The sequence below is a fragment of the Odocoileus virginianus genome, chromosome 21 (genome assembly GCF_023699985.2).
Source record: "Odocoileus virginianus isolate 20LAN1187 ecotype Illinois chromosome 21, Ovbor_1.2, whole genome shotgun sequence".
NCBI lineage: Eukaryota > Metazoa > Chordata > Mammalia > Artiodactyla > Cervidae > Odocoileus > Odocoileus virginianus.
The window spans coordinates 10114003-10235898 of record NC_069694.1 but is presented as its reverse complement, the minus strand read 5'-3'; the positions used below and the strand labels follow the sequence as shown (position 1 = coordinate 10235898).

Below are 121896 nucleotides of genomic sequence, written 5' to 3'. Positions count from 1 at the left end.
TTACATACTTAGACAGGGCTTCTGACTGGGTAGTGCATCGTGGATCATCTAACAGGAGCAGGACAATCTACTGAGGGTGAGGAGAAGCGGGAGGAGCACTGAACATTTCCTACTAATTGGCCTTTTTCTTGGGGTATTCTGTCACAATAGAGAACAGATTTCTAATCTTCTGCCTGAGAAGTTAAACTTGCTGGCCCTATTCTTGGACCTGAGCAGAATAGAGTGGGACTTTCACTTTCTAAAACTGTAGAATTTCCCTTAATCCTTCTTGTCAGAGTGGCACTTCCTTCCAGTTTTCTGCTCAGCCTCCTGCCTCTGTCACAATTTTTTCATAGAGAACATCTCTAGCTTCCAATGGGTGAAAGAGAGACTGTTGCCTGGCTCTTTGGGGCAGAGAGGAGGGATCTTGGTATCTAATGGCTCCCAAAACTGAATTTGAACAAAACTTGTTTACATCTCCAACTTCACTCTCAGTTTCAGAGCTATTTCGCTTCCTCTGATTCCTGGGCTCTCCTGAGCTTCTGTGGCAAGAACCAGTCTATTTTCCACCATATAGGGACATTCTTCGCTTGGTTAGGTTATTTACAACTTGTCCATCTGCTTCTGATCTTCCAAAAGTTTGTTGACATATTTTCTCTGTCATATTATCACCATTTTCTTTGTCCTTTGTAGTTTACCTGTTGTTTATCTTCTTCAGTGGCATTTTAGGAGGAAGCAGAGATAGAATATGTATTAAATCTACATCATTTAACCAGAAAGTCTTAGCTTTGATTTTTACCACCTGTTTTACAAAGACATTTTAAAATTGATATGCATTGATAATCCTGATATTTAATTGCATTTCCCCAGTGCAATAAGTTATTGGGGAAAATAAAAACAAAAATCATTTTTGCCTTCTCTTTCGACTCATCATCCAATTGTGAGAATTTGCTCTAAACAGATAAAAGATATTCAATAAGAGTTTTCAAGTGGGGAAAAATTAATGTGGGCTGACTGCACCAAAGTTTGGGGTTGGTAACTACATAGAAACTCAAAGAAAATAACAAATCAGATAGCAGAACTAATAATGTTGCTAACATCTGATGTGTCCACAGCTCCCCACCATAAACTCCATGGAAAGTAGCCAAGTTCCGTATACTTCGAAACTCCACTGTCCTTCTCTTCTGCCTAGCATCAGTAGACTGTCCAGTCTATTGCTGTTATATTTCTTCAGTTGTTCAATGAGTGACTGTTCTACTTGCTGGAATTTCCTCTGTACTCACTTTGATACTTTTGTATGAAGAACTGCAGTCTTTTCAACCACATAATGTCTTGTATGAATTCAAGACTGCATACTAATTCTTTTAATGTCAGTGGAAGCACAGAATTCTCAGTAGGGAAAGTAGAGTAGTCATAATAATGAGTAACCACAATGAAGATGCTAATCCATTGTAAAGCCCATCAAGGTGAATTTTTTGCAGTTAACTTCTGTGGGTGTCACAAATCTTGATTGCAAATGTCAGTTCTTTCCATGGTTAGTGACATCAATTAATTGAAAACAAAATGCAGGGACATGCAGACGCTTGTTTTAATGAGTAAACACAGTGAGCGTGGCCTGTGGTAGGTCTCACCTTGCAATATTACATATTTTGGGGAAGCCAGACAGAGAACAAGTTTAGACTTGAGGACAGCAAATGTCAGTGAGGCTAAGGCGAAATGTTTGGGCTTTTTTCCTCCTGACCTGAGAAAGTATTTTCCTGCATATCTAGAAGGAAATAAATATATATTGGTTCAGTTGATTCAGCATTTCATTATCAGTTTTATTCAACACTTAAAATGTACATGGTGTAAATTCCCCATTAAAGTCTTCTATTTTCAGGGATTCATTCACTACCTATTCAAACATGCCAACATTATTCTGACCTCTCCTAAATTTATTAGATATTCCAAAGGATTGTCCCATGCTATCTCAAAGACAATAAATCCAAGATTAATCAAATTACCTACCTATTAAGTTGAATTTTTTTCTCCAAATTCCTTGACTCATTTGGTTTGCCATCTGTTCAGTCACCTAAACTGAAAATTTCAATCATACTCTATTACCAAGCACAGTTTTATACTAGTGGCCAAGAAATATTTCTCAAGTAAATAGATGACTAGGTTTTCAGTACTTTCTATTCCTCTTTTTCTAACTGATGATTTAGAAGTTATAATTCAAGTCAGGTTTAGTTGCTCAGTTGTGTCTGACTCTTTGCTATCCAATGGACTGTAGCACGCTAGGCTTCCCTGTTCATCACCAACTCCCGTAGCTTGTTCAGATTCGCGCCCATCGAGTCGGTGATGCTATCCAATCACCTCATCTTCTGTCGTCCTCCTTCAATCTTTCCCCAAATCAGGGTCTTTTCCAATGAGTCAGTTCTTTGCATCAGGTGGCCGGAGTATTGGAGTTTCAGCTTCAGCATCAGTCCATCCAATGAATAGTCAGGACTGATATCCGTTATGATTGATTGATTTGATCTCTTTGCAGTCCAAGGGACTCTTAAGGTCTTCTCCAACACCAAAGTTCAAAAGCATCAATTCTTCGGCGCTCAGCTTTCTTTATGGTCCAACTCTCACATCCATCACATGACTACTGGAAAAACCACAGCTTTGACTAGACGGACCTTTGTTGGCAGAGCAATGTCTCTGCTTTTTAATATGCTGTCTAGGTTGGTCATAGCTTTTCTTCCAGGGGGCAAGCATCTTTTAATTTCATGGCTGCAGTCACCATATGCAGTGTCTTTGGAGTCCCCCCAAAATAAAGTCTGTCACTGTTTCCACTGTTCTAGTTCTAGTTACTTTATTTCAAATCTCTTCTCAAAACATCACCTCCCTCTGCCTGCATTGTTGCTGCTCTAACATGGACTCTCAAGTCACTTAATTCTTGTGTGTCTCCCACCTAAACCATCTAACTCCCTAAAGCACAGATTTTACTATAGATTTACTTGGTTCAAAAATATTCAATGTCTCTCTTTTGTCTGCAAAAACACAATTCCAACTTCACCATGCTCCATAATTATTTCTCTTACCACTTCCCAGGACATAAACCCTCTTCAAAAGCCATCCTTTCCTCTTTTTGATCATACCATGTCATGTCTTGCTTCCCTGCCTCTGATCATATCATTTCCTATGCTGGAACATCCCTTCCCTTTGTCATCAAGGCTGCACAAATCCTGCTCATCCATTAGCTCCTAATTTAAACATCTCCCAGGCCTCTAATCTGGAGAAGGAAACGGCAACCCACTCCAGTACTCTTGCCTGGAAAACCCTATGGACAGAGGATCCTGGTAGGATACAGCCCATGGGGTAGCAAAGAGTCAGACATGACTAAGTGACTTCACTTTCACTTTTCAGGCCTCTAATCCGAGTGAAATTTTTACCCCTCAAAGCTTTGGGGATACTCTGAATTCACAGTTCTGCTCTAATTCTCAACACAGTCTAAGCTGATTTCAGTCATCTTTCTGCCTTTCTCTGAAGTTCCCATCATGTAGATAGTACCTGGGCCACAGTAAATGCTACAGAAAGTTCTCAGAATTGGGATCAAATTAAAGCCATATACACAACATTATGCAAATTACATACATATTTCAGGAATTAAAGGAACAGAAGTCACTGAAAAATAAGATTTCCCCTGGAGGATAAACCCACACCTTTACCCCAACCCTCACCACCCCTTCCCATTTCACTCCTCTCCTTTTCCTCAGCCTCTTCAGACCACAAGACTTCTTGGGCAGTATTTAGGCCTGTGGTGGCATTCACTCTCTATTCCCTATTCACTGGGCTGTATTTTCCCATCTCGTCTTCTAGGTGTCCTGAGTGTTGCTCTAAGAACTCTGGTGCTTAAGATGAGACAAGGCAATGCCCATGTGAGGGAGGGCGGGATTCAGGCTGTGCTTTGGAAGTTTTTGTTTCATTTCAGTCTCCCAGAGAACAGGAGCCTGTCTGGAATGTACTGCCTTCTGCCTCTGGTGCTGTGCGCTCCCTGATGAAAGGAGGGGCTCCGAGAGGAGGAGGCAGGCTGCTTGGGTTTCTCCTCACACCCTGGGCTCCCAGTATCAGGTCCTGTAATGCCCTGGCCTCATGTACGATGCGCCAGTGGAGGGGCAGGCAGCAGTGCGAACTTGCTGTGAATGAATCCTAATTATACACAGTGAAGATTTCTCACTAGTTAGAGAAAGCCACTCTTCAGGTTTGCTTTCTTTTAGTGAGGGAGCATTTTATCCAATTAGAGAGAAATTATCAGAGAGGAAAGAGGCCAAGTACCTATCTTGATCTCACTGCAGACATGCCATAGAAGAAGGCACTAATTAAACTAATCTCCTACCCAGTGGTAATAGACTCTGCTCCAGCAGAGGAATATTTTTTTTTAATTCTTTATTATAAAAATATTATAAATATATGCTAACTAGAGACAATCATAAGGACTCCCACATGGAACTATATCCAGCTTCCACAATTATTAACCTATAGCCAATTTTATTTCATCTATACACCACTGCCACGATCTCAGATTATTTTGAAGCAATTCAGACAACATATTAGCTCATGCATAAGTATTTTAGAGTATCACATAGAATTAATTAGCAATGTTAGTAACTTAGTTTACCTTTGATTAATATACTTCTCATCTTACCACTGAATCCATATTTTGTTGCCTTAAAACTTGAAAAATACATGTGGCTTCCACGGTATATCAAAACTGTAAAACTTACATGGTGAGTGGGATTGTGTGAGCTAGCTCTGTCCCCGTGGCTTACCATTCTGTACACAAAGGCATCCAGAGTGTTGGAATGCCCCTCCTTTGGTCACCTAGTAACTTTTCACTGGTCAACAGAAGCTGAATAAACTATTATGTTGCAGGAAAGTGCTTGGCGAGCTGACTTGGATCATCTCCTAGATTTTAGAAGAGAAAAAAAAAGAATCCATAGCCAAGATTAAATTTGCTAAACCTTTAGGCTTTGCTGTCAGGAAATATTCCACTCTTGGAGCATAGGATGGATATGGAAGACATGGGCTCAGGTAAACTAGGCCATATATTGAGGCAGATTTGGAGGCAAAACCTGATGCTGACGCAGGTGCTTCTGGGTGAAGACCACAGTGAAGGGGCTGGTGGGGCCACTTGGGTCGCCACAGTGGTCTTTCTGGGTCAGGAGCTCAGCAGGGCCCTTCACCAGCTCTTGGAGCACACTGCAGGGACACTGCGGTCCGCCTGCCAGCAGCTGTATGCGCTGCTTGACAAAGAGAATCACGGCACCTGGAGACAAGGCAAGTATTTATTTATCCTTTCTCTAAAAAATATTTATTCGCCACCCTGAGAGGGCTGATGAGCACACAGAGGCTAGGTTAAGGTCTCGGTCCATAAGAGATGAACGGTTTGATGTGGGAAGTAACATAACTGCACAGTAACACAAAGGACAGTGAGGACAGATGAAGGGCCTTAAGTCTTCAGAAACAGGTGAGATTACGTTTTTTCAGGTGGAGAATTTTGCTAAGACAAATGCAGCATCTCACCTGAGGGTGAAGGAATGGATTGGATTTATGCAGCCAGAACTTGGGCACCTTGAAAGAGCATTCCAGGCAGAGGTGTGATCAGCAGGATCCAACACTCAGACGCAGGAAAATATAGGCTTAGTTTGAGGGAGGTTGATCAGTGTTTCCATATTGAAATATGATATTCTATTTTTAGACTTATTTGAACTTGGACTTGCTAATTGCAAAAATTTTGGGAAGTCCAGGGTGGGATGGAATATGAAATTATACCCTCAAGACACACATAAAGAGGGGTGCAGGTGCTTGGGAATAAGCCTAGTTATGGACGCTAAGTACAGCATGGCAGGAAGAATGTGGTATCCAATGCCTATTATCTCAGACAACAGTTACTCTATGTAAGAAGATGGGCATCCTGAAATCCAACTCTAAATAACACAGTGTCAAGGCAAGTGGGAAGGTCTCATCAATTGGGAATCCAGGGCAGATAATGTTAAAAATTCAGTCTAGAGAGCAGATTGTGGACATTGAGGAAAATCTGTCCAAAGGCAGTGTGACCCAGAGACCCTCAGCTGGAACTCAGAGCTAGGAATCAAATCTCTAGAGGGAACTGAATGTGATTCTAGCAACATATGAAGACATGATTATTCATGGAAAATGATAAGGTCAGTTCCTAGAAGAGGAGTTCAAAATAAAGACTGGTTCTCAGATACAAGACAAAAAGAAAAAAAAAAAAAGTCAGAACTAGAGCCCCACGATAAGGCTAGACTAGTTAAAGATGATTTAGTGATGACTTTGACAACACTGAGCTATATGGCACTTTAAATTATATATTCCTGAGTTCAGAGTTGAATTTTAAAGATTGGAGAATTGCTAAGCCTATAAGAAGCTATCAGGTGACCCCAGCTGTGAGGAGAGGAGGAATGAATAAATAGAAAAATAATAAGAAATAGGGAAGGAGTGAAAGACCATGTTAGATCAGATAACAGTGAGGGTTTACATCAGAGCAAAGAAGTTTGACTTGGTTTATTAGTTTTTGAGTAGCCAGTTTCCAACCAGAGAATTGGTGTCATTAGAGCTATTCTTTGAAAGGCTTAATTGAAAATTGTCAGTGATCACAAGGCCCAGCAGGACGAATAGTGTGAACCTAATTAAATCATAACACCACACAAAGTACTCAACAAAATATAGCATCTGCATCAGCAGAAATAATGTAGATATGGCATGCCTGCTACCCAAGTCTCATTTGAAGTGTTCCATAAAACTTCAGGCAAATCATTATAGATGGACCATTGATAAACTGTATAGTACCTTCAAAGAAGAAAAATAATTTTCCCCAAATCATACCAAATGAGGAATGAATGAATGGAGGGAGATGTTGACTTCAATAGGACAGCATGTTATGGGGTGGAGGCCTTGATACCTTCAAATATTCAAAGAATTTTCACAAGCAAGAGGAATTGGATTTACTCTTTGCTATTATGTTAAAAAACAATTTGTCCGCAATTTCTAGATGTGTTAAAAAATTACAGTTGTACGAATGATTTCTCCTTCAAGAGGGTTACAGGCTTTAAAGCCTAGTAAGGGTCTTACACACACAAGGGTCTTTACAGATTTCTAGGATAATTTCTCCATACTTTATTACATGTCAGTGGAGAAACACAATGTGATTTAATTTTGTATTTATTCTTTTTATGTGTCTGTGTGTGTTGTGTGTGTAGAAACCATTACGTTCATAGAGCGCCTCATGAAAATAAATGAATATCTGGGGAGCACTGCTACATTTCTAAAGAAAGAAGAAAAGGAGATGTGTAATTTATGCGGCATGCATGATGAATGCACTCCACTGCAGACAAAGTCCACCATTCAAGATATCAAAGCAGCAGACATTGCTGCAAGAGAGGAACAAAATGTCATAGAAACAGCTACTGTTTCTCCCACAAATGGAGAGGAAAGTCATTACACAAACCAGGTCCAGTTGAAAAAAAATAAAATACATAGGAGTTCAGAATTAGTGGAAAAAGAAAACAATACATCATTGAATGGAGATGTAACAGGGCAAGAAGAGTCACAGAACAAAATGTTCCCAGATAATGCAGAAAATAAAGATGATAAACAAATAGAACACATGACTATTGAGAGCATAAATGGCAACAGGGAAGAGTTGCATGACATAATCCAGACAACAGAAAGAGAAATTCAAGAGATCTCAGAAAGCCAAAGAGAAGAGATTACCACATCCTCAATAACACATGATAACTCCAATAAATGTGTGAATAGTCTTTCCAGTGACTCAGAGAGTCTAAAGCAAAAGAACAACATAATGGAAAAGGAGTAAGTAAATACAATGTAAGAGGTGCTTGTATATGCCTACTTACATGTGTTTCTACTTGTATATAAAACAATTTATGCATGAATAAAATTTTATATCTATATTTCATATCTCTAAAAGATATTAGAAATCAATAACTGTTTAAATTACTCCCATAAAAATTTATAAGGCTGCTATTACTAGTATTGTTAGTTTCTTACAGCTTCCAGAAAAAAAAAAAGTGCTTATTTAATGGAAGAAGGACTTGACTGTATAAGAAAGTAGTTAAAATGAACAATTGTCCTGAACACAGACAGTTTCCTAAATCAGTACTCTTTAGATTATCATGAGAAAAAAAAGAAAAACTAGGAGACTGCAGAGTTCAAATATTAGAAGAGAATTTCCTAGCCTCTGATTTATTTTATGTATATTTTCAAATTCTCACATTTATTTTATGTATTAATATAAATCATCATGTATCTGTAACCTGTGTCTATAGAACTCTGGGAGGGCTCATGCATAAGTTTCAGGAGATTCTTAAAATTGAATATATATTTTCACAACTACTTTATATTCTTGGAGATGGTCTAGAGCTCTCACCAGATTCTTAAAGAGCCCATGACTTCAAAAAAATATGTTGAAATTAACTGGTCTATTTTATGAATCATTGCCCCTATACAAGGTAATAATAATCCATATTTCTCTAAATAAAATAAAATATTCACAAGTTATATTTTCCCAGTAAAAATAAGACTCTTAGAAGACAATGGGGAATAAAAATATCATCGGTTTGGAAGATAGATAGACATAAACTTATCTCCTGTTTTATTACATACTAGTTCTGTGACCCTGACCAACTTGTTTCATTTCTTAGACGTATTTTCTTATTTGTAGAAATTATATATACTTCCTGGGATTATTTGATAAGATCAAAGGAGAAAATCATCTAAAGGGTCTAGTACCTTGTTGCTTGGCCGACCTTCACTCTCAGCTAAACATCTCTACATTGATTTATTTCACCACCACCAACCCTCACTTTCTCAACCACACACACACCATCAAACATCACTTATCCCACCTGTGCTGTTTCAGACACACAATACCATTTCCAGGACAACACCACAAATGAGTCTATGGTCTCAGGCAAGTCATTTTGCTCACTTTGACTTAGTTATCTTATCTAGAAAAGGAAAGGGTTGAGCTCTGAGGTTCCCTACATGTTTGAAAGTCCAGTCAATTTCATAGATGTCACAGGAGCACATTCAATGCATGAAAAACCCCCCAGGTTTGAAAGACTTACGCTTCTGAAAAACAACTGTTAAAAGCAGTCATTATGCGGTTCCCATTTCACTTGAGAAAAACATTAACACTTTGTATCCTCACATTCAGAAATGACTCAATGCATCAGCTAATGACTCACTGCTGAGCCACTCCCTCTCACACCTCCTTTAGGTGTTCCTGGTTAGTGGTTTCCTCTTTGTGGCAATGTAACCAATTTTACTTGGCTTGCATGTTTCATAAGATGACTACTCATTGCAGCTCCTCAGGCTAGGATGCCATGGTGCCCCAAGAAAGATGAGTGTCATAAACAAAACCTAGTTCGGAATCTGTTGTGATTCCTCCCTGGAGAATATTTTTTAAAAAGTCTATCTCTTTCAGGTAGGTGTCCTAGTGTATGCAGACTCAAAGGGAAACAACACTAGAATAAACCAATATGATTATTTTAGTGGCTGGACTAGATCTGTTTGATTAGATCTGTGAAAATGGAAGCATTAACAGGTCTCCTCACTCTCCTTTGTCGGTCTTTTGGAAGTAGAGTGTATTGAGTTGGGCTTCCAGGGCACACAAGAGAGTCATTTTTGAAGTGATACAAGGCAGGATCATTGTACCTTCCATTAAACAATGTATCTAATTTTCTGAAGTACCATTATCATCATGATCAGAGAATCCTCAAACAGACTGATGACTTGAATAATTTTCTATTCCTTCTAACCCATACAGGTTCAGAATTGTAAATATAAATAAATAGCCTTCTCTTCTATTTCAACATATTTTTTAGATTTCTGTGTTACAGGGCACTTTAGAGTTAAATTTATTAATTGAAAATAGTTAAAACCTGATTATTTTAGAACTGGGTATTTATGCTGTATTTTATAAAGATCCTCTTCTTTTTTTAAAAAAATCTTTTTTAAAGACTCTCTTATTTCTCTTTGACACTGTTTATGTTTCAGCCATGTCACTGGTAGGAAATGAGAAATAGCGAGAAGTGCGAGCTGGTAGCTATAATGTAGAGATTTAATATTTATTGAAAACTCATTTTATGTTAATTCACTATTATAAAAAGTTGAAACATTTTATATCACTCAATCTTCACACTATTGTGGATTTGATATTTGTTTCAGTTTATAATGGATAATGAAACCAGTGTTTTAGAATGATTTGAGGAAGTCTGATATAATAGAAAGCTTGAGCTTTTGTGTTAAAGATAGATGAATTCATTTATTGACTCTACAACTTACTATCTGTGTAATTTTCAGAAAGTTAAAATTTTGAAACCTCAGTTTCTTTATAAAATGATAATGACAGTAGGATATGCCTGACCCCATTGCATGGGAATTTAAATGAAATAATGCATGGCACAAAACCTGATCATAGAAAGAGCTAAAATATTATTAATAGCTATTTTAATAATAATTATTGATGTTAGAGATCAAACAGTTAGTAAGTAACTAATATTAAATTTGAATTCAAATCTATAAGATTCTAAAATGTTTGGCAACGCTGATGGTACAGAAAGCAAGGGTAAAACCAAATGTAAAAATAAGCTTTTGGATTGATTCTTTGAGGACTATGAATATTCTGTTTCTATTCACCTTGATTAAATGTACATTCACAATACTTTTATACTTTCTCAATTTTTCTTAAAAATGTAATAAGCATGATCACTTGCTTTATGGCATTTAAACAATTCCAGTACCATATATACACACACACACTTCCTTTCCTCAAAACTTAGAAAACTATCCAGGTATTAGTTTTTGATTTATCAAGAAGCTTCAGCAATCTTCAGAATTATATTTGAAGTGAGCAAAACTGAGAGATGAATCGACCACCTAAATAATAACTGTAATAACAACAATAACAATGGATAACTGACATGGTACTTACTATGCACCAGGCACAGCCTTTAAATGACTTTACTGTATAATTGTTCATTCAATTCTCACAGCCTTCATATGAAACTGGTGTTATTTTTCACTATTTTACAGTTGAGGAAGTTGAGGCACAGAGAAGTTGTGTATCTTGCCCAAGGTCACAGTGTCAGAAATGGGAGAGCTGGATTCACATCACAACAGTGTGGCTCTAGAACTGGTACTCTTAGGCATTTCACTATATAGTCCATAAATCAAATAATTGAAAAAGAATAATGTTCCCTTTTCCCCTGCAGGTATCTTGATGTGCTGAGTGATGATACTCTCCCCCAAGTGTCTTGTTATATTACAGCACCAGCCTATGTTCTACAGCATTTACAATGCAGGATAATTAATAGCATGAGCTCTTTAACAGTGAGTGAGAATGAAGAGTTGGTCAGCAATGTCATCACTGTGGAGTGCTCAGATACGGAAAAGAGAATTCCATTTCCAATATGCATTGCGATTCCATTTACTGCACGTTACAGGGGAAACTACAGAGATATCATGGTGAAAGTGTCTGACATAAACCTTCAATCAAGTTATCTAACACCAAATTCGCTGGAAGGAAAGACAGGAAGTTACAAGGTTGGTCAGCCCTTGATTACACCTATATTTGCTCTTTGACTCTTTTCACCAATTACTCAGACTACCAAATCACTGTATAGATACAATTGCTTCATTGGTAAATATGGAAGGATTGATAAAAGATTTATGCTGGTGAATTCATGTGTTATTTTTTTTGTTTGTTTGTTTCATTTTTCTATACATAAAGATCAAACAGCAGAGCTTGTTGGTCAAATTTGGGAGTGAAAAACTTGAGTCTAGGAACCAGCAAGTGTTATATTTTTGCCTGGAAAGCAAAACCAACATCATTGTTTAATTAGCTTCATATCTTAGACTAGTTTAAACTAACATATCTAATGGGATGAGCTACTATTTAGAATCTCTAGATGACAGTAGCTTTATTTTTTATCATTCATGGGTGGAGAAAATATGTAAAAACTAAAACAATTTGCGTGTCTGTGTGTGCTTGTGTGTGTGTATGCACTGAGAAAAATCATGTTTAATATAAATCAAGTTTAGTATATATATGGAAAACAATATACGTGGTAGTTAGGATATGGATTGTGGAAGAAGACTGGCTGGATTTGAAGTTTGGTTCCTACATCAAACTTTGGTTGCTTGCAATGTCAACTTGAGTAAATTATGTAACCTTGCTATGATTCAGTTTTTTCATCTAAAAAGTGAATACAATAGTAGTGTCTACCTGGTAGGGTAATAAGGATTAAATGAGAAAATACACTCAAGATGATAGAAGGAAGCCCATAAACACATGATAGTAGTTAATAAACTATCACTTTAATGGTAGACTTTATTATAATAACTCTAAAGCCATCTATTCCATTCCAATCCCAAAGAAAGACAATGCCAAAGTATGTTCAAACTACTGCACAACTGCACTCGTCTCACATGCTAGCAAAGTAATGCTCAAAATTCTCCAAGCCAGGCTTCAACAGTATGTGAATCGTGAACTTCCAGATGTTCAAGCTGGATTTAGAAAAGGCAGAGGAACCAGAGATCAAATTGCCATCATCCGCTGGATCATTGAAAAAGCAAGAGAGTTCCAGAAAAACATCTAGTTCTGCTTCAATGACTACACTAAAACCTTTGACTGTGTGGATCACAACAAACTGTGGAAAATTCTGAAGGAGATGGGAATACCAGATCACCTTACATGCCTTCTGAGAAAGCTATATGCAGGTCAGGAAGCAACAGTTAGAACTGGACATGGAACAACGGACTGGTTCCAAACTGGGAAAGGAGTACATCAAGGCTATATATTGTCACCCTGCTTATTTAACTTATATGCAGAATACATCATGCAAAATGCAAAGCTGGATGAAGCACAAGCTCGAATCAAGATTGACGGGAGAAATATCAATAACCTCAGATATACAGATGACTCCACCCTTAGGGTAGAAAGCAAAAAGGAACTAAACGGCCTCTTGATGAAAGTGAAAGAGGAGAGCAAAAAAGCTGGCTTAAAACTCAACTTTCAAAAACTAGGATCATGGCATCCAGTCCCATCATTTCATGGCATATATATGGGGAAAAAATAGAAACAGTGAGAGACTTTATATTCTTGGGCTCCAAAATCACTGTAGCTATGAAACTAAAAGACATTTGCTCCTTGGAAGGAAAGCTATGGCCAACCTAGACAGCATATTAAAAAGCAGAGACATTACTCTGCCAACAAAGGATGGTTAGTCAAAGTTATGGTTTTTTCCAGGAGTCATGTATGGATGTGAGAGTTGGACCATAAAGAAAACTGAGCACCAAAAAATTGATCCTTTTGAACTGTGGTGTTGGAGAAGACTCTTGAGAGTCCCTTGGACTGCAAGGAGATCCAATCAGTCAATCCTAAAGGAAATCAGTCCTGAATATTCATTGGAAGGACTGATGCTGAAGATGAAGCTCCAATACTTTAGCCTCCTGATGTGAAGAACTGACTCACTGGAAAAGACCCTGATGCTGGGCAAGATTAAAGGCAGGAGGAGAAGGGGATGACAGAGGATTTGGTGATTTGATGGCACCACTGACACGATGAATATGAGTTTGAGCAAGCTCTGGGAGTTGGTGATGGACAAGGAAGCCTGGCACACTGCAGCTCATGGGGTCACAAAGGGTCCAAAACGCCTGAGTAACTTAACTGAACTGCAAGCCATCTGTGGTGACAAAATCATATATTTTGAAGAAAGAATATATGTACAATTATTAAACTGAGCATAGAGTTGATGGGAACTAAAATTTGAAGTTCTTCTCTGGACCACTGGAACTTATTTTTAAATAATTAAAATTATTTACTTTCCAGCTTTATATAAGTTGTCATCATTTGTAGAGGGAGGTAGGGAATAAACGTAAAGAAATGCCATACATACAAAGAATTCTTCTTGACTCATCTCTTCCTCTTCCAATTTGGGTCTTTTCTGAGTTATAAATAAGATTATACAGTTGAATATGAAAGCTGTGCTTGTTCTAATTATTTACTCCAATTCATGCAACTAAGACATTTTCTATTTAGTCTAGGAAGTCTGTAAGTAGCTTGTGGCCTTTTACCATTGACCTATCTGAGTGACTATCACAATAATAACAAATACTGTTCATAGCACATATGCCTTTCACCAAATAGATATGAAGATGGTTAATAAATAGTGCAAAAGAGAACATTTCTACTGAGAAAAATAAAAGCATATACTTTTCTTTTAATAGTTTTCTAATGGTAGTCATCCCTATATTTAGCCTAAGAAAATTTAAACTCTGGATTCCTTCCAAATTTTTATGTGGTTCATACGACATTTGAGAAATCTAATTCTGGAGTCAGATAAACCATCGTCAGAATTCTGCTCATGACACTCCCCTGCTTAAAAATCCTTCCGTTTCCCCAGTATCTGCCAAATATACTTTAACTGCATGGCAACCATCATGAGTTCCGAGAAAACCTTTTTTCTTACCTCTCACCATTTTCCCTCTGGCCAATTAAGAACATTCATCATGCCGTGAATTTTCCCAGGAACAGATTCATGCAGATATTGTGAAACCTCTTCCTTAGTCAGTTTTCAAATGATAGATTATTTTCCATTGTGATTGTCCCTGAAATGTTTGTGTGTGTGTCTGGATGATTATCCTCTCATGCCTGGGTGGAGCTCTGCTGGTGTTTGGGGAAGCACTGAATAGACCAGATTACTTCTAAGACCTCCTCTCCATTTTAAGCTTTGGTGATTATATGAGTAGATAATTATGCTTTCATTTATGTACACAGTTCCTTCTTGTGTGATAAAAAAGCTTGAAAATGTCCTTGCATATATGCATTCCGAATTTAAATGTCACTATATAAAAAAGAAACACAAGTGTGTCTCTTTGCAATCATCCGCTCCCCCTGCGTGGAAGAGAGAAACAGAGAAAATGACTTTATCAGGAGGTTATGAATTGTCAGAGGGAGGAATTTGCTGACAGTACAAGTGCTGTAGGATTTGTGTAAACTACCCAAATGATGAAATTTTAGCCCTCGGAATTTCTAAAACTGTTAAACTTTCTGGATAGAGGCCAGTGCTTAAAGTCCATTCTGGTAAAAGAGGATTGGATTCGAAACATGATTAATACTTGTGGAAACACTAAATGTGGTTGCCCATTATCCATTTACCTTTTCAGGGGAATAATTTAAATTAAAAAATATATTTATTTCTCTTTTTTTCTATTGTGTGGCTCAAATTTGAGAAACTCCTCGTAACTACTTCTAGTTTATCTCATGAAAGGACCATCCATTTGGGGTTAATGAAGAAATTCTCAATGACAGGAACAGCATATAGCTGTTGTTTTTTCATTTTTCCCCACAGCTGTAGAATATGTCCAGCATGTACTTCCAGAATAATGCACTACTAATGTGTTTTTAATGTCATTGTCTTAATATCCTTCAATCCAAACAGGGGACCTGTGCTGAAGTGAAAGTTTATAAGTTGGGGATCTTTTCTGTTGTGTCTTGTTTAAAGAAAGAGTCCTTTACAGTAACAAAGAAAGGTCTTACTCATAAGACAAGCATGGATTCCCGAATATCCTTAAATTACCCTCCAGGAGTTTTCAACTCACCAGTGCTTGTACAAATAAAGGTAAATACTAAAAACTGGTGAGGCTTTTTGTGGGTTATCAAACTTTGTCCTAAAAGGGAAGAAGGTACAAATATTTAACATAGCAATAAATGAGTTTTCATACTTTTAATCACCTAACTTATGGTGTCATCAGTGAAATAGTGATGATTTAGAGCATATTAAATCTCATTCCCAAATAAATCCCTGACTTATTTTAAAGCCTTTTCTAGCTAATTTTTGTGTTGTTTTGTTGTGTTGTTTATGATATTTGTTGATGAAAAAAATGTAGAATATTTATGATGGAATTAATGTTGGACTTTGGGCGTTCATATAATTTAAGAATTCCACCTGCAAGGATGTTTAAAAAAGAAGCTAATCAATTAAAACATTTATGATTATGAATATTTGGTTATATTTAATTATAAAACAGTTCTTTTGGAGATGAGAATTTAATTCATACAAACATTATTTACAAGATGTACAACTATGTATCAGTATACATTTTGGAAGACATATTTCCTCAATATTTCCTATCCTTCTAGCCTAACTCTCTCTCATGCTCTCCTAGTTTCTCCCAGTTGTTACCATAATGGGTAAGAGAAGAAAAGTCAGGAATAAAACATACTATTAATAATTGATTCATAAATATTTTATATAAACTCTGAAATTTTGAAATCATGCTAGTTATTTTTATTAGTCATTCTTATGTGAGAAGAAACAAATAAATGTAGTCTTGTTTGTCTAGTTTCTGAAGGTCACTTGATCTAACAATAGTTATAATTAGAAATTATGTAAAATGTCTATTTTGTTTTCTGGGTCATTTTATTGCCTACAATTAAGAGTGATTCTCAGTTATTTATAACAGAACAAGAAACCTAGATTTTACAAAGACTTTGTTAAAAGAGGACCAATTGCTATGATCATTTATAAGATAAGATAGTGTTGATTCTATCCAACAATGCAGAGAAAAATGTATAAAACTATGTTCTAGTAAATTTTTAGAAAATTGACTTAGACATGTGCTGATACTTTGCATCTTCTGCTATTAAGACATAGCAATATATATCCTTTTTTTTCTTTGTTTAGGTTCAACCAATTGACCCATCTCTGGTGGCATATTTAAAAACTCAGCAAGATCCTTCCTACTCAGTACTATCCACAAGCCCTATGATTCATATGCAGCACCCGTCAACACATCCTTTTCAGAAGCCAGTCACTGTACTCCTTCCTTGTTCTCCACACCCTGACAAAAAAAATCTTGGGTCCGAAATAGATCATAAAAGAATAGCTAGTACCACAACAAACAGAATCATACCTTTATACCTCAACAGGTAAGTCTGACCCGAACGTCTCTAGTTGACTTGATGGTAAACAAATAAACATGATTAAAAGTGTAATCAGATATAGTTAAGTATCAGCATTGAAATATGATGAAATCTTTTTAACATAGAAATAAAATATTGTGGATCTAGAAGGGTAATGGTTTTAGCCGTAATGGGTCCAAAAGTATGCTCTGAGAAAAGATTGACACAAAAGAGGCAAAATTAATCCTCTCTTTCAAAAAATTTATGATATGGTTAATTACAAAGTGTGATATGATGATTTTAATTCCTATATTTAAGTGTTCCATTAATGTAGGAAAAAAATAACCTGATCTTTTAAAAACTAAATTTGAGTCTCTATTTGCCACATAGGCAGTTTCCTTTCTGTCCTAATTTTTATAACTTAAAAAATTCCCCACAAATGAGACTAATATACATAATGAGTTGTCAGCCAGAAATAAAACAGATATGAAATGTTAGCCATAAATAGTGTACACTAAATAATAGTAGGGGTTTCCTTGGTGACTCAGTGGTGAAAGAATCTGCCTGCCACTGCCTACCAATGTAGGAGATGCAAGTGTGACCTCTGGGTCAGGAAGACCCCCTGGAGAAGGAAATGGCAACCCACTCTGGTATTCTTACCTGGAAAATCCCATGTACAGAGGAGACTGGAGAGCTACAGTTTGTGGGGTCGCAAAAGAGTCAGACACTAGTTAGTGACTAAAACACACACACACACACACACACACACACACACACACACACACACACACACAATAGTAACCTGATCTTTGTTTCTGTCCTTTCATTTAATACTTTTTTTTTTCCTAATAAGAAAGGTAAACAGGAACCTTCACATTCTTTGATTCTGAAGGCAATCTTTTTTTCTTTTTGGAAAAAACATTAGAGGGAGAAAAAACTTTACACAGAAATAATAACAATTATTAACTGAGAAGCTAATTTTTTAAACCAGATTCCTTATGTATATTATCTCATTCAATTTGCACACCACCACACCTTCATTTTATCACTTGGAAGTCTGAAATTCAATGAGACTAAGAACTTGTATTACAATTATCTGCAGGTTGTACATCTGACGATCAATCTATCACAGATCGATAATATTTTTTAAAAAACTCTAGCAAGTTCCCCAAGGCAAAACTTGAATATGCCATGCACTGGCAACTATTTATATACCATTTACACTGTATCAAGTATTATAATTAGTCTTGAGATTGTTAAAAAGAAGATGTGTCTAGGTTATGTGCAAAGCCTATGCCAGTTACAAAAGGGACTTGAACATCCACAGAGTTTGGTATCTATGGGGGTCCTGGAATCAGTCTCTTGCACCCAGATGCTGAGGGAAGACTGTGCCTAAGAAGTGTGCAAGCTTGGTTTGGACTCACATAGTTTATTTCTAATCATGACTCTATACAGCACATGGATCTGCCATGTATTTAGTTTGAGGCTGTAAGATTAGAAATTGAGAGGTGGATTATTTGCTCTTCACCACTGTGTTTCTAATTTAGGAAGCTGACAATAGTAGAACATTGGCCAGGAGACCAAGTTAAACTTTTCTCAGTACTAGGTATGTGAGCGCGAACATAGAAATATAGACACGATTCAGTTGTATGTGCTTTTGCTATACAAAATTATATGTACGATATCCTAATTGGCATTGAGTTAATCCATGTTCCTGTATATCATGGTAAAGTAAGATCTAAAACCAAAAATATCCTGGAGCTTCCTATTTAAATGTATTAGTCTTAACAGATTAAGACATTCTCTTTAAAATATCCTCGTATTTTATATACATATATTTTATGTGTGTATATATATATATTTAAAGATGAGAGCTTAACTCTAAAATTTTATTCTTATTGGTAACCTATTGCTAAAATCTAGTAAATGTTTCAGTTTTCTTTAGGGTAGGTTGCAAAGGATTAATAAAAATAAATTTGTGTTGACAAGTACTTTATATTATAAAACAAAGTAGCTACATTTGCCAGAAAGATAGTAATAAAACAATTTCCTGTTCCCAATTGTTGATCTTATTCATAGTCTATATACATAGTGAGAATAAAAATGTATCCCTGTCATACGCAAATATCATTTGTGCAAGTGACTAGATCAATGTTTCTTCTGCCTCTCCCTTGCTGTATTTCCACATTCCTCAGAAACAACAGGGCAGAATGTAGAGAGAAATTGAAGGCAGTGTATTGCACTGTCAAAAATGAAATTGCCAAAATATAGGGATAATAGTAGAGGCAATAAGATCTCTTAAAGATATGCATACTGGGGGTGGCACATTTTCATATACTTCATTGACTTGAAGTACTGGAAATCTAGTCAATACCGATAGGAGAAGGTGACACCTTTGTTCAGAGTATAACTCAGCAAAAACGACTAGACACTGAAAGTTGGTTTAGAAATTTTGCCCTCTAGATCTATGAAAGATTCAAATGGCAACCAAATTGAACATGGGTGGACAGATGTTCATTCGAAGATAAGAAAATAGCCAACTCCTCCATGATGTTGTAAGGTAAAAAAAATAATACCTATCAAGACCAAGACTTCAAAGAAGAACAAAAATAGCAGCAACAGCAACAAAATATAGAAATAACTATCAGGATGGAGCAGAAAAGAATAAAGAACAGGGTGAGATACAAAGACAAGAAACTGAGGTGAAAAGTCACCAAGGTATGATAAGGACTCATAAAGTGATATAACTTAAGAATTTTAAGTTCCACTGAGAAAGGCCAAAACAACCATGAAAGAAGTAATAATCAAAGGCACAGAAATATAGTTTTCTGATGTTGACTAAAACCTTGAGTTAGAAAGTGTTGGTTTCAAAATTTATGGAAAAAAATAAACCTATACTTTAGACATAACAAATTGGAATGTATTTTTAAATAAAATGTAATTCCATAAGCATTCATTCGGCAGAAACAGATTAAGTAAGAAGGAATAAAATCAGTCTAGCCCCAGGCTCATTCTGTGTAGCATGAAATATCAAGGATAAATGGACTAAAGCCTTTAGAGATTTGAAGGGAAGATGTGGAATTAGGGTTTTCACCTAACAAGCAAGTTTGTTTTTCTTTTTTTTTTAAATACAAATGCTCACAGAATGTATTACTCACTTGTTCTTAGCAAAATAAATAAATAGATAAAATTAATGAGTTGAAGATAAAATAAAATTTAACAGATCAAGAATAGGACAGTAACTCATTTTCAAAAATAATATAAAAGCAAAAGAAAAGTAAAAATTCATATGGCAAAGTGGTAACAGAAAGAAAACAAGAAAACAGCATGGTGAAATTAAAGAGAAAACATATAAATAAAATCATTTATATTAAGTAAATATAAATAGGTTAAACATAATTTATATGAATGTCCACCTTAATCTTAAATATTTTTAATGTTTTGCATGTTACATTTGTGGAGATTTCCTGAGATTTATCATATATTTTACCAATTTTACTGTCAATTGTTTCAGCTATTCATTTTGATAATTATAATTCTCTTTTCAAAAAGGCTATTGCTATATTTTAAAATCTTAAAAAATATCTTTTCTGAGGTTCTCTAATTTTTCATTATGCTTTCTATTTCTTCTTTTATTCCTTTAATCATTGTAAATACTTCCATTTTAAGTCTCATTCAGATTATTTTACCTACAAGCATGATATTAACTATGATAGCTATTGACATGGTGTAAACTAGTAAATTCTCTTTCATACTAATTCTACTCTATGACTTTTAGCCTTAGGAGTTTATTTCCAAGTACTGATTATAATTTTTGATCAGACCAGCCGTTCCTCTCCCTTCCTTTCCACCCAGAGAAGCTTTTGCCTGCTTCTTTGTTGCTTTCTTCAGTCAGTGTTCAAAGGGGTTTTGGTTGTTTTTGTTGCTTCTCATTTCAAGGCCAGTACTGTCCTTCTGGGGATTCCAGTTTTATGACTGAGTTAGTTCTGGTTGACAGCTGGAGGCTGTATGTAATGTGCCTGAGTGCGTGTTAGACTCCAGACCCCACACATCCGGTGTGTGTGCATGACTGGTGGGATTGGGGCAGGCTGACTCATGGAATCAGTCCCTTGTGTTTCCTAGGGAGGAAAAGGAATTCTAGCTTTTTGAGATTTTTATTCCCCCAGAGCTAGGGGATTTTCTTTCCAGCTTCAGAGTTTGTCTAACTTGTGTGTGTGTATGCGTGTGTGTGATTTTGTCTGGCATTCTAAGATTGCCATTTGTCATCAATTCAGAATTACTGGCCAAATTTCTTTTTTCTTCTCCATTTCTTTGCCTTAGTACATGATCTCTCTGCTTTTTCTACCATGTTTAGCTGAAGAACTCTCATTTGTTCTATAAGTTGAAGCTCAGTTCTCTCCTTATGTCAAGACAGCCTATGATCTCCAGAAGGGATTGACTGCTCCTCTCTTAGAGCTAGTCCTATTCTTTTGTATATCTTAAATCACACCATAGTGTTATTAAATTCTCTTTTCCATTTATAATCACTCAGCGCAATTACAACATAGTTGGTGCTATGTTGAATTAGGTGAATTAAATAAATTAATGAGTAAATTTGTGGAAACATAAATCATGCCATTAATTTTCTGGACTCTCTGACAATACTAAATTGATAAATTTGATATGCTCTGCTGCTATTAGTGCTAGACATGGGAGATGCATTTTCCCTATCCAGGGGAGCATAAAACAATTAAATAAAAACCTATATGAACTACTTATTTAACATTCTTATATCAAAGAGTAAAAGCTAGCTGAACATTTTCTGTGGAAATAGAAACACAATGAAGCAATCCATGAAGCAATTAGAATATAAAAAAGATAAAATGATTTGATGTCAAAATGTAGTTTGAATATAAAGAATAAAAAGTCTTTGTTGTAGTACATTCCTTCATGGGTGAATAATTTCTGGGCAAAACATGACAGTTATTTAATTATAAGCCAGAAAAAATTTCTTGATAGTAATGAAAGGAGAAATTAATTTATTAAATAGAAGCTTATTCCATATTATGCAAGAAATATTTTAGAGAATTACATGGGAAATTGGTTTTTTTTTGCATGAAAAATGCCATTTCTACAAAATGCTATTGGTTTTAAGATCACCTTATCAAAATATATGTGAGTCATATACAAGAATATTTGTATAATATACATGTCATAAAAAATAATAAAATGGAGAAACTGGTAAAACTACCACATAACTTAAGAAATTATATATCATCAATACAATTCCATCTCCTTACTTGTCTCTTCCCATCCTATCACTTACCTCCCAACCCTAATTACTCTTTATTTTTCACCAAAGTTAACCACTATTAGAAAATTTTGACTCATTCCTTTGCTTTTAATTTTTTTACTTTCATCAATATATTTTTATTCATCCATATATAATGTCTTGTTTGGCTTTGTCTGTGCATGCCATTTGTAAAAATGCTACCCTTCTGCATATAGTCTTAATGGTCTTGCTGTTCCATTTATAATTGTATAAAGTTTGTTCTCATTTCTGTATAATATTCTATTGAATAGCTTCATATTTCAATTATCAGTGTTCTTATTGGGGGACATTTGGGTAGTTTCAATTCTTGCTAACATGGATATTACAATTACCATTATTCTTCACTCGAAGTATATTTGTGTAAGCACTTCTTCAGAGTATCTACCAGTCATATTGCTGGGCATAGTATATGCACATGTACAATTTTACAGGTTTTACAAACTGGTAGAACTAAATTTCATCTTCCCAGTATTGACTTTTATATTTTTTAGCCTTGCATATTGTCAGATTTTGTAATCTGAAAATCTAATAGTTGTAAAATGGACTTTTGTGGCTTTCATCTGAAGTTCTCTGATTAAAATGAAGGTGACATCTTTCATAATGGTTTTTATTAGATATTTGTGTTTTCTTATATATCAGGTAACTGTATGGTAACGTACATGTTAGGTAACTTATATATCGGGTAATTTCTTGCTCATTTTTGAACTTTTTACATTTATTTGTAGGATTTATTTTAATGGTCTAAGTACTAAACCTTTGTCAATTTGTGGCCTGTATTTTTATATTTATGTGACTAATTTATCATATTTCTTTTATTATCAGTGTTTTTTGTCCCAGTCCTAAAATACTTCTATTTCTTAAATTATAAAAATGTTCTTCTTTATTATCTTATAATTTTAAAAGTTTGGATTTCATGTAAGTCTTCAATCCATCTGAAATTGACTTTTACATACAATGTGAGGTAGGAATTCATATATTGTTTTTATGTGGATAGGCATCATGATTTATTGAATGGTTATTTCCTTCCCTAACAATCTGTGAAGCTTCCTCTGTCATATAATGGATTTTCTTCTGAACTGTTCCACTGGTCAGTCTTGTTATATAGTTTTGAGCTAATCTAACTGTCATAACTTTTAAGGCTCTATAATAAGTTGATCCCTGATAAGTAAGCCATATCATATTATTCTTATCCAGACAAATTTTTGTTTGTTTGTTTTCCTTGAAACTTTCCCATTCATATAAAATAGAATCAGTTTGCTAAGGTCCACAAGAACAAACTGTTGGGGTTTTGTTAGTAATTGCCTCTGACATATGGGTCAGTTTGGAGAAAAATGACATCTTTAGTACATTGTGTCCTCAAATCTATTACCTGTAATATATGCTTCAATTTGTGTTGTTTTCCAATGTCTTTCAATGAAGCATTGCCAAAGTCTCCACACATGTACTATATACATTTTATTAGGCTTATTCCTAAATACTGTATAGCTTTGGTATGTGGATTGGAAAGTCAAGTGAGTAAGAATTTAATTTTCCAAATCAAAAAGAAAATATCACTCAGACTGGCCAACAGAATACAGTAAGTCTCCTACACACAAACATGCAAGTTGTGAACTTTCAAAGATGTGAACGTGTGTCTGTATGTCCAATCATGTAAGTTGGTTCACGTGTCTGGCGTACTTCATCATGTGCATGCATTCTCTACAAGTGGCAGTGATGTTGTGTACTTTATTGTTCTATGGAGTATACAGTAGTGTAGTATCTCTATTTCAAGCCCAGGGTGTATGGAAAAAAGAGTAAAAGCAGTGGTGATACAGTTGGTACTCCTAAGAAGCGCCAAGAGATAATGATGGAAACAAAAGTGAAAATAATTGAGAGAGTGGAGTGAGGTGAAAAAATGATAGACATCTCTTGTTCTTATAACATGAATTGTCCTGTATGATTCTAAAGAAAAAAGACTTGTGAAGATGCTAGAACATGTGAAGTCTGCTGTGCTGATGATGTCGATGATGTTGGCAATATTTAAGAAGCATGGAAAAGTGATAGAGGAAATGGAGAAAATTCTCAGTGTGTGGAGGCATGCATGCTAAGTTGCTTCAGTCATGTCTGACTCTTTGTGACCCTACAGACTGTAGCCTACCAGGCTCCTCTGTCCTTGGAATTCTCCAGGCAAGAATACTGGAGTGGGTTGTCATGCCCTAATCCAGGGGGTCTTCCTGACCCAGGAATCAAACCAGTGTTATGCCTCCTGCATCAGCAGGTGAGCTCTTTACCACTAGCACCACCTGGATCAGCATCAAGTCCCACTTAGTTTAATGTTGGCTGGGATTTCCTGAAATACTTTGGAAATTATTGATGAAAGCAAGTATTTACTTAGTCTTCCCTGGCGGCTCAGATGGTAAAGAATCTGCCTGCAATTCAGGAGACCTGGTTCAATCCCTGAGTTACGAAGATCCCCTGGAGAAGGAAATGGCAACCTTCTCCAATATTTTTGCTTGGAGAAGCCCATGAACAGAGAAGCCTGGTGGGCTACAGTCCATGAAGCCGCCAAGAGTTGGACACCACTGAGCAGCTAATGCTTCCATTTACCTAGGCAGGTTTTTAATGTGGATGAGACAGCAAATGTGCAACAGAGAAAGAACCAAGAGAAACAAAGGAAGAAGGAGTAACTGAAAAGCCAAAGAGATTCATGACACAGGAAATGGCAAGGAGATTTACTTTATTTGAGGAGGTACTGTTTGTTCTTGAGGGACAGGACCCAGACGTAAGATGGTACATGAAGGTTGCAGCAGCCACTGAAGGATGCAATCCAAAGCTACCCTGTCATCTATGACAAGGAAAAGAGAGCTACTACCCAGGCATCACTGCATTTTTTTTTAAAGAGGGTAGATAGAATTGAATCCAGCAAGAAACCAGACCTGTGCCATCAATGTCAGGCATGAGTGAAATTGCAGCTTGCCCTCCATCTCCTATTGCTGATGATCCTTCAGCTCTAACACCTCCCACCTCTTCTCATTCCTCCAGCCAGTAACTCTTTTTGCTTCTTTAATAGATGTCAGCCCTGTGTGCCAGCTATTGTAATCTACTATAGTACTTTCAAGGTACTGCATGATTAAAAATGATTCCTTTATTTTTTGTGTTTTTTATGTATTATTTGTGTGAAAAATATATTAAACCTATTACAGCATAATACTATATAGCTAATTGTGTTAGTTGGGTACCTAGGCTAACTTTGTTGGACTTAGGAACAAAATGGACTTATAAACTCGCTCTCAGAACAGAACTCATTCATGTATAAGGGATTTACTGTATTAAGGAAGATCAACATTGGAGGCCTGACCCTCCCTGACTTCAAGGTGAACTATAAAGCTACAGTCATCAAGACAGTGTGGTAGTGATCACCTAAGAATTGACACATAGATCAACAGAACAGAATAGAGAACCCAGGAAATACAACCAACTGATCTTTGACGAAGGAAAAAAGGCAATACAATGGAGCCAAGTCAGCCTCTTCACCAAACGAAGTTGGTACAAGTGAACATCCACATGCAAAAACGAGTGAATCTAGACACAAACATTATACTCTTTACAAAAGTTAACCCAGAATAGTAGCATATAAACACAAATGTGAAACACAAAGGCATACAAAACTCCTAGAAGATAACATAGGTGAAAGTCTAAATGATCTAGTGTAAGGTGATGACTTTTTAGATAAAACATCAAAGGTATAGTCCATGAAAGAAATAATTGATATTGTTGGACCTCATAAAATTAGAAACTTCTACACTGGGCAAAAAATGCCAAGTGAGTCAGAAGATGAGCCACAAACTGGCCACAGATGAGCCACAAACTGTATTTGCAAACGGTGCATCTGATAAAGGACTGTTATCCAAAATTTGTAAATAAGTCCTAAAACCCAACAATAAGTGAACAAAGACCTGATTCAAAAATAGGCTAAAAACTTTAATAGATACCTCACCAAAGACAATGTACAGTTGGCAAATAAGAATTTGAAAAGATGATCCATATCATATGTCATAAGTGAGATTCAAAGATAACACTACATACCTATTGGAATGACCAAATCCAGGCCATTGACAACTTCAAATGCTGGTGAAGATGGGGCAAAACAGGAATTCCCATTTGTTGCTGGTGGGAATGCAAAATGGTACACTTTAGAAGATAGTTTGTTGATTTCTTACAAAACTAAATATAATCCCACCATATGATCCAGCAATAGCACTCCTTGGAGTTAAAAATGTATGCACACAGATGTTATAGCAGCTTTATCCTTATCTGTCAAAACTTGATAGCAAGCAAGATGCTCTTCAGCAGGTGAATGAATAAATAACACCCACATAATAGAATATTATTCAGCACCAAAAATAAATGAGCTAACAAGCCACAGAAAGACATGGAATCACCTTAAAGCCACACTGCTAAGTGGAAGAAGCCAATCTGAAAAGGCTACCTACTGTTTGATATACACCGTATGGAATTCTGGAAATGGAAAAACCATGAAGACAGTAAAAATATTATGGTTATAGGAATTTGGCATTGGAGACAGATGAACAGGCACATTACAGAGAATTTTTAGATTGGTCAAAATACTCTGTACGATACTGTAATGGTGGATATGTGTCAATACGTATTTGTCCAAATCCATTGAAGTGTTAGTCACTCAGTCGTGTCCCATTCTTTTGATCTCATGGACTGTAGCCCACCAGGCTCCTCTGTACATGAAATTCTCCAGGCAAAAATAATGGAGTGGGTTGCCATTTCCATTTCTAGGGTTCCTGTGGGGGAAATTAGAATTGGATGCCTCAAGTCTAAGGGAGACTCCTGGGCATGTTCATTGTCAGAACATTCTTCTCCTTTGAAGCACTTAGGGCTTCCCTGATAGCTTAGCTGGTAAAGAATCAGCCTGCAATTCAGGAGACCCTGGTTCAGTTCCTCAGTTGAGAAGATCTGCTGGAGAAGGGATAAGCTATCCGCTCCAATATTCTGGGGCTTCCTTGGTGGCTCAGCTGATGAAGAACCCACCTGTGATGTGGGAGACCTAGGTTCGATCCTTGGGTTGGGAAGATCCGCTGGAGAAGGGAAAGGTTGCTCACTCCAGTATTCTGGCCTGGAGAATTCCATGAACTGTATAGTCCATGGGGTCACAAAGAGTCAGACAGACTGAACGACTTTCCCTTTCACTTTCTAACTGCCAGATTGTTTAATTGTGAGCCATTTAGTGCAACACAAAGAGTGAACCCTAATGAAATTATGGACTTTGGGTGGCTACGCTATGCCAATGCAAGTTCATCAATTATCGTCAACATACCACTCTGGTGGGGAACGGGGAATGGGGATAAATGGAGGAAGTTATGCACTTGTGGGAGTAGGTGATATATGGGAAATCTCTGTACCTTCCTTTCCTTTTTTACTGTGAATCTAAAACTGCACAAAGAATACAGTCTAATAAACAAGAACTTATCCTTGAAAAGTCCCCTGTATAGTCTATTTGCAGAGACAAAATACTGAGGTACTTTGGAACAGATCTTTTTATCTTGGGAAAGAGTCTTTAATTGTGTGGCACTAAGGCATGTGTCTGGGAATTATGTTATCAGTATACTGTAAGACTTGAAAAAGGTGGCCTAGGGTGGACATGTGCTGGTTTGTGTATCCTTCTACTTTATTTTTAAGTAATTATACCAGAAATTCTAGAAATTGTCTTTTCCATCCATGTGGCGCTCATAGAAGTTTCCATGTTCTTCAGTGTTCAGTATAATTGAATATTTGGCCCCAAATGGGCCAAACATAATTCCCTCAATGCCTGGAATTTTGGACATGGAAAGAGTCTTGAACTCAAAAAACAGCAAAGTCAGCTGTTCTTGAATAAACAAATTGATTTAATAAAGGTTGATTATGTTTTATGGAACTATTAGTATATAAAAATTTCATCTTTTGTGGAGTCTGATCAAGGGCTATTCATTGCCAGGTAATACCACTTGTCAAAGTTTGCTAATGGTATGTATAAAACAAAGAGTTTAATTTCAGAGTTGTTAAGAACATCTGGGATAAATAAGGATGCCATCAAATTATTTAATTTCAATACAAGTTGTGTCTATTATCATATTAAAGACTAAATTTTAAGTGATAGATGTACTAACTAACCTAATTGTGGCAATAATTGTCAATATACACAAGTATCAAATCATCACATTGTACATGTCAAACTCACATAAAGTTATATGTATATTATATCTCAATGGAAAAAAATAGTCTAAATTTGATCTTAATATCATTAAGGACTTTTTTAATTTTAAGTGACAGAAAAACAAAGTGCTTAAGAAACAGGGAATCCTTTAGTCCATGTAAATTAGAAATCTAGGGATACTTTTATTTTAATATTTCACTTGAGCCATACAGAATAATATTAAAATATTATTTTTATGCATTTCTTCCCTTTCTGCCTTTCTCTGTGCCGGTTCCATTCTTTGACATATTCCTCATGCTGGCAATATTTCTACATCTCCAAAACTCCAAGTTCAGTAGAAAAGAAGAATCTGCCTTTCCCCATGACTATACGTAAAAGTCCTGGGTTTTATTCTTACTCCAAATCTGTCACAAATTCATCCCTAAACAGATCACTGCAACCAAAAGGAAGATGTGCTCTCCAAGGTAGGCTCGCCCAGTTTATGACATGATAACAAAACCCTGATTCAGTGAAGACAGCTGCCTCTTGGCCATCTCTCTCCCAGACTTAAGTTGAAGGGCACTCATTGTTTGTTGCTGTCACGGTAGCAGAAAGAAGAGCTTTAGATACACTCACACTAGCAGTTTAATTCTCAGCCTGAAAATGACAAAATGACATTTCTCAGTATTCATTAACCAGAACTGGTCACATAGCCCCACTCAACCAGAGGGGACAAGGAAGTACAATTCTATTATGTGCTCAGAATGTGCAGAAATCGGGTATTTTGGCAAATAGCACTGATGAATGCCAAATGTACTATATGGCTCAAATCAAACACTCATCTAGACCTGGGGGTAGGGTCAACCCCACCACAGTTGATAACATGTAGATTTTCACAGAAAACTTAGGCTACTAGCAGGGCAAAAGTAGTTTTTTATCGGAAAGAATTAATATTACACATAATTAAGTCAATTTATAGTAAATGACCAAAATTCTGGATTAATTATGAGTATATCTTCCTGTGTTAATAGATCATTAACTTCCAAGTGTTAAAAATTTACCATATTTGTGGTTATAAGCCAAAAGCTAAAAACTTATATTTTCCCCTATCCTCTTGATTTTAATCTGGGTTGATCAACATAGTCTAAATTTTTAAGGGTAGACATTTTAAACATAGTTCAGTTCCTCATTTATGGTTCATAAGATAGCTCAACCTGTGAAATGATAAAGTGGTTTTAAACACATAACTAATTCTATTCACAAATGAAGATGTGAGATTCACATTTACATCTTCATTCTTTTTTGTTTTCTTTTCTTCTTTTTTTTTCTTTAACTTTTTGGCCCCATAGTTCCCTGACCAGGAATCAAACCCACATCCCTTGCCATGGAAGCGAGGAGTCTTAACCACTAGACCTACAGGGAAGCCCTTGTCTTCATTCCTTTAATTTTTTTAAATGTAGTTTCACCTGTTTGTTTTTGGCTGTGCTGGGTCCTTGTTGCTGGTAGGCTATTTATCTAGTTGTGGTTAGCTGGAGCTACTCTCCAGTTGGGGTGTGCAGGCTTCTCTTGCTGCGGAGCACAAGCTCTTGGGCATACGGGCTCCAGCAGTTGGGGCAAGTAGGTTCAGCAGTTGCGGCTCCTGGGCTCTAGAGTACAGGCTCAATAATTTCGGCGCTGGGATTTAGTTGCTCCACTGTGTGTAGTATCTTCCTGAATCAGGGGAACGAGCCCATATCTCCTGCATTGGCAGGTAGTTTCTTTACCACTGAGCCACCAGGGAAGCCTCCCTGTCTTCATTCTAAAGTTATTAGCTAGAGTTGTTCTATCCTCTTATAGGATGCAGCATCATTAGATCAGGTTTTGTTTTTCTTTTTCCAGCAAGATATTCAGTATCAAGGAATTTTCTTTCTTTGTGAGGAATGAGTATCTATTTCAGCGAATTTAAGAAATGAAGAACTTATTGTATGGCTTCAATAGTTAATCTCTGCTTTCTCCATCTCTAAGCCCACACTACTTGATCTTGTTTTTTTGTTTATTGCTTTACCTTTTCTCTCTTCACATCTGCTCTGGCGTTTCTTTCTTAATAATCTCTCTGCTTACTCATTTTCATAGCCCAGGGCACTATAACCAAAGGGCAAAAAGCTATAATACAATCTCTGGGCCTCTTTATTAGTTAAATTTCAAAGACAGGAATCGAATCGGCTGGGTGTTGGAAATTGATCCTCTGTTTGCGAAATCAGCTCTGGTTGGGGGAAAGTATCACATAATACATATAACTGCCTCTTTTAAGGCTTTAAGGTGGGGCAGGTTAGCAAGAAGGAGAACTGCAAAAGAAAGCTAATTGGCCATGCCTGCTGTAGGAATTAGGATGAGAATATCAATACCATTTATGCTTATATAATTTTATCTGCTTTACAAACTGTTACTCATTTAATCCTACAAGGTTGATAGTATTATTACACTCATATTGCAGGTGAGAAGACAGAGATATAGGGAGGTCAAGGCAGAGCGATCCAGAATTTGGAAGTAGGTAGCATTGCTCCAGAATTTATGGTTGCTATGTCATGAGTCTCGGCTATCCTAAAGTATCGGTTTACGTCAGTGAGTTTACTGTCTTGGGAAATTCCCTTAACTCTTTCGCTAGGAGCAAAATGCTTCCCATTCTCCAAAGCTCACCTTGAATATGCAAACTCTCCTTCTGTGAAACCGTCTCATACATTCCCTTCATTACTATACAGGTCACCTTGTCCTGTGATTGGTACTGTGAGCTTCTGTTGAGTGAGCGCAAAATACTTCTTACCTTTGCGTTCCTGGTGCATGGTATAGCAACTGGCACACAGCATGTACTTAAAGAACTGCTACTGGATTGTTCACTTCATAAAAGAATGAATGAATTAAGTATGATTTATGCTACACAAATCTTACAAATTTCTCTCCTGCTACTGTAATATAGGACAAAAAGCACTTCCGTAAGAAAACCCAGGAACAATGCTTGCGAATCGTTGAAATTATTGGGATTCAGAAGCCGGGAGAGTGGTTGGTTTGTGCTTGATGATGTCGTGGTGAGATCTGTGCAGAGTGGCTTGGTATCATTTGAATTGTGCGAACATCTAGAGAGGTAATACCATAGTAAACAATAAATGTTGATGATATTCTATTCTGATGGCTTGTAATTGATGTTTATAGAAGTAGAATTGTAGGATTAGTTTTTTTTTTTTTATTTCTCAGATATAAATATGAATAGTCCTTTAGGGTGTGTTTAAAATGCAAACTAGATCTGACATGAATACACAATCTGTAATTTCATTCATGATAGTTTAATAAGTGCTGTTGGAAACCACTCTTAGATTAGATTTATTTATACAGCTTTCTTCTAACTCCAAAATAGTTCTAAAATAGTGCCTTCGTTTCTGAAATTCCATGGAGATAGTAATTAACTGTTCTTATTATGCTCATCTCCTACGTATGTATTAACTGAATTTGTTATTTCTGTGTCCTCATTTTGCTTTCTCATTTCCATGTTTTCTAGACAGCTCATTACAATGAGTTTGAGACATTTTAAGGTTCATGAGAAGTAGACACTCATAAAGAGAGGGCCATACATGTCCAAGGACAGCCTTTATCTCACAAAGGAAGAGCTTACATCTATAATTGTTGTGGGTCAGTTTCCCTAGAAAGAGTCTAAAATGAGAATGCAGGTGATAGACTGAGAGAAGGCTCCCAGGGGACTCTTGTCGAGGAATAAGAAAAGCAGATAGGGACAAGGGAAGAAATGGGAGAAACTATGGCTTAAATGGAGGTTTCACCTCAGCCTGACACCTCAGGAGAGCCCTGATGTGAGTACCAAGGAGGCTGGCTTTACATTCCTGCATCAGTTAGTCTTGGTCTGTGAATGTGGGGCTGTGCTGGGGGAGGGGGGTCTTGTAGGTCAATTTCTGGAGGACACCTGGGTGATGGTGGTTCTGCCCACGGGGAGGGGTTAGTTTGCTAGGCTCCCATAATGAAGTATCATAAACTGGGTAACTTAACCTACAGAAATATATTGTCTTACATTTCTGGAAGCTGGAAGTCCAAAATCAAGGTGTTAGCAAGGTTTATTCCTTCTAAGGACTGTGGGGATCTGTCCCAGGCTTTTATCCTTGGCCTATATATGGTTCATTTCCTGTTCACACAGCATTCTCTTTGCATGCGTACTTACATCCAGATTTCTCATTTTTAATTTTTCACTCGAATAGTGGGCTTCCCTGGTATCTCAGTGGTAAAGAATCAGCCTGCCAATGCAGGAGACATAGGTTCGTTCCAGGAGTCAAGAAAATCCCCTGGAGAAGGAAATGGCAACCCACTCCAGTGTTCTTGCCTGGGAAACCACAAGAACAGAGGAACCTGTCAGATTAACGTACATGGGGTCACAAAAGAATCAGACATGACCTCGCAACTAAAACAACAACAATGCTCTAATGACCGCACACTGATCAGATTACCTCTGTTAAGAACATACCTCCAAATATGGTCACATTCTGAGGTACTGGGGATTTGGCCTCCGACGCAGCCGTTGGGTGGAGGTGACAGAATTCAGCCCATTCAGGGTACACCATAACAACCCTTACCACACAGTGATGCGATGAATATTTCAATCCCCGCTGCATATGATGTATATCTTTATCCTATTGATAATAAATGGGTTATCTTGATTACCTTTCTCTTTTTGAAGTAGTACTCTGTGGTAATACTAGGTAAAATGTAATTTAAAATACGCTGCCATAGGTAGAGCTAAGCTGAAACTAGATGATTTCTTTGTTTATGGGCATCTGTTTTAGATTTAGCTTGATTTAAGCTGGTTTCCCGACTGCCAAGAGTTTCATTCAAGTCATTCATTCAAATTCATTCCATTAATGAATTTAATCGGTCTTTAGAATGCTTGATTTTTAAAGGAGGTTTGGTTTATAATGGCTTTTGGGAGGTGTTATTAGTTATTCGTGATATCTTTGAGACTGGTTGCTTTCCCTCAGGTCATTCCTCTTTGCTTCCATGCAGGTTGATTGTGCTTCACCCTTCTTCCGTTGTGGACAGCAGCCATCTGGTTTCCTTTGTGAAGTCTTTGGAGGAAGCCATGTTCAGCACCACTGCCTGCGTTATACTTTATCACCAGAAAGACAACCCACACAGAATTGTTATTTTAGCAGTGCCTTCTAAAGATTTATACCAGGTGCTTGGGAGCTTGCGCTCAGAAGCTTCTAGTGGTCCTCCAGAGCCATCTCGCCATTTCCAGGTGAAAGAAGGAGAATTGCTTCTTTTACGATTTACTGGAAATATATTTGCTTCAAGTAAGTATCATGAAATTGTTTTGTATATACTGTGGGCTATCAGCCATGTGCTTCAGATGGAGTTTACTAAATGTGCTTCACTAAAGAGTCTTCAAAGGACTGAGGGAAGGCTTTGGAAAAGTAGGAAAAAGAAAAGGATTTATTTACGTCTTTCTTTCCAGTCTGTTTCTCCTCTTTTTAGGGCATGCATGTTCCCTTATGGGCCTGCTCTAAGTGACGTTCTTTTTGGAAATAGTCTTCTCTCCATAATTGCTCTAGCTGAGACTATGCTCGGATCATCTTTCCAACACCAGTTTAGTGTTGGTGTTAGTTGTTAGAAAGCAAATTGCTTTCTAAATACTCCTTTGCTTCTACTATTAGCCATGTGAAACAAAATGCATTTTCATACAGTAACAATAGTGATCTTTTAAAAATATAAATCATACTTTATTACTCCCCAAGTTAAAACTTTATAATCACCTCCTATTCTACTTCAAACAATATCAAAACTCTTTACGTTGTCCTACAAAGAATCTGATCTGGGGTCAGTATACTTCCAAGAGATGTATGGATAGAAATACGTTTCAGGCTGGAACTTTATTTATTTTTTTTTTCCATTTATTTTTATTAGTTGGAGGCTAATTACTTTACAGCATTGCAGTGGTTTTTGTCATACATTGAATTAGCCATGGATTTACATGTATTCCCCATCCAGGTCCCCCCTCCCACCTCCTTCTCCACCCCATCCCTCTGGGTCCTCCCAGTGCACCAGGCCTGAGCACTTGTCTCATGCATCCAACCTGGGCTGGTAAACGAAAAAAAAAAAAAAAAAAAGAAATACGTTTCAGTATAACTGCCTTATTTATAATTCTATTTCTTTTATTTTATATACCTAAAAGACTACACTGAGAAGGAGTCAGTAAGTTTCACCACAGTCAAAAAGGGTTCAAAAGTTGCTATGAACCTCAAATCCAGATGACACATCCCTGTTTACCTCTTACATTTATCTAGTGATCTTTTGTTTCTGTTCCAAATCTTACCACAGCCTGAAATTATTTATTTGTTCTTATACTTTTCATTCCTACACTGATGTTCTTGACTAGAATGTAGATTCCATTAGGGCAGTGACTGTGTCTTTCTTGCTACACATCCCTGAGACCAGAATAGTGCCTGGCCCTTCAAGGGCTTCCAATAAATACATAGTGAAAGAATGAACGTATGCCAAGGAAGACAAGGTGAATGACCATGAGAGGCGACAGAAGAGGTGGGAAAAGTTAGGAAGTGACTGAGGCAGAAAAGCTAAAAAGAGAGAAAGAAAAGGAAGCAGAAAGAACACAGAGAGAAAACAGTTGTGTGCGTGAAGAGAAGACAAGACCTTTGGGGGTGCTGCCATCACAGGATTTATTTTCATGAAAAAGACTCCTTTCCCTTTCTAACCCCCTTCCTTCAGGTAGAGTGAGATCTAACTGTGTGCATCTAAAAGAGGAGCTGTGGGGGGAAATTCAGGAATGGGTTTTGTGGGGATTTCTGGTCTAGTAGTCCCATTATAGATTTGACTTAAAGTAATATTCCCTGTTTATTTATAAATTAATATAGATCCCATTGATTTTTAAGTGGTTTCTGTTTTCTAATTTTGAAAATTACTCCAAGCTCCACTGGCTCTTTGCTCTTTGTTGTTTCCAAAACGATGTGGCTTAAAGCTTCAGCTGACCCTTTTTGGTGTCTCAGAAATAAGTGAGATTCAAAGTGTCCCAGTTGGAAGAATCTCTTCCACTGTTACAGACATTGTCCCAGCCATCTGAGGCAGCTGTCGGGACCTAGGGAGTAAGTGACACAGTGTCGGGAAAAGGGGAAGGGAAAGGAGAGGAGGGCAGGAAGGAAGGGTGAAAGACACCCCTTCCTCCTTGGCTTCCAGAGAAGAATCCACCCTGGGACAAGCTCTGTAAGTGGAAGTGTCTCACCCAAACTAATGATGCAAAAGACTTCCTCTAATACTTGGGACGGCAGCTGTGTTTACCTCCTGCCCTAAACAGGGGAGAGTTACTGAGATTCTCAAAGGCAGTGGGGACGTGTACTGTCATCTATAAGGGGGAGTGAGGAGCATATGCTAAAATAAAAGTGCCTGGAGACAGCCAATGTATTCACAGTTCCTCAATATAGGAATGGAAAACTCCTCTTCACTCAGGGAAAATGCACCAGGCAGGATGCCAGGATCCTTCCTGTTTTGCCTTTTTTAGAGATGTATATTCAGACCTGGAGCTTCACTGGATTTTCTCCATCCGTCTTTCTAGTGTATCACATATAAGCCCCCAGTACTATCTAAGAGGAGCAAGACCCTCAGTAAAGAACTGATACATCTGTTTGATTCCGTTTGTTGTACAGCAGAAAGTAACATGACGTCTTAAATAAACTATGCTCCAATAAAAATAAAAAAAAAACAAAACAGAGTTGATACCTCATCCTTTCATCAGGGCCTGTGGTAGCCTCTGTGAATCTCAAATACAAACAGCCAGAGGTTGTCTGCCTGGAGGGTCCATCTCTCAACCTATCCCCACTGGCTTCTGCAGTTATCTCCTACTATATTTTCATCATTTATAATGATCATGTTCAGAGAAGCCTTTCCTGATTATGTCAGTTCATTATTTTACATTTTCAGATTTTTATGTAACTCTCATTGGAAATGGCCATAGATTTAATCTTCTATTTATTTTTTTAATTGCTTGATCAACATCAGTGTCTCTGATGATCAGTCCTCCCCAAGAGAGGACTGTCTCTTTTATTAGTGAGAACTTTTCAATTCCCAGCACCTAGAATGGTACCTAAAAGCTATAAGAAGTATTTCTTCAAAGAATGAAGATAAAACCTTGAGGACAAACTCAACATTAGAGTACTGTGTGATTAAATGTATTTAAAACTTTAATAAATTTAGATGGCTTCTCTCTGAGAAATACCAAAATCTCTAAATTCATTACATAGTTGGACACTCAGTCATGTCTGATTCCATGGACTTTGTGACCCCATGGACTATATAGTCCATGGAATTCTCCAGGCCAGAATACTGGACTGGGTGGTCATTCCCTTCTCCAGGGGATCTTCCCAACCCAGGGATCGAGCCCAGGTCTCCTGCATTGCAGGTGATTCTTTACCATCTGAGCCACCAGGGGAGCCCAAGAATACTGGAATGGGATCTTCCCAGCAGATACTTTCCAGGAATCGAACTGGGGTCTCCTGCATTGCAGGCAGATTCTTTACCAACTGAGCTATCAGTTGGAGCTACCAGGGAAGCCCTCTAAATTCATTACATGGAATATAGATGATTCTTTTGATTGAGGATCTTGCTACATGGAGATTATTTCTACTTCTAAGAGTAAATAAGACATATAGGTGTTCCCTTTTACATTGGCCTTTGGCATTCCTATGGACACAGCTAGAATCTGCTTTCTTTCTCTAGGTTACAGCTGTTGATATAGCACTTAAGCTTTCTAGTGTATCACATTTAAGCCCCCAGTGCTCATAAAATTCATAAAATGCTGGGAAAGGGACAGAGAGAATTCTACATAATGATGCCTTAGCACAACTCACTCATAACACTAAGTAATGTCCTAAAGAGGTTTGTGTGTGTCCAAGTTTCCCCAAACACCCTTTGGCCTAGAGAAGTAGTTTTCCCAGACACAAGTGTTAGAGTGTTAAAATGGCCATCCTTTTATTCATTTAACAAAGATTCCTTTCCTTTATTACATTGTATTTTACCGCAGAGAGGCATAGAAGAAGCAAATAAGTAAATACATTGTGCAGCTTAATGAGATGGAAGGTTCCTTGAAGAAGAATAAACCAGGGAAGGAACATAGAAAGTTTCGAGAGAGTGGCAGATTTGAAATTTTAAATATTCATCCGAGAAGATCTTTTTGAGAAAGTACCATTTTAGCAGAGACTCAAAGATGAGAGAACAAGCTGTGATCCTATCCCAGGAGAGTCTGTCCTAGGCAGAGCAAGAAGGTTGAGATGGCTGGATGAGAGGGAGGGAGAGGAGACTTGGAGGAGATGAAGTGGATACTGTTCCTGCCTTGAAGGGCATTTCAAGGACTTTTCCTTTTATTCTAAGTGAAATGGGGAGCTCCGAAGGATTTTCAACAAGGTTGTCACACAATCTGGGTCAGATATTATTTGTGTTGAAATTAGAAGATGTAAGGCAAGTTAGCAGCAGGGAAATCAATTAATAAGCCATTGCAATGAATCAAGCAAAGAATGCTGGAGGTTTAGAGGCAAAGATATTGGAAATCATGTCTGGTATATTTGCCATAGACTTCTTTGCTGTCAGCATTTTTGCTGAATAACATTGACCATAAGGCAATTTTGCCATAAAAGATACAGTGACAAAAAGTAAAAAAGGGATGTTTAAAAGCAAATTTTAAAAGCTAGTGGAGGTAATGGAATTCCAGCTGAGCTATTTCAAATCCTAAAAGACAATGCTGTTACAGTGCCTCACATAATATATCAGCAAATTTGGAAAACTCAGCAGTAGCCACAGGACTGGAAAAGGTCAGTTTTCATTCCAATCCCAAAAAAGGGCAATACCAAAAAATGTTCAAATGACCATACAGTGGTCCTCAGTTCACATGCTAACAAGGTAATTCTCAAAGTCTTCTAAGCTAGACTTCAGCAGTACGTGAACCAAGAACTTCAGATGAACAAACTGGATTTAGAAAAGGCAGAAGAACCAGAGATCAAATTGCCAACATGTGTTGGATCATAGAAAAAGGAAGAAATTCCAGAAAAAATATGTTTCATTGACTATGTTAAAGCCTTTGCTTGTGTGGATCACAACAAATTGCGGAAAATTCTCAACCAGACCACCTTGTTTGCCTCCTGAGAAATCTGTATGTAAGTCAAGAAACAACAGTTAGAACTGGACAGGGAACAATGGACTGGTTCCAAATTGGGAAAGGAGTACATCAAAGCTGTATATTATCACCCTGCTTATTTAACTTATATGCAGAGTACATCATGTGAAATGCTGGGCTGGATGAATCACAAGAAGGAATCAAGATTGCCGGGAGAAAAATCAACAACCTCATACATGCAGATGATACCACTCTAAAGGCAGAAAACAAAGAGGAACTAAAGAACTTCTTGATGGAAGTGAAAGAGAGTGAAAAGGCTGGCTTAAAATTCAACATTCAAAAAACAAAGATTGTGGAATCCAGTCCCATTACTTCATGGCAAATAGGATAAAGTGGAGACAGTGACAGACTTTATCTTCTTGGGCTCCAAAATCACCGCAGATGGTGACTGCAGTCATGAAGTTAAAAGACGCTTTCTCCTTGGAAGGAAAGCTATGACAAACCTCGTAAGCAAGTTAAAAAGCAGAGACATCATTTTGCTGACAAAAGTTCCGTAGTCAAAGCTATGGTTTTTCTAGTACTCATGTATGGATATGAGAGATGGATCATAAAGAAGGCTGAGTGCCAAAGAATTGATGCTTCCAATCTGTGGCATTGGAGAAGACTCTTGAAATTCCCTTGTACAGCAAGGAGATCGAACCAGTTGATCCTAAAGGAAATCAATTCTGAATATTCATTGGAAGGACTGATGCTAAACCTGAAGATCACATGTGGCAACCTGATGTGAAGGGCCGACTCACTGGAAAAGACCCTAATCCTGGGAAAGACTGAGGGCAGGAGAAGGGGGTGACAGAAGATAAGATGGTTGGATGGCATCATTGACACCATGGACTTGGGTTTGAGCAAATTCTGGGAGACAGTGAAGGACGGGGAAACCTGGCATGCTGCAGTCCATTGGGTTGCAAAGAGTCAGACATGACTTGGCAATTGAACAACAACAAACCCACCTAATGAATCATGAGAAATGAATAACAAAATTATACAGACTTTATTGTGAAATATAAAATATCTAGATACAGTTAAAATGTGTGTAGATTCATGCCAATGCCACACAGATAACTGATTTTATTTTGTGAGTTGTACCTAAGCATTTGTCTCTAAATATTTTGCTCATTGTTTTTTACATATTTTTTACTTGTTTATTTATTTGGCATTGTTTTTCTTATTCACTAAAACTTCATCCATCACTGAGAGAGGTATCAGTTTCCAAATACTGGGATGCATATTAGTAACTGAGCTTTGTGGTACATTGCAAAAATCTACACTGTCTGTCCTTGGCATAGTATCACATGTCCATTGATACATGTTCCGAAGTTCTATGGGAAAAGTGAAAGTGAAAGTCACTCAGTCATGTTTGACTCTTGGCGACCCCACGCATTATACAGTCCATGGAATTCTCTAGGCCAGAATACTGGAGTGGGTAGCCTTTCCTTTCTCCAGGGGATCTTCCCAACCCAGGCCTCCCACATTTCAGGCAGATTCTTTACCAGATAAGCCACAAGGGAATATGTGTTCAACTCTGGGTTTGTCAGGCCTGTGGTCTCAGCCTCTTTCTACCCCAATGTAGTGTTTCAAAATTAAAAAAAAAAACCAACAACAATTCATGGGGTAAATCGTTGTCATCTGTCATGATTTTTTGGTTGTATATGTCAAATGAGCCTATTAACCAGGTATTTTATCTCTTACAGCAAAATTGCCTTGTGGCCTGATCACTAAATCTGTGATATTACATGTGCTATGCTTGGTCACACCGTCGTGTCCGACACTTCATGACCCCTTGGACTGTCCCCATCAAACCCAGGGATTGAACCCAGGTCTCCCGCATTGCAGGTGGACTCTCTACCATCTTAGCCACCAGGGGAGCCCAAGAATACTGGAGTGGGCAGCCTACCCCTTCTCCAGGGGAACTTCCCAACCCAGGAATTGAACCAGGCTCTCCTCACTGCAGGTGGATACGTTACCAGCTGAGCTACCAGGGAAGCCCTATGGCCTGAGAGTTACATGGCAAAAATGTTTGTGGAAAAACGCAAGAAAGATGTCTGTAGCAAATATGCTTACAGTGAAAGTACCTGTAACTAGTAGAGATGTGTTAGGACAAAGACATATCCCGAGCCAGTGGTTTTCATGAGAGTCTTCTGGTTCTGTGTCCCTAGCCTATTACTTCCTCATCTTACCTTTCTAAGCAAAAGCACATATGGCTATTTCTATGTTTTCAATGAAAAATACTCCAAAGCCCACTATTGAGAAAATATATTGCTATAAGAAATATCTAGTAACTCACAAAATATAAGTAAATCCTGCTCTTTCTATGACAAATTTTTACAATACAGTTACTATCCTACTATTCCTACTAGGAATTGTATACACAATATGCACAAGGAAAAAGTTTCTCAAAATGTCAACTAATGATTGCTTTTATAATTTTGGTATATAATGAACGACTTTTGGTTTTACTTCTCTAAATATGAGAGGGTGGGAGAAAAAAAATAAAATAGTGCAATTTTTTGTGCTACTTATCCTCTTTTGGTTCTGTTTTTTTTTTTTAAACTGTGACCAAGGGTCTTCCAAATATAGTGTAGTATATCTTAGTGACAGTGAAATTCCAACTTTAAAAAGCTACATAATGTTTTTTATATAGAACAATAAGGTAATGTTATTTATTACCAGTACATGCTCAATAATTTTCTTATTTCATATGTAAATGTGATCCTTAGAGATTTACATTTTAGATCTTTAGTTTTTTTAATTAACTGGCAATAAAAGGTCTGTAAGTTTTAGGTCAAAATAGAAATGTGACTATTTCTCATCCTCAATCTTTATGCAATGTATGTATGTATATTATTCCTTATGAGTAACTGTGTACCTGGCAGGGAGCACCATTCATGAGATGGAAGGAGAAATTTAGTAAATTATATTCTACTGGGACAAAAGTAGCAACATTTTTCTTGCTAGTACTCCAGAGGGATGGAAGTAGGAGTTTGTTAGGTGCTCCCCCAGTGATCCAGAAACTCTAATTTATTATTTTCAAGATGGCATTTCAGTGACTCCAAATAATTTTCCTCCCCCACCCCCCATTTTTGTTTTTGTTTTTGTATTTAACCAGAGTGATTCTTTTAAGGCAAATCTGTCTAGTCATGCTTATCTTAGAATGTCTTAGGAATCTGTTTTGTTCAAGGAACCAGGTTGCCTCTAAATCATAGACTTGTGCAAAGGAACATACTGCTATCCCTTCCATAACCTGGAGTTATTCTAATTCTAGATTTAACTGTGCTTTAGAAAGCCACCAACATGACCTCTAGCACTCACAACAATGAGAAAAGTATTGATGTCACCTACATCTCTCAAAGAACTCTTATTTCATTGGGAATATTGGAAGTTTCCCGTCAGAGAGATAGTGAGGTAGATAGAGATAGGTAAATAGAGAGAGAGATCTCTGAGTAGTCAACTTTCAGGCCTCTCGGAAAAGCAGGAAGTTACTGCTGATATAAAAGCTTCATATTGACGTTTCTTTAAGAAATCTAAGTGGGTTGTTTTTGTCATAAATACAAATTCAAAACAATGTAAGAATCCCATCTGTTTCTTCTCATTTGCTGTCTTGCTGTTATTTACTGAGCTCCTACTATGTGCCAAATCCTTTGCTAATCATTCTATCCACACGCGTTATTTCATTTCATTCCCAGAACAATCCTAGGAGGTATGTTTTATTTCTCTTGTTTTAAAGGTAAGGAAGTGAAGGTTCCAAGAAGTTCAGATGTGAAAGAATTGGGTAAATATTACCATGTAAATAAATACTAGAAGCTGAACTTGGATCTAGATCTTTATGTCAGAAACATAACTGTGACTTTATAGCTTACTTTTAAACTTGTGAAGGGTAATGCATGCCTGCCTTAGGGAATGTGACAGAGTCTGTTTTACTATTGCAATGAGAAGGTGAAATAGCCTGATAGTTACGGTAAAACCCCATGATGAAATGTTATGTTCACTAAAGTTCCATTATTTTCAGTGGATCGTTGAGAAGACTTTTACATATCCTTGTATGGGGAGATTCACCAGGTTTTAATAGAAATTTCAGTAACTATTAAATCTAGAGACTATTACATTTGAAAGTTCTAGAATAGCACTGTATTTCTGCTATGGTGAATATCTTTTATATCTGTACTCTCCAATAAGGTAGCTACAGACAGATGTGGCTATTGAACATTTGAAAGGTGGCTAGAATGCCTAAGGAATTTTTAATCTTAGTTTCAACTTTAATTTTAAAAGCTACATGTTGTTACCATATAGGAGAATATATTTCTAGAATGTCTATTGTGACGTCATGATAGTGTGCAATGTGATATGGATAGTTAAGTGAAAGGAAAAAACATCATTGTTAAGAAGTGAAAATAATTTTCTAAGTAGAGAAAGAGCTAAATATTTCCAATGGTTTCTTGTAGAAAAATGTAACAGAAAGTGAAAATCAGATCAATGATGATGCCCACAAATGCATAAAAAAAGAAAAGAACCAAAGATATAAGATCTAGAAGCAGCCAGAGAGAATGTAGCTCAGGTATCGATGAGAATTCTTTTAGCAATTTACACAACCTCAGTCTAGTGCCACTTGGCTAGGTTATGTTTTGACAAGAAATATTTACACACAACAGATACATTTAAAAAATGAATGATTATTTGAATTTTAAAAAAGTTAAGTTAGAAATGTGGTATGTGTTAATAGTAACAAATGCATTTTACTTTTATTTAGGCAATGGGAAGGATTACGGTAAAGACTACAAGCTTATTTTTCATTTACAAAGGAAACCTAGACTGGAACTCCAAATCAAAGAAGTGGATGAATTTGGAAACTATAGCTGCCCTCATTATAAGGGTGCCATTGTAGTTTATAAAGTACCTAAAGAAAAGGTAGTCCACGGCTGGGATGACTCTCTTATATTTAACGAAAACAATTATCAGTTGCCAATTTGCAAATTAGCACTGAGATTACCAAAGGTGAGTGATTTTACCTCCCTAATTCCTATATGTTGTTAATTTCCTGTAATTCTCCACAAATTCAATATTGCAGACATATGGATACTTATGGTTAAAAGGAAAGCTAGGAATAATGGTGACAAGGAAGGAGTGAGTAGCTCCAATTTAAGAGTAATAGAATACATATTAGGATATAAAGTTCTTTCATATCATCATTATTCTAGGAACAATTCAAGTTGGTTTGATCCTGACAGGATGTTGTTAATGACTATTGAAAAATGTCATTCATTTTCTGTAACTGCATCTGATTAACTAGAAAAATCAATTGTAAAAACATTGAAAACATTTGGAACACAACACTTTTAGAAAAATCATGTGGTGAGCAGAAAAATTGTTTTGAAATACATTCAGTGAGACTTACCAAATCCTGAACATTTAAGACTTAATTACTCTTTCATTTCTGATTTTACTTGAGTTCTTTTTTTTCTTGATTAGTCTAGTTAAAGTTTTTTCAATTTCATTTATCTTTTCAAAGAACTAACTTTTAGTTTCATTGATCTATTATACTGTCTTTTCAGACTCTATTTCATTTATTTCCACTCTGAAAAAAGGAAAAGTATTAATCACTCAGTTGTGTCCAACTCTCTGGGATCCCATGGACTGGAGCCTGCCAGGCTCTTCTGTCCATGGAATTCTCCAGGCAACAGTACCAGAGTGGGTAACCATTCCCTTCTCCAGGGGATTGTACCAACCCAAGAACCAAACATGGGTCTCCTGCATTGCAGGCAGATTCTTTACCATCTGAGCCACCAGGGAAGCCCCTATTTCCATTCTAATCTTTATTTCTTAATTTCTTCTGTTAACTTTGGGCTTTTTTGCTCTTCTTTTTCTAGTTTTTTTTAGGTATAAAACTAGATTGTTTGTGATTTTTCTTGTTTCTGAAGTAAGCCTGCATTATCATGAACTTTCTTAGAACTGATTTAGCATAGATTTTGGTCTTTGCATTTCTGTTTTCATTTGCCGATGTATTTTGTGCTTGTGTCTTTGAATTTCTGATAGCTTATTGGTTATTCAGTAGCATATTGTTCAATCTCCACAAATTTGGTGATTTTCTGTTTTTTCTTATGGTTGATTTTTAGTTTCATGATATTGTTGTTTGGAGAAGATGCTTGACAGGATTTCAGTTTCCTTAAATTTATGGAGACTTGTTTTGTGACCTAAGTGTATGGAAATGGCCCATGTACACTTGAGGAAAATGTGTATTCTGCTGCTTTAGATGGAATGTTTCTTTTTTCTTTCTCTATATAGGTATATCTAATCTATTAGGATCGTTTGGTTTAATGTATTGTTTAAAATTGATGTTTGCTTATTATTTTTCTCTATGGATGATCTATCCATTGATGTAAGTGTAATATTAAAGCGGGACTTCCCTGGTAGTCCAGTGGCTAAGACTCCAAGCTCCCAAGTATTGCTGTCAATTTCTCCCTTCAGGTCAGCCCTAATATTTGCTTTCTTTATTCTAGTCTCCTCTACTGGCTGCATATATATTTATAAATGTAACATCTAAAGAAGAAGTTACAATTGATCCCATAAAAATAAAAATCATAAGAAACTACTCTAAACAATTATAGACCAGCAAACTAGGCAACCTACAAGAAGTGGATAAATTCCTAGAAACAAACTATCTTCTAAGACTTAGTCATGGATAAATATACAGAATAGAAGATACTTAATCATGAAGAAAATCTGAATAGATTGATTTCTTGTAAGGATATTGAAATGGTGATAAAAAAAAAAATCTCTCAACAAACAAAAATCTAGGACCAGAAAGCATTAGGGGTGAATTCTCCCCAAAATTTAAAAGAACATTTAATACTATCCTTCAAACTCTTCCAAAATGTTGAAAAGGAGGGAATGCTCCTAAACTCATTTCATGAAATAAACATTACCCTGATATCAAAACCAAATGAAGATACCACCAAAAAAGAGAAAAGTACAGGCTACTATCCTTAATAAATGTAGATGTAAAAATCCTCATCAAAATATTAGCACATTGAATCCAACAGACTCATACAGCAGGATCAAGTGGGATTTATCCTAGAAATTCAGGAATAGTTCAACATCTGAAAATCAATCAACGTGTTATACCACATTAACAAAATAAATGATAAGAATCATATCATCTCAATAGAAGCAGAAAAAGAATTTGATAGAATTCAACATCCATTTATGAAAGAATATCAACAAAATAGGTATAGAGAAAAGGTATCTCAACATAATAAATGCAATACATGAGAAATCTACAGCAAACACCACACTAAATGGTGAAAAACTGAAAGCATTTACACTAAGATGAGGAACAAGATGTTTTACTGAAGAATTTATGCAGATGGTTGATACTCATATGAAAAGATGTTCAAGATCACTAGTTATTAGGGAAATGAGGTTCAGCATTGCAAAGAGATATACCTCAAGTCTCTCATATAAAATGATTATTGCCAAAAAGACAAGAAATAACAAATGTTAAAGAGGATGTGGAAAAAAGGGAACATTTGTATACTTTGGGGTTGGTGGGAATGTAAATTGATGGAAATCTAAATTGGTCCAGCCACTGTGAAAATCAGCATGATGATACTTCAAAAATTAAGAAAAAATTACTATATGATTCAGCTATTCCAGTTCTGGGTATTTATCCAACGTATACAGAAATATTCATTTGAAAAGATATATGTACCCTATCCTCATTTCAGTATTATTTACAATAGCCAAGATATGGATACAACTTAAGTGTCCATCAATAGATGAATGGAAAAGGAAGATCTGGTGCATATATACAATGGAATACTACTCAGTGATTAAAAGAATGAAATATTGCATGTGCAATGACATGGCTGGACTTTACAGTACTTAGTTATATTATTAACTAAGTAATATGGGTTAGACAAAAGAAAGACAAATACCATGTGATTTTACTCATATATGGAGTCTAAAAAACAACAACAAAAAGTGATTAAACAAACAAAAACAAAAATAAACTCATAGTTACAGATAACAGATTGGTGATTACCAATCAGAGGGGAGGGGGTTTTGGGGAATGAGCAAGTGGTTGAAAAACGTCAATTGTATGGTGATGATTGAGAATTAGATTTTTGGTTTTGTGCACTTTGCAGCATATACAAATATCACATGGTAATACACATCTGAATCATAAATAATGTAACATAGAAATTTTACTTCAATTAAAAGAAAGAGTCAATTACTTTTGTCTAAAATTCTTATTTGTAATGGGAAAGTAGGGTTGAATTCTTCCCCTCAACTTGTGAAGCAAAAAGTCAATGATGTTATTGCTATACATACTATTTCTTTTAGTGATTCAGGACTTGTACTTAATTATATTCTAATGAGAAATGAAAAATGTTTCACTCCAGAGGAAGAACAAATTTTTTATCCTTTAAAGAAAGTTGAATAGTTTTCCTACTTCTATGGTTTTATATTTTTACTTGTGTTATAAATAGCAGAAACATGTGTTTTATGGGATAAGATTCTGTATTTATTTTAAATAAATTAGTAATTAATTTGATAAATATTAATTGAAATTCTGAAATAGAAAATGTGCTAAGTTAGGCATTGTGATAAATATTGAGCTATATAGGATAATACAAGACCTAAAACTTCATTGTCCTGAATGGTAGCCACGATCCACATGTTTCTATGGAGCACTTGAAATATGGCTAGTCCAAACTGAGATGTACCATAAATGTCAAATAAACACTGGACTTCAAAGACCTAGTACAAAAATAGAAAATATTTCATTAATTTGTTTATAATAATTTCATTGTAAGTGATAATCTTTTGGATATGGAGTTAAAAATGTATTACTAAAACTCATCTCACCTGATTAAAAAATTTTAACTAGAATATTTTAAAGTATATTTCTATAGGATATCATTGCTCTAAATTATTTACAGTCTTACAGAGTATGCAAAACATGAACAAAATTGCTTTATAAGATTGTGAATAATTAGATGAATGGTATAAACAGTGTACTAATAGTTATACAGAGGAGGGAAATTGTTTTTCTGGAAGTTAAACTCAAGAAAAATTTCAAGGTGGTTGTGGCAATTTATCTGAGCTTTATAAGTATGTAGAAATTTGGCCACTGGAAATGAAGAAAACCTATGTTAGGCTGAGGAAATGGAATGAATTTGACTGGGGATAGTAGACATAGTTTAGCAGGAATTCAGAATTCATATAATAGCCATTACAATAATTTATAAAGTGCCAAAGATCTTTCAAGTGCTTTCCATTCATTGCATCATTAAATTCTCATAAAAATCACATGAGGCATTATCGTTTTATAGGAAACAGGCACAGAAATTTTAGGCAAGTTGTCCATGGACCCAAATCTAATAAGTGTCAGAGTGGGATTCTGACCCAGAAAATCTGCTTCACACATGGGCAACCCCAGAGCGCTACTGCCTCTTGAGCAGGTAACACAAGGATTTTTATTCAAGGATGCGGGATGGATTTTAGGACACTCAGGTTCTCCCTGGAAGTTGTAAGACAATTTCATGGATACCATGCTTTAGAGGTGACAGGACATGGATTCTGGTCATTGGCACTGAAAATAGCCATTTGCAGGGGCCCAGAGACATTAACTCTACTTGCTGGTTTCAGAGAGAGAGATCCTGAGCTTCTTAAGAGGCATGAGTAAGGTAGCTGACTGTAGCAAACCACTGATAGTTAAAATGACATTTTAAGAAAGGTATAGCTAGAGAGGTGTATATTCACCATCAGTTTTTCCTCTGTGTGGTTTCATTTCCATTTAGGGTTCTTGCCCTTGCTTCTCCCTGTGTTTGGGGGTCTCTTCCCTCTGACAGTCATGTCAGTTCAGTCATTCAGTTGTGTCTGACTCTTTGCAACCCCATGGATTGCAGTACGCCAGGCTTCCCTGTCCATCACCAACTCCTGGAGCTGATTTAAACTCATGTCCATCGAGTTGGTAATGCCATCCAACTGTCTCATCCTCTGTCGTCCCATTTTCCTCCCACCTTCAATCTTGCCCAGCATCAGAATATTTTCCAATGAGTCAGTACTTCGCATCAGGTGGCCAAATTATTGGACGTTCAGCTTCAACATCAGTCCTTCCAATGACTATTCAGGACTGATTTCCTTTAGGATTGACTGGTTGGATCTCCGTGCAGTCCAGGGAACTCTCAAGAGTCTGCTCCAACACCACATTTCAAAAGAATCAATTCTTCAGCGCTCAGCTTTCTTTATAGTCTAACTCTCACACCGATACATGACTATTGGAAAAACCATAGCTTTGAGTAGACGGACCTTGGTCGGCAAAGTAGTGTCTCTGTTTGTTGATATGCTGTCTACGTTGGTTATAGCTTTTCTTCCAAGGAACAAGCATCTTTTAATTTCATGGCTGCAGTCACCATCTGCAGTGATTTTGGAGCCCCTCAAAATAAAGGCTCTCACTGTTTCAATCATTTCCCCATCTATTTGCCATGAAGTGATGGGACCAGATGCCATGATCTTAGTTTTCTGAATGTTGAGTTTTAAGCCAACTTTTTCACTCTCCTCTTTCATTTATCAAGAGGCTCTTTAATTCTTCTTTGCTTTCTACCATAAGGGTGGTGTCATCTGCATATCTGAGCTTACTGATATTTCTCCTGGCAAACTTGATTCCAGTTTATGCTTCATCCAGCCTGGCATTTCTCCTGATGTACTCTGCATATAAGTTAAATAAGCAGGGTGACAATATACAGCCTTGATGTACTTTCCTGATTTGGAACCAGTCTGTTGTTCCATCTAAGGTTTTAACTGTTGCTTCTTGACCTGCATACAAATTTCTAAGGGGGCAGGTAAGATAATCTGGTATAGCTGATTCTTATTATTTAGGTCTTAGCTCAGATATCACCTCCTTGTCTGTATTCCTCCATCTCCTTATCTTAAGGTGCTCTTTGATTACTGAACCTTTTAAAACTTACTTCATAATACTTATCATTAATTTAAATTATTAGATGTATTTATTTCTACTTGCAATTGCCTCTTGAGAGAGCAAGGTCCATGTTCTGGCTCTAGCATTAGTGATTAGAAAAATGCCTGTCATACCGTAGGCACTCTAACTTGACTGTTTGAATGAGGGAAAGTCTACCGAGTTCCTTAGCTTCTATAAAAGTTGGGAATTACTGACTTAATGGAATACTTGAGTACTCACCTATCAGTGATTTATAGGCTGTGTTCAAATACTTGGCAGGTAGGCCAAGGAGTTGATTTGGATCAATATTGAGGATGTGAGAGCAGAGAAAGGATGCATCAGGGATGCACTCTAGATAGTTTGATTTAGCACTTTACTTCCTAAGATCATGATGTTGTTCTAAGGCTGGGGGGTAACAAGGAGGGAGACAAGTGAGGGAGGCTGTTGGGATTCTCTGACAGGATGTGGCTAGAGTTTCGCTGCAATGAGGACAGAAAATGGAAAGAAAGGCTCTTATGTGAGAGAGGACAACTTGAGGCACAAAATGTGACCCAAATTCAGCTTTCAGGTTGCAGTGATTTCTCTGTAGCCCAACTTCATGAATTAATTTGTCAAATTACCCAAGCTAGAAAATTAAGAGGTTTATATGGGATTTTTTCTCAATGAAAGTCTGTTTAGTGATTGTCCAGATCTTTTCCATGAACTCTTCCTTTGCTTTGATTCTAAAACAACTTCTCCACCTGTTTGCCTGAGCCATTCCTACTGGCCATCCCTTGCAAGTGTGACTTCTCCCTGGAAGCTTTCCCTTACCTCCTTTCCCACCAGTTTGGGTGCTCCTGGAGTGTGTTTCCACAACATTCTATGCTTTCCCTATCACTGGAGTTATTATATTTTATTATAATTACTTGCTTTCCAATAGACAAGTGTTTCTCAATCTTTTTTGTTTTTGCCTTCCTAAGGGATCTTTAGACCGTATATCTGCTTATGTATTGTATGTGTGTGTGTGTGTGTGTGTGTATGTGTGTGTATACATGTATGCATTAAAAGTTTGTGGTTTTTTGTCTTACCCAACAACAAATTTTCTCTCCTTAAGACTGATGGTACCTTGGTTGGGAATGAATATAATCAACCATGCAGATGCATCCATTATTCTGCTCAAATTTGGATTGTCAGTGCCATGTTTATAGTACACATTTGACACATTTGATAATTATTTACCTGGGGAAGGAAATGGCAACCCACTCCAGTATTCCTGCCTGGGAAATCCCACGGACAGAGGAGACTGGCAGGCTACAGTTCATGGGGTCGCAAAAGTGTTGGACACAATTTAGTAACTAAATAATTAGATAAATAATTTTTCAAATCCTAAAATTGTCCAACCTTGAAATTAATCATCTTGAGACTATATTGTCATGTTAAAAAATACATTTTAAATGTCTGCTGCCTTTCATATACAAACATATAGCAAGTATGCCATCTGTCTTTTTTTCCCCTCCTAGATAGGTCTGTTTGGGATTTCCAGATTCACTCATTTGACCTTTTCTCACAGTGTAGCCTAGCAGGCTACCGTCCGTAGGACTGCAAAGAGTCAGACGCAACTGAGCAAGCACGCAAACTAACTCTTTACAAGTAAGTTTCTTGGTATTGAGAAAGAATCTGTGGCTGGAAATTTTTTCCCTCACTTAAAACTAACATATCTAAATGGGAATTGAAACCGTGACCTCTATTTCTGTGAGAACAGACTTCTTCCATGAAGTTCAGAATTTTAAAAAATTCCGTCTCAGCTAGGCAGTACTAGGATGTGCTATTTTTCAGGAAATGGAAGTAGCTGCATTATATGGAGCTTGGCACTAATGCATACTACAATACACATACATTTATAGATGTAGCATAAATTAGGTGAAAACACCTGTCAAAATTCAAAGTGTTTTCCACAAAGAAGGCAAGCAGTGAATATTCATATCTATGTATATAGATATAAACACACACACATTGGCATACAAATAATAATAAGGTGTGACCTTAATATACTACCTCAGTTTTCCAACAATGTAAATATATCACCCATTACTTCATGCTTGTGAATATCTCTGTTTATCTTATTCTTCAGCCTCCATATTCCATTCATTCATATTTTAATTCATCCAACACACATCTTTTGTCTCCTTGGGCCATGCAAACTATGGTGTTCCAATATATATGGTCTCATTCTTCCCTTGCATCTCTACAGACTACTCTCAAATCAGAGTGTACAGTGAGCCTTTTTTTTTCCATTTATTTTTATTAGTTGGAGGCTAATTACTTTACAATATTGTAGTGGTTTTTGCCATACATGACATGAATCAGCCATGGATTTACATGTGTTCCCCATCCCGATTCCCCCCCCACCTCCCTCCCCACCCCATCCCTCTGGGTCCTTTAAACCATCAATCAGATCACCTCCTGCCTCTGCTCCAAACACTGCAGTGACTTTCGGTTTCACTCAGAGTAAAAGATTCTATATGAACTTGCCCCCTTGACACTAAGACTTTTGTTTCCTCTTTACTTACTTAATTACTGTCACAACGGCTCTCTGGCTATTTTTGGAACTTGCTGCTAATGCATAGGCTTTAGGTCTTTGTGTTAGTGGTTCCCCCTGCCTGGAATACACTTCCAACCATTAGATACTTACATGGCTAACACCTTTGTCTCCTCCTTCAGTTTGATCAAATTTCAGCTTCTCTCTGAGGCTCACATTGATTCTATTTCTTATTGCAGTCAGCTCCTACCCATACAACTTGATAACTCCTGATCCTTCCGAAACTGCCCTGATATTCTTCTTTACTCTAAAGCACTGTTACCTTCAAACATCTATTTTCTCATGTATTATGTTTATCGTAGGAGCACCGCTACTCCACAGCCAGGACATAAGGTCCTTGAGGGTAGATGTCTTTATCTGTTTTGTTCACTGATGAATCACAAGCAACTTTTATAGATAGTATCTGGCATATGTTAGGTCCTTGAGAAATGTTTGTTGAATGGGTGAATTCATAAAGAGAGCTTGCATTTAAAATACCAGAAGTGTAAAGAAGAAAGTAAGAAGCAATAAGAACAAAACTAACCTAGCCTCAGAGGGTTGACAGAATTGGCAGTGGCTGTTTATGGATGAGATGGCCAGGAAGGGCTTCACTGTGGAGGTGTCTTTCGGGCTGAAGAGTCACAGTGACAGAAGTCTGTGGGCTGTGTGGTCAGGGCAACAAACAGCAGGTGTCAAAATAGCAGTGGCCATGAGCTTCTCATTGAGGACTGGAAGGAAGGAAGACTACCAGAGAAAGGGCCTGAGGTCTGAAAGTTAAAGAGGGTCCTAATGATAGTTGGCATTTCAGTATGATCTTCTGAAAATGGTCACATAATCAATGTATATGTGAAAATGTATGGCTGAAAAATTTGGTTTATTTCCAAGTTTTTCTTAAGATGTGCTTCAAGCTTCCTCCTTTTACAAAATACTCAAGACAATTCAGTTCACATGATGTCTATTTGTGCTTTGGTGGAAACCAGGCAAGTTTCAAAGAAGTGTCAAAGGTTTTTAGGTGGCAGGAAGTAGCGTGCGTATGTGCTTCTGAAATCACGTCACGTAGGTGGCTGGCTGTGCAGTTCCGTTATTTGCGCCAGCTTGAGCTGTGGTTGCCTTTAAGTGGTGGCTCTTCCTGTCTGCTCAGAGGCTTCGCTTTGAAGGAGAGAAGGGCTCCAGGTGCTGCTTCTGCAGGACGGTATTCAGGGTCCCAGTCATACCTAACCTCCACATTTACGTAAGCCAGCCGTTGACCCAAGTTTTGCTTAGCCTGAACTTCCTCTTTTTTTATTTTTTTAAAATGAACTCCTGACATGTGATTTCTAGTAAATAATGGTACTGCATCAACCCTTAACTTTCTCACCACATAAAATAACTTGCTGTGTCAAAGGGAGGAAGCATGCAGAGGTTGGTACAATATTCAGTTCTTCAGAATCACCACTTGCTTACCACTTAGGACTTTCATTAGCATCTCCCTGCCCTGCAAGGGCTGACTTTCTTTGCTGTATGATTTTTTTCCCCCTTAACCATATGACTACTAAAAAAATGATCTTGATTTAATAGATGAGACGTTTCCACTATTGAAAATTTTTATTTTCACAGGTAGTATAATTCTATCCAGGCTTTTTAGTTGTAACAGTTTATAAAATTATATGACATTTCAACAATGAAATGGAACTTTTAATGCTATTGGCAAGAAAGCAGATTAGAAAAAAAAATTAAAAAAAAAAATAACCTGTGAGAGAAATCAGAGTTGTGTGTATTGGAGGGAATGGTAAATTTAAAATAGTAATTCAAAATTTTTTGATAATTTAGTCTCATGTTTTCCGTACTAATTACAATACTGTATTGCTTCATATTCCACCCCATACCAATTATAGAAGAAAGACACTAGAATCTTGGCAAGCAGACACATCATGTCAATGTCTTTATCCCTCTCACTCATCCCAGTGTTTCAGTGTGGCATCCTAGGTGCTGCCCAGCCATGCCTTCCCAGCCTGTAGCCTAACCTTCCTCTAAGCCATCAGAATGACCTGCAAAGACAATTTTGCCCAGGTCACTGAAAAATGGACTTTACACTGCTGTCCCTGTCTCCTCTCCCCCGTCCTCCTCTGTCCTTAAAAAGGAAGTTTTCTCTGCTCAGTGAGCAGTACAACTAAACCAAGAATTGTGCAGTGTTTGGTCATGTGGTTTTCAATAATTCTTTCATAAAGGAAGCACATACATTCCTGCCTGCCTGAAAAAATGTAACAAAAATAGGTTAATTGCTATATTTTGATTTATTCTGTTAAAATTGTAACATTTAATAAGTAAAAATGATGCCCATTAATTCAAACCATTTTCTAGGTCCTGAACTCTTTACTGTGGCTCAGCAGTAAAGATTCCATCTGAAATGCAGGAGTCACAGGAGGTATCGGTTCAGTCCATAGGTCAGGAAGATCCTCTGGAGGAGGGCATGGCAACCCACTCCAGTATTCTTGCCTGAAGAATCCCATTCAGAGAAGCCTGGCGGGTTACCGTCCATAGAGTGGCAAAGAGTCAGACTCGACTGAAGCAACTTAGCGCACACACGCACACACACACACATATAAAATGAAGGGCTTAAAAAATAAACACAGGTCAGGCCTACCTTTCAAGGAAATTATGGTCCAGTGAAGGAAATAAAGCATAAACACTTTAAAAGTTATAAAACAATGCAAGATATAAATAATAATTGAATACAATAATACAGTAATATCCCAGGATAGGAAGTGATGATAAATTGCAAATAAGTGACTGAGATGGTAAGTGCTAGGACATTTCAGAAAATTTCCAGTAGACTGAGGTGACTTGGGGACACTTCACAGAGCAAGACAGATGTAGAGAATGCTTACGTTCTGGAGAGGAAGAGAGAAAGAGGCAGTGGGTTCCACATGAGAGGGATGGCATGAGCTGAAACTTACAAGTATCAAAACACAAGGTGTGTTTCAAGAAAGGACAATGAACAGAACAGCGTGGCTTGAGTGCAAGAATTGGAAAAAATCATATTGGAAATAAATTGGGGAAAGATCATAAAGGTATTTGAATGCCTTATTTAGTTCATCCAAAAGTCTCTGTGAAATTGTTATGGAGGAATCTTGTCAAAATTTGTCAAAGGAATGTGATTAATTTCATCATAGGGAGATCATGTAGAAAGGAGAGATTCAAACCATACTTCCTTAGGATATGAGTAAACAGCAAAGTTTCTCAGCCACTGGATTCTTGGAATGAGTCTGGCCACACTGAGGATAGAGAAGTAGGTATCTAACTAGTCATCACTGAGCTTATCTTTTGTCCTATAAGTAGTGGCTAGTGACTGGAAAATTTTAACCAGGAAGGTGATGTGATCAAATTTTGTTAGCTTATTACTGTGACAGCCTGTAGGTGTATATTAGAAAGAGATGGTCCACATATACAGTGGAATATTACTCAGCCATTAAAAAGAACACATTTGAATCAGCTCTAATGAGGTGGGTGAAACTGGAGCCTACTATACAGAGTGAAGTAAGTCAGAAAGAAAAATACCAATATAGTATACTAATACATATATATGGAATTTAGAAAGATGGTAATGATAACCCTACATGCAAGACAGCAAAAGAGACACAGATGTATAGAACAGTCTTTTGGACTCTGTGGGAGAAGGCGAGGGTGGGATGATCTGAGAGAATAGCATTGAAACATATATATTATCATATGTGAAACAGATCACCAGTTCAGGTTCAATACATGAGACAGGGTGCTCAGGGCTGGCGCACTGGGACGACCCTGAGGGATGGGATGGGGAGGGAGGTGGGATGGTGCATTCAGGATGGGGAACACATGTACACCCATGACTGATTCATGTCAATGTATGGCAAAAACCACTACAATATTGTAAAGTAATTAGCCTCCAATTAGAATAAATTTTAAAAAATAAATAAAAATAATTTTTAAAAAAGAGACCGGTTTCAGCAACAGTAAAATAGAAATCTAATGAGGCAGTCCTTGGATGAGATGGTGACAGCCTGATGCTCAGACCATGGAAGCAAGGATGGCAAGTGGAGAGCAGGGTTGGAGCAACTGGACGTGGTGATGGAGTGAACATGTGAGGATGGAGGGCAGAGGACGTCGGGAGATGGACAGATGGAGTGAACATGTGGGGATGGAAGGCAGAGGACGTCGGGAGATGGACAGATGGAGTTAACATGTGAGGATGGAGGGCAGAGGACGTCGGGAGATGGACAGATGGAGTGAACATGTGAGGATGGAGGGCAGAGGACGTCGGGAGATGGACAGATGGAGTGAACATGTGAGGATGGAGGGCAGAGGACGTCGGGAGATGGACAGATGGAGTTAACATGTGGGGATGGAAGGCAGAGGACGTCGGGAGATGGACAGATGGAGTGAACACATGTGGGGATGGAAGGCAGAGGACGTCGGGAGATGGACAGATGGAGTGAACATGTGAGGATGGAGGGCAGAGGACGTCGGGAGATGGACAGATGGAGTTAACATGTGGGGATGGAAGGCAGAGGACTTCGGGAGATGGACAGATGGAGTGAACATGTGGGGATGGAAGGCAGAGGACGTCGGGAGATGGACAGATGGAGTGAACATGTGTGGGGATGGAAGGCAGAGGACGTCGGGAGATGGACAGATGGAGTGAACATGTGTGGGGATGGAAGGCAGAGGACGTCGGGAGATGGACAGATGGAGTGAACATGTGTGGGGATGGAAGGCAGAGGACATCGGGAGATGGACAGATGGAGTGAACATGTGTGGGGATGGAAGGCAGAGGACGTCGGGAGATGGACAGATGGAGTGAACATGTCGGGATGGAAGTCAGAGGACATCGGGAGATGGACAGATGGAGTGAACATGTGTGGGGATGGAAGGCAGAGGACATCGGGAGATGGACAAAGTTGTGGAGTGGGCTCTTTTAGGTGGCTCTCAGGACACTGGATTGAGCTGCTGTCCTTTGACACAACTTCATGTTTCACTGATTTTCGTTTGGGAGTGTATTTGAACATCCACATCATCTCCGTTCCCTCTAACATCTCATCCAGTAGATCACTGCAGCTTTCTCCTTGAAGCCCTATCACCAGTCCCCTTTTCTATCAATACTTCTAGGCTATATGAGTGATAGGTAGTTTTTCTCAAAAATAAATATGATTTTATCTTTTCTCCTAAAACATCTCAATTGGCACTTTATTGATCAAAGTCCAAGCCACTTACCCATATATAAGACCCTTCACAAACACCCACAACTTACCCTTGCAACTTTTCAAATTACATTTACTCCAAAAACATCTTTGCTCCACTTCCACTTAAGCTCTCACTTTCTCACACATTATTGTCTTAATTGCCTCATGGCTCTCCCCAAAGCTGTCCATGTGAGCACTGACTCCACACTTAGCTCTATTATCATCTCTTTAGAAGAATCTTAAAATTTCCAAGGCAGAATAAGGTACTACACAGTAGCTAGAACCAAAGCACTTTGAATATGTACTAACCTATGGTATGTTATAAATTTAATTTATATAATAATAAAAGTAATGATAATATAGCTAATATTTGTTACTCTTGGATAGTAACTTGATAAAGCACTTACACATATTAAACCATTTACTGAAGCAGTCAGTGGTTGAAGAACCTGAGGTATAGAGAGGTTTGTGAACCCAAGTTTGTCTGATTCCAATGATGGCATTCACAACCCCTCTTCCCAGGGTCTCGCTTTGTGTTAGAGCTCCTCAGAGCTGGGAGGATAGCTCATTCAATCCTTTAATCCCATCTCTAAATACACATTCAATAATGTTTTGTTGAACTATGAAAGGATAAATGAATGCACGCCGGGGAAATTGATAAAACAATTAAAGGTGGAGTCTTAATTGCTGACCAAAGCTTTACCTGCTTCCCTTCCCAGCTAACAGTTACAATTTAGCAGAAGCCTTTCATGACTACAAAGGAATGACTAATGTGGGGATTTCACACACTGGCCACAGATGGGAGGAAGATGGTTGTAGCTATCCAGGCCTTTCCCAGCACATTCACATCATCACCCTTTCTGTTGGAAAGGCTATTCCTATCTAGAAGTAGGAAAAAAACAAGTCAGGAAATTAAAAAAAAAAATCTGTTAGAATATTGTAGAGAGAATTTTGTTCAGAGTTGAACAGGAACTTTGAGTTATTTGTGTCTGAAAAAAACTTGGGATTTTAAGTTAAAAGTGAAACAATGAAGAGACAAGGTGAAAGCTTATACAAATTCTAATAGTGCTGTGTATCTTTGATTTGTTGAGTTGTTTTTAAAATCAACATGGTCTCCCACATAGCTGCATCTATGCCTCAAAAGCATCTGCTTTGGCCAGAACTGCTTTGACTAGTGAGCAAGGTTTTAAGCATATTCACAATAGTTAACACTGATGGAGTACCTGGTAAGTTCCAGGTATGTCTGAAGTGTTCTATGTGCATTAAGTCATTTAATCTTCACTGCAACCCCACATGTTACATCTACTGCCTCACCCTTTGATAGATAAAAATATGAATCTGGAGATACTAATTTATATATTAGGTTTATCTATTCCAGACTGCTCTTGATGACTTTCCTTTACTGATTCCACGTGTCTTCCATTTTGTTGTTCAGTTGCTAAGTTGTGTCCAATTCTTTGTGACCCCATGGACTGCAGCATACCAGGCTCCTCTGTCTCCACACCCTCCTGAAGTCTGTTCAAACTCATGTCCATAGGTGCATGATGCGATCTATATTTCCTGAATTATCCAGGACTGTGCTTTACCCTATGCCTGCAGTCGTCCCTAAGACTCTTTCCTTCTACCTGTTCCAGCTCTTTCCATCATTTGGGGTTTTTTGGATCGGTCTGTCTGGTTTCCTGGGTCCTCAGGTTGTCTTCTTTTGTGATTGACTCCTTCAAAAGTTGAGAAATAATCAATTCTTTCCTCTTGAGAAAGTCACAATCAAATTGAAGCCTTAAACAGAGTCATTTTCTAAGAAGTAATTTTAAAAATAATGAAGAAACAAGAGTTTGGCTGGAGTAGAAAGTGTACAGTTTTAAAACTAAGAAAGAACTGAGTGAAACAAAACGGACATTTCTAGGATTGGTAACAGCCTAATTTCATTTTCTAAGATCTTGATTTCTAGATTATCTCCAAGTGAGACCACTCTGGGTCACTTCTTTTAGCTCTAAACTCAGTTTTCACATTTTTTTCCACAGTAATCTTACTTCTCTGTGGGCTTATTAGGATCTTCAGATCTTTCTATGTAAAAGCCCTTCCTTTCATTGTGTGGACCAAGCCTTGAGGAAGTTCTACACTGTGCACTTAAAATAATAACTGTGATGAAAACAATAACAGGATATTTCTTGACTGATGCTTGTGTCTTTTAATCTGTCTATATATATATATATATATATTTAAAGCTCTGTGTGTATGTGTGTGTGGGTGAATTTTCAGAAACACACAAAAATAGAGGAACTACAATGAAACTGCATGGACTCATCACTCTTTTTTGCCATTCTTGTTTCATCTAATAGGGAATTTTTATTTGTTTATTTGAGTATTTTAAAGCAAATCACAGTTATTCTATCACTTTACTTGTAAATAATTCTGTGTGTTTCTCTAAGGGTAAGGATTTTTTAACAAACAATGGCAAAACCCAATAGAATTAGTCATTATTACTAATAGCATCTACTACCCAATCCATGTTCTATATTTATATACTGACTCACTTTCCTCCTTTTACTATTAATTTGTTCAAAAAACAAGTTCTGAAAGGTAGCCATACATTGCACTTGGCTTGTGAGTCTCCTCCTCCATTTGTTGAATTCTCAGTGTAGGTGACATCCTTTACAGACATCACCTTAATGAAGCCTCAGAGCATACTTCAGAGGTAGGAACCATCGTCTCTGTTTCACCAATTTGAGATTTTAGCAAGGGTTTAGATGACTTGCCTCGACTTGCAAAATCTCACAGGGCAGAGGCTGTGCGAAGACCCAGTATTCAAAGTCATTCCTCTCTCATGCTCTTCCACTTCCCTCATTCCTTACACAAGCCGGGTCTTCTGTTTCCTTTTGCCTGCCACTTTTGTCACGACATCATATTGCCTCTCATATCTTTTGCCCCTTTCAATGTGTTTGGTGACTAGATCCTTCAGGAAGCCAGGGTGCTTGAATCTTTTGCTGAGACTAATAGAGCAACCTTAGCCTCATAGGGTGGTTTCCTTTGTTATCTGGGATTTTAAGCTCTTGAGGCAGAAGCAGATTTCTCTATCATCTTGGTTTTACATTCACAGTGACTTCTGAACAGCCCAGTAGGTTCCTCTGTTCTATCCACATAGATAGCTCACAGCTCCTCATTTTCAGAGCAGACACACCTGCCATCCACCGTTTTAGCATGATGAAAGCTCCAGCTTTCTCGGGCTCAGGTTATGAGTTCACATTCTTAACTTTTTGTTGCTGACCTATCACTCGGATACCCTCAAAATGTTCTTTATGGTTTTAAAAGAACAAAAATACTTCCCATGTATATTTACAGTAAAAGATGGTAAAAGGTAAGATTACTGGCAAATAAAAGTCAATGCTCAGTTACATTTCCCCCAAATTTTAGAATTCTAAGTACTTAATTTTTTTAGAATAACATACCAGCTTTAAATAAAATGGATTCACATAGTGAGACAGTTATTTTATTTTTAATCTTTTTGAATCCCTGATCCTCTGAGTAGATCTTAGATCTGCACTTACATGTTTTTAGCTTTCTCAAATACCGGCAGAGTTAACAAGCAGAGAACAACTCTCAGGCTCAGAGATCTTGGCTGGCAAGATAATATTTTATTTTAATTGTATTTGTTTTTAAGATTTCCATGTGTTTATACAAGTTAAATGGTATTTCCACTTATGCCTGAAATATGATTTTTTAAATATATTTGTGTAGGTAAAAAAGTAATGTAAAGAAAAATGTTAAGTAATAGCTATTATCTTGAGTACTTATTACATACAATGATCTGCTCCAAGTTATATGATATAGTGAAAGCTTTCTTTTAAGGGCTCTATGAAGCAGATACTATATATCATCATGTCAATTTCATGAATGCGGCAAATGGGACACAAACCTGTAAGATCACAAGGTTGATAGATAGTACCATTAGGAACTGACCTCTTTCCCTCTATCTAATTCTGCTTCCAAGTCCAGAGCACTGATGATATTTGTGACTGGTGAGCTTAATACAAGAGGTACTTAGAATGGCCAAGGGAAAGCCTTGTCTCGCATCCTTCCCTTTATTTACACAGGTTATAAATAAAGGATCCATAGTCTTACAAATGTTACAAATATTACATCTGCTACTCAGTATGTATGGTTTTGGTCAAATTATTTAATCTCTCTAAGCTTCAGTTTTCTAGGGAATCCTCCTCTCCTGTTGGTGGGAATGTAAGTTGGTGCAGCCACTGTGGAAAAGAGTGCACAGGTTTCTCAGAAAACTAAAAAGAGAATGACCTCATGATTCAGCAGTCCCACTCCTGGGCATAGAGTTGGACAAAACTATAATTCAAAAAAGATAAGTGCACCTTTATGTTCATAGCAGCACTATTTACAACACCAAAGACATGAAAACAATCTACGTGTCAATGGACAAATGAATGGATAAAGATGTGGTACATGTATACAGTAGAATACTACTTAGCCATAAACATAATGAGATAATGTTCTTTGTAGCTCCATGGATCCAACTGGAGATTATCATACTTAAGTCAGAAAGAGAAAGCCAAATATTATATGTTTTCACTTATATGTGGAATCTAAAATATGACACAAATGAACCTATCTTCAAAGCAGAAACAGACTCATGGATGGAGAGTAAAGACAAGTGGTTGCCGGGGGAGAGGGGTTTGGAGGTGGGTTGGAGTGGGAGGTTGGTGTTAGCACATGTCAGCTATTATATAGAGAATGGATAAACAATAATGTTCTGCCATATAGCACAGGGAACTATATTCAGTATTCTAGGATAAACCGTAGTAGAAAAGAATAGGAAAAAAATGTATACCCTGAAGAAAGGAATGGCTACCCACTCCAATATTTTTGCCTGGAGAATCCCATAGACAGATGAGCCTGGTGGGCTACGGTCCATGTGGTCACAAAGACTCAGACACAACTAAGTGACTAACACACACACATATTTATGTATAACTGAATCACTTTTCTGTACAGCAAAAATTAACACTGTAAACAACTATATTTCAATTAAAAAAATAAACAGTCTTCTAATTTGTAAAGTAAGTATAACAACTACCTCACAAGGTTATAGGTATACTAGGCTCCACCAAGGTTCTGTAATATATTTTCAGTTATTAAAGTTATTACTGGTACATGATAAGTAATTAAAATTATAGCTAATATCATTATGTGGAGGAAATAATATTAATGTTTAATTCAGGGCTTTAATTGGAATTCTTTAAGACAGGGCTTTAGACAGAACTGGATTTCAAGATTAGTTCCATGTTACCTTGGAGAAGTTACATCTGTGAAAGCGGAATGACAAATTTTTAAATGTGGTTTGGAATGAAATAATCTAGTTACACATTTAGCCCAATTATCGCCACCAATCCTGCCTGGTATCCTCTGAGCTTCTTGAATCTGTGGTTTGGTGTCTGATATTAATCTGGGAAACTCTCAACCATTATTGTTTCAAATACTTCTGTTTCTTTCTCTTTTTCTGGAATTCTTACTGCACACAGGTTTTCATGGTTGTTTCACAGTTCTTAGATGTTCTGTTTTTATCTTTTGTCTCTTTATTTCCAGTTTGGGCTTTTCTGTTTAGATATCCTCAAGCTCAAATTCTTTACATGGCCATGTCCATGTACTAATAATCCTTCTAAAGACATTCTTCATTAGTCTTACCATGTTTTGATCTCTAGCATATCTGTTTGGTTCTTTCTGAGACCTTCCATCTCTCTGCTTACATTGCACATCTGTTCTTATATGCCCTTCACTTTTACATGAGAGCCTTTAGCATATTAATCATAGTTTTAAAAAATTCCTATCTGATAATTCTCATAGTACTGCTATATCTGAGTCTAGTTCTGATGTTGAGTTGGTCTCTTCAAACTTTTTTGCCATCTAGCCTGTCTTGTAATTGCTTCTCTCGAGAGCTGCACATGATGTACTGGGTAAAGGGAACTACTATAAATAGACCTTTAGTGATGTGGTGCTGAGCGTGAAGGAAGGCAAGTGTCCTCTAGGTCTATGACTTGGTCTCAGTCTTCAGTGAGCCTGTGACTCCTTCCCGTCCACCTTTGGTGGGAAGGGATGGCTAGAGGGACCTGAAGTTGGCTGTTTCCCTTCCCCTAGGTCAGTTATGCCCTGACAAAACACCAGCAAGTTAAGCTTTGGTTAAATAGTTTCTTCTGAGGACAGGCCTTCTACACAACAGGGTGCTCTGGGCTATTTCAAAAGGCTTCCTTTCCCCTCTCCCTGCAGGAAGCACAATGGGATTTTTCTCAGATATTCACTATAAGAGCCTGGTTGAGTTCCTAGAAGCAAAGTTCACAAAAGTGTGGAAAGCCTCCCCACGACTGGGGCCTCCTGGAGTCTTCTCCTGGGGCTCTCGGGCTTGTCTGCGCCGAGCCTCCAGCCATTTGTCGGTTACGGCTCAGGCTTCCTCACCCTGGCCCTAGCTCCTGCGGGTGTTTGTGCTGTGGGTTTCTGCTCCGGTGAGTTGTGATTCTAGTGGCCCCGTGTCAGTCTCTTCAAATTTGACAAAGTGGTTTGCCCCTGTGACCTCTTTCTCTGACAAATTTAAAGACTGTTGTTGATTTCTCACCTCGTTCTGCTTTTCACTCTTTAGGACAGAATGGCGACTTCCAGGCTCTCATATGCCTAACTGGAAACCAAAAATCTAGCCCAGTTCTTCATGCCAGTAGGTCCTCACTCAATGCTACTACAAGCTCTTATTTGATTTGCATTATGTTGGACCCATAACTGAAGCACAGAGATGTTATTAATATTTTATATCAGATTACTTCTTTGATCAATATTCCATCTAATGCATTTATAACATAAAATCTCTAAGAGAATTATAGGAGTCATACATTATGAAGTTTGAGACTCTACAGTTTATTACTATGATGTGATAAATGAACTCAAGTTAAGCAAATGGCAGCTATTACTTAGTTGAAGAGGCCTCTATATGAAATAAATAGAGTAAAGTAAGCAGTTAAAACTTGTATGTAGCTATGGTATCTTAAAGGCTTCTGGCAAAATCCATGCTAAAGATACACAAAAATATACTAATTACACATACTCCCTTGATTTACTATTCATACCACTTCTACTTTTATATCTTCTAACTACAAAATAAATGATCTATTTATCAGAAAAATCTACAATAAGTGTTTGGGGATGGGAGAAGTATGAGGGTTAAGGCTGGATGGAGGAGTTGTTGCCACAAGATATTATCATAATTACCTGTGAAAATCTCTCCATGAATAAGCACCTTAAGGTAAATGATAAAAATGCTAATATCAGCATCAAATTTTTTTTTGTTGGATGTGTAATGCTGCCCTTTAGCTATAATTCTGTGTGGCATCCATGTTAGATGGTACTTAAAGAATCGGAAAGTTTTTAGAATGTTACTTTACATGAAAACTGGTTCTTCAGTAGAGACTCCAAGAACTAGTGCGTGTGTTACTTGCTCAGTCATGTCTGACTCTGCAAACCCCGTGGACTGCAGCCAACCAGACTCCTCTGTCCATGGAATTTGCCAGGTAAGAATACTAGAGTGGGTTGCTATTTCCTTCTCCATGGGGCTTCCTGACGATGGCTCTCCTGCATGGCAGGCAGATTCTTTACTGTCTGAGCCTCCAGGGAAGCCCCCAAGAAATAGTAGGCATGTGGAAATTAAAGAAGAAAAGTCTATCGCTTGTTATTTCTATATCCACCAAATAGCATAGTAAGATCTTCATGACCCAGATAACCATTATGGTGTGATCACTCACCTAGAGCCAGACATCCTGATATGTGAAGTCAAGTGGGCCTTAGGAAGCATCACTATGAACAAAGCTAGTGAAGGTGATGGAATTCCAGTTGAGCTATTTTTGAAATCCTAAAGACAATGCTGTGAAAGTGCTACACTCAATATTCCAGCAAATTTGGAAAACTCAGCTGTGGCCACAGGACTAGAAAAGGTCAGTTTCCACTCCAATTCCAAAGAAAGGCAATGCCAAAGAATGTTCAAACCACTGCACAATTGCACTCATCTCACACGCTAGCAAAGTAATGCTCAAAATTCTCCAAGCCAGCGTTCAACAGTACATGAACTATGAACTTCCAGATGTTCAAGCTGTATTTAGATAAGGCAGAGGAACCAGAGATCAAATTGCCACCATCTGTTGGATCATCAAAAAAGCAAGAGGATTCCAGAAAAACATCTATTTCTGCTTTATTGACTACACCAAAGCCTTTGACTATGTAGATCACAACCAACTGTAAAATTCTGAAAGAAATGGTAATACCAGACCACCTTACCTGCCTCCTGGGAAATCTGAATGCAGGTCAAGAAGCAACAGTTTAAACTGGATGTGGAACAACATACTGGTTGGAAATTGGAAATGGAGTACGTCAAGGCTGTATATTGTCACCCTGCTTATTTAATGTATATACAGAGTACATCATGCAAAATGCCAGACTGGATAAAACAGAAGATGGAATCAAGATTGCTGGGAGAAATATCAATAACCTCAGATAAGCAGAAGACAACCACCATTATGGCAGAAAGCAAAGAAGAATTAAAGAGCCTCTCGATAAGTAAAAGAGAAGAGTGAAAAAGCTAGCTTAAAACTCAACATTCAAAAAACTAAGATCATGGCATCCAGTCCCATCACTTCATGCAAATAGATGGGGAAACAGTGAGAGACTTTATTTTGGGGGGCTCCAAAATAACTGCAGATGGTGACTGCAGCCATGAAATTAAAAGATGCTTGTTCCTTGGAAGAAAAGTTATGACCAACCTCGACAGCATATTGAAAAGCAGAGACATTACTTTGCTAACAAAGGTCCATCTAGTCAAAGCTATGGTTTTCCCAGTGGTCATGTATGGATGTGAGAGTTGGACAATAGAGAAAGCTGACCACCAAAGAATTGATTCTTTTGAACCGTGATGCTGGAGAAGACTCTTGAGAGTCCTTTGGACGTCTAGGAGACCAAATCAGTCCATCCTAAAGGAAATCAGTCCTGAATAGTCATTGGAAGGACTGATGCTGAAGCTGAAGCTCCAATACTTTGGCCACCTGATGCAAGGAACTGACTCATTGGAAAAGACCCTGATTCTGGGAATGCTTGAAGGCAGGAGGAAAAGGGGACACAGAGAAAATGGTTGGATGGCATCACTGACTTGATGGACATGAGTTTGAGTAAGCTCCAGGAGTTGGTGATGGACAGGGAAGCCTGGCATGCTGCAGTTCATGGGGTCAGAAAGAGTTGGACACGACTGAGGAACTGAACTGAATTGAATTATTGTAGGTGCCCTTGAAATTAGTGCACGTTATAATTGGGGGCTTCCCAGGTAGCGCTACTGGTAAAGATCCTGCCTACCAATACAGGAGACATAAGAGACATGAGTTCAATCCTTGGGTTGGGAAGATCCCCTGGAGGAGAGCATGGCAACCTACTCCAGCATTCTTGCCCGGAGAGTCCCATAGACAGAGGAGCCTGGCAGGCTATGGTCCATAGGGTTGCAAAGAGTTGGACACGACTGAAGTAACTTAGCATGCAAATAACTGAGTCAGTGTACCGTACACCTGAAACTAACATAGCACTATCAATCAAATATAAAGTAAAATTTAAAAAACAAAAAAATTGGATATTACTTCAGGTACAAAAGATGTCCTTTTATGTCACTCTTTCCATTTTTCACATATGTTTTATTATGGTAAGTATTTATAATTTTCCTGACTTCTTTTTTACTTTCAGTTTGGTCTTATGGGTTATTGTGGTGAACCGGCAGAAACTTCACCAACAGCTTTGTTGAATTCCCTAATTTTACCCACATTTGTTATTTTAAGCTGGAATGGAAGGCAAAATGATGATATGGTGTTACTAAATAAATCAGTGCTGAAGCCAACCTATAATGGCTGTGTTTCCACTGCTTTATTTTTCACTCTAGTTTTCTTGGTGTATGTTCCTAGATCCCCTGGAAAAGGAAATGGTTACCCACTCTAGTGTTCTTGCCTGGAGAAATCCACGGACAGAGGAGCCTGGCAGGCTACAGTCCATGGGGTCACAAAGAGTTGGACACAACTGAGTGACTAGACACTTCATTTAACACACTTCTAGCGTGAGGTTACCTTACTTAACCATGGCGCCTTTGTAAGCTTCCTGAAAGCACATTATAATAAGGGTGAGTCCTGACCAAGATGGAAACTCTGAGTTCCTTTCTATCAGACTCGCTGGTCAGCACCTGCTGAGCCCAGGTGGGCTACGAGACCGCAGGGTGAGGGGCCGTCTCCAATGCCATCATGTCATGAAACACTGAACGCATGCCTTGCTGTACATAAAGTTATAGGATTTACCTTATTTACAAATGGGTCTTTTTAAATTAATTTTTATTGGAGTAGAGTTGCTTTGTAATATTGCATTAATTTCTACTGTACAGCAAAGTGAATCAGCTGGATGTGTACATATATCCTCTCTTTTTTAGATTCCCTTCACACTGAGGTCACCACAGAGAATGAAGTGTGGGGTTCCCTCTGCTACATGTAGGTTCTCATTAGTTATTTATTTCACACATAGCATCAGTAGTGTGTATATGTCAATCCCAGTCCCCCAGTTCATCCCACCGCTCTTCCCTTTGGTATCCATTTGATGTGTCTCTGTTTCTGCTTTGCCAATCAGATCATCCATACCATTTTCTAGATTCCACATGCGTGTGTTAATATAGGGTATTTGCTGTTCTCTACAAATGGATCTTTGGACAATCATTCATTGTATTAGAATTTGAGAGGTATCAAAACCTTTCTGACACAAAATGAGACTCTAGTTCTATCAAGAATTGTGTGATAAAATTAAGTGACTTACTGAGCACACACTCTGCAAGGAATTCAATGAAAGTATTCCATTTTATTTCATCTAAAGTATGTTACACATTGTATTTCATTTAAAGTTCACTACACATCTAGGACAGAGACAACATGCTGATAGAAATTTTAAAGTTTAGGGATCCAAGGCATGAATTGACTTGGTCAAAAATCGACAGAACGAGGTTTAGACTCAGTCTTACCCAAGAGCCCTCCTGCTCAAGCAGCCTTGTATTAAGGAAAGCATATGCTCTGGGGTTCGTCAGAGAGGTCTGAGCCCACAATTCCCTCACTCTGAAGTCTCAGCCACAAGACCTCACTACTTTTAAGCCTTGATAGTCTCTTTCATCCAACTCCTCATCTTCCTCACAGCATTTTGGGGAAAGACAGATGAGATAACCCAGAAGAACACACTTTGTAAATAACTCTGAAGTGGGCTCAATTTTGAGAGTTTCAGACAAGCCTGATAAATAAGTGCTGAGATTCATCCAATTCATAAGATCATTTGCATAGAAGCTGAAGTGATCCCTGGAGTAAGAAATTGGACTGTATTCACTGCTGAATCTGAAATAACTGAATATGAGGTATGACTTGACAGAGTTCTATTTGCAGGTGACTCAGAGTGTGTTTGCTCCCCCCCCCATATTTATATATATTAGAATATAAATAATTTTTATTAAAGACATCTAAATATATACCAAATATTCTATGTTAAATATGTCACATATTAAAATATATTTAAAGCATAGAGGCCCTCAGATGTTGAGAACAGAGTACTATAATTATTAATGAAAGCTGATCCTCAGTTCAGCCCCTTGTCCTAAGGGGAATGATTTTAATTTAAAAAGAGAAGACATATTTAATTGAGCTCTGTGACACGACAGGGCAAAGTTCATATTACTGTCATGTCAAGGAACCCAAGGGGTATGGAGACACTTACTTCATCCTATCACATTTTACCACATAATTTACATACCAGGGGGGCTGAGTGGTCGCTGGTGGAGAACTGCTTTGCTCAGGAGAAAAGCAGGAGGGATGATGGGTTTCATGTGGAGCAGGTTAGAATGGTATCACTGCTGAAGGGCCCAGCAGAATGGTCGTGGGGCCGCAAGAGAACAAGCCCACGGTAACCACTGATACGCCGTAACGGTGCTTATGTGAAACCTTGGGAGCAAAAGTGTGGCGTGGGTAGGACACTCATGGCGCTGCCTGGTAGGACACATGAGAGACTCCATGAAATACACAGGAAGGGAAACAGCTGCACCGACAAAAAGAGCTTTGATGGTTGCGCTGCCTGGCTGACCATTGTGCTGAGCCTGGTGGAACATGGTACCAAGAGAGTAAAGAGATACCAAGAGAGTAAAGCCCAGAAGACGGCCAGAAATGCCTGGATAGGACTTTGCCAGAGCTGGAGTTTCTGTGTGAGGAGGTGTGCATCAGAGTTAGGTCATCTGTGCAACTCCTATGAGCCAATTTTTGACTGAGAAATTAATTTTTTTACTGTACCTCTATAGCATCAGTTGTGTAAGAAGCAATCAGAATCTCATTAAGGCCCTGACATGATATTGGAAATCTCTATCATTTCTTGGATAAAGATATGTGTTTCATTCATCCATGCATTTGCTGGGATACATTTGGAATGCTAGTTGATAACTGATGTAAGTCCAACTCAGTGGTGTTTTTCTAACTGGAGCCACCATACTTCAGTATAAGAACCATCTGTGTTACAAACGCGGCCTTATCTGAGACCAATTCAAAGTATGAGCCTAATTTTTGCCTTTTCCTCAAGATTCATTTTCATGAAGGCAATGGTTTGAGAGCGCTGCCTTCTTTTCTCAGTGAGTAGAAGAGAAAGCCCCTTGCTGAGAGTGTTGGGCAAGTATGAGGTAGAAGTCTCGCGAAGACTGGTAAATGTGTGCAATAGTTTCTGTAAGCAATGGTGGAAGAGGTCTTCAGGGACATTTAAGAACATTGCTGAGCAGTCCCAGCCCCCAGCTGAAACAACAGACTTTAAATTTGTGGTGACAACGATCTTCATAACTGTCCACATAGAATCCCCAGAGCTATCAAGAATTGAGGCTTGAGGGTATGGTGTAGTAACCCTGTGGTACATAGAAGCACTGATATAAAAGAAAACACAGAAAATGATACAATAGGATATACCAATGTAGAACTGTAAAGAAATTTAACAATGGTTAAAGACGACATGGAACAACAGACTGGTTCCAAATAGGAAAAGGAGTACGTCAAGGCTGTATATTGTCACCCTGCTTATTTAACTTATATGCAGAGTACATCATGAGAAACGCTGAGCTGGAAGAAGCACAAGCTGGAATCAAGATTGCTGGGAGAAAAATCAATAACCTCGGATATGGAGATGATACCACCCTTATGACAGAAAGTGAAGAGGAACTAAAGAGCCTCTTGATGAAAGTGAAAGAGGAGAGTGAAGAAGTTGGCTTAAAGCTCAACATTCAGAAAACTAAGATCATGGCATCTGGTCCCATCACTTCATGGCAAATAGATGGGGAAACAGTGGAAGCAGTGTCAGACTTTATTTTTGGGGGCTCCAAAATCGCTGCACTGCAGATGCTGATTGCAGCCATGAAATTACAAGACACTTACTCCTTGGAAGGAAAGTAATGACCAACCCAGATAGCATATTAAAAAGCAGAGACATTACTTTGCCAACAAAGGTCCATCTAGTTAAGGCTATGGTTTTTCCAGTGGTCATGTATGGATGTAAGAATTGGACTATAAAGAAAGCTGAGCACAGTAGAATTGATGCTTTTGAACTGTGGTGTTGGAGAAGACTCTTGAGAGTCCCTTGGACTGCAAGGAGATCCAACCAGTCCATCCTAAAGGAGATCGGTCCTAGGTGTTCATTGGAAGGACTGATCTTGAAGCTGAAACTCCAGTACTTTGGCCACCTCATGAGAAGAGCTGACTCATCGGAAAAGACCCTGATGCTGGGAGGAATTGAGGGCAGGAGGAGAAGGGGATGAGAGAGGATGAGATGGCTGGATGGCATCACTGACTCAATGGACATGAGTTTGAGTAAACTCTGGGAGTTGGTGATGGACAGGGAGGCCTGGCGTGCTGCGATTCATGGGGTTGCAAAGAGTCGGACACGACTGAGCGACTGAACTGAACTGAACTGAACTGAAAGAGAACTTAAGTGATACGAGTAAACTTCGTTTAAGACTTTACAAAGTGGATGGTCTCCTTTCAAAGAACTACAAAATGGAACAAAAGGTAAGAAACATTTATAAGATAAAGAAAAAGAGCAAGGATAAGACAAATAGACAATATCCAATTGGCTGGGGCCACAAAGTCACCCTTGAAGGACATGAGAAGGCATGGACAGGGCTTGGCTTTTATGGACTGGCCGACTGGATACACTGCATGTCTGGTCAAGCAGAACATTTATGAGAACATAAATGTTTTCTAAGTTTTGCTTTGCTGATGTGGCATCCTGGAAAGGAGTGGGGATCCTTCTTGGGCCTAGAGATTTATTTCAACAGAGGCACAGTCCTGTAGGGAAAGAGATGGTGACACTGAGAGCGCCGGTTGGCCTCTGGGTCTCCATGTTTCACGGCTTCTGTGCTCACATCCATTCTGTGGTTCTGAAGTAGCAGGGGAAATACAGCTCTTGGGCATCACGGAACTAGAGGAACCAGAGAAAGTGGAAGTGTTGCAGCCTGAGGAACTTTTCGAGCAGTTTCTGTTTCCAGTCATTGGTCAGGTGCAGGAGGCTATTGTGCCTTGCCCTGGAGTACATAGGAGAGCATGTGGACATGACAGGATCAGGTTGTAGGAGATGGACAATAAATTCTTCCAATAAAAAACACAGGTGGAAAGCCTTGGGGAAAGCACTCTGAATTATCTTCAGAATCCAACCGATGGAGTCAAGGGCAGAATGACCAGAGGTACAAGGAGGAGGAGAAGGCAGAGGAGATGGTAAAGATGACAGAGACAGATGTGGGCTGACCCAATCAGGCAGGTAAAGACAAGCTATTGTTTTTCAGCCCTTTATGTCTGATGGGTCCTGGTCAAGCAGTGGAGACTGGCTGAGACCCTAAAGACGCTGAAATCATAGAATCTTTTGTTTCCTCATTTTCTCCCTGTCTACATAATGTCCTCTCTTACACTAATGTTCTGCTATGGTCTGTGGTTAATGACCTCAATTTGAGTTGTAACTAACTGTTAAATAATTTTGTTTGAGGAAGTAACTTTTGTTTGGAAAATGCCCTCCCATATGCGAATTAGTGATAAAGGCTCTTGCGGGAGTAAGAGAAGATGCAAGCTTCCTGTAAGGGATCTTGCAGTAGCCACATTTGTTTCTGGGCTTTCAGCTATTTCTAAATTATGCGGTGCTTGCTCTTTTTTTTTTTTTTCATTTATTTTTATTAGTTGGAGGCTAATTAGTTTACAATGTTGTAGTGGTTTTTTCTTTGCTCTTTCTTGTGTGACCAGAGAGCTCCCAGGAATGTTGAGTCTGTGCTGTGTTGTGTGGCTCATGAGACTCCAAGCTGGAGTTTTCTGTAGTTCTGGAGGTGCCTGCCAAAGGAGCTGTGCTATTTTTGAAAGATGATTTCATATAGCAACTGCTAAAGAAGTGTTACAGGGGACCAGACTCTTACAGGGAGTGTGAATATGGTTGACTTGGCTAAGACTGATGAATCAGAAGAAGGGCAGAGGATGGTATTGTCTGTATTTGGGGACTTTAATTTCTGTGTAAGACCTAAGAAGGACATATGGGTTTTGTTGAAAATTTAAATTTTGTGTGGCACACTATCTGATGTAATCAGTCTGGTCAATTTGTTTTAATAGCCTAACTCAGCTTTTTTGACATGGAAACTTCCATGTTAAAAGATGGAAAAGTCCTTGTCAAGACCTCAATAGGAGATGAGCTCCTAGTATTCTGTTCAAGTTGACATTATACCTTGAGGCATTTCAGGGGATTCTGGACGTAAAATGAAAGAGGTGTTTGCAAAGGCCCTTGAGACGCTAGGGAAGGAAAGTGAAGACTATCTGCAGTGGGCCCTAACCTGAACAAGGAGCAGGCATCTTCAGGGTTCCATAAATCACCCAACAATAAGTTCATCTGAGTAGCAGCCCTGACAATTACTTGAGGTCAAAACTTTACCATGAGGGACAATATTATTATGGTAATAAAAGTAATTATTTGATTGAAAATAAAAGGATGCAAAAATTACTGCAAGTCTAACTGGGGAGGGAAAACAAACATATGCAAATAACAGTATATGAGTGGCACTGATGACAGCACAAGACATTAAGAGATAAATTGAGTGATAGCACATAAATTCTCAAATAAGAAAGCAGGAACCAGAGTAGTTGATAAAAGAGGTGGAAATGATCAGTGGTCTTAAAAACATGGTAGGATATGAAGGAAGAGATCATTCAAGTCAAGAGAAAGTATCGCGTAAGTTAAATAGTTGTTACTACCCTATGTGTATGTGTCAATACCATGCAAAGTATGGTGAAGAATTAATATAGGAACAAGGTACTTTATTGGGCCTCAAAGAGATGGTAGTCTAATAAGCAGAGCCAAGACTGATGATCATGGCTGGTTTCTGGAGTGGTGAAAAGATACAATGAAGGGAAACTTTTAGGTGCATCACTGAAAATAATGTTGGATAAAATAAAGGATGTGCTCAAGATGCAACAGAATAGCACTTCTTGATGCGAAGAAGAGGAGAGTGATAAGTAGGGAAAAATTAGAGTCAGTCCTGACAATGGAGGCATCCGGGTAACCCTGTGTAGACACAGAATCTGTGGGGTGGACACTGGAGGACAAGCATTGGCTTCCCTGCTTGGGTTGGAGCTGACCCTGAGCACCAGTGAGATTTTAAAGGTGGTATGCAAGGCAAAAATAGGGCACAGAAAAAAAAATGGAATGAAAAGAAAAAAGAAAGAAAGGGGGAGGGAAGGAATAAGAAGGGTGTTTGAAAATCCCTGAATGATGAGAATATATGGGAGACCAGCATAGTGCCTGAAAGTATAAGAGACCCGAGGTTTCCCATGCATCCACAATTCACTGCTTCTGCAGTTGGGTTCCAGATAAAGAACATGGCTTGAATTTTCACATATGTGAAAAAATATATATACTTGAACACTAGAATCACTCTCAGTGCATCAAGGTGCTATGAGCCATCTGTGAAGAAAGAATGACTGGAGGGGTGGGTGGTAAATTGTTTACACACAATAAAGAAAAAAATCCAATGTGTACCTCTTGTCCTAGACTCAATCCAGGTCATATGTCCATTGGTGGAAATGACAGAATCTGCTGCATGATTTAAACTGGCATTTCTATGGGCCTGCAAAAAAATAAAATAAACTGGCATTTCTCAATTTTTTTAAGTACAAAGTTAATGTCTCAAAAATCTGTGCACTTCTTTTGCAATGCTACAGTATCAATATTCTTGGATTTATATTGTTCTTATGTTGATTCTTAGTCTCCTCCCATTAAAATTTCTTACTGTAAGGTTTATTAAAATTATTTAAATTTCAAGTGTACAGCATTAGAATTCAATATGTGTATACATTACCCAGTGATCACCACTACAAGTCTAGTTACCATCTGTCTTTGTACAGTTCACCCCTTCACCCATTTCACTAACCCCTCTAGCACCTTTCTCCTCTGGAAACCACAATTCTGATACCTGCATCTGAGTTTGCTTTGGGTTTATTTTATTTGTTCCTTTGGGTTTTTCTTTTGAGATTGGATATATGAATGAAATCATATGGTATTTGTCTTTCTCCATCTGATTTATTTCACTTAGCATAATACCTGTGAAGTTCATCCAAGTTGTCACAAGTGGGAGAATTTCATTCTTTTTTATGGCTGAGTAGTATTTCACTGTACTCTTGGATTTCCCTGGTGGTTCGGATGGTAAAGAATCTGCCTGCGATGTGGGAGACCTGGGTTTGATCCCTGGGTTGGGGAGATCCCCTGAAGGAGGGCATGGGAACCCACTCCAGTATTCTTGCCTGGAGAATACCCACGGACAGAAGAGCCTGGTGGGCTACAGTCCAAGGGGTTTCAAAGAGTCAGACACAACTAAGTGTCTGAGCACACAGCACAGTATTTCACTGTATATATTTGTGCATGCTAAGTCATTCAGTCATGTCCAGCTTTTTGTGACCTCATGGACTGTAGCCTACCAGCCTCTTCTGTCCATGCGGATTCTCCAGGCAAGAGCACTGGAGTGGGTTGTCGTGCCCTCCTCCAGGGGATATTCCTGACCCAGAGATCAAAACTGGCAGGTTATTTACCACTGGAGCCACCCAGGAAGCCTCGGGTACATATATAAAATGTATCTTCTTTATCCATTCGCCTTTCGATGGACACAGGTTTTTTCCATATCTGACAACTGTAATATATTGCAATAAACATAAGGGTGCATCTATCTTTTCAACTTGGTGTTTTTATTTTATTCAGATAGATACCAAGAAGTGGAAATATGGTAGTTCTATTCTTAATTTTTGAAGAACGTCCATACTATTTTCTATGTGGTTGCACCAATTTACAGTTCCACAACAATGAGTGTTTTCTTTTCTCCTATCCTCTCTAACATTTGTTATTTTTTCTCTTTTCAATAATAGCCACTCTGCAAGTAATATCTCATGGTAATTCTGATTGACATTTCCCTAATAATTAGTAGTGTTGAACATCTTTCCATGCCTGTTAGCCATCTCTATGTCTTCTTTGCAAAGTGTTCAGATTCTCTGTCCATTTTTAAATTATTTGTTATTGAGTTATGTGAGTTTTTAAAATGTGTTTTAGATATTAACCCCATAGATAAATATTTTCACCCATTCAGTAGGTTGCTTTTTCATTTTGATAACAGTTTGCCTTAACTCTTCAGAAGTTGTTTTTTTTTTTTTTTTAATTTATGTAGTCCAATTTGCTTATTTTTACTTTTCCTTTTCCTTTGGAGTGAGATCTACAACGTTACTGACTATGTTTTTCTCTAGGATTTTTATGATTTCAGATCTTACATTCAGATCTTTAATCTATTTTTAGATCAGGATTTTCTATGCCACCATCTTGCTTGTATGCCTTAATGGAAGTTTTATATACATGTCTATGTAGTATACATGATAAGAATACCTAGAAAATATTATATTCAGATTTAATAAATTAGTGCTTTTAATGAAGCAGTTTACAATGCATTAATATAGAGCTCTACATCATTCTTGTATCATTGCTATGAGCAGAGTTTTTAAAAATCAGTTTTATTTTGAAATAATTATAGATTTACAGGAAGTTGCTAAATATAGTACAGCGAGGTGCTAGATATTCTCACCCAGTTTTCCTCAGTGGTTGCACCTTACATAACTATAGCAAAATATCAAAGCCAGGAAGTTGACATCAATAAAACATGTGTATATAGTACTGTTACTGTTTTATCAGATGTGTAGATTTGTGTAACCACTGCATTCAAGATATACAATTGTTCTAGCATTACAAAGACCTACCTGTATTATCTTTTTTATAATCATCTACCACCATCCTAACCCCTGGAAATCACCCATCTGTTCTATATCTTTGTAATTCTATAAGTCAACAATGTGATATAAATGGAATCAGAATATATGACCTTTTGAGATTGAAATTTTTCACTCAGCACAATACTCTGAAGTTCATGAAAGTTGTTGCATATATCAATGACTTATCCTCTTTATTGTTTAATTGTATCCCACCTTGTGGACGTTCAATAGTTTTTTTAGCCATTCACCTGTTGTGAAAAATTTTACATTTCCAGTTTTTAGCTATTACAAATAAAGTTGCTATGAATATCTGTGTACAGGTTTCTGAGGTATGCGTGCCATGTGTGTGCATTTTATTAAATCATATTTCAGAGCTGAGGCTGAGGATGGAAATAAACTGTCCAGAGCACTGAACAGGTTTTCAAACTTACATATTTTTACTTACTCTCCTGTGCTATTTTTCCTGATTCTATATTAACTGGGAACAAACCATTCTGTGGACAGTGTAGAAAAGTAATGACTATATATTTGATTTATTCTTGACAAAATGTTGATTTCAGAATAATATTAGCTTAAAGACTTGATTGTTTTTAGCAATATATCTGCACATGATTCACTCATTTATTCACAAAAACTAATGTTTGAGTACCCCCTAGGTACTAGGCCTGGTGCTGAGTGTTGAGCAAGGTGCCTGGTCCACAGGGGCTTTTACTAAATATTATGTTTATAGCATAGAGGCAGCTTGCTCTTTGTTAGCTAGTATTAACAGTTTTAAATTTTAGTTTAGAAAGTGTTTATTCAGAGTTAATTAAACTGATATAATAATATTTATATGCGTATTCCTAGTTTAAATTTTCTGAAAGATTTGTGTTAATATATGTTGCCTTATCTTGGGAAAGCAATTGCTGAGCGTGCAGACACAAATAAACAATGTAATTTTGCAAGGCATGCAATTCAGGACTTTTCCCAAACAGTGGTGAAGTTTAGAAGGACTTTTTATGTGTAGCTTGTTCACAAATTAATGATTTCTTCTGCTTATTCTGTGTCCCTTTCTCCCCAAAGCATGAAAAATTAATCAACCGTCCACAGAGTACCAAAAGAATTTCTACAGATCCGCTCGGTAAGGAATATTTGCTGTGTCCTCGTTATGATGGTGCTCTTTTCTTCTTATATTTTATGTGACTCTTAGAAAACAACAGAGAATTTTTCTATTAACAAAAATGTGCTAAATAATCATTTCTTATCAGCTAAATAAATGAGTTTTCCTTTATAAGTCATGCACATACGAACAAAATTCTTACATGGAGATGTAGTTACACTTTTATTAAAAAGTCTATAAGAAATATGAATTCTACTAAGTACTGTTTAACTAAAGGTAACTAGTAATTGCTTTATTTGGTAAACAAACTACTGTGGTTTGTTCTGAAATGTTGACTATTAGGTTTTGAATCTTAAAATAGATTTTAAATAGAAGTATATATAGAGGTATGAAACCACAAGAGAAATATAAAATTTGATTGTGGTTATGCCTAATCCAGCTACATAACATTGACACATATTTCAGAATTTGACACTTTTGTTCTATTTTAGTCTCTGAAACAATTCATTTTGTGATGCTAATAATTACTATTGTGACAGTTTATAGGTCTTCAAAAGGTATCAGTGAATGTGTCTTGACTATTGAGTCAGTCTCCCAACTGATGGTATAACGTTTCGTTTAGGGGTTTTCTTTGTGGGATTGTATAAAAACTTCACAAGCTTTGCTTAGTTAAATTAGAAGTAAGTAGGATGGGCATAATCCTTAGCATTATACACTCTCTCAGAGGCAATAAAATTGATATTTTCAGTGAGAACAGGAAATATAGCAAAAAGAAAACACGAAAACCCAAACACCCAAAAACCAAACAAAAAATCCCCACTAAAAGGCAATGGCACCCCACTCCAGTGCTCTTGCCTGGAAAATCCCATGGACGGAGGAGCCTGGTAGGCTGCAGTCCATGGGGTCGCGAAGAGTCAGACATGACTGAGCGACTTCATTTTCACTTTTCACTTTTATGCATTGGAGAAGGAAATGGCAACCCACTCCAGTGTTCTTGCCTGGAGAATCCCAGGGATGGGGTCACACAGAGTCAGACACGACTGAAGTGACTTAGCAGCAGTAGCAGTGAAACAACAATAGCTGTAGCTGAAAACCCAGCAGGTTGATAATGTTAACTTTGAAGAACTTGGTGTTCAAATAAAAGCTCTCCCACTGTCACTGGTAACAACCCCCAGAGTGGACAAGGGTATAGTGATCTTTCTTAAGTGCACCCGGGAGTCCTAAATTGTTATACAATGTGGTCTTGCATGGCCAATGCCATCTGGACTGCTGCAGGATGATGGTAGATGAGGTTAGAATCCATAAGACTCTAAGGTGGGAGAAACACCTGAGGTATGATTACAGTTAGAGCCATTAAACTTGAGTATAGGTGATAAGATATAATAGGCTTTAAGAAACTGGGATAATCTTACGTGTATTAGTATACTGAGCTGAGTGGTCCCATTTACTAAGACAGTGAATAGAGTAAAGGATCAGGGGGAGGGAGGGAAAAACTAAAGTTGATTTCAATTTTAGTAATGTGGAATTTAAATTGGCTGTACTATAAACTGGTAAAGACAACTGGGAGATGAATGTTGCAGATGAGTGTGGGTTTGGTTTCAAACCATCACAATAAAGCAAATATCATGATAAAGTCACATGAATTTTTGGGTTTCCTAGTACATATAAAAGTTACATTTACATTATACTGTAGTCTAAGTGTGCAATAGGATTATGTCTAAAAACTAATGTACATACATTAAAAATACTTCACTGCTAAAAAAGTGCTGACCATTTTCTGAGCCTTCAGCAAGTCATAATCTTTTTACAATAGTGACATCAATGATCACGGATCACAGATCCCCATACCAAATAAAATAATGAAAAAATCTGAAATACTGTGAGAATGACCAAAATGTGACAGAGACACAAAATGAGCAAAGTGAAGTGAAGTCGCTCAGTTGTGTCTGACTCTTGCAAACCCATGGACTGTAGCCCACCAGGATCCTCAGTCCATGGGATCTTCCAGGCAAGAGTACTGGAGTGGGTTGCCATTTCCTTCTCCAGGGGATCTTCCCAACCCATGAATTGAACCTGGGTCTCCCGCATTGTAGGCAGATGAGCCTACAGATGATCCTTTGTAGGCAGATGATCCTTTACCGTCTGAGCTAAGTGAGCAAAGATGTTGGAAAAATGGCACTCATAGATTTGCTTGACCCAGAGTTGCCAGAAATCTTCAGTTTTCATACAACAACAACAAATGATGCAGTAATCATGAAGGGCAATATAGCAAAGCACAAGAAAATAAGGCGTGCCTGTACTGGGATTTAGGAAAACAGAGTTAAAGATGAAGATACACTAGATCTGGGATATTTCACATAGAGCCGATGGTGATGGCAGTTGGTGAATTTCAAGGGGAGGGGCAGGAATAGAAGAGGCCTGACCTAGGAAACAGTAATTCAGCACAATTAGGAGGAAGGAAGTCAGCACAGAGGGAAGAGAGAGAAAAGAGGCACATCAGGACAGGCCATGGAACCCAAGGGAAGGAGTAAAATGCTCTGTGGAAGTTTGAGAAATGCAGACTAAGACTCAGCTGCTATAAGTAGTATCTAGGAGGGCTCTAGAAAGATTGGAAAGAAAAGCTTAAACAGAGTTTTAAAAGAAGATATCAATATCCTGTGATAAACTATATGGAAAAGAATATGAGAAATAATGTATATATATCTAAGTCACTTTGCTGCACAGAAGAAATTAACACATCACTGTAAATCAACCATACTTAAATAAAATAATTTTTTTAAAAAAGAGGCTATGTAACCCCAAAGCAAGGGCCTAGGAAAGAGTTAATGTTGATGGATTTAAGGCATCAAATTTATTTCTGGCACAAAAAGGTTTTCTGGAAAAGGAAGGAGAGAGATAGCTGGGAGCTAGAAATAGTAGGAGAAACAAGGAAAAGGAAAGCCTGCGGGTGCTTGTGGGAAGCCTGGAAAGAACCTGATGGAAGAGTGGTTAAGGAAATGGTGTGAAGGGAAATTATTTGATGAAAAACACTGTGGGGATGGCACCCATCAAGCATGGTGGAGTTAGATTCTGTAAGAAGGTGATTTTGAAGTGAAAGTGAGATACGAGAACTCAGGTCAAACGGCTTTGGGGAAAGTTAGGAGGAAGAGCCGCTGGCTAAGTGAAACACAGTAAGACTGAGATTGAGACTTGAGGATGGTGGAAAAGTCACTGCGGTGGAAAATTTTACATTGAACTCAGGAAACAGGCTTTTTAATGAATTTGTAAGCTGCTAAAGACTTAAAATGTGTGCAAAACATAGACCTTGAGGATCACATTCTGTTTCTTTTATAACCTGGGCTATCCCTGTAGTTGATAGCCGTGTAAGTAAGACAGAATTGATGGCGGACAAATTGAGAACATTGAAAGCTAAAGAGGACAGCAGATTTTAAGGAGGATGCAAGCCCATTATTGACACGCAGAGCTGACTGTTACGGGTAGAATGTGTTCAGAGGCAGACATGATGGAATGGTGTGGGCATCAAAGGACTTGCTGTGTTAGCAATGGGGCAAGAAGCATATTACGTAGGAGCAAAGGAATAAAAGCTGTGGAGGTTTAGGGGGCAGTGGTTAGCAATAATACTGAGCAGGTGAAGCCAAGGAGACAGAATAATTCTGGCTGGTGATGAAACGTAAGGATTGGCCATAGAAGTCAGTTTCTAATATGGAGTCATCACACAGGTCAGTGATGTTAACAAGATTTAGAAATGAGGAGGTCAGAGGTGCAAATAGTTATCAACAGGATTGCTGATGACACGGCCTGCCAATGGCAAGAGAGAGATGACGCCTTCAGGGAGAGGAAGGCCTACCCAGGTAGCATGGGCATTAAAATGAATATATTGCAGGAAGGAAGCAGAATGTTGGTATGAAAGTGACAGTGGGGAGGATGGATGTGTTGGCTCCATTTCCTGAGTAGCTTTCACAGAAAAGTGGTATGATTTATAGTGTAAAAGCAGGTGCAATCTATGTGAGGAGGTAGATAGAATAAAGTAAAACGTGGCAGACGTCTGAGAGCTCTTTTCTGACACCCAACCAGGGAAACTGGTGCAGACTTTCGCATGAGTGGGAGAAAGTGACTGTGATGCAGGTTAGAACTTACAGAAGGAAGGAGAGGGATGGTGGGGTCCGAGGGGTTTTCTGAGAGTGAGGGCTACACAATAAAATAAGTCACAACAATAGAAACTTGGAAAGAGAAATAGAAATTTAAGTGGTAGACAGGAGTCACAGGGTAAGGGAAAGGGTAAGCTGAACATACAGGATATATTCAGAGATGTTTATGGTTCTAAATAGTCCAGAAGCCAAGGGAAGGACATGCCATGGACCTTCTATAGAACTGATCTTTGGAGAGTGGATCTTGGTGAGTGTGTGTGTGTGTGTGTGCGTGCGCGCACATGTATGTATGTAGTTGGGGGACTGGGGTGTGAGGATTGCTGAACTCCTGCTATAATTTATGTATTAGGTTAGCACTAATTAAGTATTTTTTTGTAATTAAAAATATTTTTTAACATAGTGTTATGCAAATGTGGTTGGGGACCTCAGCATCAGCATCATCTGGGTGCTTATTAAAAACGCTAAGTTTTGCCCATATCCTAGTCTTATTTAATTAGACTATCCAGGGTGGGGACATGCGCACCATGTTAACAAGCCCTCCTTGATCTCAGGCAAGTTAACATTGGAGAAGCATTTCTAACTCTGCAATAGGTGGTTCCCTCAGAAGAAGGTCCCAAAGGCGCTCAGCTGTCTGTCTGGGTGGGCCAGTATCTTTCTGCTGCCAAGAGGCCAAACCAGAGGCTGAGCTGGCTTCCTGTGAATAGGCGGAGGGCTGGGTGGGCACGCCCCCCAGGAAAGGCTCCTAACTCCGAGTGTCCCCGTGTGCCTGGCAGCAGCCCTGTGGGACAACCTGCTTTACTGGCTGGCGGACGAGCTCTCGGAGGAGGACGCCCTGTGCCTCTCCTCCTCGCTTCCTCTTCGTCGCAGCACCATCCAGCTCATCAAGCTGAAGAGCCCCGACGACCTCACAGAACAGACCCACGAACTTCTCTGTTTTTGGAAAAGATCACTCCCAAATTCCACCGACAAGCTTCGCCTCCTGGCTCGCCATCTCCGCAAGATCGGCAGGAATGATCTTGCAGAAGAGCTCAAATTCAAGTGGGAGAATAAAGTGTTCACTGAACCACAGCAGTGGTCTGAGGTGGCTGAATTAAGCCCAACTGCTCTGGCTTTAGCCCTAGAAAAAGGGTCGTAGTTGGTTTGAAGATGGTTTCTGTCAACATTTTACTACCAGTTTCCCAATAATGTTGTTTGAACTGTTTGATAGATGCAATATTGAGACAAGCAGAGAAGCACTAATCAGATAATAAAAAGCATCTGCAGGGTTTGAGTCCTTGCTCAGGATTCAGTAATGTATGTTCTGCAAGCAAGACTGTCTTAAGCCAAACTTAATCATATTTGTAATAGAGTTCACTCTGTGTATATTTTAATAGCTGAGGTAGCTTGTTACGTTAAAGGCAATACATACATACATACATATATATATGATATACAGAATTCCTTTTTATTATTATCTACATAAAAGTAAACAAGTCACTCAGAACTCCAAGCAGCTAATTCACATTCTAAGTATACTGTGTTTTCAAAAACATTCCTATCAGGAAACCTTATAACAGTCAAGATTTTTTTATTATTTTACATGTTTCCAGAAAAGTGCAATATTTCCCATGTGCTCTGGAAATGAGGGAAACAGACTGAAATGTGCATTGTTTTTTTGACTACAAAATAACAGAATAATCAAGAAAATTAGATTTGCCTCTTATTCCACCACTAGAGATTACTCTTATGAAAATATTTTCCTCCAGTTTTCTTTTTCCCTTGAAGGAAATGTTTTTACTTCTATGTACACAGACGTATCAATATATAAATACACCTATGTGCATGCATATGCACACACGCACGCTAGTACACACAAATCTCTTCACACACAGTGTCTTACTCACCCACCTCCTCCTCACTCATACACATCTCACACACACTCTCTATGTCCTTACACCCACACAAGGACACTTACTCATATAAATGCACACATCCCCTCCCACACACACCTGTCGCAAACATGTCTGCCCCTTACAGGAACAAAAGCTCGCATCCACCTGTACACTCTCACATGCGTTCACACACTCGCACACACAGCCTCCCACGCTAACACGCTTTTTCACATACAACTCCCCACATAGACAACCTTACACACACACCACCTCAGACCCACCTGCGCACTCTCACACACGTGCTTTCACAAATGCATCCACACCTCCCTCCATGCACACACACGCTCATTAACACTCATGCCCCACAGATGCACCCACATGTACACCATCTCACATCACCTGTATGCCTTCACACCCACACTCACACATACCCTCCTGCACTCTCTCTCTCACACACACATAAACTCCTTTATGTTCATAACCTCACAGGCACACATGCCTTCACACACTCTGACACGCATTTTCCCCGAGGATTAAAAAACGTGGATATTATTGCAGTAGTGTAATCACACACAGGTACATAAAGAGCATAAAGGGTCTTCTCTGTCGCCCCTCCTCTCCCTTAGAAATCAGACTCGCCCTCCCCTGTGCACCCTGCGCCCCATCTGGTGGGCTGACCTGTGAGGACCCCAGCCACAACGCTCTGGCTTCGTGGTTAACAGGGAGCCCCAGTGGGGACTGGGCGGATGGAGGAGAACCAGTTAAATGTTCCCCTTCTCCCTCCCTTGAATTCACTGCAGCCTTGGGCTGCAGCCCACGGGCCACTGACCCTCTCCTCTATGAAGGGCTGTCTCCTGGCACCGGGAGCCTCTCCTGCTCATGTCTCAGCAGGTCCGGGGCAGTAACAACTCTATTGCATCACTGTCCCTGTGGTCCCCACACTCTGCCCAGGCTTTTAAGACAAAGCCTCCTCTAATTATCCTAATTGGAGTGTGTCATATGTTTCCTATTGAGAGCCTGACTGATGTTTCTCACAGCAACTTTTTTTATTGCAGAATGGGGATCATATATTATATACACTTTAAAATGTCATTATCTTTTATTACATTATGAGCATTTTCCAGTATCTTTAAATGTTTTAATAACTATCTCACTTTACAGTCATAGTGTAACTTAATTTTAGTATTATCCATTTTAAAAAAAATTTAAAAAGTAGAATAATACATTATATATTCTTTTATGTCTGGCTTTTGAATTCAAATTTACTTTGTTGAAATTCATTCATGTTGTTTGTGTGGCAATGGCTTGCTCCTTCTCATTAATAAATACTATTCCATTATATGCAGATACTATAAGTTACATATCCATTTCACTGTAACTAGGCATTTCAGTAGATTCCAGTTTGCACCTCTCATGAACAGGGTTTTTATTAACTTTATGTAGATATCTATTGGTGAGCATACATGTTAATTTCTTCTAAGCATGTAATTAAGAGGACTATAATTGGTTACCCTAATTCATTTATCCTTTCTTCTCTTGTTGGATATTCAGATGATTTCCTTCTTTTCAAAAAATGATGCATTTTGATCATTTTCTACATGTGTATATAAATTATTTCATTAGGATACATTTTTGGAAATGGAATTACTTACTAGGAACACTTTTAAGGCTCTTGATACACATTGCTAAGTTGCCATTTATATTCTAATTGTCAGGTTATGAAGATTCATAGGAAAATAGCATATTTAAGTATATTTATATAAATTAATAATTTGATTAATTAATTTTAATTTAATTAATTTTAACTTATTTAATTGATTAATCATTTTATATAAGTTCATTTTAATTTATATAAATTAATCACTTTGAGGTGAATAACATGAAATTCTACATCCTAGGTAAGCCTTTGGATTGTCTTTAATTGCTCTATTGGAAAAAAAGAGATATCGGCTTAAATCTTTTACAATATTTCTTCTATGAATGAATAGATCATATCCTATTGTCATTTCCAGTTTAAAAAAAGTATATGAAGGGAAGTAATATAGCAGGCATGGGCAGATTCCAGGATGTCAGAGACCTTCGCAAACATAGCTAACTTTCAATGAAAAAATGTTAAATCCATTTATTCAGTATATATGTACTACTGGATACAAACCCTGGGTCAGGCAATCTGTTTAATGCCAGGAATAGAGAAATAGAGTAAGAGACAGTTATGCTTTATGGGTTAAAAAAAAAAGAACCAAGGAATGAGATCAATATATTGTTCATTGCCTGTAATGAACCAGGCTCTTCTGGCTTAGTCTTTTGCAAGTATTTACTTCTTTAATTCTTCCAGTGCCCTAAAAGGAAGGTACACAGCCCAGTTCCACAAGAGAAGAAACGAGATTATAAAGATTGAGTGCCTTGATTGGTGTCATAATTGAGTGACACAGGACCCAAAGGGAGGTTGTTGGCCTGGCTCCTACCACATCATGCTGCTGTTACCTGAGGAGAATAAAGAAGGGAAATGGATATATCTATTTTTCCCCTAAACTTTCTCTATTCCTACTTCTCATTTGGAAAAACAATATTTCTAATTCATATCAGTGGTACAAACAGATACCAGTTTTGAGGATGTGGATGGGAAAAGGGCCAGGAGGTGGGATGGATTCTGATTATTGATATGTGTCCCAGCTCAGTTAGTTAAATGTTCTCTTAGACTTAAGAGACTAACAGATTAGGATAATATTGCGTATTGCCCTAACACAAACTGGTGATGCCCCAATACTGGGCTATTTGCAGTAGATATCAGTAATCACCAATAGTTAGAGCCATATTGCCATAACTAGCTATTCAGACACATAGAGAGCCCTTGAAAATAGTGGCTGCAAAACAAGACCATTTAGCAATGAGGTCTTGGGCATCATTGCTGTGTACAGAATGAGGACTTCATCTAAGGTACATAGGCTCCCTGAATTTAAAAAAGCCGTAGTTCCGAAGAAAGGGAAGTGTCAAGTGAGGTCAAAATAGTGTCTGACGCAGAGCTCAGGGTTCCCCTGCAGCTTAGTCAAACTAGCTTCTTGTCCCTAACCTCATCAGTATGCCCCTAGACTATGTCAAAGGGTTTTGACTGACTTCACATCCTTAAACCTCCACTCACCATTCTTTCTCATGTCCTCCACTGGAACTTTCAATTTTCTCCACTCTGCCTTTATTACCTAATATACTAAATAATTTATACTTCAATTATAGTTATTATTTTTGTAAACTTCCACCTTAGTGCATGTGATTCAAGGGTCAGGGAGCTTGTTTCTTCTGTTCACTGATGTGATTTTATTACTCAGAACTCCGTCTGGCACTTACTGAATGTGTCTCTGTTTGGTAGCCTTATTTTACAGATGAGAAAACTGCAGTTCAGTGATACCCAGACAGTGCTAGAGCCTGGATCCGAGCCTAGATGATACTGTTTTCAAAGCCCTTTTTCTTCTGCTTCCAACATTTTGCCCTTGACTCCCTTGCCTCCCCCCGCCCGCCCCCTGCCATAGCCCTCTCTCTTCCATAACTTGGGATAAACTTTTTCCAGTACCCTGAACCAGCAAGACTCAGTTAACCGCCCTTGGCAGCCTAGACTTAGGTCCAGTTACAGTACCTATACCCTGTTGTATTCACCTATTTATCTGTTTTTTCTACAAGTCTGTACGTTTCTTGAGGGAAGAGACCGAGTTTTGTTCATTGTGGAATTTCCAGTACCCTGCACAGGTCCCAGCACATAGTAGGGACTCAAGAAGTCTCTGCTGAATTAATGCATGAATCATATCTATACACTGTCATGCCTGGGCACTCTTCTTTTACCATCATCCTTCTGGAAGCAACAGAGCTGGGGCCAATGTTCTGTCTGAAAAGGTAAAATTTAGATCAGACTCTGCTCTGTCCTTCATCAAGCTGGAATAACTGATACAGATGAAACCAGCTGCAAAGGATTCAGTATTTCTCCACTAAATACACTGCAGCTGCAAAGGGCCCTCTTTGAGGGACTGCTGCTTTCTTACATCCTGAGAAACTTTGATAGCAAAAAGCACAGATGATCAGAAGCTTGGCTGTTGGAAATCATATCAGTAAGAAGGAAATATCCCTCTCTTGCCTGGAGGATGTAAGTCACTTTGACACAGAAAAATGGTCTCGATTGACAACGTGAGTGCCAAGCCCCTGATAAAGGGTTTCTGGATACAACATTGCCCCTCTGTCTCAACGTTAGTGTTTCCAAGGAAACAGGACTGTAGGTGCACTTTGCAGTGCAGACCTGATGTTGATCTCTTTATATAAGCTGTTTTGCTTTGAGTCTAACAAAACACTCAACCCCACCCCATACCCAAGACCTAAAATAACCCCGTCTTTGCCTTTCCTCAGTGAGACATCACTGTTCCTTCACTGTGCAATCCCAATCACTGCAATGAGACAATCAACCCAGCTTTGTTGAACTTTAAGTGGGTGCCTGGTGGCCCCAGCACCAGGGGCACATCCATGCTTCTGTGCTCTAATCCAGTACTTCTCAAATGAGCTGCATGTTTAGAATCAGCAGGAGGTGCCTGAACCCATTCTGAGAAATCCTGATTGAAGTCATCTTGAGTGAGTCCTAGGAATCAGAATTTTAAAGTTCCTCAGTTGGTTCTATAGCCAAGGCTAAGAATTATTCTCATAGCCAAATGGACCTAAACAAATCTGGAATGGGTATTAAGATTCAGTTTCACAGGACCACAACTCAGTCCCCTAAGTCAGAAATTTAGGCTACAGACCTGAACAATCTATATTCTCAGTGAATATCTTAAGTGATGTCTACATATAGGGACGTTGAAGGACACTGCCCATTCTGTATAATTTCTGCTCAAAGTACTCTCTCAGTTATTATTTTCATTTTTCATGGTTAGCACAGACCCTCGAGTAATACAGGAGGAAAAAAGAAGAAAACAGAGCAGGAACATTGACCCAGAGGAACAAAATACTGAGTTTTATCATCTGTGTTACCAGAAACAGTCATGCCAAAATCACAGAGATAAACCGACTCCCCTGAGAGCTGAGTATTGTACACCTCTAAATTTGGTTCTGTTGATAGACTACACACCCAATCATACACTGTGCACTAGTATTTTTCATCTTTTCTCTCAATTTAAAGAGCAGGTTTATATTTCATTTTAGTAGGTGTACCAAAAAGTTTGAATGAACTGTATTATATTCTTTGTAGACATCTTTTTGGCCATTTTTTGTCCATGGTGAAGACCTCAAAAATTTTAAATGACCCAGGACTTAATCCACTTGAAAAGCCATGTCTGTGCCAGACAAGTTGAAACTTAAAAAACAGTCACTGCAAATGCCTAGATGTCACCACAAGAGGGCCTCTGTATCTCAGATAAAACTAAGGAAACGTTCAAGACTTCACAGAGAAAACTCTATATTGTCAAATAATTGTCTTGCATGATACTTTAAAAATGTTTGTTATAAGTCATTTTGGAGCATAACCTCATTCATTATCAGTATATTGTTAGTGTAATAGTACATCATTTTGTGGCTAAATTATGTGCTAATATTCTGAAATGTCTTATTCTCATTTGATATAAAGAAACAAAATATATAAAAACGCTTGCATTATAGAGACATTTATGTTACAGTGTATTTTCTGTTTCTTCAGGCAATGCAATAGACATGAGAGTGCAATCTATTACTGATCATAGGAAATGATGTAATTTCTCTGAAATCTGGAAATAAATTTTTAAAGTATAAACTATTAAAAGTATTACAGAGTATATGTATTTTTTACTCACTTTACTTTTAAATCGATGTGATTAAATAATTTGATTTCTAAATAATTACCTTCTTGCTTTTGAAATATTTTGAATAAAGTGTTGCTATGGTTTGCCAGCAAATAAAAATGGGTTACATATATTCAGAGTAGATTTCAGAATAAAGATTATTTAAAAATAATCAAATAATATTTTCAGAATGTTTTGGTTGCAATTTTAAAATAATGTATTTCTGAGATTAAATTATAAAAAATGATGACTATTACCCCCTTCCACAAAGCATCATGAAATACAGCGTGATAGTCATAGAACAGCCCTTGAACATAAAGAAAAAATGGGCATGACAGCTGAAAACAGTCAAACTATAAAGATGACCACTAAAATGTAATTGATTGTACTAAAATATTTGCCACTTTTCTCTGTGGAAAGGCAGTGAATTCTGCCCCATTATTTTTACTCGGTCATATAATTTAGAGCACCCAGTGACATACGAGCATCATATCTGAGCAGAAGGTACATGAGCCATCCAGTGTTTCCATTATGTTCCTTTGAGATCAGCAATGTCTCAAGTAAGAAAGTTCTATCAGTCTGGGTCCTAGAGCATGGAAGAGAAATTGATAGCCTATTTGTAACAAATGGCATAAAAACTATGTGAGAAAAACATATTTCATTGTAACTCCCTATTATCCTGATTGAGGTAATTAAGTTATCAAGCATAAACAAGAAAATACTGTGATTGGTTATCAGTCCTATCAGATTTTAAGAAAAGGAATAGAACCTTGGGCTTTACAAGCAAGGTAAAAAAAAAAAATAAAAAGTGATAAGAAGGGCAGCAAAAATGCAAATATTAGAATCATTAGTGTTAAGAGCAGATTGCTATAGCAAATGGGGGAAGAGAAAGTCACTTATAGGTACAGCAAGCCCCAGTACTAATGCCACTGAAGAAAGATTAATAGATACCAATTTATTGAATGCTGACTGTGTGTTAGTTAACTAACCAATCTAATCACATGGACCACAGCCTTGTCTAACTCAATGAAACTATGAGCCATGCCATGTAGGGCCACCCAAGACCAAGGGGCATAGTGGAGAGTTCTGACAAAATGTGGTTCACTGGAGAAGGGAATGGCAAACCACTTCAGTATTCCTGCCTTGAGAACCCCATGAACAATGAAAAGGCAAAAAGATAGAACACTGAAAGATGAACTCCCCAGGTCAGTAGGTGCCCAATATGCTACTGGAGATCAGTGGAGAAATAACTCCAGAAAGAATGAAGAGACGGAGTTAAAGCAAAAACAACACCCTGTTGTGGATGTGGCTGATGATGAAATCAAGGTCCGATGCTGTAAAGACCAATATCGCATAGGCACCTGAAATGTTAGGTCCATGAATCAAGGCAAATTGGAAGTGGTCAAACAGGAGATGGCAAGAGTGAATGTTGACATTCTAGGAATCAGCAAACTAAAATGGACTGGAATGGGTGAATTTAACTCAGATGACCATTATATCTACTACTGTGGGCAGGAATCCCTTAGAAGAAATGGGGTAGCCATCATAGTCAACAAGAGTCCAAAATGCAGTACTTGGATGCAATCTCAAAAATGGCAGAATGATCTCTGTTCGTTTCCAAGGCAAACCATTCAATATCCCGGTAATCCAAGTCTATGCCCCTACCAGTAATGCTGAAGAAGCTGAAGTTGAATGGTTCTATGAAGACCTACAAGACCTTCTGGAATTAACACCCCCAAAAGATGTCCTGTTCATTATAGAGGACTGGAATGCAAAAGTAGGAAGTCAAGAAACATCTGGAGTAACAGGCAAATTGGGCCTTGGAGTATGGAATGAAGCAGGGCAAAGGCTAATAGGGTTTTGCCAAGAGAACGCACTGGTCATAGCAAACACCCTCTTCCAACAACACAAGAGAAGACTCTACACGTGGACATCACCAGATGGTCAACACCGAAACCAGACTGATTATATTCTTTGCAGCCAAAGATGGAGAAGCCCTATCCAGTCAGCAAAAACAAGACCAGGAGCTGACTGTGGCTCAGATCATGAACTCCTTATTGCCAAATTCAGACTTAAACTGAAGAAAGTAGGGGAATAAATGAAACAGACTTAAAAGACAATAACCTTGACGTACTCCTTTTCCTGTCTGGGGCTTCCTTGGTGGCTTAGAGGAAAAGACTCTGCCTACAATACAGGAGACACAGGTTCGAAATCCTGGGTCAGGACGATCCCCTGGAGGAGGGCATGGCAACTCACTCCAATATTCTTGCCTGGAGAATCCCATGGACAGAGGAGCCTAGCGGGCTACAGTCCATAGGGTCGCAGAGAGTCAGACATAGCTGAAGTGACTGAGCAGGCACACACATTAATTATAAGGGCTTCCTTGGTGGCTCAGATAGTAAAGAATCTGCATGCAATGCCGAGACCAGGGTTTGATCTCTGGGGCAGGAAGATCGCCTAGAGAAGAACATAACAACACACTCCAATATTCTTGCCTGGAGAGTTCCATGGACAGAGGAGCCTAGTCGGCTACAGTCCATGGGGTCCCAGAGATTTGGACATGACTGAGCAAATAACACTTTATGTTAATTATAAAACTAGAATATAGCAAAATTAGCATTCAAGACACTCTTTTCTCCTATAATTTTTTTTCCCTTGAAATCAGCCTTCTGACACCAAGCTTGAGTATAGGACTGGCTAAAACAGGCCAGACCCGTGGAAACTATAAGCATCTAAAGAGGTATTTTTCAAGTCATTAAGTTTGTGGTAATTTACTGTACAACAAGAGAAAAATAAATGCATGTTCCTTTAGGCTGGTAACTTTGAGTCATTAATCAAACTTCAAAGCATAATTTATGTTCAGAATTATTTGCTTGAACAAGTAGGAAAGTATGATGGTAGAGTTTAGAAATATGTTCAACAAAGAGCAAGGCAAAAAAAAGGGGGGGGAGAATCAATGGGAAATGATTTTAATAGAGGACGTCTAAGCTTTCTTCTATATCAGAGTTTATGGTTTTATTATCTATGATTTCATGACCTCTAAAATCCCTTCTTTTCAAAGTTCTTCTATAAATTTTATTAATTTTGCCAGATACACTGAGTTGTTGATTCTGGTAAAAGTTTGTGGCAGTGGTGGTCTACCCACAATGGATAACTTTGAATGGACAGGAATTCTTCATTATTTCCTTACCTGAGACTCAGGAGTCTATGCAAAAGCTTTTTCCCTGAGAATAGTATGAACAAACGTGAGGGCACTTTCGTTACCATAGTCTTTTCTGTAATGTATGTATTTCCTACCGTAGTCTTGACTTCTCTTCACTTTGGCTTTTTCCTCTCTTTGTATTTATACAGCAAGGGTTAAATATTCATTGACAAGCTGAGATTTTTTTTGGACAAATCCCTGTAGTTTTGTGCAAGATCCTTTTTAAACTCACTATTCTTCTACAGCAAAAGCTTCATGAATAGTTCTAATTTTTCCTATTTGTAATATGTATCTGTAATGAAGTGTTGTTCCACTAAAATATGTGGCAAATATATGACCTTTATTTTAAGAGAATCCCTTCCCTTTCCAAGATCTATGAAATATATTATTCCAAATACAAATATAAGGCATAAAAGCAGAAAACAGGTCTTCCATCCTATAGCTTTACAACAGGAAATCTTGCCATGAGAAAGCAGCTTTCTAAGTAATGGATCTTCTTTGTCTCTCTTCATTAGGATATACTGTCAGGATGTTCTTTATCCAAGTTTAATTTCCTTTTCTTTCCTTTTTAACTCATTACATTGAATTACATGTCTCTATTCAAGAAAACAATCCCCCTCTTTATTCTTCTTAAGTATTTGGGAATACAATTACTTTTGGATTCAGTAACATTGCTTCAATTAATGTATCAAGTTGTCTTTCTAGAAGAGAACTGTTCCTGTCTTGTCTGTTTGGGACTCTGTTTTGAATAACTTGTAAAGAAACTAAATTGCCACTCCTAGTCATTGAACAGAATGCAGTACTCAGTTCTAAAGGAGCTATTTAGTTACTTAATAAAATCTGGCAGAGGAACAACTCTGCTTTTTGGAGAAGAGTGTGTTAAAATATGTAAAAATTGCATCATATGGGCTCTGAAGCTACTGCCTTATGACATATGTGAAAGCATTAGTATTAGATTGTGGGTCAGATGTCCTGAATCTCTAGTTCAGGTTCTGAAACTCACTCACTGTTGACCTTTGGCCAAGTTCCTTAATATCTTTGTCTCAATTATTTTCACTGAAGTTTGAAAGGGTTAGATACATTTAAGATAGCATAAACGCTGCTTGAGAGTTGTTGTTCTCAAATGTCTATGCATCCATAACACACAGTTGATTGCGGCACAATTCATTCAATCATTCATCCAAATTCAGCCAAAATCCTCATTCCTAAACTCAGGGGTTTCAACATACATTGTTATTGTTTAGCATGAAACAACACACCTCTCCAGGGACAGATGGTCCCCAAATAATCTCCTATTTATCCAGAGTTCTGTTTCTTGTTGTATCTTCTAATTGAAAGAGTTTTACATGACTCAAAGAAGGCCCTGTTTTGCTGCAGTTCTTGACTGTGTGTCTCATTTACTCATCTTTTCTTAATGTGGGATATACTTTGTCCCTGAGTAGAACAGACTGCTAGGACAGCGGTTCCCACTCATCGGTGTCCATCAGCATTTGTTGAAACCCAGATTGCTAGGCCCCATCCCTGGCAAAGGATTCAATATGCCTGGGTTAAGACACATGAATTTGTATTTCTAGTAAGTTTCCAGGCATTTGTGATTTTCTGGTCTGAGGATCACATTTGTAGAAACTCTCTAGAAGAACTTTACTTAACCTAACCATGTTACTTTTCTGTATTATTTTTCTCTTTTGGAAAATTTAGTATTTTTAATGAAAATATAGTATTTCTATTAATATATAATTAACTTGTAATTGTTATTTTAAAATGAATTTATCAGTAGACACATCATGAATTTTGTTTTAATTTATAATATGATAAATGTGGCCTGATATAATCAACAAGAAGAAAAAAACACTTTAGGGTCTTTCATTTTAAAGCATGGAATGAAGTCATGAACCAAAGGTTTTTTCCCTAGAGAATTTACAGCCTGAAGAATATAATTATAAAAAAGTCTACTAGTGATGGTGTACTTTTAGCAGGTCTTGAACGAAGCACATAAAAATAGGCTTTTCTCTGGGAATATATTAAGATGACACATTGACAGGAACTATAAAAGAGATAAGATCAAATTGGGAACATAAGTGATTTAAAGAATTATTTTTTTTTAAGTTCAATAACTTCAGAGCATGACAGGATTAAATGAAAGCAGGGTTGGAACAAACAGGATGAGTTGGTGGCCACACCTGTGGCATGTGACAGCGTGTTAAGATGTTTTCCTTTTCTGTAAGTCTCCTTTTCCTGCTCAGCATTTTTACCATAAGGAGAAATAGAAAAATAGACATAGTCCAGACAGGAAATATATTAAGTAAAATTCTCATTAAAACATGAATAACTGCTATGAGATCTGAAGAACCAGGCTGGGAATGTAGACAGGCAAAGCTCCCATGGTGTCGGAGAATATGAGATTTTGAACTAGATGACTTCATTCAGATGCAGCACGTATTTACAAGCCTTCCAGTAGAGGAAGCTTAGCTAGAAAGTAGAGAGCAAGATGACCTAATGGGGGCCTGAAGGAAATGTCAGTCAGTGGGAAAAGAGTAGCATTTAACACAACATTCATATAGTTCAAAATCATGTTTTGGATCTAACTCATGGCTAAGGGTAAAAATAAAGTCTGTTCTCTTACATACATAGCAGGCAGTCTTCTGTAGGAAACTGAAATATGTAAATCTCTTCATTCTCATTTTAAGTTCCTCCTCAAAGCAGAGGGATTTGAACTATGTTAAAAAGTCTACTATCTGCGGGAAAAGCCCATTATTAATGTACTAACAAGTACATACACTAAATGGATTAATTAATGTTATTAGTTTATAGGGCTTCCATAAATCATTACTGAATGAATGATCATATTAATCAAAAATCTAGACTAACTGGCTAGATGCAAACACTATAGCTGCCCTACCCTCAAACAATATTTCCAGTTATTAATAGCTTGTAGTACATGAGGGCAATTGGTCACCAAACTATAGACAGGTTCTTTATTTTGTTCATTAATATTGCCTAAGTGCTGAGAATAATATGTAATCCAAAATTAGTGCTCAGTAAATATTTAATAAATAAATTTTTACATTGGTGTAGGGTGTAAGAAAGACAAAATTTAACTCAAAGCAGAGAAGACAATAGAGCAAATTTTATGAGTTCACTTACTGATAAGTATATAGTTTGGGAGAGATTTAGAGCATCCTCTCCTATAAAGGGAGGGCTTTGGAGATTTTATACTAGCTCACAGTGAGCCTCTCAAATCCACTTTTGTCATGAGTTGTTCTTGTACACAGACTGACTTCACCCGTGGCTGTAGCGTACAGTCATTTCTCAATATCCCTGAGCTATTGGTTCTAAGACCCCCATGGATACCAAAATTCACTGATGTCCTTATATAAATGGTGTAGTATTTGTATATAACCTAGAAACACCTTTCCATATACTTTGAATTATCTCTATATTACTTATAAAACTTAATATAATGTAATCTCATATAAATAGTTGTAAATACAATGTAATTGCTACATAAATGCTTGTCCATGCCTGGTAAATTCAAGTTTTGCTTTTTGAAACTCTTTAGAATTTTTTTTCCAAATGTTTTTGATTCACTGTTGGTGGATGTGGAACTGGAGGATGCAGAGGGTTGACTGTCTTAGCTTCTTCCAATTGTTCCTGAAAAGAAGAAATCTCACCCAAAATGATCAAGACCTTTACCTAATAGTATTTGGACCATCCTCGATATATCCTTATGAGCAGAGGGTACCAAGTTCTGGGACACTCATGGTGTCAAGGAGCAGAGTGATCAACAACATCCCTCCATCCTCATGATAAACATCATCCGTTTTTCCTTAAAGCTCGTACTATCTGCTACGGCCTGAGTGCAAGCCTTTCCTTCTTTAGCATTCATTAAGGCATTTCCCTCCACACCACTGTGGTTATTTTATCAGAAGTAAAAAATGATTTTAACAGAATGTTCTTCACTTTGCTAAACTTTAAAACTGTGGCTGCCAAGCCTGGCTGATCATCAGAGTCATTGCTGAGTTTTCTAAAAATTCAGATTTCTGGGACCAAGCTGGTGAAATTGATTCAGTGGGTACCTTAGGTTATTCTATCAGTTTTAGAATTGTTTCTATTAAGCACTGTGAAAATGTATGGTACAATATTTAAAACTATATATATAGAGTTTGTTTGTATTGGGTTTGGCACTCATCCTTCGGTAATGTTGGGTACTGATTCTCTCTGTTTTCCTTGAGATTGTAAGCTTCTTAAAAGAAAAAAAAATCTTCCTTATATTGATGCCTCACTATATCATCATATTTGATATATTGTATATAGTGTGAGTTCAACAAATATGACTGGGTTCGACATATCACCACAAAGGAGACATGCGAATTTGGGACCAGCATATCTAGAAGGTTGGACTGGAGTCTGTGTCTTGCTTACAGAAACTACAGGTTCTGTGCCTCACATTTAACCTGGAAACCAACCCATAGGTCCATCAGAAGCACTGCTCTCCCACAATAGCCAGGGAGGCTCAGTATGATAAGTCAGTGGGACAGTCAGATTAAAAGCTGTATTTGATTTATATAATAAAAATATTTCTACTGTAATATTTGACATTCACAAAAATTCTATGCCAGCATTTATCAAATAAAGCTTGAGAATAAGAAGAGACTCCATATAGACTAAAAGGTCAATATTGCCTTGATTTGAAAATAAAAACTGTTGCTTCGTTTGCTATTATTTTCTCCCAATCTGAGGGCTGTCTTTTCACCTTGCTTATAGTTTCCTTTGTTGTGCAAAAGCTTTTAAGTTTCATTAGGTCCCATTTGTTTATTTTTGCTTTTATTTCTAAAATTCTGGGATGTAGGTCATAGAGGATCCTGCTGTGATTTATGTCGGAGAGTGTTTTGCCTATGTTCTCCTCTAGGAGTTTTATAGTTTCTGGTCTTACATTTAGATCTTTAATCCATTTTGAGTTTATTTTTGTGTATGATGTTAGAAAGTGTTCTAGTTTCATTCTTTTACAGGTGGTTGACCAGTTTTCCCAGCACCACTTGTTAAAGAGGTTATCTTTTTTCCATTGTATATCCTTGCCTCCTTTGTCGAAGATAAGGTGACCATAGGTTCATGGATTTATCTCTGGGCTTTCTATTCTGTTCCATTGATCTATATTTCTGTCTTTGTGCCAGTACCATACTGTCTTGATGACTGTGGCTTTGTAGTAGAGTCTGAAGTCAGGCAGATTGATTCCTCCAGTTCCATTCTTCTTTCTCAGGATTAATCTCAAAAATATACAAGCAACTCCTCCAGCTCAACTCCAGAAAAATAAATGACCCAATCAAAAAATGGGCCAAAGAACTCAACAGACATTTCTCCAAGGAAGACATACAGATGGCTAACAAACACATGAAAAGATGCTCAACATCACTCATTATCAGAGAAATGCAAATCAAAACCACAATGAGGTACCATTATACGCCAGTCAGGATGGCTGCTATCCAAAAGTCTACAAGCAATAAATGCTGGAGAGGGTGTGGAGAAAAGGGAACCCTCTTACACTGTTGGTGGGAATGCAAATTCCATACAGCCACTATGGAAAACAGTGTGGAGATTTCTTAAAAAGCTGGAAATAGAACTGCCATATGACCCAGCAATCTCACTTCTGGGCATACACACCAAGGAAACCAGATCTGAAAGACACATGTGCACCCCAATATTCATCGCAGCACTGTTTATAATAGCCAGGACATGGAAGCAACCCAGATGCCCATCAGCAGATGAATGGATGAGGAAGCTGTGGTACATATACACCATGGAATATTACTCAGCCATTAAAAAGAATTCATTTGAATCAGTTCTAATGAGATGGATGAAACTGGAGCCCATTATACAGAGCAAAGTAAGCCAGAAAGATAAAGACCATTACAGTATACTAACACATATATATGGAATTTAGAAAGATGGTAACGATAATCCTATATGCAAAACAGAAAAAGAGACTCAGATGTATAGAACAGACTTGTGGACTCTGGGAGAAGGCGAGGGTGGGATGTTTCAAGAGAACATCATTGAAACATGTATATTATCTAGGGTGAAACAGATCACCAGCCCAGGTTGGGTGCATGAGACAAGTGCTCGGGCCTGGTGCACTGGGAAGACCCAGAGGGATCGGGTGGAGAGGGAGGTGGGAGGGGGGACCGGGATGGGGAATACATGTAAATCCATGGCTAATTCATTTCAATGTATGACAAAAACTACTGTAATGATGTAAAGTAATTAGCCTCCAACTAATAAAAATAAATGGAAAACACACACACACACACACACACACACACAAAATCATCTGTGATTTAAAAATAAAATAAAATAAAATAAAAACTCCAGTGAGGTATTACCTCACACTGGTCAGAATGGCCATCATTAAAAAAATCTACAAATGATAAATGCTGGAGCGGGTGTGGAGAAAATGCAACCCTCCTACACTGTTGGTGGGAATATAAATTGGCAGAGCCACTATGGACAACAGCATGGAAGTTCCTTAAAAAACTGAAAGTAGAACTACCTTATGATCCAGAAATACCACTACTGGGCACATAGCCAGAAATAATTTAAAAAGATGCATGTACTCCAATATTTATTACAATACTGTTTACAATAGCAAGGACATGGTAGCAATCTAAATGGCCTTCAACAAAGGAATGGATAAAGAAGATGTGGTGCATATGCACAATGAAATATTACTCAGCCATAAAAAGGAACAAAATTAGGTCACTTGCAGAGATGTGGATGGACTCAGAGTCTGTCAGACAGAGTGAAGAAACTCAGAAAGAGAAAACAGATATCATATATTAACGCATATCTGTGGAATCTTCAAGAATGGTACAGAGGAACCTATTTTCAGGGAAGGAATAGAGACACGGGCATAGAGAATGGAAATGTGGACACAGCAAAGCGGGGGGAGATGGTGGGATGAACTGAGAGAGTGGGATGGATGTGTATACACTACCATGTGTAAAATAGATAGTGGAAGCCTGATGTACAGCACAGAGAACTTAGCTCGCTGTTCCATGCTGACCGAGATGGGTGGGAATGGAGGCATGGGAGACAGGTGCAAGAGGGAGGAGATATATACATACAGCTGATTCACTCGGGTGTATAGAAGAAACTACGGGCTTCCCTGGTGGCCCAGTAGTGATGAACCTGCCTGCTAATGCAGCAGATGCAAGAGATAGGAGTTCAATCACTGGGTTGGAAAGATCCCCTGGAAGAAGAAATGGCAACCCATTCCAGGAGTATTGCCTGGAAAATTCTAAGCATAGAGGAACCTGGCAGGCTACGGTCCATGAGGTTGCAGAATCAGACATGACTTGGCGGCTGAGCATACACACACAGAGAACAGAAACTAACACAGCATTGTAAGGCAATTATACTTCAATAGAAATTTAAATCTCATCTCAATAATTATATAAGTCATATGTAGAAATGATAAAAAAAATCGTGAAACTGGTATGGAAAAACATGCTTTTAAAATGCTGTATTAAATCAGCTAAGTTACTATACTATGCTATGTTATTTGCCAATTTTTTAAAAAATTCTGTATTTCTTAGTTCTTCCTTTACATTTTTATTCAGTTCTTTAATGGTATTTTGTGGTTTCATACTTCAACAATATAACTTTCCTTTTGATTAAAAGTTCCATTAGGGCAAAACATATACATTTATTCAATTTCCTTGGAGTCCTGTATGACAAGTTCAAAATGGATATGGAGCATTTATTCACAAAATCAATTTGTATGGAGATGAATGCTTCTTTGTGCCTTTCCTTAACTTTACATCACTCATTTATCGCAAGGGTTAAAAGCCCAGGTGATTGCTATATTTTCCTTTGGAGTGACTAACGTTTTGATCATTGATAAGCACAAAATTATCACTGGGATTTTTTTTTTTCTGTGATCACTTGCATTGCTTTATATTGAGATCAAGGTGTTAATCTCTTTTTCTCTGCCAGCTCTGAGTGAATCTATTTAGAACTGGGAGAGAAATAGACATCATTTTATAGCTCAAACTCACCCCTTTGGCATGGCCACCTAGAAATCTGTCTTGAAGATTCTAACTCCAAGAATGTTGGGACCAATTTATGAGTGAAGGAGAGAAGATGATTATGTTATGACGGCTCATGCATCACATACCTGGAGAATTCAACTTAAAGATGATTTAATACCAGTAACTGTTATCATTCTCATAAGACACCTCCAAAAGCCTGAAAAGCTTAGATAATAAGATGTATAGATTTCAATGCACAAATTTAGACATTTGGGGCAATGGTAGAGTGTGTGAGAGCCTTCCTGGCCTCCTTCAATTATTGCCACAAAGGAGGTTACTAAACTTGCCTAATTTTGAGGCTGCTCATTTGGAGAAGTTTTTTTTCACATATTTCTACCAAAATACTTTATGAATTATACACGAAACTTAATTTTTAGACAAAAAATGTAAGTAAAAACATATTACCATTACTATCATTATGGACAAAAAAGACAATAAATTCACATGAACACAAAAAGGAAAAATCTTTTTTTGTTGGAAGAAGAGAGACCAAATGTCAATCTAATTTAAAAAATGCTTCCCGGTTAGCTTGGCAATGATCCCAGGCTGGTTTCTTGGAATGCTATGAATCACCCCTAACTTACCAAATATGCCATTTTAAGCATGGCTCATCCCAAATGAGGCCAAAGGCAGTCAATTTTCTCCCTATACAACCTCACCTGTCACGTTGATTATTCTTCTCAGAGAGAGATGCTGCTTTGATCACCTGTCAGGTACAACTTTCTCAAGAGTAATTTAGAATTTCCATTTATAGGAAGTGTTTCCCAAAGGTTAATCAGCAAGCAAACACTCTGTTGCATCACTTATCAGCTAGATTGTAAGTTCTTTGAGGATGGGAGAAATATTTACTTAGCATAACATTTCTGGGACCAAGGGCAAAGAAATGAGATGACTCCCTCTCATCCTGTTTCCCTGTAAAGGCTGCTAGGCTTTGGTTTACATATGCACATCCCTCCCATCTGTCCATCTGTCCATCTGTCTTTCCATCCATTCATCACACTAGTCAGCAAGCATCCATTCAGCATTTATATTATCAGAAATAAAGAGATGAATACATTGTTTTGTTTTGTTTTTCCTCAAGAAAAGCATTCTCTAGTATAGAAGAATTAGAGTATAATACCTTTAATTTTCTGTATATAGATCAGAAGTGCAGTTAGGGTCTACACACCCTTCAAGGAAAAATTTTTTGAATAGCAAAATATCTAGATGCCAATGCTTTTATAAGAAACATTACTTCTGGGAAGGTTTTTCCTGTAGATTGGGAGTCAAAGTAAAAGGAACTTAAGGTTGACTAGAGAGCAGGGGTCCCCAGCCTCTGGGATCAAACACCTGTTGATCTGAAGTGGAGCTGATATAATAATGATTGGTTGACTGAAAGTCACTAGGTGTGTCCAACTTTTTGCGACCTCATGGACTATACAGTTCAGGGAATTTTCTAGGCCAGAATACTGGAGTGGGTAGCCTTTCCCTTCTCCAGAGGATCTTCCCAACCAGGGACTGAAGCCAGGTCTCCCGCATTGCAGGCGGATTCTTCACCAGTTGAGCCACAAGGGAAGCCCTGATGTAATAATAATAGGAATAAAGTGCACAGTAGATGTAATGCTTGAATCATCCCAAAACCAGCTCCCCCTACCCGAGGCTGTGGAAAACTGTCTCCCATGAAAACTCTCATTTGGGGTCTGGTGCCCAAAAGACTGGACTGCTGCTATAAATGACTCTATAATTGAATAGGAAGCACCTGGATCAACACTGAGGCCACGTAGTAAGAACAGAGTGCATCTCGCCCTGAGCTCTGGCAGAAGTATGACCGATGGTTCTTGCTTTGGAGAAAGACACCCACTCCATCTTTTTCTTAGTAGAAATACCAGTTCAATTCATTCATCTGACAATTGAACACCAGAGAAGTACTTGAAAACACAGGCATCTTTGCTTGGACTCTGCAGACACTTTCCATGGGAGCTAAAAGTCAGCAAGTGTACCTGTGGGGACCCGGCACCATGAGCATCAGTAACAGATGCAGAGCCAAGCCTGCCCTGCAAAGTCTGCAAGGGTCAGTGGGAAAGTACTTCACACAGCAGCCTGCAGCCTGGGCTTCCACAGCACTCCGCTCACCAGGCAAACTGGCAGTGCATTCACTTGACTGTATTAGGACAATAGAGTCCGTGGATAGATTGCAGTTTTGAGTCTCTGTTAGAGAAAAGCAAATGGGACGTAGTACCCAGCCCTTTTGAACACGTGTGCATTTTTCAATGGAGATCATTTCTTGCATTCATTCACTCACGATTGTTTCTTCATTCAATTAATCATTAAACACCAATGAGCTAGAGTCAGGTAGAATGTTAGATGCTGTGACTTCAACAGCTTGAAAATTTTTTTCTCAAGAAGTTTTCATTAATTTTTTCATTCAGCATATATTATCTGAACACCTACTATGTGCCATATACTATGCTATGTTCTGAGGATATAACAGTATACAAAAGCACACATGGCCAGGTGTCTCCCCTCATTATTTTGCAGCTTTCTTTTTAATACTATGCTGAGAATACTGAAAATCTAATAAGTTCCCTGGCTTGCGGGTGGGGCCACAGGCTAAAAGCCCCCAGAAAGGCAACCTATTCTCTCAGAACTAAACAATCAGGGAGAAAAAGAAGAAGCCTGTTTCCTACATGGAGGAGGAGCCACGGTTAATCTTTACCTTGGAAACAAGAGCAGTTAACTAAAAAGATTAATCTGACATATATTTACCATATTAGTATATTATATTAGGCTCAATGCAAAATAAATTTTGGAAAGTACAATTATAGATATAAAACTGATAAAAATGTGGAGAAGCAGGAATAAATAAGTCCTTTTTGTCAGTTTATGCTTTTCGTGGCACTTCTTCACATTGAAATGGCATGAAGCAGTATCCACTCTAGTATTCCTGCCTGGAAAATCCCATGGACAGAGAGCCTGGTGGGCTATGGCCCATGGGGTCGTAAAGAGTCAGACACGGCTGAGCATCTGAGCACACAGTACAAACAGAGCCTAAAAGGAATAGCATGTGACACAGCTGGATTTCTTCTCATGCAAATTTCCCTCCAGCAGACTGTCTTATTCTTTGACATTTAGCATCCTTAAATATTAGGGCAGGAAGCTAGAGTTAGATTTCCTTTATTTTACAAATGCTATTAGAAGATAGAAATTTAAAAATAAGTAAATAGGTTTTAAGTAGAGGCCACACCAAGAAAGTAATATGAAGAAAATAAAAGCTATGGCTGTTTTTTAACGACTTTTTTTTTTTCATAAGAAAAGCTGGAAAGTGTGGTTTATAATGACAAATAAAAGTCTATTATATGGATTCTAGAAAGATGGTACCAATAATCTGATGTGCAGGACAGCAAAAGAGACACAGACACAAACGACAGACTCCTGGACCCTGGGAGAAGGAGAAGGTGGGATGATTTGAGAGAAGAGCCCTGAAACATACACATTACCAAGTGTAAAACAGACAGCCAGTGGGAGTTTGGTGTATGACACAGGGCACCCAAAGCTGGTGCTCTGTGACAAGCTGGAGGGATGGGGCGGGGAGGGAGGTGGGAGAGTTGTTCAGGAAGCGGGGGACATACATATGCCTATGGCTGATTCATGCTGACGTTTGGCAAGAACCATCACAATGTTGTAAAGTAATTATCCTCCAATTAAAATAAATAAATATTTTTTAAAAGTCATTATATGGGGTTGAAAGGGGAAACTTCTAAATGAGAGGTTACTCTAAATGTTCTCCTCATTACCCACAACCACATCACAGACCACACTGGCCCGCGGCGCATGCTACTTATCCATACCTGGAATAAACTCTTCTCTTCAGCCTTCTACCCAAGTAAAACAATTCTCAAATCTTTCTCCTTCATGGCCCTTCCAACCATTGTGATCTCCTTTGAAGTCATTAGGCTTGTCTCTATTGCTCACTTCTCTGCCTAACCAAATGTTGCTGTGTGATTTTTTTTTTTTAGATAATAATTATTACCACTAAAGTGTCTAGACTAAGCCCCAGATGGAGTTGCTTATGCTAAGCTCCACATCAGCAAACCAGAACTTAACTAAGTTTATATGCTCAGCTGTTCAAGAAGAGGAAAGCCAAGGTCAGCCATTCAGTGTTTGGCTGCTCAGCACAAGTTTCCTGGCTTGGCTGCAAGAGTTCTTTGCTCCATGTAAAGAAAGCAATCCCGCTTTAACCAATCAGCAAACACCCAGGATAGCATCTTTGTTCCTGCTCACTGCAGTCTATGGGCTTCCCTGCTAGCTCAGTTGGTAAAGAATCCACCTGCAATGCAGGAGACCCTGGTTCGATTCCTGTGTCAGGAAGATCCGCTGGAGAAGGGATAGGCTACCTACTCCAGTAGTCATGGGCTTCCCATGTGGCTCAGCTGGTTAAAAAATCTGCCTGCAATGTGGGAGACCTGGGTTCGATCCCTGGCTTGGGAAGATCTCCTGGAGAAGGAAAAGGCTGCCCACTCCAGTATTCTGGCTTGGAAAATTCCCTGGACTGTATAGTCCATGGGGTCGCAAAGAGTTAGACACAACTGAGTGACTTCCACTTTCACTGTAGTCTATAAAATCCTCTTGCTTTATACAATTCTTTAAAACTCCTTCTACACTGGATGCTTCTGGATCTGTGAATTGTTGGATAACCAGTCATATATTTTCAAAATTTTATGATTGTTGGACTTTAACATTATTCAGCTCTTCCAGATGTACATATTTTTCATATTTTCCATCTCCCTCAAAACCTTTAGGGATCTGGGATGTCTCTTCCACATTTTTCTCTATTAATCACATGGACCAAGAAGAGAATCAGCACCTAAATTACTCTATGACCTTAGATAACTCAGTATCTACTCAATACATTTAGACCAAGCAGATTTAGGAGCTAGCTAGAGCAGTAAGTAAACTTGCAGATCCTATCTGAACCTTATATGTTCTTTGTCCTACTTTGGCTTCTTTTGTAAATAATTTCTGGATAATAACAATAAATATTTGTTAGCAATTAAATAAACAAACAAGTGAGTTTTCTGGTAGATTGTTATGACTCCAAAGATATGAAATACTTTGGATACTTAAGATGACAAAAAATTTGGAGGGAACATTTATTTAGTTAGAAGTCTTAAGAGGGACACAGGGTAATTTCTCCAACTTCTTGCTAAATATGCAAAATGTTGCAATTTAGCCTTTGCTCAAGATAGCACTTTATCAGAATTCCAGAACACAGAAGATTACTCTTCCCTTCAGCACCTCCCTCATGTTTTACCCCTGCCTTTATTGAGAAGAGTATACTCCCAAAGACTTTATTTTTTCTCTCCTCCAAGGTGATATTGCAATGCTATTTTACTAAAACTTTACTATTTTAGAGTCCTTTTCCCTTTCTTAAGTTTTGATATTGTAATTACTTGAAATTCTAACAACATTACCTCCAAGAACTTTGCTAGAACAAAGTAGGAGCAACACAAATGCTTCAAAATTCATTGCATTTTTTCTTCAAAGTTTCAGGAGGTCCATGGGTCTTTTGATATATTTAAAAATAATCACTATGAACATAAATTACACAAGTCTTCATTTCAGTTCAGTCTCTCAGGTGTGTCTGACTCCTTGCGACCCCATGGACTGCAGCACGCCAAGCCTCCCTGTCCATCACCACTCCTGGTGTTTACTCAAACTCATGGCCATTGAGTCAGTGATGCCATCCAACCATCTCATCCTCTGTTGTCCCCTTCTCCTCCTGCCTTCAATCTTCCCCAGCATCATGGTCTTTTCAAATGAGTCAGTTCTTTGCATCAGTTGGTCAAAGTATTGGAGTTTTAGCTTCAACATCAGTCCTTCCAACGAATATTCAGGACTGATGTCCTTTAGGATGGACTGGTTGGATCCTTGCAGTCCAAGGGACTCTCAAGAGTTTTCTACAACACCACAGAGCAAAGCATCAATTCTTTGGCATTCAGCTTTCTTCATAGTCCAACTCTCACACGCATACATCACTACTGGAAAAATCATAGCTTTGACTAGATGAACCTTTGTTAGCAAAGTAATGTCTCTCCTTTTTAATATGCTGTCTAGGTTGGTCATAATTCTTCTCCCAAGGAGCAAGCATGTTTTAATTTCATGGCTGCAGTCACCATCTGCAATGATTTTGGAGCCAAAGTAAATAAAATCTGTCAGTTTCCCCATTTGTTTGCCATGAAGTGATGGGACCAGATGCCCTGATCTTAGTTTTCTGAATGTTGAGCTTTAAGCCAACTTTATCACTCTCCTCTCTCACTTTCATCAAGAAGCTCTCTAGTTCCTCTTCACTTTCTTCCATAAGGGTGGTGTCATCTGCATATCTGAGGTTATTGATGTTTCTCCTGACAATCTTGATTCCAGCTTGTTCTTTTTACAACCCAGTGTTTCTCATGATGTGCTCTGCATATAAGTTAAATAAGCAGGGTGACAATATACAGCCTTGACATACTTCTTTCCCTATTTGGAACCAGCCTGTTGTTCCATGTCCAGTTCTAACTGTTGCTTCCTGACCTGCATACAGATTTCTCAAGAGATGGGTCTGGTATTCCCATCTCTTTAAGAATTTTCCAGAGTTTGTTGTGGTCCACACAGTCAAAGGCTTTGGCATAGCTAATAAAGCAGAAGTAGATATTTTTCTGGAACTCTCTTGCTTTTTCGATGATTCAACAGATGGTGGCAATTTGATCTCTGGTTCCTCTGCCTTTTCTAAACCCAGCTTGAACATCTGGAAGTTCATTGTTCACATACTGTTGAAGCCTGGCTTGGAGAATTTTGAGCATTACTTTACTAACATGTGAGATGAGCGCAATTGTGTGGTAGTTTGAGCATTCTTTGGCGTAGTCTTTCTTTGGGATTGGAATGAAAACTGACCTTTTCTAGTCCTATGGCGAATGCTGAGTTTTCCAAATTTGTTGGCATATTGAGTGCAGGACTTTCACAGCATCATCTTTTAGGATTTGAAATAGCTCAACTGGAATTCCATCACCTCTACTAGCTTTGTTCATCGTGATGTTTCCTAAGGCCCACTTGACTTCGCATTCCAGAATGTCTGTCATTCCAGAATGCCTTGGGAGGAAAATAAGTGCTTTGAACTTTCTATTTACTTGATCATTGTATACATGAAAATTTAATAATTTATTTTAACTGGAATAAAGATCATTTATTACCCTAATATCAATTTGAAGATGATATAAGAAAGCCAGCAGCTAACATAATATTAATGCTCAACAGTGAAAAGCCCATAGCTTTTCCTTTAGGTACAGGAATAATTCAAGGATTGTCACTCTTGCCACTAACATTTAGCATAGTTTTGAAAGATCTAGCTGGATAAATTGGGTTACTTGTTCAAAAGGAAGAAGTAAAACTGTCACTATTTGCAGATGACATGTATAAATAGGAAGCCCTTAAGACTGCGAAAAAACTGTTAGAACTAATAAATTCAGCGAAATTTCAGGATACAAAGTCAATACAGAACATACTCTCATGTTCATTACAGCATTACTTAGGATTCACTGATGAATGAATGGATGAAGAAGATGTGATATATCTAAACAATGGGATACTATTCAGTTTCAAAAAAGAAATATTGCCACTTGTGACAACTTAGTTAGACTTTGAGGGCATTAATGCTAAGTGAAATAAGTCAGACAGGGAAAGACAAATACTGCATGATGTCACTTACATGTAGAATGAAAACAAAACAAAATCAAGGTCAGAAACCAGATTGGTGGTTGCCAAAGGCAGGGGCCGGGGGCCGGGTAGGAGAAATGGGTGAAAAGGGTCAAGAAGTAAAAACTTTCAGTTATAAAATAAAGAAATAATGAGAGATATAATATACAGCATGGTGACTATAATTAATAATGCTATATCACAGATTTGAAAGTTGCTAAAAGAGTAGATCTTAAAAAAATCTTAAAATTTTATATGTGGACAGATGTTAATTACACCTATTTGGTGGTCATTTTACAATATATACAAATATACCATTTTACTTATTTCATGTGTACAACACAATTCTATATGTCAACTGTACCTCCATAAAAAGATGATACAAACTAAAACAAAGAGTTACCATACAAAGAAAATTCAAAGTGCTTGAATTTTCTGATTATTTTACATGTATTATCTCTGCTGTCTATTCTCTCAAATGTCCAATGAAATCTTACTTTTTTATTGCCATGATATAGACAAGGATTAAGATATATAGCAGTTAAGTAACTTGCTCAAAGCACACAGTTCTATACTGCTGAATCAAGATTCAAATCTAGACATTCTGACTGGAATTTACGCTCTGAATTCTGATATCAGGAACTAGCTGTTTCTTCTGGCTCACAAGAGCTAATTGTTAAATTTTTGGGAACCTTGTGAGCCAGTTGATATCACATTGGTAGTTTGAACCTGGCCATGGTGAATGGTCATCAGCAAAATAATGTCCTATCAAAGTTGTCTGTGTCTTAACTAGTCCTGGAACCTGTGAACAAGTTTCTTTCATGGCAAAAGGGACTTTTACATGTAATTAAGGATACTGACTGTGGGGAGATTATCTTGGATTATCTAGGTGGGTTAATTTGATAACATGGATCCTTAAAAGTAAAGAACTTTCCTCAACTGTAGTTTGAGAAAGAGATGTAAAAACAGAAGCAAACCCAGAGAGATGAGTGTGAGTAGGAAATTGGTATGACAGCAATAGAAAACTAAGGAGTTTAGTGGCAATATTTATAGCACAGAATTCAGCAAATGGTATAAAGAGGCTCCATGCTTTTTTTTCCTTACCAGCACATCACTGCTCCTAAACAGTATAATATACTGCATCTTATTATATAGATGAAGAAGTAGAAATATCAAGAGTTTAAGTAACTTATCTAGAAGATAGACTAGACATTTGGTTGTCTCTATAAAACTGTTTGTTATAGTTAATATATAAGCATGTTTCTTTGCAATAGCCAGGAAGTTTAATTTATTTACTGTACAGTGTATTTATGTCAAATATATCTAGATAAAATCCTTCTCTATAACAGTAGGTCTTTAGAGTCCCCTATTTTTCCTGAGTATACCTTAGTTGGTGCATATCACTGTGTCTCCAAGAAATAATAAGGATAAGACCCAAGGACATGCAGGCTGTTTAAAGAAAATGATCAGTCGATGACCTTTCATTCATCTGTTCATTAATTTACACATTCAAACAAGAATCCTGTCACATCTCCAATTTAACAAATACTTATTGATGAGCTACTATATGCTCAGCTTTAGGCATTAGGTTATTAGCAGACAAAACAGTCAAGAACAACAACACAAAACCAAAAACTACTCTGGCTCTTACAGAGTAAAATCTACCAGAATAATATATAAAAGCATCCCCCTCAGACACAGAATGCTAACTTGGAGATTAGGAGCTTTCACACACCAAGGTGTTGTCATTTGGGGAAAGTCCATCTAAAATAAGAAACCGGGGTCCACCCTGCATCCTCCTGAACTTTCATTGCCTCTCCTCCTTCTCCTAGTGCTTCTTCCCCTTGACAGAAAGTGGGTCTCCCTTAGAAAAGTTATCATTAAAGAACCTGGTAAATGAAGGCAGAGTTCAAATAAAGAGCTATACTGAAGCCACTACTTAAAGAGGCATAACCAAAGCTGCTGGAATGAGAAAGGATGGTGGAGACACTGGGAAACTAACAATGTCAAGTGCAAGAACCCAGAATGAAGAGCCCTGGATAGGAGTTATGCTCAGGTAGAGACTCAGCCTTTGCCAAAGGCACAGCACGCAGGCATGAAAGCAGGAAGGACAAACTCCATGATTCTCACTCCTACCGCCTGTCCTCCTGCCGCTTCCTTCCATTGACCAGAGCTGCCGGAAGCCAGCCAGCAAAGGAGCATGCGTGATGCAGTCTGTTTTGGACTAGACCTGGGGTTGCAGATTTCAAAGCCTGGATCTGGATAAGAGGTTAAGCAGAGAGTTTGGAATACAAAAATATTTCTGTTTATGTTGCAAATGGATAAACTATTGCATATTAATGAGGGATATACCTTAAACTAAAGATAGAATCTTTTAATAGCATAATTTAAGATGATGTGAAGAAATACTTTGGGGTGGTGAGGGCTTACCTCTTGACCTCAGACCATACTGATCTTACAAAGTGTCATCCCTACCACGCACCTTCTGTGTTACTGAAACTCACGGCTGAATTTAGTCATTCACCAGCTTTCAAATTTGCTTCAGCTGCTGGTTTACACAGTTACTGTGTTTTCAGAAGAAAGCACTCAAGAAAATAACCAGATACGGGAGATGGGGAGGTTAGGACGTCCCAACCAGACTGTCTTTTGTCCCCCAATTTATTAGTGTTGACTTACGTAAAATGAAACTCTGCTGTTAAAGAATGGATCTGTGGGGCACTTTGGGTGAAAGAAAGTCCCTGGTCTAGTGGACATTGTTCTGACATGGGTGACCTTAAGAAGTTGTTCACGGATGTGTGTGGAGAAACATGAGCTTCTGCTTCACGTACACCTTAACCAGCAGATGTTATGCACAGTCCTGTGCATATACTTTTCTACTTATTGTTGTCAGTAGAACAACTGTATGAAATCAAGGAAAAATTCTTAGAGGCTTGAAACACCAAGGATTATCTCCATTTTCCTTGAGAATAGTAAATTTAATTAAAGATAGTTTATATTTTAATATATTTGAGGAGAAGAGAAGCAATGTGATATTTAATATATTTGGAGAAGAGAAACAATCAAGAAAAGAAGTGATCGGGTATTCCTAGCTTTGTATCTTAAAGTACAGTTATTCTAATTATTCTCCATGGGCATTGTAGGCCTCAGACTTTAGTAATTGTGCCTTCCCAAAATGTATGGAGGAAAGGGTAAATTGAGAGTGCTTTTCATGGCATTGATTCTGTTCCCTTGATCAATGGTCTGGGGTATTTTAAAATCTAAATCATACAGATTTATGACCCACTGAAAACATGCTATTCTTCCCCACCAAATCTGTTAAATTCACAGAGTAACTTCCCACAGTCACACCCTGTTCTCAGGCTGCTCAGATCTTACTGGAATATTTTTCTCACTGTATACTACACTGACTGGGATTTTTTTCCATATTAAATTCTGTTCTGCTCATTCTGTAAACGTAAAATCCCCTGAAAATATGATTACTTCCTTTTTTCCCTTTACTGTTAGCCGCATCATTTATAATCTTTGCATTATCCACATATTTTACACATTTGCTACTATCTTTCTCTCTCCCAGATCTAACAATTTCTAATGTCTAACAGTTTGTTAGACATTCATTCAGCTGGGCTTTATGGTACCCGAATGGCTATCTCCTAATTATATGGGAAAAACTACAAGATATCATTATAATCTAATATATGTGATTATGTTTTCATTCAAGCAAATGTGAAACATAATTTATAACCAGTGGATCAAAAAACCAATTATAGAATAACAAATGATCCATGCTAAGCAGGCAGTGATTATTGATGACAAACAGGATAATAAGTTTTCATTTTTTTCTTACATCTAATCAGAACTTCAGTGTTACAGACCATATATTAGGATTCTCCAGAGAAACAAAACCAATGGGATGTATATATATTGAAAGTGATATAAGAATGAGATCATGCAAATATGGAGGCTGACAAACTCCAAGATCTGCTATGTACTCTGTATATAAAATATATAAACAATAAGGACCTACTGCATAGTACGGGGAACTTAGTCAATATCTTGTAATAACCTATAATGGAAAAGAATCCGAAGAAGAACACACGTATTCTTTGTGTATATGTGTGTGTGTGTGTATAACTGAACCACTTTGCTGTAAACTCAAAATGTAAATCAACTATAATTAAAAAAACAAACCAATCAAAAAAATCTTAAACAACAAAATAAATTCCAAGATCTGCATTCAATAAGCTGGGGACCTAGGAGAGTCAATGGTGTCGATTTAGTTCAAAGACCTGCAGGCTTGAAATTCAATGTTTCATTTCTAGTTTGAAGGCAAGAAAAAGCCAATGTCCCAGCTCAAGGTCAGTCAGAGAGGGGAAGTTCTCTGCTCAGCTTCTTTACTCTATGCAGCCTGATTAGATGAAGCACATCTACATTACGGAGGGCAAACTGCTTTACTTAGTCCATCAGCTTCAATGTTAAACTCATCCAAACCGCAGAGACACCCAGAATGATATTTGACTAAAATATATGGGGCACCCCAGGGCCCAGGCAAACCAAGACATAACATGAGCCTCGCAGACCATAGATACTTCACTGCCTTTGTTCAGTTTCCTCACTATAGATCGAAGGGTTTGTTCTGGACCCATGGTTTCCAAATTCAGCTGAACTTCAGACTCACCTGGATACCTTAAAACAGAGATTTTTGCTGCTCAGTTGAGATCTAGTGAATCAGACTTTCTCTCTATAAATCGAGCCAAGAAGTCAAGTTATTCTGATTCTATATTCTGCAGGCTGATGGTTGGAACTCTGTAAGTTATATTTCTCTATTGCTGGCTAGTTTCTTCAAACAGAGCTCACTAGGCGGAGACTGGAATGCAGGAAAAGGAAAGAAGGCATTTCATGATTCCTATGTACCTTCAGCATCACTCTAGAAGTGATGCTCTGGGAAAAATTTGATTCTAGTTTTCAATTGTTGGCATGTTCATAACTAGTCTCATTTTGACCCCCGACAGCCACCATCTCACAGTCCTAAGTCTGGTTCTCCAGTTCCCTTATTTGCTCCTCTGAGGCATCAGTGCAGAAGGGGCAACGGTCCTTCCTCTAATATACCAGAGCAAAGCTCATGGACTCTTCAGAGTTTCTGAGATCCCGACACCAGGTGATCAGCACACAATCCTTGGATGTCTGAGTCATATCTCCACGGCCACTCCTCTGAACTCTGGGTTCTGATAGTCCCAAACCCTTCCATCTGCTTCTCCTACTGGTTGAGGTCGTAGCTGTTTCTGCCTTTTCTATCTGGTGTTCACCTTGCGGTTGCTTTTGGCTGTTACTGAGCTTCAGCATCCACTTCACCAATTCCATGTAAGTCTTCTGTCGATAGGCTTAATGCAGTTTGTTTCCTGGCTGACTGTCTGCTGGATGTTAGTGAACCACTTGCTGCACCAGACGTCAGTCAGATGGGTCTGCTTTTTCTATCTCGGACACATCAAGGTTTTTCTGGCTTCAGGACACATGTACTTTGCTTTCCCTCTGCCTGGGAAATTATTCTCTCGATGTTTTAGGCTTCTTCTTTCATATATTTGAGATTTTGGCCTATGTACTCCTTTTTCCTGATAACATTACGGAAAATATGTGTTCTGAAATTATTCTCTGTCATTATGCTCTGTTTATAGCATTTATCATCATTTGTAATTATCTGGTATGTATTTGTTTACTAGCTCATTATTTTTCTCCTCAACCAAAATGTAGGTTCTAGCTATATCTCTAGCACCTAGAAAGTGTCAGGTACATGCAGAAGATCAATAAATTATGTCTGTGACATAGAAAAATCTTTATTAGGATGATAATCAAACTCTCAGTATCCTGAAGTTCTTTAGACTTTCAGGATGTCTATTACTTTTAATATTCATTCCACAATGATCTGAGCTCCCATACTAGATAATTGCAGGAAGTCTAATTTTCTTCCCAAGTATTTTTTATATCACTCCTTATGTGTCCTAAAAATCTATTTTGTCTTGCTTATCACTTCTTTTTCTCCCTTACAGATTGCCCCCATCTTCTCATCACCTCTTTCTCATTCCAGAACATACTTCATCCCAAAACATAGATAAAGGCCTCTAAACACAGCTAGAGCTGTACTCTGGTCTTTAGCCATTTTACCAAGTGTTGAGAGCATAATATTGGTCATAATAACAATAATGTATTCAGCACTTGCTAGGATGAGAGACTATATATTGACTTAATTATCCCACCAATCCTATGACAAAGTATTATTATTATCTGTGTTTTCTAGATAAGATACTGAAGCATTGGGAAGGTGTGTAAATTTCCCAAAGACATTTAACTAAAAAGTGATTAACCCAGGATTTAATCCCAGACAGTCTGCCTGCAGAGTTCATTCTCTTAAATGGAAGGGAATTATAACCTACAGAAGAAAAGGTTAAAACTGACCACCTGAAGACTTTCTCCTCTAATATGTTATCTCATTCTCTTTGATCTAAGTTCTCCCACCAGAAACATTTTTGTCAGCTGCTGCTTATTTCCAGATCACTGGGGCTTGCTTCTCTTTCTTTGGGATAAATTCATCTTTTCTCAGCTCTATTTCACTCTCCCAACTTGCTCTAGGCAGAGAAAATCAATATGTCTTAACAACACAATAATCTTTGCAAAGACTAACTTAACTCAAAATTAGCAAAGTCTTTTACATAATTAAACATTAACAACAGCTTGGTCTGAAACATGAGCATTTTCATTTTCTCATGGTCTTATTTATGCTAGGCTAAAAAAGTCCTTATACCAAGGAGGTCCTTATAATAGCAAAGGGAGGATGCTGGCATTTGCCTTATAATTTAGAAATGGCTGTAGCCTTTAAAATAGCACACTTTTCTCCCTTCTTTATATGCCAGAGACTGCAAGGGTTATGTGAAACAACAGTGGCATTTGCTACGCCCAGGAACTACCAGGAAGAGGGGTGACAGCATGACACATGGTTTAAGTGTTATAAAGTGGCCTTTGAGAGCTGGGAAGAAGCAGCAGTTGGCTGAGCAAAGATAACACGACAATGCCTGAAGAGTGAAGCAAAAACCCAACACGACCATCACAAGCCTTTAAGAGGGCAATCATGTAAAGAGAATGGGCAGTAATGCAGTTGAATAATAAGGATGTTAGAAAAGAGATTCTCATGGTCTGAGAAGGCAGAGACCCTTGATATATTAGAAACCCAACAGTGCACCTATCTTCTCTTAATATTTTAAGGACAGTCCATGCCTAGGTGGGTTGGAGATTGAACCATCAACAAAACCAAAAGACAACCTACTGAAGGGGGGAAAATATTTGCAAATGACCTATAAGGGGTTAATATCAAAAATATATAAACAGCTCCTACAACTCAACATCAAAAAAACAAACAACTTGACTGAAAAATGGACAGACCAGAAAAGACATTTTTCCAAAGAAAATATGCAGATGATCAATAGGCACATGAAAAGTTGCTCAATATCATTAATTATCAGATAAATGCAAATTAAAACCACAAGCTGTCAAGTCACACCTGTCAAAATGACAATTATCAGAATGACCACCAACAACTACTGCTGGCAAGGATGCAGAGAAAGGGGGCCCTCACACACTGGTGGTGGGAACATAAATTGCTGCAGCCAGTATACAGCATGAATGTCTCAAAACACTAAACATGGAACTATCATACGACCTAGCAATTTCACTCCTGGGTGCGTATTAAAAAAAAAAAACACTAATTTGAAAAGATACAAAACCCTAATGACCCTAATGTTCATAGCAGCATTATTTATAATATCTAATATATGAAAGCAACCAAAGTGTTCATCAACAGATGAATGGACAGAAAATATGTACACATATATGCATATACACACATACACATACAATGAAATATTGTAGTGTGTGTATGAAAGTCTGTTGTATCCAACTCTTTGTTACCCCATGGAGTATAGCCCACCAGGCTCCTCTGACCACGGAAATCTCCAGGCAAGAATACTGGAGTGGGTAGCCATTCCCTTCTCCAGGGGATCATTCTGATGCAGGGATCAAACCTGGGTCTCTTGCACTGCAGGCAGATTCTTTACCATCTGAGCCAAAGGAATATTACTCAGTTATAAAAAGGAATTTGCAATAATATGAATGGACTTGGAGGGTATTATGCTGTTAAATAAGTCAGACAAAGAAAGATAAATAATGTATGATATCACTTATATTTGGAATCTAAAAAATACAACAAACTAGTGTGTACTGTGTATATACCAAAATGGAGACAGACACAGATATGCAGAACAAAGGAGTGGTTATCAGTGGGAAGAGGGAAGGGCAGAGAGGTAAGATAGATGGATGGGATTAAAAGGTATAAACTATGATGTACACAGTAAATAAGCTACAAGGATACAGTGTATAATGCAGGAATGCAGCTAATACTTAATAACAACTATACATGGGCTCGGGCTTCCCTGTGGACTCAGTGGTAAGGAATCTGCCTGCAACGCAGGAGACCTGGGTTTGATCCCTGGGTAGGGAAAATCTCCTGGAGGTGGGCATGGCAACCCACTCTCCTACTTTCGCCTGGAGAATCCCATGGACAGAGGAGCCTGGCAGGCTGCAGTCTACAGGGTTATAAAGAGTCGGACATGACTGAAGTGACTAAGAAGCAGAGGTAAATGGACTTCCTTGGTGACTCAGATGGTAAAGAATCTGCCTGCAATATGGGAGACCTGGGTTTGATCCCTGGGTCGGGAAGATCCCTTGGAGAAGGGAATGGCAATCCACTCCAGTATTCTTGCCTGGAGAATCTCATGGGCAGAGAAGCGTGGCAAACTACAGTTCATGGGGTTGCAAAGAGTTGGACATGACTGAGCAACTAATACTTTCTTTCACTTTCTTTCATAAACAGAATATAACCTTTAAAAATTGTGAATCACTAGGTCCAATACCTGTAAAATTCATATAACATTGTACATCAACCATATCTCAATTTTTAAAAAATAATAAAGTTTATCCTATATTGAAAAGATATCTGCACACCCATATTTACTATAGCATCATCCACAATAGCCAAGACATGGGAACAACCTGTGTCTATCAACAGATAAATGAAGAACATGTGTGTGTGTGTGTGTGTGTGTGTATGAGTGCATGTATGTAATAAATGCATATGCACACACACATTCAGCAGTAAAACGAAGGGAATCATGCCATTTGTGACATGGATGGCCTTTGATGACATAATGCTAAAAAAACTGAGTCAGACAAGAAATGGCAAATTCTGTATGACTTCACTTATATTTGGAATCTAAAAATGCTAAATTCAGAGAGTGTAAAACTCATAAAAACAGTTGAATGGTGGTTACCAGAGGCTGGGAGCTGGGGAAATTGAGAGCTCTTGGTCAAGGTGTACAAACTTCCAGTTATAAGCCAAATTCTGGAGATCTAATATGTAGCATAGTGACTGTAGTTAACAACATTATGTTGTATGCTTGAAAGTTATACTAAGAGAAAGAAAGAAAGTGAAAGTTACTCAGCCATGTCCTGCTCTTTACAATCCCATGGACTATACCGTCCATGGAATTCTCCAGGCCAGAATACTGGAGTGGGTAGCCTTTCCCTTACTCCAGGGGATTGTCCCAACCCAGGGATCGAACCCATTACAGGGGGGTTGTTTACCAGCTGAGCCACAAGCGAAGCCCAAGAATACTGGAGTGGGTAGCCTATCTATTCTCCAGCGGATCTTCCCGACCTAGGAATCGAACCAGGGTCTCCTGGATCGCAGGCGGATTCTTTACCAACTGAGCTATGAGGGTAGATTTCAAATGTTGCCGCTCCCCACACACACAAAAGTAATTATGGAAGAAAGTTTATCCTATTTGGAAAGTTAATATATTACATATAACTTGGTAGTTTAGTGGTTCAGCTGTTTTTTAAAATGGTCTACCTTGTCTTCTTTGGATTTTAAAAAGCAATAGACTGAAATTGACAAAGCAAAGAATGACAGAATGAGTCTGTCCCAAATCCCCAAACAAGTTTGATTTTGCATGTAACACACAGGATTAAAAAATACTGATGAATCTTTGAATTTGCTTTTTTTTCTAAGTCTTTACTGAGAAGATAAAAAATTATTCAGCTGAAAATAAATGAGCCACAAGTTGTTTATGTAACTGTTTGAGGATAATATGTCAAAGAATATTATGATAGTAAACTGATAAGAAAAAATGATTTATTAGTCTCAAGTCTGAAATGATTAAAAAAAACTGTTGGAGATCATGTTTGAAATGTCATTCTGCCTCACTGAACTACATAATTTGTTTTAATAATTTATGATCAGACTATTTTTTATTTAATGTGCACAATAACTTTTATGAGCATGTTGGGAATTATTCCAAACTGAATTTCACATAAAATATATCTGCTTCACAGTACTTTGCTTTATGCATCTTAAATATATTACCAGATAGGTAACAGATTCAATTTCTTTCATTTTCTTTTTAAAATAAACTTAATTTCTTAACATTTTGGATTAACATAAAGTTGAAAATACAGAGAATTCCTATATAACCCAGGCCCAATTTCCCTCCATTACAAACATATTGCATATTTATTATAATTACTATTGACATATTATTAACTAAAGTTCAGAAATTATTCATATTTTCTTACTTTTACTCTGATGCCCTTTTTCTGTTCTTGGATCCAGCACATTACTTTTAGTTAACAGGTCTTAGGTTCCTCTAGAATGTGACAGTCCCTCGGACGTCCCTTGATTCTGATGACCTTGACAATTTTGGGGAATACAGGCCATGTATTTCGTAGACTGCCCCTCTCTTGGGATTTGGCTGGTGTTGTTTTATGACTAGACTGGGGTTACAGGTTTTTGTGAGGAAGATCATAGAGGAAAGGTGCCCTTTTCATCACATCATATTATGGTAAATACTATGAATGTGACTCATCACAGTTGATGTCAGCCCCATCAACCTGGCTGAGATGGTATTGCCAGGTTCCTCAACTATAGAGTTACTCTATTATCTCTGCCCATATTCTGCTCTTTGAAAGGAGGTGCTTTGGTTTAATTTCCTGGGGCTGCCATAACAAACAAACCACCAACTGGCTGGCTTAAATATCAGATATTTATTGTCTCACAGTTTTGGAAGCAAGAAAGCCCGAGGTCAAAGCAGTCAGCAGGATCAGTTCCTTCTGAGGACAGTGAGGGAGAATCTGCTTCATGCTTTTCTCCCAGCTTCTGGTGTTCGCTAGCATCTCTGGAGTTTTTTGATTTGTACACACATCATCTCAATCTCTACCTTCATGTTCACGTGATGTTGTCCCTGTGCTCATTCATGACTGTGTCCAAATCTCCCCCATTTTATTTTTTTTTCCATTTATTTTTATTAGTTGGAGGCTAATTACTTTACAACATTGCAGTGGTTTTTGTCATACATTGAAATGAATTAGCCATGGATTTACATGTATTCCCCATCCCGGTCCCCCCTCCCACCTCCCTCTCTACCCGATCCCTCTGGGTCTTCCCAGTGCACCAGGCCCGAGCACTTGTCTCATGCATCCAACCTGGGCTGGTGATCTGTTTCACCCTAGATAATATACATGTTTCGATGCTGTTCTCTTGAAACATCCCACCCTCGCCCTCTCCCACAGAGTCCAAAATTCTGTTCTGTACATCTGTGTCTCTTTTTCTGTTTTGCATATAGGGTTATCGTTACCATCTTTCTAAATTCCATATATATGTGTTAGTATACTGTAATGGTCTTTATCTTTCTGGCTTACTTCACTCTGTATAATGGGCTCCAGTTTCATCCATCTCATTAGAACTGATTCAAATGAATTCTTTTTAATGGCTGAGTAATATTCCATGGTGTATATGTACCACAGCTTCTTCATCCATTCATCTGCTGATGGGCATCTAGGTTGCTTCCATGTCCTGGCTATTATAAACAGTGCTGCGATGAACATTGGGGTGCACGTGTCTCTTTCAGATCTGGTTTCCTGGGTGTGTATGCCCAGAAGTGGGATTGCTGGGTCATATGGCAGTTCTATTTCCAGGTTTTTAAGAAATCTCCACACTGTTTTCCATAGCGGCTGTACTAGTTTGCATTCCCACCAACAGTGTAAGAGGGTTCCCTTTTCTCCACACCCTCTCCAGCATTTATTGCTTGTAGACTTTTGGATAGCAGCCATCCTGACTGGCGTGTAATGGTACCTCATTGTGGTTTTGATTTGCATTTCTCTGATAATGAGTGACGTTGCAAATCTCCCCCATTTTAAAAGGAGGAATAGAAACACAAATGTAGACAACAAACATATGGATACCAAGTTGGGAAGCTGGAGAGTGGGATAGATTGGGATTGAATGTCAATGAGGCTGACAATGTACAAAATAGATAACTAATGATAACCTACTATATAGCAGGGGAACTCTACTCAGAGCTCTGTGGTGACCTAAATGGGAAGCAAATGCAAAAAAAGAGGGGATATACATGTAACTGATTCACTTTTCCATACAGCAGAAAGTAACACAACAGAGTAAAGCAACTATACTGTAATAAAAACTAGTTTAAAAAAATAACTCTAGTCATATTTGATTGGGAGCTCACCCTACTCCAGTATGGCCTCCTTTTGACTAATTACATCTGTAATAGTCCTAGTCCCAAATAAAGTCAAATTCTGAGGTAGCAAAAGCTTGGACTTTAGCTGATAAAATTTGAGGGAATACAGTTCAACTGATGCTAAAACGGAAGCTCTAATATTTTGGTCACCTGACGCAAAGGGCCAACTCACTGGAAAAGACCCTGATGCTGGGAAAGATTGAGGGCAGGAGACGGGGAGACAGAAGAAGAAATGGCTGGATGGCATCACCAACTCAATGGACGTGAATTTGAGCAAGCTCCTGCAGATAGTGAAGGACAGGGAAGCCTGGCGTGCCGCAGTCCACAGGGTCACAGAGAGTCAGACAGGACTTAACAACTGAAAATAACAACAACTCAACCCATAACTGGAGAAGGCAATGGCACCCCACTCCAGTACTCTCGCCTGGGAAATCCCATGGACGGAGGAACCTGGTGGGCTGCAGTCCGTGGGGTCGCTAAGAGTCGGACACAACAGAGCGACTTCACTCTCACTTTCATGCATTGGAGAAGGAAATGGCAACCCACTCCAGTGTTCTTGCCTGGAGAATCCCAGGGACGGGGATCCTGGTGGGCTGTTGTCTATGGGGTTGCACAGAGTTG

General features: G+C 38.1%; 1 protein-coding gene and 1 long non-coding RNA gene across 4 annotated transcripts; one reads left to right on the top strand and one right to left on the bottom strand.

Annotated features, from left to right (window-relative positions):
• Positions 1–1543: 1543 nt before the first annotated feature.
• On the bottom strand, positions 1544–4761 carry LOC110152183 (uncharacterized). Its single transcript, XR_002318292.2, has 3 exons — positions 4625–4761; positions 1987–2050; positions 1544–1744 (listed from the first exon to the last, which is right to left on the bottom strand). It is a non-coding gene; the product is annotated as an uncharacterized lncRNA (long non-coding RNA).
• Positions 4762–4863: 102 nt separating this feature from the next.
• On the top strand, positions 4864–89493 carry DTHD1 (death domain containing 1). 3 transcript variants are annotated; one of them, XM_020915737.2, is made up of 10 exons: positions 4864–5283; positions 7227–7839; positions 11265–11595; positions 15495–15674; positions 16740–16984; positions 31403–31567; positions 33484–33773; positions 43395–43639; positions 77810–77867; positions 82768–89493. In XM_020915737.2, the coding sequence occupies exons 1-10, from the start codon at positions 5013–5015 to the stop codon at positions 83127–83129; spliced, it is 2760 nt and encodes a 919-aa protein (XP_020771396.2). In that variant the 5' UTR covers positions 4864–5012; the 3' UTR covers positions 83130–89493. The 3 variants fall into 3 exon arrangements, with proteins under 3 accessions (XP_020771396.2, XP_070308158.1, XP_070308157.1); XM_070452057.1 differs by lacking the exons at positions 4864–5283; positions 15495–15674 and having other exon boundaries at positions 7231–7839; XM_070452056.1 differs by lacking the exons at positions 4864–5283; positions 31403–31567 and having other exon boundaries at positions 7231–7839.
• The last annotated feature ends 32403 nt before the right edge of the window (positions 89494–121896 follow it).

What these genes read in the sequence shown, in the direction of transcription:
- DTHD1 (XM_020915737.2), top strand. Translation starts at nt 5,013, where the DNA reads ATGGATATGGAAGACATGGGCTCAGGTAAACTAGGCCATATATTGAGG. An exon ending in TCACGGCACCTGGAGACAAG is followed by an intron (nt 5,284 to 7,226) that starts GCAAGTATTTAT and finishes TTGTGTGTGTAG; the next exon opens with AAACCATTACGTTCATAGAG. An exon ending in TAGCACTGAGATTACCAAAG is followed by an intron (nt 43,640 to 77,809) that starts GTGAGTGATTTT and finishes TTCTCCCCAAAG; the next exon opens with CATGAAAAATTAATCAACCG.